Source organism: Siphateles boraxobius, unplaced genomic scaffold (genome assembly GCF_051911475.1).
Source record: "Siphateles boraxobius isolate OS27281-9 unplaced genomic scaffold, OSU_SipBor_1 41, whole genome shotgun sequence".
Taxonomy (NCBI): Eukaryota; Metazoa; Chordata; class Actinopteri; order Cypriniformes; family Leuciscidae; genus Siphateles; species Siphateles boraxobius.
Genome location: NW_027509042.1, coordinates 24,763,629 through 24,907,807, shown reverse-complemented (window position 1 = coordinate 24,907,807; position 144,179 = coordinate 24,763,629). Strand labels below are relative to the sequence as shown.

Below are 144,179 nucleotides of genomic sequence, written 5' to 3'. Positions count from 1 at the left end.
GCGATGTTTGGTATCTAAGAATCCTTCCTCCTGGAGTCAGCAACTCTCAATGGTTGAGTACGCTCACAATTCGTTACCAGTTTCATTCACGGACTTATCTCTGTTTGAGTGTAGCTTAGGGTACCAGCCACCAATTTTTCCCAGTCTGGAATCCGAAGTCACGGTTCCCTCCGCTCACGCCTTCATCCAGAGGTGTCACCGCACGTGGAACAGAGCCCGTGAGACTCTGCTCCAGGTGGGGGCGCGCAACAAGGCTAAGGCCGATCGCCACTGGTCAAGGCCACCCGTATTTGTCTTTGGTCAAAAAGTATGGCTTTCAACTTTCAACTAAGAACATTCCACTCCGATCCGTCTCTAACAAACTAGATCCCAAATTCATTGGCCCATTTTAAGTTAAGATTATCTGCCTGACATACTGTTATCAAAAGGACCCACCTGTTAATAATCTGTCCCTCACAGACTATGTGACTTCGCCACAAGTTTTTTTTTCTTCGACTAACCGACAAACACAATTTTAGGTCGACTAAGCCTCTTCTAGTCGACTAAGTCTTGTTCGACCATTAGGGGGCAACCCTAGTGCTTAGCTCGGAAAATAGACCCCGCCAAATGCAAAAATGTGTCAGTTCTCATGCTTCTGCAGGAGATGCTGAACGCCGGGCATGCCCCCTCCACGCTCAAAGTATACATGGAGGTTATCGCAGCAAATCACGCCCTGGTGGCCGGTCAATCGTTTAGGAAACATGACCTGGTTGTTAAGTTTTTCATGGGGAGCTAGGACGTTGAATCCTCCCTGCCCGTGTTCGGTCCCATCATGGGACCTCTCCAAAGTCCTTGGGGCCCTCCCTTTGCGCTGCTCGAGACAACTGACCTTCAGTCCCTCTCGCTTAAAGGACAAGTTCGGTATTTTACACTGAAAGCCCTGTTTTAAGATCGTTTCTGATGAAATAGAATGGTTGAGATTGAAATTTGGACAAATGCTGCTGTACCGAGAATTTTAGGTTTCTGTGTTAGCACCCCCCTGTCTGGGGTGTTCACTGATATGCTCACACAAAAATCGCTGCAAAAGATGCTTTCCAACAGGTTTTATTGTAGTTTTTGACCAACTTGTTTGAATTTATGCAAAGATTCAGTTTGAATCCGTTTCAGCCAATTTGTCAATGCCAATTTTTTGCCTGTGTTTTAATAAATGGCAAATGATATACCTGTAACAGGTGGTTATATGCAAGTATCGCACAAAGTCAAAGGGGTCAAGAAAAAGTCTTTAATATAAACCTCACTCAGGAACACGCAGGAAAATAGTACTTGTATTATAAAAAACTATATTGTAGAATTTGCTGCAAGTACTTTATTGTAAAATTACAGTAAAGCTGTAAAATGCAAAACAGTACTGAAACTGTAGAATTACAGTAAACGACTGGAACCACTGCTGCCAGTATTTTACTGTAGATTTACAGGGTCGTTTTGTATACTGTGTTTTACAGTCTTATTACACTGCAAGCCTTCATTCCCATGCAAACTGAGCCTGCGAGATACAGACAAGACTACATTTTATGACTATTTAATCATGAGTTTATTGCAAAATTCATGTCAAGTGTAAAATTACCATGTGATTGTGGTCATTCCTCTATCTAGGTGAAAGCTTACAAACTGGACACTGCAGGATTGTTGTCAGTATGTTTCTCTTCTCTCGTCCTCTCTTAAAATTGTCTTAAGGAAGAGCTACAGAAATGTATTGCTATTCCTTTCTCTGTGTGTCTTTTACATTTTTTTTCCAATTGTTTACACACAATTTTGAAAACCGGGTTCTTTTTTCAAAATATAATCAAAATTATCCAAACACCACACTCAAATTGCATAATTCCTTGATTGTTTGCAAAATGTCACACTTAATTCAAAACATATACATTTGTGAAAATGCTATTAGTTTTCATTTAACCAACACAGTCCTCAAAGATCAGACATTATTGCAGCCAGTTTCACACTGCTGTGATAAATAAAAAACACATTTGTAAAAAAGACAACTAATTTTAGGAAATAGCATGTGCTAGATTTTTGGCCAGATAATTTAGATGTGACAAACCCAAAACATTCTTCATTATTAGTTTGAGATATAGGGAGAATGTACACAAATAGGCCTACTATAAACTTACCAAGCACTGTACAACACTGATGCTGCAGACTGAATATTTCAAGTATTTATTTCAATACTTACAGTATATCTTACCATAATCAGTTACAGTAATCAACCAACAATGAAATCAATGAACAAATAAAATCTGTAGACAAATGAAAATTACTGCATGAAGTACATACACTTTGACACTGAAGAAAAACTACTGTAAAAGCAACAAGAATACTGTAACTATTCATCATTTCTCTGTCTGGCTGGATCAGGCTGTAAGACTGGAAAAACTTGAAGGACTTTAAGAGAGGGCCACTCTCTGAGAAAACAAAGGAAATTAACATTTGAACTCCCCCCTCATGCACTATTGAGACGAAGGTCTCACCTCCATCTGTAATGGTGAGTCAGAGGCGTTTAGATCCATTTGCAGTAATTTATTCACACATGAAATAAAGCAGAGAAAAGCAGACATGAACTGAAACAGGCTCAGATAAAGGGACAATCCAGTACTCGAGACGAAAGACAGGCAAGGGTCAAGGCCGGCAGCAAAGGTTCACAGGGTCCAGGCAAAGATCTAAGGAACAGATAATAACGGGAGACGAGGAGAGACGCTTGGTAATGTCTGCGGGGCAAAACGAGACTTCGCAAACTAACAATGAAAGGGATAGTCCAGATAAAGGGGAGATAATGATGAACAGGTGATGAGAGGATGATTAGATAAACCAGGCAGGGATGGAGATGAATAATGATCAGAGAGAGAGATGGGAAGTGCAGTTCTAAAATTCCGGGGAGGTGGAGCGGATGAGACCAGAGGGAGGCGTAATTGAGCGCTCCGTGACAGAGCCCCCCCCCTGCGAGCGGCTCCGGAAGCGAGGGCCTGACCGACGAGGGGGTCTTCCACGGGGTCTTGGTGCGGGTCGATCTGGGTGGTTTCGATGGAAAGTGGAGAGTAACGAGGGGTCTAGAATATCCTGAGACCTAACCCAGGAGCGTTCCTCAGGACCGTATCCCTCCCAGTCAATGAGATACTGAAGTGCCCCGCCGCGGCGTCTGGAATCCAGGACCACTCGCACCCGGTACGCCTCTGCGCCGCCGATCTCAATGGGAGGAGCCTGCACTGGAGCGATCTCCTCCTGGACCACCTCTCTCCTGGGGGTAATAGCGGGTCTGAAAAGAGACACATGGAAAGTGGGTGAGATGCGGTAATGAGCGGGTAATGCCAAACGAAACGAGACTGGAGTGATCTGGCGGAGAATCTTGAATGGGCCGATGAACCGAGGAGAAAGTTTCTTGCAGGGAAGTTTAAGACGGAAATCCCTGGTAGAGAGCCACACCCACTGGCCAGGCCTGTATTGCGGTCCCCTGCGCCTTCTACGATCAGCGTGCTGCTGATAGTGGCGGATAGCGCGCCGCAAGTGGATGTGGGCGGAGTCCCAGGTAGCCTCGCTGCGCCGAAGCCACGCGTCCACTGCAGGGAGATCAGAAGGCTCTCCAGCCCACGGGAAAAGCGGAGGTTGAAAGCCTAGAACACATTGAAATGGGGTTAGTCCTGTAGCTGGTTTCAACAGAGAATTCTGGGCGTACTCAGCCCAGACCAAAAAGCGACTCCAGTCGTGTTGATTCTGGTGGCAATAGGTGCGCAGAAAACGAATGAGATCCTGGTTAAGTCGCTCCACCTGACCGTTGGCCTGAGGATGATATCCAGATGTGAGGCTTACGTTGATGTTTAGCTTAGTGCAGAGCTCCTTCCAGACTCTAGATGAAAACTGGGGACCGCGGTCAGAAACAATGTCATCTGGAAGTCCGAAGAGTCGGAACACATGATTCAAGAGAGCCTCAGCTGTCTGAAGGGCGGTAGGTAATCCAGCCATAGGAATAAAGCGGCATGACTTGGAAAAACGATCAACTACTGAAAGGATGGTAGTGAATCCCTGGGACCGAGGCAGATCAGTAACGAAGTCCACGGCAATGTGGGACCAGGGGCGCTGAGGAACAGGTAGAGGTTGTAGTAGACCAGCAGGCTTGAGATGAGAGGATTTGACGGTATTGCAAATGACACATTGGTGGATGAAAGTGATGACGTCGGTTTGCAAAGTAGACCACCAGAAACGGTTGGAGACGAGCTGAGTGGTAGCAGAAATGCCCGGATGTCCAGCGCTGGGTGTGCAGTGAACCCATTGAAGGACACGATGGCGGAGCTCGAGAGGAACATAGAGACGATCTGCAGGGCATTCAGGCGGAGCAGCGTGATCCTGCTGCGAAGCAGTGACTTCAGCTATTATATCCCATTGCACGGGTGCCACAACCCATACAGAAATGTAATATATGTAAATATATGTAATTTACATATATAATGTCAGTGCCCATGTATGTCTGCTGCATATATGAGAATATATGCAAAATTCATATATATAAAAGACATAGACATATATGAAACATATATTTCTAAATATAGCAAAAATGGCCGTTTTCATGTAAGTGCCATATATTTTCCAGTATATGCACATAAATGTAAAATATATGTAAGACGCATATAGGTATATATGCATATATGTATACTTATTTCAATGCATCAGTATCACATGCATGTATGTTTACATACATTTATTAAATATGTGGGAAACAAATATCTATGTCACATATTTATACTTAATGTTGTCCATGTATGCGAGAAACCAATGCTATACTGTAATATATGCAGATATATGGTATCATATACTGATGAACTCAAATATTTTCTTCACATGTTTGGACACATAAATGTTCATATATGTTGCACGCATATATTGTGTTCTCAGATAAGTCAAATAAATGTATAGATATATGTCATGCTATTTAAAATATAAGTACATATATGGCCATATATTACATTTTTGTATGGGAATCAGCGTGGAGGGAAGAATAGACTCTGGTTTGGAGGGTTCATTGGGACTATCGAACAGACGAGAGAGAGCGTCAGCCTTCCCATTCTTAGACCCCGGTCTGTAAGTGATCTTGAAGTTAAATCGGGAGAAGAACAAAGACCAGCGAGCTTGACGCGCATTCAAACGCTTGGCGGATCTGATGTACTCCAGATTTCTGTGGTCCGTGAGGACAGTAAAAGGCTGACGTGCGCCCTCCAACCAGTGCCTCCATTCTTCAAAAGCTGCCTTCATGGCCAGGAGTTCACGATCGCCCACATCATAATTACGCTCTGCTGAATTGAGCTTGCGAGAATGAAACGCACAGGGGAACATTTTGGCCGGGTTACCATGGCGTTGTGAAAGAATCGCACCCACTCCTGTGTTCGAGGCATCCACCTCGACGATAAACTCCCTCTCCGGATTAGGGTGATGAAGAATGGGAGCTGTGGTGAATTTCTCTTTCAGCCGTTCAAATGCCGAAGTGCACTCGGGGGACCATCTGAACCTCCTCCCCCCTCCCTGGAGAAGGGACGTGAGAGGAGCCACGATAATGCTGAAGTTTCGTATAAATCTGCGATAAAAATTGGCAAACCCCAGAAAGCGTTGCAACTCCTTCACAGACGAGGGTTGAGGCCAATTGACCACAGCCTGGACCTTGCTGTCATCCATAAAGACCCCTTCGGCGCTGATAATGTAGCCCAGGAAGGAGATTCGGGTCTGATGAAACTCACATTTCTGGATTTTTGCATATAGTTGATTTTCGATTAGGCGTTTCAGGACGGCTCGCACATCCCTAACGTGCGCTTCGAGGGTCTCAGAATAGATCAGGATGTCATCTATGTAGACTATGACGTTTCGGTTAAGCATGTCTCGGAAGATTTCGTTGACGAAAGCCTGAAACACGGAGGGACTATTGGAAAGTCCTAACGGCATAACCCGATATTCATAGTGACCGGAAGTCGTAGAGAACGCTGTCTTCCACTCGTCACCCTTGCGTATGCGAATAAGATTATACGCATTTCGTAGGTCCAGCTTGGTGAAGTACCGGGCTGTGCGAAGCATCTCCAAGGCCGCAGGAACTAAAGGCAGCGGGTATCGATATTTAACCGTCACTTCATTAAGACCACGAAAGTCAATACAAGGCCGGAGACCACCATCCTTCTTCTTCACGAAAAAGAATCCAGCTGAAGCAGGGGATGTAGAGGTAGTAATAAAGCCCTTAGACAGTTGCTCGTCGATGTAAGTTTTCATAGACTCCGTCTCAGGCTGAGATAACGGGTAAACTCTCCCGCGGGGTGGAACTGCCCCAGGGAGAAATTCAATGGCACAGTCGCCCGCTCGATGTGGGGGTAATTGATCAGCTTCTCTCTCGCTGAATGCCAGGCTTAAATCATGATAAACTGCCGGTAAATCTTGAAGATTCACCTCCTCCGATGTTACGAGGCATGCTTCAGGACCTTGGACAGCGGGCACGCAGTTTTTCTGACAAAGAGGAGACCACTGGGAAATCCTCCTCTCGGACCAGGAAATCTGTGGATTGTGATTCTCCAACCAGGGAAATCCTAGGATTACAGGATGAAGAGGCGTGTTAATGGAAAAAAGTTGTATAGTTTCTGTGTGCTGTGAACCGATGTTAAGCGTGAGGGGTTGTGTGATGTACTGTACTCTCCCTGTCCCCAGGGGGCGCCCATCCAGCGCGGCCACTGCCATATGAGGGTCACAAGAGACGAGAGAAAGACGATGACTTTTGGCAAAAGCAAGATCAACAAAGTTCCCTGCTGCTCCTGAGTCAATCAAAGCTGTAGTTTTAACACTCCTTCCATCTGAAGATAGAGAAATCTCTAACATGAGTGAATTTAGAGAAGAAACATGAGGACTCACCGAAATAGAATCTGTGGATGTGGGTCTCCCAGGGGGTCTCGTTGGACAAGAAGCTCGCAGATGACCAGGTTGAGCGCAATACATGCATAGATTATTCCGCTCTCTCCTCTCCCGTTCGGCCGTAGAGATATGTGTGAAGCCGATCTGCATAGGCTCGGGTTCTGTGTTGACAGAGGGATTAAAGAAGAAGTTAGTTTTGTTCGATGAGCGACGAGCCCGGATGAGATGGTCGAGACGAATGGCGAGATCCATGATATGATTTAAAGTCTTTCCATCATCGCGGCAGGCTAGCTCTCCCTGAAGCTCCGAGATGAGACCCTTTCGGTATAAGAGCTTGAGAGGTTCCTCTGCCCAGCCCGTTTGTGCTGCGAGCGTCCGAAATGTGAGGGTGTAATCAGCCGCTGTGGAACTTCCCTGGCGTAACGAAAGAAGAAGTTCTCCCGGATCCTTTCCATCCGCCGGGTGTTCAAACACCTCTCTGAAGTGAGTAACAAACATATCATAAGAGATAGTAGAAAGCTGACCTCCAGACCACATCGCCGTTGCCCATTCCAGCGCTTTTCCAGTGAGGAGGGAACACACAAAAAAGATACGGCTGTCGTCGGTGGTGTGCTCCCGTGACTGTTTAAAATAAATCTCACACTGCATCAGAAAACCCTTACAAAGGATGGGTGATCCATTGAATTTTTCGGGGAGTGACATTTTGGGATTGCTGGAAGAGGTACTCACAACTGGCTGTGAAGCAGCAGGTGCAGCGGTTGCAGGAGCCTGATTAGCGGCCGTGATCGCTGGGGTGAGAGCGTGCATCGATTTCACCAGTTCCTCCGTGAGATTAGTCAGTTTAACCAGCTGCTGGCGATGTGCAGCCAACTCTGATGCTTGTGAAGACACCTCCTGGGCTAGGCGGAGAAAAACTGCTGGATCTGGTGGTGGCGAAGTCTTCTGTAATGGTGAGTCAGAGGCGTTTAGATCCATTTGCAGTAATTTATTCACACATGAAATAAAGCAGAGAAAAGCAGACATGAACTGAAACAGGCTCAGATAAAGGGACAATCCAGTACTCGAGACGAAAGACAGGCAAGGGTCAAGGCCGGCAGCAAAGGTTCACAGAGTCCAGGGTCCAGGCAAAGATCTAAGGAACAGATAATAACGGGAGACGAGGAGAGACGCTTGGTAATGTCTGCGGGGCAAAACAAGACTTCGCAAACTAACAATGAAAGGGATAGTCCAGATAAAGGGGAGATAATGATGAACAGGTGATGAGAGGATGATCAGATAAACCAGGCAGGGATGGAGATGAATAATGATCAGAGAGAGAGATGGGAAGTGCAGTTCTAAAATTCCGGGGAGGTGGAGCGGATGAGACCAGAGGGAGGCGTAATTGAGCGCTCCGTGACACCATCATCCTAATCTACATTTCTCTCCCCCATTCTTCATCGTGGCAGAGGTCTCCCAAACTCACACAAGATTCTAAATGGTTTAATGTGAATGATTATGATCTAGTTTTATACATATTTGGTATTATTTGAAATGTCTCGGTACGACTGGTAAAAATGTCTCATTCCCAAAGAAGTAAACCCAAAAGGTAATAAAGTTCTTAGGAAGTTAAGTAATATCTTCCACACCCTCCAATACTGGAGGGTGTGTCTTTGAATTAACACCTTCGACCATTTGACTGAATGCTAATTTTCCACTGCTAGCAAATGGTGACTTACAGGTAAATTTCCACTGTGAATGATGTTTAGATTTGAAATGAGGTCTGGGTATATAATGAAACGCAGCGAGAGCTCAGGGCCTTTTCTGTACTTCAGATCGGTCCGTGAGGCTGAGAGGAAGACCTCTCAGCCTCATGTATTTCTTAAAGTCGGGTTTGCATCTTCTCTCTATTCCAGAGCATTTGATGTTTTGTATCGATTATCTTTGAATTGATTATGAAATTGGCATGATACATTTACCTGACATAATAAATTGTTACATTTGATTATTTTAACTGACTCTGACATTGTTTTCATTGAAGAGTTAAACGGAATAGTCAAACATTCGCTCACTTTTAGTGAGGCACAGATATTATTAAAACCTTTCATTTATGGAGTCAGATGAAGTAACGAGTAAATACATATGAGAAAATGTATTGCATTTAACCAAAAAATACTTTGCCACGAGAAAAGACAGTAACACGCAAAGACCTTCACCGCTAATTCGAATACCGCCATTGGATCGAGTTAGACGGCCTTACAAGGCCATAAGATTTCATCCACATCACAGGCTATGTCTTCATTGGCAAGGCACCGTAGGAAGAATCGCCTCGTGTGACGAATCCACCCCTGCACAGAAGCTGCTTCGATATGATCACAGGCCTGTTCCATGGCCTGAATGAGGGGCAAACGGTCATAGGGCCGCAGTTCGTAAACCTTCCTCCGCCATGCTGAAAAAAAACAAAAAAAATCCTTCTATTGGATTCAGGAAGGGGGAGTATGGGGGAAGGTATAATACTTCAAATTCAGGGTGCTCATGGAACCAATTCTGGACCAGAGCAGCCCGATAGAATGAGACATTGTCCCAAACGACAATGTACCGCATCTGGTCCACTTGGTTTAATGCTGTGACAATCTCGTGCAATCTGTCAAGAAATGCAAGTATTAGATTTGCATTATAGGGTCCCAGATTTGCATGGTGGTGGAGGACCCCATTTTGTGTAATAGCAGCGCAAAGGGTGATGTTTGCCCCTCGCTGCCCTGGCACATTGGTGATTGCCCTGTGTCCAATTATATTTCTCCCTCTTCTTGTTTTCGCAAGGTTAAATCCAGCCTCATCCACTTATGTAAATTCATGTTGAATTTCTGCAGCATCCATTTACAAGACTCTCTGAAACACAGTAAAAGACAACATTCAGCTATTCAATATCTATTGCACAGTATTTTTTTTGTGCCAGAACATTATGAGCGGTGCACAATACCACACCATAGTAAGAGGAACAATACATACCTCCACATACTCATTACGCAGATGTTTCACTCTCTCTGAATTTCTGTCAAATGGTACCCGATACAGTTGCTTCATGTATATTTGATTTTTCTTGAGGATTCGACCTTATGTTGATGGAGAGACTCGGATGTTATTGAAAATATGCTCATCATTGATGATTTTGGCTTGGCTTTCTCACAGCCTGATACAATTATTGGTCAAAAACATGTTCACAATGGCGGCCTCTTGTGCACGAGTGAACATAGGGCCCCTTCCACATTGGTGTCCTCGACCCTAAATCCTATGTAAAAAAATATATATAAAAAAATATATTTTTATAAAATGCACACATGCAGCCTACTGTCAAATGTCACAGTAAACAATATTGATGATAAGTACAGCAAGCTTCAGTTTCAATGTACTGTGTGGTTAGCTTACCTGTTTTCTCGATGAAATGTCCGAATTACTGACGCAACAGTATTTCTGCTGAGATTTGATTGCACTCTTTGTCCAGCTTCCATCAGTGTCAGACCATGGTTGATAACATGGTCAATAAGTGTTGCACGGATTTCTTGAGTCAAATTTGGTCCTCGTCTTCTTTGTTCAGGTTCTATCAACTCTTCAAGTCCTTGTCAACCTCTTCCTCTATTTCCTTCTCCTCTTCCTCTATCTAGGCCTCTTCCTCTACCTCCTTCTCTTCCTCTACCTGAGCCTCCTCCTCTACCTCCTTCTCCTCCATCTCCTCTTTGAGCTCCCCCTCTCATTCTCAATCTCATTTCTTCTTCTTCTTCTTCTTCTTCTTCTAGCTCTTTCCATTTTTGTTGAAGACAGGTGAACTCACCTGCTGCCTTTTATAGCACACCTGAGTGCTGCGTTTTCAAATTAGCACATGTGTGCTTCCACACTTGGTGGATGTGATTATCCAATTCGTTCATTAGTGGTCATTGGCAATCCAGGGCTTTGTAATGACAAGGAAGTAATCTCACAATCCTTATCTGTGTCTAATGTGTGAATGTGTGTAGAGTTTTACAAATCACTGTGTGTAATGTTTTGCAAAAAGGGTGAAGCAGACATTGTGTGTAATGTTGTGCAAATCTGTGGAGGTGTTTTGCTCATTGGAGTAGAATTTAGCAAATCGTGTGGAAATTTTTATTTTAGTGTGTAAACAATCGTAAAAAACTGTAATGCAGTTGTTAACTAGTAAGTGGTGGGTCTTGGTCAATCATTTCCTGGTCCTACACATTCACCTTCTAGACCTACAACACAATTCTACTTCCTTTTGTGGGCTTGTGTAAACTTCACATACTGCCCTATTTTTTCCACCTGCCCTCCCTCTTTCTGGCACATCCAAACTCCACCAGCAGTGGGAAATTCTTCAAAATCCATAATTTACGCTTGAGTTCATACCCCCCTTCTTTTCCCAACACACAGGAGTTCCTGGGTCATGAGAGTTTTGTGTGCCTTCATGGGGAAAAATGCAAACATTTGGAAATACAACACACACACTTGGACAGTGTCAAACACTTCCTCTTGTTCACACTTCACGTGTCTAACTTGTCTATGGAATTGCAGATGTACTGTGAAAATGACAACAAAGGCACACCCTTAGACAGTAATGTCCTTCAAACACACACATACACACATGTCTGACATTTTCCTGGGCCTTCAAAGCAAAGCATTCAGATTGATGTTACAGTTCTGTGTGTGTGTGTGTGTGTGTGTGTGTGTGTGTGTGTGTGTGTGTGTGTGTGTGTGTGTGTGTGTGTGTGTGTGTGTGTGTGTGTGTGTGTGTGTGTGTGTGTGTGTGTGTGTGTGTGTGTGTGTGTGTGTGTGTGTGTGTGTGTGTGTGTGTGTGTGTGTGTGTGTGTGTGTGTGTGTGTGTTTTGTGAGTTTCTGTGTTGACCGTTGCCAAATCAGGGTTGGGTTACACACTGTTAGTTCTGCAGAATCTGAGCTGAAGCCAGGGGAGGCCTTTCAGCCCCTCTCAGGCCTCTGCAGGTACTCTCAGTTCCTGTTTAAAAGAATAGTTTACTCCAAACAGACAAATTCTGTATTTTTTATATTATTTATATGCAGACCATTTTCAAACCAATTATTTTTCCATGGAATACAAAAGAAGAATTAATTATGCAGTTCTATTCAACACAATGATTTGGTTTGATAATTTGTTCAAACTGGAACGGACCATATACAATGTTCACCATAGACATCAAATTTAAATCCATCATGACATCAATATCGACAAATCAAAATCAAGTCCTACCCTATGTCCTAGTCCTATGTAATATGGATAAATAATAATAATAATAATAATAATAATAATAATAATAATAATGCTAACAGCCAATACGTCTTCAACTTTATGTTGTTTTTTTCTTTTTTTGTGTGGGGAGGCGGAGAGAGGGTTTGTAACCATAAGTGCACAAAAGTATATACAAAATAACTTACTGTTGATCAGCAATTCCTGCAGACTCTTTAATTTTATGTTTTATTAATGAAGGTTGTCATTTATACCTGTCTATTGTGACTCTCCTAACTTTAATGTGTTGCACAATTTGAATGGAGTACTTTTTTTGTGATGCTTGTGTAATGCTTGTTGTATCCTTTCTGGAGCTTGATAGTCTATGTACTGAAAAAACAATTGTGCATGAATTAATCAGAAATTGCTATAAAATTTCACCAATAATTACAAATAACGGCAAGTTACATATTGAATTAAATGTGAAATTTAAAGTAGAAATACTGAAATAGTATTTTCATGTGAAATGTGCTCCAGTTATTTTTGCTTAATTGTTTAATTGTTTAATTGTTAATCGCCAAAAAAAAAAAATAATAATAACAGCAAATGGATTTGGAAAAACATAAGAATTTACATTTTTGATTAAACCAGAGCATCTGTTTGTTTCTTTTTCTCAGAGAAACATAGAGCATACAACTAATGTCACATAACTAAACACACGCATATTTATGATGTAGGTCTTTGGTTTGCACCTCTGGAACCTTTTTGTATGGTCACATGGGGATCAGCTCTACACCGTTAAGACGGTTGGAAACCAACAATGAACACTTTAGAGTCATTGACTGATTTAATGATGTTTTGAGTCCTGTGATCTGGATGGTAGCGATTGTTCATATTATTGCTTGAGATGGGGTGGGTTATTTATAGAGTCTCAACCAAGTGTGTGGGAGTGTGTGTGTGAGAGGGCAGGGTCATATAGTCCAGGACCACATTAGGACCTCTCCTTCTCTCTCTTTCTGAATTACAGTAAACATCACAGGGGAAATTCTGATGTATTAATCCCCTCTGGAATAAATAAAGTGTACCTTTCCATTCTGCTGAACACATTTTTGGCAAAATCACTGAAGTTGGAACAGTCCCCTGTCTAACTTGGGAATGAAGGTTCAATGAAATTTAACCCCCAGGAAGGTGAACATTTAGCCATTCAGCAATATCTGGATATGTACTGGATCTTTGTAGATTCAGCACTAGTTGTCCATATCAGATTAGTTTCATTCATAGTCACAGTGCCATTTGAAAAACTGATGGATTCATTGTAAAGAGTGAATGTGCAGTCATTACCTAAAGTCATTACCTGACCAGACCCAAAGTTAGTTTTGTTGGTGTAACCTAATACAGTCAGGTTGATACATTGATATTTACATTTCTTTTGTTGTACTTCCAGTTACTGGAGAAAGAGGAACAGTTTGGTTCTGATCATTTGGTTTTGTATACCTTTCTCATTAATCATGACATTACTCTGTAACCATGTTTTGTTTTTCAAGTACCCAAAAGCAACCACTGTGCATTTGACGTTTAGTCATTTTCCTGAAATATGATAATCCAGCATGTAATTGATAGGAAAATTGCTCGTCTCCAGTCAAGCCTTTGCTGATGGATCATTATTTGTGGAGGCTGCTGATGAGTTTTGACTGAAAGTAAATCTGTTCCTCTTTCTCTCTATCTGGCTCAACTACATTAACATGCAAACAGGCAAATTAGCCTCGCCACAGGAAGTCTTTGAGGGCAGGCGAGAGAGAGCGGCCAGGCCCAAGTTAGGTACTCAAATCAATGGCCTTGTTCGACCGGCAAGAGAGGAAAACAAGGATTTGCATGACAGAGGTGGTGGGCACTGGTGCACGAAGAGGATTACAGTGCGTTAATTGTTGGAATTGTTCCAAAGACATGAAGTCATATGGCAGGTTCTAAGGTTTATAGTAATATTTGCTTATCAGTTTATGCTGCAGTGACATGCTTGAAATTTGATTTTAAAACCTTTATGTTCTGTCCTTTAAATACACTTTAAACAGTGGTAACGTGCAAACAACTATTTCTATACCTGATCTAACCCTTAAACTTATTTTTGTAATCTAACCTAATATATTTAGCTTAATTCAGAGACGTTCAATTATATTCCTGATTTTCAGTTAATTTAGACCGTATTTTTACTTTAGCATTTGTTTTTCAGTGTATATGTGACTGAACTGATACATTTTAAACATTTACCAAGGTTTGTACACAGACGAAACAGCATGAGTCAGACTTGAGAGAACTTCAAATCAATGAAATATAATTTCTTCAGTGATTTTCACAGTGTATATTTCATGTAGAATTCTATCACATTAAAAAAAACGTTAATGGAATGTCAAATCCTGATGCTGATGTACACATGAAGTGTTTGATGAAACAGATTGCATGTGCATTTAAATGATAAAAAAATAACTTTGATGGTGATCCAGATTTGCTTTTTCATTGACTCTAAACAGATTTAAGGTATATTCCGCTGCCTGACATATTTGTGGAAAACACCATACAATTGACTTAAATCGTGCCATTGTTCTTTTGTTTGAAGGTTACCTGCAGATTATGGGTATGTGCACGACCCCACACACTCTGATGCACACACTTCGCTTCAGAGCTCATTTTGCTCACTTTCTTTCCTCCTGCCTGCAAAGTGCTCAATACAGTATTGACTTGTTCTCCACGGCAACCTGCAAAATTCCACCGACTCCCCTCCACGAGCCTGGCGGTCTGTCTCTCCACCCCTCCCTCTATCGCTCGCTCTGTCTCCATCACTTCTCCCATCCCCCCATCTCCAGCTCCAGGGATGTGGTGACACTCAATGTGTGTGTGGTTGAAAGAGGGTGTGTGTGTGTGTGTGTGTGTGTGTGTGTGTGTGTGTGTGTGTGTGTGTGTGTGTGTGTGTGTGTGTGTGTGTGTGTGTGTGTGTGTGTGTGTGTGTGTGTGTGTGTGTGTGTCATGACTTCAGATGTGTGTGTTTATCATGCATGTGTGTGTCCACACACCATGTGTGTTGTGGGGGTGGCTCATTGCATGGGGCTGCAGGCAGTGTGTTTTAAAGAGCCAGTCACTCTAGCAGTCATGATAACAATGACTTCAGCACAGCCATTTCAGTGCGCTGATCCAAAAAGAACACACAACCATCCGAATCTGGCAATCTATTTTTCTCTTGATAAAATAGCTTCAGAAAATCTGTAAGACAGGTGCACATAATTGCTTTCAAATATTCACATCATATAGAATTTGCTATCCTGTTTTGACTGCTGTGCAGATATCAACTGGATTTGATCTCAGTTGAGTCTGCCAGAAGGACACAGAGGGGCTGCCTGAGGGATGCGGTCCTGTGAAATGAGTATGTCATTATAAAAGGCTTGTTATGGCAGATGATGCTGATCACGCTACTCCGTGTTAATGTGGAAATGTGAGGGTGAGTTAGGCACCAATCGGTGCCTAACTCATTGGGCTTGTACGAGTCACTGTGACGACAGTCTGTTTTCCCACTCTCATATGAAAAATGGCAATAAGGCACTTAAGTTATAACTGTTACAGCTGTTGACACTGTGTGTGTTTATGTTTGCAGTTGTGTTTACAATATAAGTATGTATACTCATTTTGCATTTTAAGGTTGTGGCACAAACAATTTTCATTATAGTATTTTTTTTATCATTTCATTTTTTATTTTATTTTAGATGGGTTACAATCCCAAACCATCCCACATGTATGGGACAAATAGAACAGTCAGAATAAAATCATATTACCAATGTCAAATATATACAGTATTGTACCATAATACAACATCTTATTATATTCCAATATTATTCCAGTAATAGGCAAATACATAAAATAAACAGGTGGTACAAAAAGCTGTCACTGGGGTGGTACCCTTACAAACGGTACTGATATGTGTCATTTAGGTAATAATCTGTACACTATATAGGTAATACTATGTACATTTAAGGTACTAGTGTGCAACCTTTAAGGGTAAATAAGGTACAAAAGTGTACCTTTAAAAATTGTACTTTTTCTGAGAATGAAATTTTAGCCATGGTATTAATTCCAGTACAAAGTTCTTTACATTATCTATATTTCTATTACTGTAGAGCCCTTAATGCAATCCAGTTGATTCTTACAGAAGATAAATCATGAAAGGGGATGTCTAACAAGCATTGCAAAAATGTATAACTCATGAACGTTACACATGCTTTTTGACAATGGTTAAAGTCATCATTCAGGAGGATGCAAGGCAGGGTTCATTTTAAAATCAAGCAGACATATATCAACTTATTACTCAAAAGGTGCATATAGTTACCCAGGGGTTGGCACTAAAGAGGAAAAAGGTGGGACTGAGTAACTGAGTCCTTGGGCCAGAGCCATGGGGAACCACAAAGATCCTCCCAAGGGCAGGGACATTGAAATTAGCTGAGGGGGGCTCCAAAGCAATACACACAGTACAAGGGGCCCAGAAGCCTAGCAAAGGCCCTTCCCAAAATTTGTTGCAATTTTTTAATGTCACTTGCAACACAACATTATGTAAATTAACTGAAGGTTAGGATTATGCTTCCCAGATCCCCTCTATCCTATATTCTTGCTCCAGTCTTCCTGGATATTAACTGAAATGTGTTGTTGACTCTATTTATTAAATATGAAATGCACAAACACTTCTAAAACATATGTAGGTCCTGTACAACAAAGTTTTTATTTGTTGAATATTAGCTGAGAGGGAGTTTTTTTTAATAGATAGGTGTGATTACATATGCATTATCAGATGTTTAAAGTTGTTAATACAAACTGATTGGATTGGTTATGAAGGTACAGCATGAATAATTGTTAAACTTTAATTTTACTAACGAATGTTCAACGAATTAAACATTGGTTGACAGTTGGTAGTGGGTGGTGGGTGATATCAAATGAATTCTAAAAATATTCTTAACTGTTATTTTCCCATAGCTTTGATTGTGTTCAACATGGCTGATTGTTAAGCCAAAGTACTATTTACATTTATCTGACGCTTTTATCCAAAGCGACTTACAATTGCTATGTATGTTAGAGGTCGCACACCTCTGGAGCAATTAGGGGTTAAGTGTCTTGCTCAGGGACACATTGGTGTCTCACAGTGGATTTGAACCCGGGTCTCTCACACCAAAGATATGTGTCTTATCCACTGCACCATCACCACCCTCTAACTTGCTACTATGCAGTTTTACCCCAAAAAGTATCAGTACGCAAGCCAAATGAGTTCCAAACTAATAATTTAGAGGTGCATCTATCAGTTACGCATCTGCTCACTACACTTATGTTGTTATTCTTTCATCCACAGCCCCACCTCTATCTTTAGTTTTTTTCATCAACATTCATTAAAGTCGTCCACATTCCATTTGCACTGTTATTGTTATACTGTTATATGACAGATATTAATAGTCATCCAAACTGGATGAATCTGTTCAAGTGCAATGCACATACTCCGCTCAATGCTGAAGTTATAGTCACTGAGGTGTATATATAATTAGTGTTGACGGATTAGTTATGGAAATAATTTCAAACTAAATCTGATGGAGGCTGTTTATTACATGCTCTTTTATTTATTTTTTAAATATATTTTTGTTTGTTGTACTGTTCTTAAGGAGCAAATAACTGCAAAATAAATCTTCTTGTTTCCCCTTGCTTAATGAAGCATGCTAGTTAATATCATGGGTGTTGAAAATAGGTATAGCAGGTATAAGTCCCCCTGACAACTGTGATCATGTTCTGAGAAGAGAAATTACCTGACACCCATAACATAGAATTGTATTGGTCAATGAATTCTGAGTGACTGACAGGGTGAAATGGATTGTGTAATTTAGTTCAAATCCCCTGATTAGATTAGGCATTATTGTCATGAGATATCAGTAAATAAAAATAAATAAAAAACAATGCAGGACAAACTTATAAACATGTCCCCCAATTTGGGTCTTTTCGCGTTGTCTAGAATATTTGCTCAGCGGGGCAGTATGTTAAAAAAAATTATGAAAAAGTCGTGGCATATTTTGATGTTACATGAAGGTGCAAAGAGCATCAACTCTTGGTTCCCACACCAGCATCAGGGAGACAACGATATCGGGATGCACCCGAAGCTCAGCTTTACCCGCAAACGAAATTGCACCCCTGGGTGCCAGATAACATTTTCGAGAACATACGACGGAAATTTTAAAGTGCCTTTCAAATAGGATGATGACTTTATTAACATGTTTCAATTGGCCAAACACCGGCAATTTTTTTTAAAGAGTTTGCATTATATTTTAATGACTATAAGAGTTGATGACGAAGACTGCATGTCAGTTATGCATTACATAAAACAGAACAACCAGCCAAACTCGAGTTCAAAACTGCCAGGCTCTAGGTGCCTAGTGTTACCTTTGGGCTACAACCTTTTAGTAAATGCGACAAGTAGGTTTCGCATATTCAGCGTTTCATTCGAAGGCAGCAGAAACGTCGTCATGGATTTAAGATCTATGTGACAATGAATTCTTGAAAACATCCTTTTGATCAAATCCTTGAAACCTAGAGAGGTTCTGCTTCGTTTTGCAAGGTCTTTAAACAATGTTTAATGTTCTCAGTTTAAGCTTGACAGATATCTAAACTGTGCGCTGACAGGGAACAGAATACAACGAAATAAGTTTCATGCGCACCAACATTGAGGGATAATAAGAGAGTTAATTCTCTTGAGTAGCCTGATAACGATCCTTTCTCCTCTCAGTAGTTAAACAGATTCTTACGTAGTTTTTCCAGATTATTAACAGTAGGCTATTTTTTGTATACATTAGCCTATAGCCTAGTCAGAAGAGAGAGAATGTGTCAGTTGTTCTGAAATTTAGTCTTGAGGCCACAGTTGTGTTCTTCTTGGTTTGCGGTGATCTAACTTACAACACTTGGATTTTATTTTGCTAAGTGTAGCCCATCCTAAACAAGTAGGCTACTTGAGGAACAGTATGAGAAAGACTTGACCCAACTCTTTATTTAACGTGATTTAAATTAGCCTAGTAACATGAACATCTCATATATGAGCACCAGAGATCAGCAGTTTAAAATGTTAAAATATTGTTCTTTAATGAAACAAGTAGGCTAACTCACGATTGTCTAGTACTAAAATTAGCTATTGCATTGGTTAAACTTCATGTTACACTACAGAATCTCCCGTAAAATTACACAGATGGGTTCGTGCGATTAAACTATGTTTACAATGCTACAATTCGTCGCCATGCACACGAGTCAATAAGATAAACTTTTGATCTATCTGAGAAGTTAATTTTAACTGCATAATGTCCGTGAAAACATAGGTTACCAATGTTTCATTTAATAGCATATATTCAAGTATTTTCGCTGCTTTTCAGCAGTCATTGCCTTATAAGGAAAGGCAGTCGTGCCTCTCTGCAATAGGCTGAGAATTGCCGCCTGCAGTTAACCCTTATCATGCTGAATTTTTCTGAAGATTTGTCGTTTTGTGGCCGCAAAAATCCATTATTATGTTTGTATGATTGTGCATATTATTAAGTGTATGTGTGCAAGTGTATCAGTGCATATTTTGAGTATGGGTGCACATTATTAAGTGAGTATGTCTTGTTGTGTGTGTGTGTGTGTGTGTGTGTGTGTGTGTGTGTGTGTGTGTGTGTGTGTGTGTGTGTGTGTGTGTGTGTGTGTGTGTGTGTGAGAGAGAGAGAGAGAGAGAGAGAGAGAGAGAGAGAGAGAGAGAGATTTCCCAGTCTTAAGATTGTACGCACAGCCTTTGTGGCACATGCCATGGATGAGTAGGCATTGCCCTGGGTTTTCACACGTTCGTTTGCCACTGCAGTTTTTTCACAGGTCCTAAAGCAGCCGTTGGCCGTCAGAAGGCAGATGTCAGATGAAAATGCGTATCAGCTAGTTAAGTGCTAAAGGCTTTGAAGACCAACCACAGTGACCTACATATTGTAGCCTTTATTTGCAGTAAACTCTAACGTGCGCTGAATGAGTCTAAACAACTACATTTTGTAGATCATTGTCTAGGCAACTTGTAGGCCTATCCAAACAACAAAATAATTTGTATCCTCTCTTAGTGCAATTTTCCCAAACGAAGACAGATCTCGGATCATAAAATAAACTGTTTAGGACGAGTACCAAATCTAATATCCAAATTAAATTAAATTTAGTCAAGACTTCGTCCTGGTCAAACCAAGGCTTGGACACCAAAATATGATTATGTTATAATCTAATTTATTATGATCGTGGTGTCAACGTAGGCTATAGGTTTAAGTGTAGGCCTACATCTGTGATTTTTAGGTGTTTTTTCAACTTAATCAAACAAGCATTTTGTTCATTAGGCTTAACTCTTCGCTTTAGTATAGGCCTATATATCATAGAGCAGCTATTCATTTATAATATTATCTTCTTCAAAGTTATCCCTGCATTGATAGGCTACAAACTTAAAATGGAGGGTAAATCACATTAAAAAACATTCCTGATGCTGATAATGATTTATTCTGTCAGACACCCGAAACTGCTAAATGACAAATGATGAAGTAACCTAATCAAGCTTGATTTTAAAAATGGTTTAATTGTCACGATTGTTCTCTACGTCATGAAGGAAGAATACTCGCCCCAGACCTGAAGGGCTGCTGTAACGACTCGTTCGGTAAACCCGTGGTACAGGGCTGACCAGCCTCTACACCGCCCCTCCTGTGTGACGTCAAGCCCATAGCTATTTGCATGAAGTACGTTGTACAGCTCATTTGAGTTAAGACTGAGTCTCACTTGAGAAGCGATCGCGCGCGCACTGAGAAGTATTACAGCGCGCGCTGAAAATGGAGCTGCCCGCCGCGGGTGAGCACGTCTTCGCGGTGGAAAGCATCGAAAAGAAACGCATTAGAAAGGTCTGCGATTTTCTCTTAACACACTCTTTACATTGTTCATATTGTAAGCGTATTAAACGTGCAAGTAATGTTTGTATTTTAAAAGCGCGAACACAAGAGTATGGATTTGTTTCTGAATCTCGGACTAGTAATAGTAATGTTTTATTTATTTATTATATTTACAGCAATTTCCAATAGTAGCCAACTAATTGGCTTTGTTTTTGTGATATTTGCAGGGAAGGTTTGAGTACCTAGTCAAGTGGAGAGGCTGGTCTCCCAAGTAAGTTTCCCTTCAAGATGTCACTGGCTTGCAGTGCTATTTTAATGTGTGTGTGTGAGAGAGAGAGTGTGTAAGAGAGAGAGAGAGGGGGGGGGGGGGGTACATAATAAATAATGTATTTTATGGTAAGTAATATTGTTTAATATTTAAGCTTAATGCTATAGAAACTGGGTTCTGTTCATACAAAATAATCGTATATTTTAAAACGATATTATACTAACAGTACCAAACAATTAACAGTTTTATTTACGTCATATTTTTGAATCGGATCGTTCAACAGGACCTTGTTAGTGCCTCCTGTTAGTTAGTCGTTCAGATGACAGCCACCACGTTAGATAGTTCGGTTGAGAGAGCTGGTGATATTCATGCTTCTCTGCTCTCCCCTCTTCCCTCGCTATCCACCTCCTTTCTTCTTTCTATAGATATAACACGTGGGAGCCAGAGGAAAATATTCTGGACCCGAGACTTCTCGTCGCTTTCCAAAATCGGTGAGACATAGATGCAGCCTTGGCTTGACGCTCTGACCTTGTACAGCCGAAAGGGGAAAAGGAGGGAAGATGCTTTCACTACCGCTGCGCTCGTGCTCATTCTTTTTCACTTTCTCTCTCGGTGACAGAAGGGGGAGCACACAAGAGCGGGAGAGAACTTGTGCGCAGGCGCGCCATGATATATTACAATTGTGTGACTGAATGTAATTGCGCGGTACACCAATGCCACGGTCAGAGCACAGCCATTAAAGGATGTTTACATATAGACGTGTCTAGAAAATGTGATCCTTTGAGACGTCTTGCAATCCTTGTGGAACCATTTATCAATATCATAAACAAACGTGCCGCTGTTTCAATATTGTACCAGGCTAGACATCTCCAAATGCCCTAAAACAAAAAGCTTACAGCCAAGGTTGACTACAAGCCTAATTGACTGTATTTTGCATTACAAATGGCCAGTTTTTCGTGGCTACACATGCATTCACGCCTCCTCGAAATTCCGCACACATTTTTGTCTGGTATTCATTTTCTTTGACTGGCATTTACGTGCACCATTAGCGGTCTCTCTCGTGACGAGGATTTCTGTTTGGAGTAATTGCACGCGCCCCTTGAGTATAAAATCGTTCTAGGTCGTCTAATTAGGTTTTTGCAATATTGTTTTATAGAAGGTCGATGGGAAAAGAGCTAATGGCCCATTTCTCTACTGCTCATGGACGTAGTTTGAGATAACAAATAGCCTAAATAATATAAGCCGGAAAAGCCTGTCAAATAAGGATTTTTATCAAGCAGTATTATTGATATTGATGGGACAGAATAATTTATTCATGAGTTTTGTCATCTTTCTGGTTTTCTTTTTTGTTTACCCTTTCTTTCTAACTGGGATTGTCCACCAAATTAGTAAACACTATTTTTTTAAACAATGTGTGTGCTGTCTGAGCAACACAGAATGTTCTTTATATTATGTAATCAGTTTTTATGTAATGCCACTGGTGGGCAATTAAGTGCATTTTTAAATAATACAAAAAACAGTAATTGACATGCCCCATAATGGGACAATGGTCTAAATAAATATTTGTGTTGTGTGTTTCTTTCTATCATGACTTTGTATAATCTAAAACTCTTTTCTTTTCAGGGAAAGACAAGAGCAGCTAATGGGTTATCGCAAACGAGGGCCAAAACCAAAACACCTTCTCCTGCAGGTAATATTACTTACAATCATTTCACGAATTCACACTTACATACAATTAGAGGGAGTAAAGTTTTTGGCGTTCTGTCCGGGGGTAGGGCTCAGAGTTTGGCCTGAACCCAGAGATTTGGCCTGAACCCCCCTACCCCCCAATATATGTAAATGGTTAGGACTAGAAATGTGGAGAAGGGGTGGTGGAGGGATGCTGCTAAACTGTCAATGGATTTAGGTGAGACTGCTGAATATATACAGCTCTTATCGTTGATTGCTGAGTGCTCTTCACTCGTGTTAATTATCTGAACATGATCCTCCCGAACTTAGTTAATAAAACATCATCAAAACCCAATTAACTTCTGTGAAAGTCACGCCAATACTTGTTTTTACTTTAAAGCTCATTGTTAATTTGTCTAATTTCCAAGGTACCATCATTTGCCAGAAGATCCAGTGTTCTCACAGACCTTCAGGATGTGTCTCAGGATGAGGATAACCAACCCAAAGCAACTTCAGACCTGGTTCAAAGCCAGCAATACCAGCTTAACAGTAAGAAGCACCATCCCTACCAGCCCAACCCAAAAGACAAGCAGGGAAATACACAAACAAATGGGAAAAAGAAGCACTACTACCAGCTCAACAGCAAGAAACACCACCACTATCAACCAAACCCTAAAATCTATGACTCCCTGTATCAGAGTCTCAGAGAGACCAAAGTTCCCGAGTTGACTGACAAGGAATGGAATTTATCTCCAGCTCTACAGCAGAAATGGGTTCAAGATAAGGATTCTGGGTGCCTCAGCAAGGTGAGGAATATTACAATGGAGTTGAAAAACCTTTCTAAACTAAACGGTAGAGATGACTTAAACGTGACTGCAAACAATGCAAAGGAGGACACAACACCTGCCAATGGAATAAGCAGCAAACTGAAGATTGTGAAGAACAAGAATAAAAATGGGCGCATTGTCATTGTCATGAGCAAGTACATGGAAAATGGCACACAGACAGCTAAAATTAAGAAGGGAATGGCTGATGCTGAGAGAAAAAGGCAAGCACAGGACTGTAAGTCCTGTGGAACAGATGAGAGTACAGAGAAGATAAAGTACACAAAGAAGCAAAGTCTTGTGAAAGTGATAAAAAAGGACAGTAAAACTGAGTCTGCCTGTTTAAGGCTTTCCAATGGACTATCATCCTGTAGAGGGGACAATCCTAAAAAAGCATACTCCGTAGTGTTTGAACCAAACAACTCAAAGAAGCCTGGCAGCACCGGAGAGCATGCATCTGATGAACAACCCTTGAAACTGACAACCAAAACCAGTCTGACTCCATTGCCTTTTGAGATGAATGATCAAAGTGGCACCCAATCTACCCAATATGATCCCCCAACCTTCCCTCAAAAGCGTTGCTGCTCTGAGGCAGATAGTGGTAGCGGGGAGGCTAAGAGGTTCTTAAGTTCTCAGAGTATAAGTGCTCCAAATACTGAGTTATCTCACTCGTACAATGGCACCACAGACTTCAATGACCATAAGCACTCTGGCGGACATGATTTTGAAATCCTGGACTTCAACCAAGATGAACCCATAGATCTCAGCTGTGTAAGGTCAAGAGAAGAGAGAAACATTTCTACACATTCTCAGATTGGAAACTATATAGCAACTGGGAAAGAAGTGGTGTCCACACCAGGACAAGTAGAGATAGAAATGAAAAAATCTATTCCAAGCTTTACACCTTTTCTGGGGAATATAATAATCACTGATGTCACAGCGAACTGCCTCACAGTGACATTCAAGGAGTATGTTAAGTTTAGGAATATATGATGGATACAAAGTCTATAAAGACTACTGACTATTTACTGTGAATTTGTAAAAAATGTAAAGCATGTTTAATCATCAAGTCCTCAAATTTGCCTGAATATTTTGAAACAATCTAGTGTAAAGTTTTGATAGTTTCAAACTGCATTCAAAAAATTATTAATTTTCAAATTCACACATTTAACTATTCCATTTTAGGGATAGAAAAATAAACTAAACAGGGTTTCCTGTTAATAACTTGTTTCATATTAGCTCAAAGCTATTTGAAGTGCCGTTATTTCAGAAGGCTTAAATATAAGGAGGAGCACTTACTACACATGTAATACTGAGAAATGTTTTCTACTGATCTGTATTTTATAGTCATCGTTTTAAAAAATGTAAATTGAAATGTGTTATTAAGGTTTGTCTAAGCATATTAAAAGTTTTATTTTATGTTTTTGAGTAAGATCTCAGTCTTTTCTTGTACTGCAAGCAGGTGTCTGATGAATAGAGAAGTTTCATTTGCACTGACGTGTGACAAGCTAACAGATTGGCCATGTGAGAGATAGCAAAGCATCATTACTATCATGTAAATGCATAGGATATCAATATCAGACTGAACTTTGCACAACCCCTGAACAGCACAGATGAGCAGGGAGGTGAATGACACTTAAGACTTCTGTCATGTGTTTTGGAGCAACTCATGTTTTAAGTGTAGCTCATGTTTTTTATTTATTAATTTATTATTATTATTATTATTAGCTGACGGGGTTCGCCTAGTGTCACATTAAATTGATTCATTAAAAAGAAACATGGCAATTCCGCATACAGTTAGTACAACAGAGCATATATCATCCTATGAAAATTAGGCCCGTCTTTTGGATTGCTGGCAGCAGTTTTTTTTTTATCGCTTTTCGAAGCTACGTTATAGACAAGGCCTAACTTAAAACCTCTCCAGAAAAAAGTACAGTATGACTGTATAGTGTATAATTATGCGTTAAGCTTATCTACAGCAGCCCTTAGCCTACATTTAAACATGATCGAGATCAGGTAAATCATCCAATTTAAAACATTAGGGCTATCAAGAATTTTGTCGTTGTTATTTTTGTTTTAGAGATGTCATGTTTTAACTTGCTACAAGAAACATAAACAGGAATATCTAAGAAAACTGAAATCTGTTTAAATGCTGGATATTGCCTCTGAACACCCATACAAAGAAATTCCCCGAGCTATCAGGCACTACAAGCTGACCAGGGAAAGCAAGAGGGAAACTATCGCGGCTTCGAATGCATTTTCCATTTTTGTTCAGATAAGGTTTACGGTTGAGCCCAGTGAATGATTAGCCTACACAGCATTTTACTCAAGCCATGTGGTGAGAACCTCAGGTTGTCAAAATAATGATAATAAACTAATAAAACACCTCTTACAAACAGATCGGACACTGTTGCTTAAAATCTAATTCCCTGAACTCGGTAAGGAGTAGGCTAATAGCCTCCTGAAAATCTATTCAGCACACATTTTGAGGACAGTGGTAGGCCTAAGACAGACAACGCAAAAAGGATTATAATACATGGGTTTGCCGCGGCTCTCAGAAAAAAAAAGGGGGGGGGGGGGGGTGTAAACAGCGCTGACATTTCAACATTTAACAGGCATTTAGGCAGTAGTCTTTAGCCTATATAACCCCCATAAAGCATTCCAAAATGTGAATGAATGTCGCTTTTACAGATAGAATATAGACTTTGTATTTATGTCCTCTAAATAGAATAATATGCTAGCCTTATTTCTTTATAGGCTAAACTTTCTTTATGCGCAAGACGGTCCATATAGCCTACCCCGACAAGAATAGCCTATGCATCGTCAGATGTTTATCGGTATAAAACACACCGTAGGCTAGAATATTAGAATATTAATTATGATAGGCTTCATGGTAGCTTTCGCTTGCTACTATCATGGAGCTTTCAAAGCTTTGAACAGCCTGATGTAGCCTATAAAACCAGACTTATTTTTTGTCAGCGTTAACATGGCGTACAGCAAACGTCTCTTTCTCACGGCAAGACTGCTTAGTAGGCTATTAGTCAATCCAAAAAATAGGCAGGGGTTGGTTAACCGTGAAATTTATGTCAACGATGGGCTTCGGAAAAGCAATGAAACGGAATCAACCATTTCCTCATGCTGCACCGTCTGAGATAAAGCTGCTTTCGCTGCGGTTATAAAATGGCTTCCTTTGGTCCATTCACTTTATTTGCGATCAGCTTATGAATTCAGCTTTACAGGAGCGTATTTTGTCGATTGTTAATTTTATTTAAAATATGCTTTGAACATATTCTTTTGAAATAATAAAGTTATAGCCTACAAATTATTTTAGTTAAATATTAAGCTATTTATGGGCACAGATTCGTAAAATAAAGCGTTGGATAATGAGAGGGGACACAGAAACGTTCTGAAAGCTGTGGTTGAAACTGCCACAGATCGCTTTATTAAAATGTAGTGATTTGATCATGAGATAAGAAGCGTTCTAAAGCTGTGGACCCTTTAGATATGGACCATTTAACTGCTTGTGGTCATTGAAAGATCGGCTTAGGTTGAAAATAGCCTACCTATGTTAATCACTTTTTTAAATAATATGATCTAATCTAATAGGCTACAAGTCGTCTTTAGAAGCTTGTAAACATAATCAGCAGAATAAGCTATAACTGCAGTTGGACTACATATTTTCTTCTTCTTCTTCTTCTTCTTCTTCTTCTTCTTCTTCTTCTTCTTCTTCTTTATTTACTTAAAAATCTAAAATAAATATTGTTAATACAAGGTTATCCCACATGTTTACTAGCGAGACTTAGATTAATTTTATTTGGCACATAAAGCCTATTTTGTAAACCGTAGCCAATGCACGACTTTTTCCGACATCCACCAAGGTCATATATATATATATATATATATATATATAGGCCTATAGATATGCAATTGAGATGACTGGGAAAAAGTGTCCCAATCAACCTGAATTTACCCTATACAGGTAGCCTAAACTAATATGAACGCGCTCGATTTAAAATCCAAAATTGGCCTATGATAACTATGGTCCCATTAAATTTCTAAGAAGTCTTAGTGTATCCTAAATAATCCAACGGGAATAGGGAAACAATGTAGCCTAATGATTTTGTTAAAAACAATTTACATCGAATACCCCTAGTGTTTTTTAATGTTTTATTTTTATTTATTTTTGCTTCATTGACAATTTTCTTAAACAGTCTGCAGCAAAAATAGTAGAAGGTAATTGCTATTTCCTTTGTAAATTGTGCACAATTTCTCATGCTTGTTGCCCAGAAACGAGCGAACCAATAATATTCTTCCAGCTCGATCGAGATCGCGTATATAACCACTGCACTGCAGTAGTCAAACCACCAATCATCTTCCGCAAAAAAATCAACCATAAGCCCTGTTTATGCATATAAAGAATAAAAAATCTGAAAACTGAAGCCTTAATTTTATTTTGGAGAAAATTATTTCACAATCGTTATAATAGGTCTATCTTGTTCAAACTGTGCATTGTTTTGCAGCGGATATATAGGCCTAAATAATGTTCACTCACCGAATGAACCACTGCATAGCCAACGCTTAATTTTACAGGGCACCAAGTTATCAATCAATATTATCTTTATTGATTAAGATAGGCCTAACTTTGCCCAAATTTTATTTCTAAATAATACATTTAAACGCTTGCTTACAGTGTGAAATGTCTGTAATTCACCCAGGAAATTAGACTATTTATTAACAACGTAATTTAGCCTACCATCAAATCGGTAAACATTTTCAGAAAATGTTCGCTAGCATAGTTCCCTTTTTTATGGTCATGAGTGGGTAATAAAAAAAGATAATGACTGTTTTTCCTTCACATGTCTAGCTGACAGTAATGTAGGCTGTATGCAATTTCAATGATTATAGGTAATATTTATTATAGCCTAGCCTATTTATATATTCATCTTTTTTTCCCGTTAAGCAACATAATTATGTGAGATCGTTTAATTGAATTACAGGCTATATGGAACACCCAATTACAAAATGTAGCCTACATATTTTTATATTTGTTTTATGCAGGCCTATACGCTAAATAATTGATATAATATATAGCCCAAATTGTAAGATTTTATTTATGTTTTTTAATTGAAAACCGATTTTAATTTTAGAGAAATAATGTAGATAATATAATTTATATTATCTACATTATTTCTCTAAAATTAAAATCGGTTTTCAATTAAAAAACATAAATAAAATCTTATTTTTCTTAAAACATTATTGCTGTTTTTTCGAGATTGTTTGAGCTAAAAATAGCGTTAATGCAGTCAAACCTGACCCATGTGATATATACAGAGGTTAGGCCTACTTTATAGAAGTGCATAACTCTTAGGTCTACTAATAAAGATATAATAATTATGAAATGTTTCGTTGTTTAGTTGTCTTTACCAGAAGTTACTGTTGTCGTTTTAGCTATTAACTATTATTTTTAGCATACATTATTATACCATCATTATTTGTTTTATTTGTTTTTTTTATAAATAAATTGGGGTACTTTATAGGCGAAATATAGCCCAAAATAGTAGTATATGAAGTATTTTAATAGTATATAAAATAGTAGTTTAGTAGTAGGCCTATAATAAGCTGTAATCTATTTCGATCTATTTGATTTTTGATTCTCATTTGGCAGCTAAATGTGGCGTGGAAGTCTTACACAAAAGCATCATACAATTTTTTTTTATTATTATTTTTTTTTAAATTTGTATTAATGCCTATTATTATTTTCGAAAGAGCCAGTTGGAGACCAGATCTAAATATTCGAATAATTTTGAGCAAACGTGTGGCTACGAGATAAACATAAATAGGCTATGCGGTCCGTTTTTCTTCATCAAGAATAGGCTAACAAAATCTAATAGGCTACCTACTAGACCGCAAATAATGTGTAACGAAAAGGCTTTTAGGCTATAAGACATAAGAATCTTTCCGTTTGTATCCTACAAATTTAGGCTATGACTCTGCAGTAGGACACACATGACATTCAGATCAATAACCCAACACTGACATTTGTCATTGTTGGGTTTGTCATGTATGAAGACTTTTTAGCGGAATTAGCCTATTATTAAGATTTTAGCGGTATTAGTCAAATTGTTTTGTGAATAGCAGAATATTGATAAAAATAAGATGCCATACATTTTAGCCTATTAGCCTATTATTAATGTATTTACAGAAAAATCTTGTGAATTATGCTTGTTTCAGAAAATACACAATTAGTGTTCATACAGCCTAGCCTACATATACTGTATCAGCTGACGTTTCATTAATGACGTTTTCCTGTATTCTAGTCTAGACAATTAAACAATTAAACCTGTTCATGGCAGGCTCAGCCGAGGAGATCTATCATATGTTTTGTCAAGAATGCATCTATGTCACTAAGAAGCAAGTCCCGGCCACTTAGCAACAGCGGAGCCAATGAACGGCCTCAAAATGTTTCCACCTACAAGCGGTGCTAAGGCAACATGCTAAAGAACGTGATGACGTCTGACTGTGCACGAGAGTATTATGGGCTGTATGGAATTCTGAAGCTAGAGCAGGCGGACTGGACTCGCGCTCACAGTCAGCTAGCTTCGCTGCAAGCTAACGGTAGACGAAGGTAAACATGGAGCTATCGGCTGTCGGGGAGAGGGTGTTCGCGGCCGAATCGATCATCAAGAGACGAATACGACGGGTATGTGTTGAGTCAGAGTGATATCGACATTTTTCTGCATATATGTGCTCATGTCTTCGGGTCACGCTAACGAAGTCTTTTTTTGTGTGTATATGTCTGATGGCATGCACAGGGTCGAATGGAATATCTCGTTAAATGGAAGGGCTGGTCACCCAAGTGAGTAATGCATGCATGTCCATCCTGTCTATCGTGCCTGTCTGTCGTTTTAGTGACAGCGATGGCTGTCAACTCTGCTAAATATCGCGAAGGCCATACATCAGCTGGCAGGTTAACATGCTGTTTGTTCTGCAGACTGGTTTTGGCAGATGGCATGCTGCAACATTAGCTGGCCCTGCTGCTAGTGGCGGATAAAGCAGTGGTATAAATGCAGCTAGAGATTGACAGTCATCACGTGAAACTTTTTTTTGTTCTCACAGGTACAGTACTTGGGAACCAGAGGAAAATATCCTAGACTCGCGCCTTTTCGTTGCCTTTGAAGAGCGGTAAAATACATAAAGATAAATAATAATTATATATATATATATATATATATATATATATATATATATATATATATATATATATATAGATAGATAGATAGATAGATATATTAGGCGGTCAAAAATACAGACATGTTTCACACATGCTTTTGTATTTTCATTCAGGGAGCGTGAGAGAGAAATATTTGGACCCAAGAAAAGAGGACCTAAGCTGAAGACTTTTCTTCTAAAGGTTAATGTCATTTATTTATTAAAATTGTTTTTGCACATCTTTTATTGTTGAATATATATATATATATATATATATATATATATATATATATATATTGTGTATAATATTCACTTTTAAGTAACTGGGTTTGAACTCAAGCCCTTGTTAGTAGCCTATAAATGAATAGATAACACTTTTTTTTTTTGCATTTATTTTTTAAAATCATATATTTTTGCAGGCCCAAGCTAAAGAAAAGGCAAAGTGTTATGAATTTAGGAATGAATCATCCAGGGACATTCATGTTGCATATCCCAGTCCAGAGCCTGTGATAACCCCTAGAACGAGAGAGGGACTGCGTGCTGTGGTTCCCACAATTTTCCCTCCCAGCACAGTCAACCGAGGGGAGAGTGTAAGGCATTCACCTCCAGAACCAAGGGAGCATCGTTCTCCTTCCTCACCAAGACCCAGCACTGATGAATTTACCCTTGCCCCAAAAAAGAGAGGACGAAAGCCCAAATTACGGTTCACAGATGGCTACACAAGCTCCTTGCATCCAGGGCATGCAAAAAGAGCTGCTGATGAAACCATGGCAAGCATTCCTTTCAAAATGGCAAAGTTGGGTTTGGGTGAAGATGAAGAGAGATGCTCTGAAATGATTGGGAGAATTAAAATATCTCACAAGCACATGGATGCTACCTATTCACACAAACAAAACAGAGTTGTTCCAAGCAGGAGTACCCAGCACATTTCTCCAGAGTGGAATTTGCATTCCAGCAGGACTAATCCACAAACAAGCCTCTTTCACCACAAACACCTGAAGCATCGTTCAAAACGAAGGACATTTGAACATGGTCATTCCACCAGCAGACAGCCTTCACTTATCGCCAAAATCCCAGTGTCACGCATTTTTGGAGAGCCTGAGGAGGGAGATCCTTGGAGACCCTCCTTCAGCAATGTGGAGAAAGTTTTAGTTACTGATGTGACGACAAACTTCCTGACTGTAACGATCAAAGAGAGCAGCACAGATAAAGGCTTCTTCAAAGACAAAAGATGATTTTGCAGCCAGTATGCCCTTCTTCAGAAGTCTTTTTATTTTCAAAAATATTCTGTATTGTGTATTGTATACAAAAAAATCTTATTCCGTTTTCTGTCCCACTGCAATCTGTATTTATTGTGAAATTGCTGCTTTAAGAGATTTGCATGCTAGACATGTTAAACAATGCTAGAACTGCGTCCGAATGCATACAAGAGTTCTTAGATCATTTTCTGTAAATACGTTTTAATTATAAATTGTTAACAATAAATATATATAGACTATTAGTTCTCCCACACAAACTCAAACATTTATGTACAGCCTTAAAGTTGACATATTGCACATTTAGCGTCATATTATTGCGTCTTGTCATTACTTTTTGAAATCTTGTAATTTACATTGATTTTTTGTTGTAGTAAGTTTATATTGTCAGTTACCTTGTAAACTTGTGTCACGGTACAACAACCATATCAATTTACAGATATAAAAGTGTAAAATAAAAATCTTATTTTCATCTCAAACTCAAAAGTAAAATGTCAGATAATAATGAACATGTTTATTTTGTTTCTTTTTACTTCAGCTCAAATTAGTATTCTTAAATATTTAGTAATGAATTAAATTAACTTTTATTTATGCTACATATTTTGTTGGGCGATTTTGTAAGTATGATTAAATATCTATAAAAAGTGTGAATAAAAGTTATTTAATAGCATCATAAATGGAAAAGCGCAAGTCGAGTCTGAATCATATTTACAAATATATAGAGTATAATATAAAAATATATATTATCCCTACATTTTTTTAAACCAGATGCCCAAATGTTTGTTTGCACAGAGTAGCATTAAATGCAATATTTGAAAAATTCCCAAACCATTAATTTAGTTATACAATTACTTAGCCTACTGACTTTATTGTATAGCCTTTTATATATTTATTTATTTGGTCTTTATGGTTTCATGAGTCACACTTGACAAAAGTCTAAACTTTTAGGTTTATACAACATTTAAAGTGCTTTCAAACAGTCACTGTTGGGCCTTCAGATATTGAAGTGTAAAGGTGAACACTTGCCAAATTCTTGGCAATGTTTATAGACACCATGAATCTTCTAAATTATCTTTTTAGTTTCGATTTAACTCGGTTGTTTACGTTCCAGTCATAATAGGCCTACAAGTAAAATACTCCGGACGCAAGATAAACCATAGTCACAATCAAAATTTGAAGTAAATCATTTTTATTGTGATTATAGGTTTCTTATTCAAAATGCAATTTTGTAATTCGTTTAAAAAACACAGATTCTAAGATTTCCCATCTAAATAAGACATCTACAATGCTCCTATAGCCTACTATCGATGGGTGGGTGTCTTCGTGGTTTTTGTGTCCTTGGCCTCCTCAGAATTTCTGGATCTTTTCTTTTTTTATTGCAATCCATTTCGTTATCTTTATCAGCATTGTCGTCACCGGAATTCTTGTCTTCTGCCTGAAAAAAAAAAAACACTTTGCATTGATTTTGCACTCAACTAAGTTAACAAGTTTTAGAAGCCTATGTCAACTCTTTCCTTGATAAAAGCAATGAGGTCGCAGTTACATTCAATTGTTCGCCTTCTTTAAAATCCACGGCAAAACAGCGCAACAAAAGTCGAAAAGGAAACGTATGATTTAACCACGGTAAGTAGCCTATAGCCTACTAGCCTACTATTCCCACCACACACAAAAATAAATCATCATTATAACTTAAACCCTGAATAAAGATGAATAAAGATTTTTTCCTGTTTTTGTTGTTTCAGCTCCATTGTTTAAAAAATCCCAGATGATGTAAAGTGAGTAAAACATTATTGTTGCCTTGACCCAAATTGTTGTTGTCTGGACACATTTGAGTTGCAAACCTATGACTTTCTTCACCTAATTATCTTTTTATTTATAAAGAAAAGAGCGAAGGCACAATTTAAATAATAGCCTATATGAACCCATGTTAGTATCAAACAATGCAGTCTTCAGTGAGAGATATAATCTTAAGATGAGAAGGACCTATGCATCACTGCGGGTCAGTTACACAGGGTAGCCGTAGTTGCGGTCACAACGAGGGAAGCAGTGAGGGTTCAGCCAGTGCTCCATATTGGTCTCTCGGGCCCTTTGCTCCAGCCTCTGCATATGTAGCATGTGTTCCTGAAACACACACAATGGACTCTGAATTCTATTGACATGGTTCTGTGTTCACTTATTGATTTAAGCATTTTGTCCTTAAAACCAGCAATGTGACCACAGATGGATATTCACAAAAACAAAGAATTGCAGGCTTTCATGCAATATGTTTGCATTCGCTTTGTTATTAAATATGTGAATAAAAGGAGTGGAGAGGTGGTTCACCCTCATAGGTTCATCGGGGTGTCCAGGCTTCTGTCTCTTAGTACGGAGAAGCTGCTTTGCAAAGCTCTCCTTAATGATGGGGTTTGCATCTGAAAAATGACATAAATGCATCAAGGTCCCCTTTTCATGTAATTTCATGGTAATGATAACATAATTTATTTATGTGACTAAATGTAACGAATATATAAAAAACTGGTTCACAATTTATTCTAACTAAGGGGCTATGCTGTAAAAAAAGGCATGTATATTTGTATGCAAACAAATAAGATTATCAAAGTCTTTCAATTGTTTTCTTTCTTTCTATTTAGCTTCATTAATTTTCTTTTCTCAATTCTTCCTCAGGCGGCCATTCTGTCTTCTGAGTCTTTATTCTTTCAGATTTCCTCGAGTCCTTTGAGGGTCTAATTTGTATGAATTTTGGCCTTTCTCTTTCCCTCTTTCTTCATCTATCTCCCTCGTTTCTCTCTCTCACACACACACACACACAGACACGCACGCACGTACACATTGGCTACACTTTACTCACTTTCTCTCCTCCCTCCCCATTTCAACCTCTCCCTCCCTTTCCCAGCGTTGTTTCTCTATGGAAGAACACAAAGTACCCATTCATGATCGCGTCTCCCCGGGGAGCGCGCCCTGGCGCGCACGTGACCCGGAGCTCTGACCCGCGAGGGGTATGAAAATGAGCCCCTTACGGTAAATACCAACGTGGCAGATAAACAGCCGAGCAGCATTTAATACGTTTTTGCCATGTTAGTCGCGATTAATTATTAGAGGACGATTCGATTCTTTAATTATTAGAGGACCGGAAAGTGCATGTAAAATTATTACATAGGCTAATTTGTAAGACTTGTTCAGGCACTTGTGTTCAGGTGACAAGTTCAGCAGCTAAAAAAATATGCTGGATATGAATATAGGCATAGGCAAAGCCTACATAGCCTATAGGGAACAATGACAAAATTGTTAGGTCTATAGGCTAAGAATGAAAATAATCTCACAGAACTTAATATTACATTATTTCAGTCATAGCTAGAAGTGCAGGAATACTACAAAAATAAGCTATTTAGGCTACACCTTATATCGAAATATTATTTTTTTTAAATCTTATTTTGCATGAAAATGAAACGGTAAAATAGGCATAGGCTGCTTGCAAACGTCAAAAGCCATAGTAAAAAAGTAAAATAAAAAAAACACAAACAGTGATATGCAAATAGAACCCATGTTATAAGATACACAGGGAAAACATACCAGTGTAGAGAGCCAATAAGACAACGCAAAAAAAGCATGCCAATAGCTTAATTTTCACTTATGTCCGTCCTCGGCTCGAAATAACCGCACTGCAGTTTTTACCCAACTTATGAGGAGGAGAAATACATGGCAACGTAATTTAGAAGTTGCCCCCACAGCACCTCTGCTCACAGGCCACTGGTTACAGGAAGAAGACAACTCCTGCCTCAACATCTGGATGAAGTTACCGACTTATTCCACAAGATGTCGCTTTCACTTAAACTTTAACGTCTGACTCTTAATATGCAGCATTAAGGTTATGGCCAGGTCATGTTTGTAGGCCAGGTCAAGTTTGTAAATGAGAAGTGGTTCTCAAACAGTTTACCTGGATAAATAAAGGTTAAATAAAATAAAATAAAAAAGGTTAAAAAGTGGCCGTGTGGGTGCCAGAAATGTATTGATAAAAATATTACATTATGGTGTATATTTCTATCAACCTGCCCAAACTAATTGCTTTCCATGGACAAGCACCCAGGTGGAAAACGATTAATTAAAAAAAGGGTAAGCCTATTTCTATAAATGTTTTTTTATATATATTATAAACAGGAATTGACAGTGCACAGAAACCCCGACAAAACACCAGACAAAAAACATAAAACACCTGCAGAATGCACAGACAGAAAAAAATGTGACTACCTAACAACATAAAAACAACATAAACAAAATAATAAGATACATGACTAATTAAATAAAATAGAATCAAATGTAAGGTGTCACGCAGTGACTTCTGCAAAAAAAAATTCCCACGTAAATTATGAAGGGCTCATTTTGCTGTAAAAGTAGGCTACTGACTTGTTATTAAATATACTATACGCTTTTTGTCTCACGTACTGTGTTCCTATTGGTCACTGAAAATATCCGTCATATACCTACGTCATCATTTCCGTTTCCGTATATTAAACTAGATGAATCTAGTAAGGATTTTTATCCGCTGCTTGTATTCTTCCACTGGTTTCAGTGCAGTGCGTGGCAAACAAAGATGACAACGGGATCTCCCCTTTGCAAACAAAACGTAGAATATAAACGTGGATGTAATTTATCTGCTTACAGTTTGTCTTGCTGTACCAAGTGTTTGACAGCAAGGATGTTTACGATGGCTGGTCTGTAACATCAGTGCGACTCAGGTTTGTTGCATTGCCTGTCGATGTGAAGATGTGCTGATGGGGTTATAAATTGAAGATAGTTGTGGGATCTCATAGCTTCGATAAAATGAATGACTGATGACGATCGCTGGAATTTAATGATCATCCTCAGTTGGTCTGTCTTGTGCGTGGCGAAGGTCCTGTACATTTAGAATTGTGGCTATGGAGGATAGCACTGAGGAGCTACGGGAGGAGTGGACTTTGCTCCTCTGGACCGTTGTTGCTGTTCTGGTCCCAGTGTTCATCACACTGTGGTGCAGCTTCCAGCGTCCCAAACGCAAAGTTCAGCTGAAAGATCTGTTCCGAAAGGGCAAACACGGCTGGCACTACACGGACCTCTTCAACAAGCCCACCTACTGTTGCGTGTGCTCTCAGCCCATCCTGCAGGGGGCGTTCTGTGACTGCTGCGGCATATGTGCGGATGAGCAGTGCATACACAGAGCAGATCGCATCCTCTCGTGTAAGGAGATCATGACCCAGAGTAAGACAGATGGGAGGTTCTGCCACCAGTGGGTCAGAGGAAATGTGCCCCTCGCCAGCTACTGTGCCGAGTGCAAACAGCAGTGCGGGACTCAACCAAAACTCTGCGACTATAGGTACTTAGTATAATCCTGAGTATTATAATTGAAATCATAGAGAAGCACAAATTATCCTCTTGGTTTTAAAATACATCATGATTTAAAACAGTGGTCTTATGGTGTTGGAGATATAAAACATTTGAACAAAAACTAATAACCTTGTTTTTGGAGAATATGGGAGATTTTAAAGAATCTGGCTCATATTTTAGTCAACATACACCTGGAAAAAAGTTTTTAAATTTACACTAGTGAAAGAGTAAATTTTTCTGTCATGGCACTTTAACATGGTCAGCAACTTTTCAAGGATTGATAAATCAGTTTTGTAAAAAAAGAAAGTAATGGGAAGCAACTTCAACTTCTTGAGGAAGGGCAACATGACAAAACGCTTTCTAATAGGGGATTGAACATTTTTAACTAAAAATCTAAAGACACATTCTCTCTAACCATAAACAGAAAAAAAAACTATTTTGATTAGAACTAACGCCCACCTTGCTACAGCATCCATAGTTTTATAAATTTTTACAAAAGTCAAAGTAAATATTTACAAGAAAATCTCAAAGGAAAGACAAGTGTTTTTGCAACAATTGGGCAAGAAGGATGGCAATATATTACCTGGAGAGCAATAGCAACAGAGAGCACACAGAAATCAATTTTTTGTTGAAGCACCAGAAAATGCATCACTGACTGTCAGAACAAACTGGAAGCCTGTCCTTCACTATGCGTTTAATCTTTCCAAAGCGTGATTTGATTAAAAAGTCAGTAATCCCTGTAATCCAACTATAATGTGTGATCCAGGACCAGTTTATTTCACATTAATCCTCAGTGTCAAAGCACTAAACTGGTGTCAGATTAGCTTTTGTGAATTTAAAATCACTTTGAAATCATTTGTGCCATTATTTTATGATTTACTAAGGTTGTATCTTGTTGAAGATAAGAAATCTCTAAATGAGGTTTCTACAGAGTCAATCTTTTTTTTTTCTTTCTTTTCAAAAATTCTTTTGCAGTCAATAAAGTATCCATTTCAGTGTTTTATAACAAGCTACAAGTGCCCTCACTAACATTTGCTGCTTTTATTCGGGAATAGGTGTGTATGGTGTCAGACAACAGTGCATGACGACTGCCTTTCCAGTCTGAGTGATGATCTGTGTGATCTTGGAGAGTTTCGCTCTGTTATCATACCTCCATATTACCTCTATCAAGTCAACAAGCTCCGCCGAAGACAGCCTGATGAGTACAGCAAGGTGAGGATCCATTCACAAACACAAACATCTGTCAAACAGAGACATTTTTCTTTTTCAAAAGTTTTAGCTGTGCACAGAGGCCGGTTTGTCTGTCAATCAATTGTTTAATGTTTATTTAAAGGGATCATCAAATTTCCCTTGATCTTTTAAAAATACAAGACATCATTGTGCTATAAAAACATACTGTAAGTTTCAGAACTCAAAACTTCCTTGTTAGTCTGTTCTGTCTTCCAGTTTGTATTTCCACAGCATAAGATTTTACGAATTTATGAATGAAACGCTTGTTTTAAAATCTTCCTGTTCTACTGAAATTTATTATGACTTCCACTTCAAACATTACAATGCTCATGATAACGTTTGCTAACTCTATATTGAGTAAATTCACTTCACCTGCTAATTACTCTTCGGCAGTGATACCATAGAAATATACAGAGCTACCGCAAACATGGAAGTTCGAAGACAAAATTCTAAAGACGGCTGTGTGCTTGTTTCCCTGGCGCATAAGGTCTATAAGTGGACATATAGTCATAAAAAAAGTAATACAAATGTAGTTTCATGACCCCTTTAAGATTTAAAACAATTTCATTTGCACAACACAGATTTTCTCTCATTTTTACACCTTAAATAATTCTGATTGAATGACCAGAGTGGTACTTTTTAAATTTATACAGTCTTTTTAATAATCTCTGGTACTATTTTACATGAAGTGGTACATTTAATGAAAATGCACTTGTAAAACAGCCACCCATTCTTTCAAAATCTTCCATTGTGCCTGTAATATCATTCAATGTGTAATCAAAAGGTGTGCTAAATCAAAATATAAGAATCAGATCATTATGAAATTTTCAGCTGATTCTGAGAGTAGAACACATCAGATGTGTCCCATTTTACATACTTTTGCACTTGTGTTCTACATGTAGTGCTTCCCTCAGTATGTATATTGAAGAGGTCAGGGCCTTTGGGTTCTTTTAATATATTTATCAAATGTGTTTTAACCCTGATTAACTCAGTTTTAAATGTTATCTTGGATCTCTCTTTTAAACTACCCACATGAAATGTTTTTCTAACCTACCTATGAATTCACCTTTCTTATGTTATAGTTTTAATAAAGATTTGTAACCATAAGTGTCTGTATATGTATGTCTCTGTATAGCCTCTTTCCAGGTAAGTATTAAAGTAACAGAACACAAGGTTTTCGAAAATATGTCTCAATTATTTACTCAAAGAAATTATTATCTCCAATGAAATCAGAAAAAGAAATAAGTATATAATTGTTCTTTTTTTAAACTGTCAACCTAAAATGTACCTCTTTTTCAAAGGAAAATATTGTCAATACTATACCATATATAAATGCACAGACAACAATTTATACCATAATAACATGCAAAGGGATTAATTCAGAAAACCTCAATGTACCACTTCAAAGTCACTTAAAACAACATACTTTGTGGGCCCACACACCACAATGCAATCTAAAGCTGGCAACCAAAATTATTATAAAACTAAAATACCGTAGCAGGCCTGATGCGGTGCTTGTGTCCGTTGTGGCCCAAAACTTAATGGCCGTTTGACTCGTCAGTGAGCAAACAAAATGAAGGATGCCTTGAGTTAATGTTTTGGTCCAGTCCTTACTACAGCAATCACAGGAGCAGGCTCAGCATCCAATCAGCACTTCAACACAAACTCCGTTGATTTCTCTTTTCCCCTCCAGGTTTCCAGTAAAACTCACGAGAGAAATCTTGGTGGCTCCCAGCTCTGTCTGATTCACTTCCCTGTCTTCAGGTTGAAAACGTATCTGGTTACTCACATAGCCTATGTTCTCTGAATAGGGAACGAGACGCTGCGTAGCTTTAAGATGCAGTTATAGAATCTCGCCAATTCATTGGCTGATGGCGCGGACGCCGCCCCAACGCTCATACTTCGTAAAATTATATACGCGCGCATGCCATCTGCTCCTCAGATTCCTCTGCCGAAAAAAGAAACTTGTCGGCAGCACAAGGAGCTTGGCAGCGAACGCAGCGTCTCGTTCCCTATTCAGAGAACATAGGTTACGTGAGTAACCAGAGACGTTCTCTTTCATAGGTACACTCAACGCTGCGTAGCTTTAAGACGCAGTGGGAACGAAATACCAAAGTCGCCAAGCTAAAGCGCTGCCATAGCTAGTACAAGACCAGAAATTTTACACAACCAGTTCAAGCAGATAAAACTTGGGAACCCGTAAACAGTGGGAAATCCTCTGCTTAGATGTGGCAAGCCCGCGGCGGCCAGCACCAAAACATACCAAGATCTGGTTTGATTTTCTCCAACCGCCCGAACGATCCACATAGAACCTCAAAGCTCGAACCGGGCAGAGCAAGTTAAGTTTCCTATCCTCTTCAGAGGCAAAAGGAGGAGGATGGAAAGCATTAAGGTTAATAACCTGAGAGCGGAACGTTGTGGGCAGAACCTTGGGTACATATCCTGGTCTCGGCCATAAGGTAACCTTGACCAGACAAGGAGCGAAGTCCAAGCATGACTCGCTAATAGAGAGAGCCTGTAAATCTTCAACAAAGTTAAAGCTAACAAAAGAGCAACCTTAAGAGTCAGAATCCCCTCAGGGGCTGACTCCAAGGGCTCGAAGGGAGCCTCTGTCAAGCCCTTCAGGACGACTGATAGGTCCCATGAGGGAATTACAGGGAAGCGTGGCGGTTTTAGGCACCTAACCCGATGCATAAAGGCCGAAACTAACCAAAGTTTACCCAGGGGAATCTTGTCCGACTCTCTATGAGCGGCAATAGCCGCGAGGTATACTCTGAGAGTGGTAGTGGCCGCTCCAGAAGCAAACATTTCTTGCAGGAATTCCAGCACTGAGCCAACTGGGCAGCTAACTGAGTTCCTAGCATGTGCTGTGCACCATGACTCAAACACCCTCCACTTGGAGGAATACATCTTCCTAGTAGAAGGGGATCTCGCACTTGCAATGGTCTCCTGAACATCAGCTGGGAGACCAAAGCTTAAAGCCTGCGGCCATGAGGGCCAGAAGCCTGCGACAAGTGCCCACAGAAACATGATGGCCTAGCGTGAAGCGGGCCAAACATGTCACCAAACTGGAAATCCGCGCTGGAGCCAAGCGGTCCTGCATAAGAACGGAATCCATGTGCACCCCTAAGAAACCTGTGTGTTGAGCTGGGGTAAGAACACTCTTCTCTGTATTTAACCTTAAACCGAGAGACTGAATATGACAAAGGACAATGTCCCTGTGGTGAGTCACTAACTCCCTGGAGTGGGCTAAAAGGAGCCAATCGTCCAGGTAATTGAGAATATGGATGCCCTGGAGCCGCAACAGGGGCAGAGCAGCATCCATACACTTCGTGAACGTCCTCGGTGCTAGAGCGAGGCCAAAGGGGAGGACTCTGTATTGGTACGCTCTTTCTCCAAAGGCGAACCTGAGGAACCTCCTGTGTCGTCGTTCGACCTGGATGTGAAAATATGTATCCTTGAGGTCTACTGTCACGAACCAATCTCCCAACCGAATTTCAGCGTAAACTTCTTTAATTTTCCTTTGTAAAGGGAGAAATTTAGTCGGCGGAGGTCTAGTATGGGTCGCAGGCTGCCGCCCTTCTTCGGGACTAGGAAATAATGGCTGTAGAAGCCCTGTTTGATTTCCCCCAAAGGAACCTCCTCTATCGATCCTTTGAGTAGAAGGGACGAAATCTCCTGCTGTAGTACAGAAGCCTCTGCGGCGCTGTCGACTTCAGTAGGCAAGACCCCGTTGAAACGTGACACAGAGAAACAAAATCTCTGTCACGCTCACTCTTTTGCTTCACCCTTCTACTTCCCGGTGCTGATTTCAAAATAACTGAGACCTCACTCTCCGGCCAATTGTTTTTAACCCCATAAATGCTGGTTTAGACCGTTTTCAAAAATACATTGTTTTACTTTAAACAATAAACATAATTATTTTTAAACTGCTTTTAACATTTTTATCATAACTTTTTTTTATTTTTTTTTATGAATTTCAACCTTCTAAATCATACTATTTATATGCTCGGATTATTAAATGATATAATTAAATGAAATGAAAAAAATAAAAAATTTAAAAAATTTAAAAAAAATTTTAAAAATTAAAAAAAATGATAGGCCTACTACAAACATCACTTATAACCTCATGTTTTTTTTAACTGGGTTACATACACCATAGTGTAGTATAAGTTGTGGAAGTAGTGTGTTCACACTGAGAATTTCAAAAAGGCACCGGTATATTGCAGTATGAATTTCTGGCTTATGTACTTTTCTATGGAAGAATGTTTAAGGTGGACGTCTTTGACCGTTTCGCACAGTCTCGTTGCTTTTTCAGCATATTGTGTATAATCGCTGCATCAAGTTAAATGAAGTTCTACTTTGAAAAAAATGCATCACAAGACCCTGCATTCCCTTCCTATATCCAGTGCAGCGTCTCCTTTGAAAAAAGCCACAAAAGCTTTTACTTGAGATGAATAGTTTTTCTTAAATGAAACGCACTGTAATTAAATGAACCTAATTGACTGTTTAATTGTTTATTTGTATGATCGTAGCTTGCTGCACTGTGCGGGTGTGGCTGGACTCCAGTATTGGTCTTGGCAAACACAAGAAGTGGCAACAACATGGGGGAGGTTCTGCTGGGAGAATTTCGTACCCTTCTGAACCCTGTACAGGTAGAAGTTAACTCTGCTTACATTCACACACTTGGCCAGTGTTTTTCTGTTTCCATGTATTCCATGTCTCTTTTTATGAATATATTTTTTGAAGGATAATCTTTTTTTTTTTCAGGTGTTTGATCTGTCTGAGCTGCCCCCCTCTAAAGCCCTGCAGTTGTGTACTCTTTTGCCCCCAGGCAGCGTGCGTGTTCTTGTGTGTGGGGGAGACGGCACAGTGGGGTGGGTTCTGGATGCCATTGATACCATGAAGCTGAAGGTGAGTGCTCTATAATAAGCTAAATAGTTGAGTGGATACATAACATTTTTCATGTGTTTAAGTGCTGTAATATATAAAGACTGTATATTCATGTGGCCTGGCTAGTAGGATGTGTAATGTCATTATGCATTGAATTATTTTCACATTTGTGGTGTTTTAAATTTCATTTTAAAAAAGTATATTTTTGGGTTATAAAATATTGTTTGTTGGTCTCTTATTCTAAAAAGGGTCAAGATCAGTTTATCCCTTTTGTGACCATCCTGCCGTTGGGCACAGGCAATGATTTATCAAACTCTTTGGGATGGGGAGCAGGATACGCTGGTGAGATCTCAGTAGAACAGGTGCTCAGGAATGTTCTAGAGGCTGAAGTAGTCAAGATGGACAGGTGAGACCCTGGCTGTGCTGTAATGTCTTGTATCATGAGGGTTGGATTTTGTTATTCTTATTTTGAATTCCTGCTTTGAATGTTTCAGGTGGAAAGTTCAAGTTGCCTCCAAAGGAAATTATTTTCGTAAGCCAAAGGTCAGTATACACTATACAGTATTTGAACAACCAGCAGGAACATTAGTATTTCAGAGTGCGCAAGAAGTTATATGTTAAACTAATTAAACTGGCATAAAAACTAATGTATTAGCATAAAATTCCATGAAATAACTATGTATTAATTTGTTAATACATAATGTTAATATTTGTTAATATGTATATGTTAAATCAATCATGGTGCTTTTGATTCATGAAGTGGTAAAGAAATGAGATTGTGATTTTAGCTCAAGGCTGTTTTCTCGGCAGGTGTTGGCCATGAATAATTATTTCTCAGTGGGTCCTGATGCTCTCATGGCGCTGAACTTCCATGCGCACAGAGAGAAAACACCCTCCTTTTTCTCCAGCCGAATCATCAATAAGGTCTGATGCATTACCTGTCCATCTAGTCATTTCACAGGAAAATGAAATCCAAAAAGCATATAAGAGTATTTGTACATATGTTTATTAAGATAAACTACATATTTCTGTGTTAATATGTTTATATATGTAAACATATATTCCGTTTTTTTTGTTGTTGCTTTTCTTCCTACTATATAATGTCTCAGATTGCGAATGCAACTGGGTTCCATGAGAAGGGGAACAAGTATTGGTGTTGACGCAGTGGGGAACTACATCTGCGACTGGTGTTTGGGCCTGTGTAAACAAACTGTGGCAAAGTAGACTGTAAACAAGTTTACATGCCATCAACTCTTTTGTCTGAAGAAGACATGCAGGCATGCCCTGAAGCATAGAAACAATACACAGCATCTCATTCCCCTTCTGGGAACCTGGGATGCATTTGCAATCTAAAATGTTCCCTTTCAAAGTGGAACTTCAACATTGCTGGTGTTGACGCTATGGTGAACGCAATACCTGCTACTCCATGCTGAAGAATGCCTGCCCCACTATGAGTATGCACAAACAGAGCGAGCTTAGCACTTAAGTGACTCTAAGGATCTAGCCGGAGTCAGAAGAATGCGTCAACACCCAAGGGCATGTCCTATGTGACTTATGCAAGAGACAAACGGTGGCTCTGCTCCCAAAGCCATTATCCACATGTGTTTTTTGGGGAATAACCCCTAAAACTTCGGACTTTACAACCCTCTACAATGTAAGTAAATTCTTTCAAAATTTATTTATTACAACAGTAATAAAAAATAATAATAATTATTACATCAAATATAAAGAACTTTACAAAACTAGACGGTCAAACTGACCAAAAATACATATAAAATTGTATGTACATGGATCACAAAATAATAATACAATTAATTTGAATGTATGATATATGTATCAGTATCATTCATTACATGAGCAATCAATCTCAAAGTAAGAAAATAGGGTATACTTAAACATCCCAAATTAAGTAATGGATCTAATATCAGAAGGTAAGTTATTCCAATCTAAAAGTGCTTTAAACATAAAAGCTCTTTTGCCAACTGATTTCTTAGCTCGGGGGACAGAAAAATAAAGCTGAGCAGAGTGCCTCAATTGATAATTTGAAGTAACAGGAACAAAATACTGTTTTAAATAAGAAGGGTAATTGAAGTGAATACATTTGAATATTAGTTGAAGCCAGTGAATTTGTCGTCTTATATTTAGAGATGGCCATTTAAGGGTATCATACATTGTGCAGTGATGCATGAGAAAGGGACATCCAAGGACAAATCTGCACAGTCTGTTATATGCTGTTTTAAGACGGCAAAGTTCTGATTTTGTAAAGTTTTGATAAACAACATTACAATAGTCAAAAATCGGAAGTATAAGTTGAGAGGCAAGTTTCTTACGCACACTGGCCCTCATTTATCAAAAGTGCGTACACCAAATTTCCAGCGTACACCTGGCGTACACCCAAAACCACAGTGACTTTGATATTTATCAATATGGACGTTGGCGTACGGCACGCTCAAATCCTACGCCAGGTCAGGAGGTGGTGTACATGTACGCACATTTTGAGTTAGTGCGGAAATGCACAGAAAAACAATTCCTAACACCACAAAACGCACTGACAAACTAAAAGATGTGAGGAGCTCTTTTCCAAAACGCGATAAACGGCCATTTTTAAAAATAAATTTGTATCTTATTTCTATTAATAAACTAGAGTTGTGTCTGCAAAGATGAAATTGATGATCACCATCTCCGTAGTGAACGCGCCTATAGAGAGAGTAGCCTATTTCTTTCCGTTTATAATTGTTTCGTTTAAAGACATTTCAAGCTTTCTTTATAGATATATTTCTCATGTCTATGAGGCATATACTGAGTTTCGGTTAATTTGTGATGCGCTCCAGTTCACGTGCAATGCAAGGGACCGCGCCTCCATGTAATGACTCATCATTATATTGTCTGCTATTTGCTTCTTATTTATTAAATCCAGGCAATTGGTTGATGAAAAAAATATTAAAATTAAATTACAATTTATACAAAACGAAATTCACTTTAAAGAAAGGCTTTCTACAAAACAAAACTTAATTAAGTGGCCAAAATCATGTCTTAGCATGTCTCCCGATATATTGCGCATCCTATCTTAGTCTATGTTCACTTTTCATAATAAACATAGATGGGGAAAAAATAACATTATTATTTTTTAACAAATATGAAACTAAATGCACTTAGTTAATGGCTACAACACGTAGCCTAATAGTAGGCCTGAATATTGTTATCATTACTTTTTTCTAAGTTCGGCACGAATTACTATAAGCCTAAATGTGTTACTAAATGATTTGAATGTATTTTTAACATTGTTGTATTTAAGGACTGTATTTGTGTGTTATTTTTAAATTATTTGTTTTATGTGGTGGACAATATTGGAACGTGACATTGGAAATATTTATTTAATTTTTACTATTTAATTTATTTTACTATTTATTTTGTTTGGCTTTTATTTCATGCAGTTGCACTTATTTAATTTATATTAATTTATAGTATGAGTCCCTGATTATATGTTGCATGTTCTCTTGTTGTTGTTTGTTTGATTTAATAATAATTTTTCATGATGGTGATGGTCTCGATCTCCAGAGAAGTGTCTCCTCTTTGCCGTCTTCCGTGTCTCCATAGCGTAAAATGAGGGCGTGGGGGAAGCGGATACTTGAATATATAGCGGCGTGTTATTCTAATAACGATCGTTTTCAGCCGCGGCATTTATCAAGGGCAGGTATTGCGTACACATGGATTTCAAAGGTACGCACAGCTTCATAAATCAGGCGGTGAGAGGAGTGTAAGCATAATCTTACGCCAACATATACGCCCGTTTCTACGCAAGAATGATAAATTAGGGCCACTATGAGTAAAGCAATTACGAGATTGGTATAGAACATTAATTCCATAGTTGACTTTACATAAGACATGATCAATATGTGGTTTGAAAGAAAGCTCAGAAATCAAGCCATACACCAAGATATTTAAATTGTTAAACTTTAAGCAGAGGAGTACAGTCAGCACAAGTTATTAGCCTATACAGGAATCGGGTTCGGATTTGAGTTTCTGTCTAGTACAAAAAATCATAAGATATGATTTTGTCTTGTTAAGCAATAATTAATTATGAAAAAGCCAATCTTGTAAGATTGTTAAATCTCTCATATGTGACTAAATCTTCACTCTGGGTGACTAAATAATGTCTATCATTAGCCATTGGCTAATAAATTATTAGATTTTACCATAGACTGTAAAAGGATTTTACTCACCTGTGTGTGTTGGAGGCCAAGTATAAGTTTAGCATAGATATATTTTCACTCGCTGAACAGTGAACACTGACTAAGCGCTTGAGAGTTTCGCTCTCCGTCAAGCGATTTGTACTATTTCAATTTAGCTCAAACGATGCGCAGCATACCTGTATTTGACGTACCGTAAACTCTAGTGGGAAGGTGCATGACTCGCCGTCGCTTTGCTGAGAGCGCTGTTTCTCTCACACACACAAATAGAGAGAGCGAGAGTCTTACATACCTCGCAGAATTGACACGCTACATGTAAACGATATTCTTTGTTTCTTGATATGCCAGTTTCTTCGGTATGAGCGGAACTAATGCGCAAACGGCAATCTCATTGGCTGGCGCTCATCTATTACCGTTTTGATTTCAGCAAGTCAGTTCGAGCTAACGCTTACAACGTGATTAATATTCATGAACCTAGCAGCTCATCAATCCTTAGTGCATTGTAGGCTATATTGTTATTAGTAGTACTATTATTATCTTTGAATAATAATTACTAGTATATATTACTATTATCTTTTAATTTTACAGAAACACTGAATGACCAACAATATCTTAAGCACCACTACCAGTCCCAAGTTTAGTTAAAATTACAAATATGCAATGCATTTATACATACCAAGTTTTAGTTCTAATTACTAAAGTTCTATCATTAAATAGTGCTTGATTATCACAATATCATAATATAATGCTTGATTGATTGACTGATGTTTAGACTGAACGTTCAGAGTCAGATACTTAAAAAGCTGTGCCATTTATTTATATATATATATATATATATATATATATATATATATATATATATATATATATATATATATATATCCGTCTGGCGAGTAAACAAAGAAATTGACTAGCCAGGACTAGACTAGGTCTGCATAGAGGGTTGCTTTTGATGAAAAATCAGAAGCTGCCCATAGCTACAACCTTAGTATCTTCTCTATCCGAGGGGAAGCATATATCTTAACCACAAACAAATAATAAAGGAGGGAGGCAACGAGACCATAGGACACATTGTGGTACCCAAAGTGATTGTTTTGAACCAGACTAAGTTTTTAGCCCAACTTAAATTCCGAATAATCAGAGAGAGCAGAAATGATTAGTTTGGGACGCATTATGTTCCAACTATCGCGACTCGTACTACAAAGCAAACCATTCAAAGTAGGAGCATACAAATTTACTTAAAGCCCAACAATGTTTGGGGAGGGAGATCAATGGAATGGAGAGATGCTCTGCGGACTGTTCAAAACTGTTATATTTATCTTGTATTACCCCTAAGGAAGACTATGACTGGAAGGAAGCCATTAGCCTTACTTGAAACCCCAGTATACTGGAGAGGGCAGTAAAAGAGGGGCATGGAACGCTAGTGTTCTACCCATGATAACCCTCGTCACCAGGCTTAATTAATAATCCCCATCCCAAGGAGATAAAAGTCCCTAACCGTTAAGCCTCAACCATAGTTGGGAAGGGAGGTAAATGGAATAAAGGGACGGAGTGCGGACTGCCCACCATAATACCATCTAGCTATTATCAAACCTAATGGGGTACTTGTTTACGAGGAGCTTTCAGCCCTGCTTAGAACTGCAGTCTTTTTCAGAAATGGCAGAAGGCAGCTAAAGAAGTGTGGAATGCGTTGCGTTCTGCCCAAAGCGACTCCTTTACCAAGCGACCCGGCCCCAACAGTTGGGGAGGGAGGCCAGTGAAAGGAAGGACACTGTGGGCTGTTCACTGTCCATCATTTATCTGCCTTGTCTCAACCCTGATGAAATAAATATGCAGAGGGAAGTTCTTAGCCCTATTTAAACTCCAAAACAAATTGGTGTAAAAGAGGTGAATGGGACTCGTAGCGTACTGCCCACAGCAACTCTTATTACCAAGCAACCATGACCCAAGGGGAACCTACACCTCTACTTTAAACCCCTACACTGGTTGGGGAGGGAGATAAATGGAACAGATGGACGCTTGCGGACTGCCCAACAAAACTCCATCTACCCTGCATCAACCCTAAGGTGACTTTGTCAAGAAGGAAGCTCTCTAACTCTACTTAAACACACACAAAAAAACATTGTAGAGGATGGTAAAGAGGAGTGTGGGATGCATGGCTTTCCACCCAATGTGACTTTCTGTTTACCATAGCTTTGTGCCCACTGTTGACTGATAGCATCCCATCCACAAGGGAGCATGTTATCCTACTTGACCCTTATTCATAAGGGAGGAAAAGGAGAGAGGATACTATCTTCGTCATTAGCTCTACCCTAGCAAGAGCCTCCAGAAAGTTAAGCAGAATAGGTGACTTTGGCAGCAACAGAGGGATGATTGATTCATCTCCATTGTGTCAGTCCACTCTCCTACCAAGTGAAGAGGACGGGATGTCCTCGGACATGCAACCCACCACCAACGCCATGAAAAAGTCTCTGCATCGCACGACAGTAGTATTTGCACAATATTTACAAAATCTGCACATCAGTGTGCTATACAGGAGACCGAGAGAATGGTCCTCTCTTTCCTTATTTTCCCAAAAATGACTGAACAACCGGCTTTATTCCCATGTTTTCTTAAGCAACAGTTGTTAACAACCACGAGTCCTAGAATGATGTGTGAGAGTTCACATCATCCCAAAAGTGCATATACATGGACTTTTTTTTTTACTCGCAGTCGACTAATATAGCCATCTAGAAGTACTGGAGAGATAATCAAAATAAGGATTAAGTCATTTCTACCATCATCTCAGATCAGTAATGATTAAGAATAACCGAAGGGGTCGTAAGGTTCACCGTGACCACCTCCTAAAAAATCACTGCGTAGCGTTGCGTAGCGTTCTGATTGATAATCCAATAATCATTACTACTGAAACCTCCAGTAAACATGACGAAGGCAACTTAAATCAAAGAGTGGTTGCATCATCTCACCGCAGCTGTCTTTCTCAAGCAGTTACTCTAAGGTTGATGATACACAGGGCAACTTTTTAAGCAATGTTGCTGGGCAATCTTGCAGAGCGATTGTAGCTTGGGCACTTTCCCATTGAAAATGGGCAATACATTTCCATCTGGATAATTTAGATGGGTTGTGGGCCCTGTGTCTCATCTGGTTGCCTATTGACGGCAACATTGCCTAGCAACATTGCTCAAAAAGTTGCTCTGTGTATCATCATCATAAGCAGTGCTAACACCCAAGCATTTTCCAATGACCATATCAAGTCATGGGTTGGATTGCGACATGCACCATTTGAATCATCAGTCCAAGACAAAGCCTGATGTCGGCAGTTAAAAGGTAAAAATGGTACAAAAGTGGGCATGGAGGGGAAAGACTGACAACATAGCAACGACTTCTGATTCAGACAGTTTTATTTCACTCTCAATAAAAGTATAAAAGTGTCCCACTAATGCACACTACAAGCTATGGAGGGATTCCTCCACATTCAAATAATTTGAATGCTGAAAGGAAAAAATGCAGGCTCAGTAAAGGGTTCTTACATGATTTTCCCACCTCAGTGGGAAGATTAGGAAGAAATGGAACGCTCACAGGGCAGGGACGATCATAGCCCACAAGGAAATGTGAGAGAAAAACCACGGGCGACTCCACGTTTTTTCGAATGGGACGCAGCAACAGCACGACTATCCACGGGGCGCAGGCACTTGGAAAATAACTTGGAAAAGACAAGAATGAGTTTCCTTGTAAACTTGTCACAGTGAGGGCATCCATCAAGGGCTGAACACATGTGCTCTGCTCCAAGTCAGATGATGCAGAGCTCATGTTAGTCCTCAGGTGTAGGATAACGCCTACATGGATGAACACACTGTCTCGCTGCTCTCTATTGTTTACTTCACGTGCTTGCAAACAAACAGCTCTTTAAAAAACAAAGAAGCTGGTAACCCAGGCACCCTTTTATACTCTCTGGATTTCCATGTGTGACATCATAGACTGCCATTTGCCAAAAATGATTGATGTTTGTTTACACATGCTCAGACACTGGTCACGCTGATGGCATTCCCCATAGCATCAACACCAAGACACAGCTTTGAAGTTCCACTTCGAAAAGGAACTGAGAAAATGTTATGATTCTGTAGTTGGATAATACATCCACAATGATAAAAAACGATTTTACATAATGATTTATATTAACCGTTTTTAACTATTATGTACTAACATTTAAATAAATTTTTGATACAATGCACTTATTTGTGTACATGCATGTTATTTGTAGATACTCTGTAGTTACATCTATAACTACAATGTAAACCCCTTATAAAATATAACATGAACACAGTAAGTGCATTATACCAGACATTTGTGATGTTTTAGCACCAGTACATAGTTAAAGACACCTAATATAAAGTGGGACTAAAAATACACATATTAGTTAATACTAATGTCTTTTTAGTAGGCCTACTACACAATTTATCCTGTATTAATGCACTGCTATGTTCTCTATTTTCATTAAAAGCTGAAGTTTTTTGTTAATTTATGGCTAAAAGGACTACCAATTGTCTTTTCCCATAGGCAGTGTACTTCCTCTATGGTACCAAAGATTGTTTAGTGCAAGAATGTAAAGATTTGGATAAGAAGATTGAGGTAAACATTTTAACTTGCTCCCTGAGAAAGTTTTTTTAGGCAAAGTGTTCTCTGATGGTTACCTTTGTTATTGTCATCATATGATTAGCATTTTCTCTGGAAGTCTGTAGCCTTGACATTGACTTCCTACTGGCCCTGTCCCAAATGGCACACTTCATATGCACTAAAGGTCTTGTGGACTTACAATGGCTGCTGCGTGTGCGTGTCCGTGGATTCAGAAGGGTGCTCAGGAGCGCCCCCCTTTGCAGTTGATATGCGCCCTTAATGCGCACCTTTGCCGAGCCCGCACTAAAGCAAGCTCAGAGGCAGACTTCTTCCCGCAAGTCAAAGCTGCGTTACGTCACGAAAGTGCGGACTCGTTGGAAGGCTGCAAGTTTTTAGGGTACCATTTGTGACTGGGCCACTGTTGGGTCTTAAATAATGCTGTAATGATGAATAACCATTTCAAACTCGTTTACAACTGATGAAGTTTTACAGAAGTAGAAGAATGAAATAGTAGTAGCAACAGATCTTTTCCTCCATATTGTGATGTACATCCAAGTGAAACAGAAAAAATGTAGGACTTTAACTAAATAATTAGTGAAGTCTTACATTTACTGAACTGAATCGTGTTAGATAGTTTTATCTTTACATATAGTACTGCATAATTACAGTTCTAATGCTTGTTAATGCTTAATTGTGTCTCTTTAGCTGGAGCTGGATGGAGAGCAAGTGACTTTGCCCAATCTGGAGGGGATAATAGTGTGTAATATCGGCTACTGGGGTGGTGGATGTAGACTGTGGGAGGGAATGGGAGATGAGCCATATCCTCCAACACGGTGAGAATTCAGACGTCACTATACACTTTAGAGACTCATAGTTTGTCTTTGTGAACACAGGCTAAAATTAAATGAAACTCCATAGATCTGGATCACAGTAGGAAGCCATTTGAAAATACTGCTGGTTTAATATTTTCTTCATTTTTCTTTCTTCAGTGTGGATGATGGCTTATTAGAGGTGGTGGGGGTATATGGCTCATTCCACTGTGCACAGATCCAGGTGAAACTGGCCAATCCTGTGAGGCTGGGACAGGCACACACTGTACGGGTGAGACCATAAAAATGTTCTTGACTCCTACAGCATTAATGTTGCTTAATTGGGCGTGTACACTGCAACGTCAAAAATACGCCTTTGGGGAGTCTGTAGCAAGTGTGTTTAAAGGGTTAGTTCGCCCATTTAAGACATGAAGTTGTATGCAATCCTTACTAGCACTATAGTGCATACACACTGACCCATTCTGTAGTCACCTCCCTGGTCAGAGTTCTGGCCGCTGGAAGTTTTTCAAGAAAGTATGAAAATAGTGCCGAAAGAAAATAGTGCTGATTAAAACTGAGGTATATATTTTGTCTGGCGTGTTTTTTGTGTGGTAAATTAATCAAGCTTTGAAAAGCAAATAATTTTTTCACGTAAAAACGCACAGTTTTGAGGCCACGGAAAGTAACCGGGAGTACTTTCTTGAAAAACTTCCAGCGGCCAGAACTCTAACCAGGGAGGTGACTACAGAGTGGGTCAGTGTGTATGCACTATAGTACTGGTAAGGATTGCATACAACTTCATGTCTTAAATGGGCGAACTAACCATTTAATCTATGTTTGGTTTCAGTGCATGGCAATTAACCATCATATATACACACAATTACAGTTGAAAAGATATAAGTTTTGTTTGCCGAAAAAACAAACATATGGTGTCAATTTAATAAACGTTTGTTAACAGCCAGTCTATTCACAATGAAAGCATCCAGACTTCAAAATGTATCATATACAGCGGTTGGACAATGAAACTGAAAACTGGCCAAGATATTGTTGGAAGTTTAAATGCTTGGTCTGGTGGCCAAGCTTCACTGATTTTATATTCCATCAGTAAGAGCAGAGTGTGATCGAGAGCTATGGTATCCAGGGTAATGTCAGCATACAACCACTCAAAACAAACCACATCCAACAGGAGTATCGATAAAATTTAAAACCACAGCTGCCCAACTGCAGAATTAAATGCGTACCTCGACTCTTCTGTTTCCACCAAAATTGTTTGTCAGGAGCTTCCCAGAATCAATATCATGGTCAGGCTGCTATAGCCAAAACCTTCAGTCACTTGTGCCAATGCCAAATGTCGGTTCTTGGGACAATGTGAAACATGTATTGTTGTCTGATGAGTCCACCTTCACTGTCTTTCCCAAATCCTTGGGACGTTTAGAGAAGCCCCAAAGAGGCTTAACACCCGCACTGTTACTGCCTAGAGTGAAGCATCGGGATGGATCAGTGATGGTTTGGGCTGCAAAATCATGGCATTCCCTATTGTGCCTTATGGGGCACCACTGCCAAGGACTAACAAACCATTCTGGAGGACCATGTGCACCTAAGGGTTCAAACATTGGACCCTGAAGGGGGTGCCGTGTTTCAACATGATTATGCACCAATACACACAGCTAGACTTGTGCCAGAGTGGTTTGATGAACATGAAAGTGCAATTGAGCATCTCCCATGGCTTGCACAGTCACCAGATCTTAATATTTTTGAGCCATTTTGGAGGAGCAAGTTGGAAAACGTTTTCCTCCACCACCATCACATAGTGACCTTGATACTGTTCTCGACGAATAATGGCTTAAACTCCCGAATTGATAGTGTATTGGTCATAAAAGGAAGCCCTACACCATACTAATAAATTATTGTGGTCTAAAACCAGGTGCTTCAGTTCATTGTCCAACCCCTGTATGTAACAACTGCAAAACCTACAATAGTAGGACGTGACTACCTAAACCTCACAGCTAATTGCTGTTGTCCGACTTTGTCCGCTCCTCATTTGCATAAAGTTGAGCCTTTCTCAACTTTTGTTATGTGCTCGGAAGCTCTCAATGCTTTCTCTGGTCCGCTGTCAATCCCACAAGCCTCCGCACAAACATGTTGCTCAACACCCATAGGAATTAATTGAAAACACCTGCTCTGCTCGCCCTGTGGCAGTGGACACAAGAACTATTAGTACTTTTCATTCTGTGTCATATACACCTATACTGTCCAACAACAAACAGAAATATGAAAACATGATTATCCTTTTGCTTCTTTGTGGTAGCTGGTATTGAAGAGTTCTCGGATGCCAATGCAGGTAGATGGAGAGCCGTGGGCGCAGGGTCCATGCACCATCACCATTACCCATAAGACCCAGGCTCTCATGCTGTACCACAGTGCAGAACAAACAGATGATGACGACTCCAGCACCTCAGAGATGGAAGAACCCTCAGCCGATCACAATGACACCGCTAGCAACACACGGGAAACCGTGTCAGAATCTTAGTAAGGATATAATCGCTCTGTCTGTGCTATTTTTACCCCAGAAAGTACCACAAAATTGAACAGAAGAAACCCTGATGTGATAAGTGTCTGATGTCAGTCGTAAACATACATAATGTGCATGTGCTACTCTAGTAATAACATCTGCAGTGGTTATTCCTGAGAGTTTTAAAGCCTCTTTCTCTCTCAAGCATTAGGCAGCCCTCTCTAGGCACAGTCCCGTAGTACTTAAACTGTCCACAAGAGGTCTGTCTCTGTTGAAACATCTGTCTTTTGTACATGTACACTTGGTTGTTGTACATTTGTGTGTATATTTTTTCTCACAGGGAGTGTTACCAGGAAGCTCTAAGTAGTGGCTAAGGTTTTAGCCGTTAATAGTCCAAAATGGAATCATATTTATCTGTAAGCAGAGCTCAGGCAATCGAAAAAATTTAGTCCAATGGAGAATGTTGCAAGCAAAGCTGCTTAGACATGAAAGTCTTGCACTGATCATGAGTGCCATAGGCCTGTGAATTATATAACTCACTGCAGAAAGTCGTGTATTGGATTTGTATAAGTTAAGCTGTGCAAAAATTTTGCTTGGGTTCATCTTTTTTGTTACTTTTGTGAAACAAATTTGCACTTCTGAAATCTAGAGTAGATTGTGGAAGAATGTGCCATTGATATCTTATTATTTTAAGTATTCCATACGTGTTATTGGGTTTATTTATGAAACAACAGTAAAATGTTTCAAAGCACTGGATTAAGAAACCATTCTTAATTTTCTTTTTCCCCTCAGTGTGACTTTTTTATTTTGCATATGTTAATTATCAGATATTTTATTTTTATTAAATTGTTCTCTCACTTTTCTGTAGAGATATCTTCTAAAAAAAATCTATCTAAAAAAAAATCACTTTATGGTGGCATATAAAGAGATTAACTTGTAGAAATTAACTAGAATAATACAACCAAGTCTTTCTCGTTTCAGTACAATAGTAGCTTCCTCTCCCTTCATGACCTGATCATCACCTGATCTTTTGCTGACTTAGGCTTCATGACATCATTTGTCACCTCACACCATTTAATGACTCAACAATTTTTTGGACGGTTGTGACAAACAGCTTTTGTGTGAGTCATGCTCAAGTGATCTCTAGTATCAGTTTCTTGAGAAACTAAGACAGTATGGAAAAGAATAATAGCTGTAGGAGTGGTAATGACATCATGAGTTATATCTATCTCTATTTACGACTTTGATAAAGCACTCAAGCACATGACATTCAGAAAAACTGCTGTTAACGTAATACATCTCGATTCAACAGGTTTTGCTGATGTGATGTATTTGAATGGTTCATAATTTTACTTCATTTCATAGTTTTAATTTTATATTCAAAGTAATGAAAATGAAAATTGCAGCCATTTTTCATAGTTAATTGTGAAGGAGATTTTGATACTTGTTTGGAAGATGAAATGTTTACAAGAGTGTTACCAAAAATATTATAGATGCTGTATATATCTTTTTTCTGCAGTAAAGATTGATTATTTTTCCCTGTTAAATTATGTTCATTCAGTTGTGCATTGACATGTAGACTGCTGTTTTAGTCTATTAAAACAAGTTCTGTAATGTCTGAAAACATTAGGAAAGAATAAAATCTAAATTGCAATGTGTATATTTAATATTTAGTGTCAAGGAAATTTATTTTGAAATTACATGTTGTAACTTTTTTTCCATAATGTTTGTGTGTATGAATACTGAAGCAGTGGTTGTGATAAATCTCTTTAGAACTGTATAATTACAAGTTCTAATTGTTTTGTTTCCTGAAGACGCCTGTAACCTGAAGAGTCTGGTTAGTACCTGGATGGGAGACCTCCTGGGAAAACTAAGTTGCTGCTTGAAGAGGTGTTAGTGAGGCCAACAGGGGGTGCTCACCCTGTTGTCTGTGTGGGTCCTAACGCCCCAGTTTAGTCACGGGGACACTATACTGTCAAAAAGCACCGACTGTGCCGTTAAAGACGTTAAACAAGGTCCTGACTATCTGTGGTTATTAAAAATCCCTGAAAAATAAGCTGGTGTGTGGTGGGCGTTGTGGCGCAATATGACTGCCGTTGCATTGGTGGCGGTTGAGGAGATTTCCCCCTTCTATGCAAAGCGCTATATAAATGTAATGAGTAGGGTGTCATGATATGAAGCAAGACACGGGTCGTGGTCTTGATTAAGATCGTTTTATTCGTCTAGTACAGAATAGCATAAGTTATGCGTTCGACTCTCGTGGTTAGCATACCCAGAACTACGGTAGCTTCACCTGGACAAAAGACAATCTCACAACATCTCCCCCTTTTGGAAGTTAGCAATAACAAGATCCTAAACATCTGCATTTTGCAATATTAATTAAACCTTAAATTTCCTTAAACAATATAACAAAATAAATGCAACACTATGTTAACTTTGTTATCAAATAACATCTTCCTTTTGTTCCATTGTTAGCGAATAGTCTCAGAACGGTGCAGGACGTCACAGGGGTAGACTACCCTCAGTCCCGTAAGGGGTTATTCTGCCCTTTTTGAACATCATCAGTCTCGCAACCTAAGAGGCACCTTTATCTCACGGCCCCTGGAGGTTCTTCTCACAGGAGTAGATGGTGGAAGGGGAGGCCCTGAGGAAGGTCCTGCTGGTAGCTGGCTCACTGGTGATTCCGGCGGCGCCGTCACATCTGTCGGTGGGGAATCGCTGTCCTGCTGAGACGCCGTAGACTGAGCACATTGCTGTTCAGCAGGAGGTTCGGTCTCAGGAACAGTCTGGAGGTGACGTCTGTTCCGACGGGTCACATTCCCATTGGCCATCTCCACGAGGTAGGATCTCGGTTCCTTGGACTTACTGATGACCCTGGCAGGTGTTGTCCATCCCTTCTCCCCATCGAGCTTCACTCTAACAGTTTGACCAGGGTGAAGTTCAGGGAGCGCGCGTGCCGAATGACTGCGGTCGTAGTAGAATCTGTATGAACTTTTCGCTGCTGCGTCCTTCATGTAGACTTGATCTGGGTTGAATGGACGTGGCAGCAATGTCTTTTCTAGAACCGGAACAGTAGTACGGATTTGTCTACCAGTCATGAGCTGTGCTGGACTTTCACCTGTTGCTGCGATTGGTGTAGAGCGATAACCCATAAGGGCCAAGCAGGGGTCCGGCTGTTTGAGGATGTACTTGGCAGTCTGAACAACCCTTTCTGCAGCTCCGTTCGACTGTGGGTAATGTGGGCTGGAGGTGATGTGAGTAAAACCATACCTCTGTTTGAAGTCTTGGAACTCTGCTGATGTGAACTGTGGCCCGTTGTCACTGACCAGTTCTAGCGGGATGCCCCATCTCACAAAAATGTGCTTGAGCTTATTAACAACCTGCTTGCTGGTAATGGTGGTGAGGGAAGCAATCTCAATGTCTCTAGAGAAGTAATCAACAGCGACAAGAAAAGTCTTACCCTCTAACTCGAACAGGTCCACAGCAATCCTTTGCCATGGGCCACTGGGCAGGGGAGTGGTTAACAGTGGTTCACGTCTTTGTGTAGGTTTGTGCTCTCTGCAAAAGTCACATGATTTCACTTTGTTTGTGATCTGTGCTCCGATGTTTGGCCACCAAACTGTCAACTTGGCTCTCTCCCGACACTTGGTGAGGCCCTGGTGACCTTCGTGCAGTTGGTCCAGGACCCCTGCTCTGAGTACTGCTGGAACTACTATGCGGTCGTGGTATAGGACCAGACTGTCCGACTCTGATAAGTGACTTCTGGCTGCATAGTATCCACACAGTGGTGATCCCTCCGTCATTTTGCGAGGCCACCCCTTTCTGATGAATGTGATTACTTTTTGAAGTTCAGCATCGCTTTGTGTGACTCTGCGAATTTCCTCGAGCTTGGGTGACTTGATTGGTTTGCTAGCCACCATAGTGTTCACATATGCCTTTACTTCCGTTTCTGTTTCAGGCACGTAACTGTCTTTCAGTGGATGTCTGGAGAGTGTATCTGCGACTACTAGCTGCTTACCGGGAACATGTTCAGCAGTGACGTTGAAACGCATGAGACGCATAAGCAGTCTCTGACATCGTAGTGGCGTTTTGTCCAGATCGTATGAGTTGATCAATGGCACCAGCGGCTTGTGGTCAGTTTGTAAACGGACCCAGCCCATACCTTGGATGTAGCGGGCGAAACGTTCACAGGCCCAAACAGATGCCAGACACTCCTTTTCGATCTGCGAATACCTCTTCTCCGCATCCGTGAGTGTGCGCGAGCAAAAGGCAACTGGCCGCAGCTCTCCATCGTGGTCTTGCAACAGGGCAGCACCAAGGCCATAACTTCTGGCATCGGCACTGACCACTGTTGGTTTGTTGGCGTCGTAATAACAAAGGGCTGGTGCAGCCATGAGCATAGCTTTTGCTTTGTTAAATGCTTGCTCCTGAGGTTCTCCCCAAACCCACGTAGTCTCTTTCTTGAGCAGGTTAGTGAGTGGATGCAAAACTGTAGACAGGCCTGGCAGGAATTTTCCAACATAGTTAACCAGTCCGAGTACCTGCCGCAGCTGCTCCACATTGGAGGGGCTGGACATCTGAGCGATAGCCTCCACTTTGCTCTCATCAGGCTTCACACCATCCGCACTAATGATGTGTCCAAAGAACTGCAGTTCAGTCTTTCCAAAGTGACACTTGGCCCTGTTGAGCTTGAGACCGGACGCCTTAACCGTCCGCAACACCGCGTCGAGATGGCGGTCATGCTCCTCTGTTGTAGATCCGTAAACCAGGATATCATCCATCACAACTACAGTCCCTTCTAGGCCTTTGAGCAGGTCGGTCATCAGCCGCTGGAAAATCTCAGGCGCTGATGTAATCCCAAACGGTAGACGTTTGAAGCAAAACCGGCCCATTGGGGTAATGAAGGTTGTCCACCTTTGGCAGCTGGGGTCCAATGGAATTTGCCAGAACCCGCTAGAGGCATCCAGAGTGGAGAAAACCTTGGCTCCTGCTAGCTTAGGTGTTATATCATCCAGTGTGGGCAAAATGTAACGTTCGCGTTTCACTCCCTTGTTCAAGCGTTTCAAATCCACACACACTCTGACCTCGTCCTTGTTGCGTTTTGGAGCGGGCACCATTGGAGCACACCAGTCCGTCGGCTCTGTAACTTCCTCAATGATCTCGAGGCTCAGCATACGCTTTAGCTCTTTCTCCACCTTTGGAAGGAGCGGAAACGGAATTCTGCGTGGCGTGTTGACGCTGTATGGGACTGCTTCCTCAGTCAGCTTGATCTTAACAGGCTCGCAGTTCAGTAGTCCTATTTCCCCGAACACATCGCTTATTAAGTCACTCGTGATAGCATTGACTCTTGCTACCAGCCCCATACGCTTTGCCACTGCCTTGCCCAACAAGTTACTAACATACTGTCCTTTTATGACTGTAATCCAGTATTGGTATTTCTGGCCTTTGTATGTAGTGGTGGCAAGGAACTTACCCACGCATTGGACTTTCCCGCCAGGGCTGTACACTGTTGGCCTGGACTTGTTCAGTTTTGGTTTTTGACGTAGTTTGCTGAAAGTCGCATCAGTCATAACGGTGGTATCAGCACCTGTGTCAATTTTAAAATCCACCGGACTGCCATTCACTAGTAACTCTACATCCCAGTCAGTATCCGGGTTTGACTCCTCAATGATATTTGGCTTTGACTTTGTGGTTGCTCTCAGGAATAGTTCTCCAATAAAAAATTAATCCTCGTCTGAATCCATAGCAGCCTCTGCTCTGACCTCTTTCAGCATTTTGGATTTACACACAGCCTCAAAATGTCCGATTTTATTGCACTTTCTGCACCTTTTGTTACGGGCTGGACAGCTTTCTTTTTTTTCATGCATCCTGTTGCATCTCTGACAGTTCAGTTTATTCTCACTGTATTTCTGTCCTTGTCCCTGCCGCGGTTTATCATAGCTCCTCCTTGTGCTATTGTACTGTTTGTGTCTCACCTCATTCACTGTAGTTTCCACACGCTCTGCACTTTGTTGTTTCACTTGTTCACTTTGCCGTGCAAGCTGGATGGCTCTCTCCAGAGTCAGGTCCGCCTCTAGCTGGAGTTTTTGTGAAACCTCTTTGTCCATTATTCCTATGACGATCCGGTCCCGGATCTGCTCGTCCTTCCCCGCACCGAACTCGCAGTGCTGCGCGAGCTCGTACAGGCTCCGCACGAAAGCTTCAACTGTCTCACCGGCCCTTTGGCCGCGTTTATGAAAACAGGCGCGATCGTGGATGACGTTTCTTTTCGGGACAAAGTGCTCATCAAACTTCTGCATCACTAGATTAAACTCATATTCTGGCTGTGGCATGGCCTCGGTTGCCGCGGGAAACACAAACGAGCCGTAAATAGGTTCAGCATCTCTCCCCATCGAGTACAAGAGCGAGTTCACCTGCACTTCGCTGCTCTCTTTGTCGAGTTTCGATGCGACTCTAAACCGGGAGAATCTCTGCCGCCATGTAAGCCACTCCGCTGGCTGCGAGAAATCAAACGGCTCGGGAGGTCCAAACTTTGCCATCTTGCTCTTAATGTCGGCGTGAAATCCTTAATTCTGACACCATGTCATGATATGAAGCAAGACACGGGTCGTGGTCTTGATTAAGATCGTTTTATTCGTCTAGTACAGAATAGCATAAGTTATGCGTTCGACTCTCGTGGTTAGCATACCCAGAACTACGGTAGCTTCACCTGGACAAAAGACAATCTCACAACATAGGGCTGAACGATAAATTGCATTTGCGATAAAATCGCGATATGATGAAATGCGATTTTGTAACCGCAAAAGCTGCGATTACACTGGTCACGTGACGCGAGAGAAAAGCAGTCTGCAGATCAAGCATCAACTTGGCACGCTACGCATAGGTAGGGTGACCACCTGCTAATAAGCCCAAGGTGGGACAAGGGGTATGTTTCTGAGGGACAATGTGGGACACTGCCTGGCGCGGCGTTGCCCCCACCCCACGGACAGACTCACTGATAGTGGTTTACCCATTTCTAGCACATACCACCTTACATGGTACATTAATAATGCCCTATTCCCCTAAACATGTGTAATTGCTGATGTATGCTCATGAATAGGCCAACCAATGTGTATTTTTTTCTAAATAAAGATTCATAATATTTTGAACATTCAATGAATTGACAGATGCACTTCCACTTACGATATACTTTAGCTATTTAATTTTATTTATTTTTCATTACAATTTATTCACCTTAAATAAATAATAATATAAAATTATAGGATTAACAGGAATAGCTTTTTTTCACATGACGTCACGTCACTGCGTTGCCATAGCGATACATACAGATGGAGGGCAGGAAGTGATTTTCTATATTTAGGACTCACTATAACAAACTCAAAATGCCTATGTTTTGCGTCGTTTATGGTTGCTCAAATCGATCAAACCTCGAGGAGTTTTTATCGTGTAACAAAATTTGTTGTTCATAAGGGGGGAAAATACAAGAAATTGACAGAAAAACATCGGAAGAATTGCCGGTCGGGAGGAGCCGAATGGTAAAATGCCCGTGTGTGTCAGTGATCACTTCGTCAAAGCTGAGTTAATACAGCTTATGTGTCTGTTTGTGTAACGTACACGTTTTTGAACTTTGTAAAGTCAAAGTATGTCTGTGAGACGAGGTAGTTGCTGATATCTACCGCCTCAATGGCAGGCAAATCTTTCAAGTTGAAAATCGGTCCTCTTCATAACGTATGGATCACGTCCAACATATGTTTAGATTTTTTGTTTATATATTTCTCTTGTAATAGCGTCTAAAGTAGTACAGTATGGACTTTCCTCCATCACGTCCATTGCGTTCTTCACTTCCTGCCCTCCATCTGAATTTCGCGCGTCAACACAGTCACGTGACTGCAAACAACCTATTGTAGTTGCTCAACACCACAGGAACAGTTTAAAAAAAATTCTTAACTCACAACTCCAGAGGTTCACGGAACGAGAAGTCACTGCGCTGTCATGACAACAATGAAAAAGTTGACAACAACCTAGTCAGCAATTCAACTGAGGTCACGTGGGTGTGGCAACAGTAGCGTGCTGAACTGTCAAGTAATGTTCGTTTGGGTGCCTGGGGCTCGAGGATATAGAGCGACCGACTTTTTTTTTTGAGCAAGCATTGATTATGCGTGACACGGTCTCAATTTGCGGGACGCATGAATTGGGCTTCAAACGCTGTGGTCGGGTGGTCACCCTACGCATAGGTCTGGCATACAGGAAAGAAGAGTTTATTTTTTTGTATGTGATATTGTGTTATATATTCTCTCTCCAACAATTCTGGATGGATTCAGAGAATTTCAGAATCGAGTCTGAGCTTAGTTTTTAAACACAGATGCGTGATGATGCTGTGCGTGCTTTAGAAACAACCGTATTCTGCTTGCTTCTAATCTCTCTCTCTCTCTCTCTCTCTCTCTCTCTCTCTCTCTCTCTCTCTCTCTCTCTCTCTCTCTCTCACACACACACACACACACACACACACACACACACACACACACACACACACACACACACACACACACACACACACACACACACACACACACACACACACACCGCTCGAACCTTCCGAAAAATTAGCTTTCATAAAGTTCGGGGTTTAAGCGAATCACAAGGACAGTCGTGGGCTTCATTGCACAGGTTTTGCCAATTTGTTGCTCTTGCAGTCCGCGGTCTTGGCCGCCGGAATTTTCCTTACAAATGGTCCACAAAGGCATTATTTATGTCTTTTGGAATGCAGTGGGCTTATATTAAAAATATGAAAATCACCGAGAAAGCTGCTTTCATTTTAAAATACTTACGCGCGCTTTGTGAAGAGTGCTCGTGCATGCGGCTGTGAGCGACTCATTGGTTAAATGTACTTGCATCTCAAAATGCTTTTGACGCGAAATTAATGTAAACACGGTCAGTTAAATCTTAAACCAACAGGACAAACCACATTTATGATTTCAAAAGAGATATGTGCATTAGTGTGAATGCAGCTTATCGTATAGGGGGAAAATCACTCCAGCTCTTGAATGGAAAACGTTCAGACAGCCTACTTTTAAATAGTGAAATCACTCTTTATTTATTGCTTGTAATGTTTTTTTTTCTTCCTCTTTATTTACTAGCTTTTATATTTTGAAGCTATATTAGTTTATAGCCCATTTAAAATTCTTAACATGTAATTGGTTTAATTAAATGTGTTCTATATTTAAAGTATGTATTTACACATGTAATTAAATACATATTTTAAGTGTTATTAAGATTAATTAATAAGAAAAAAATTAGAACGGATCATGAGCTGCCTAAAGATTCCCTTCCCTACTGTACAATGATTTATTGCTTGTCTTTGTCGACTAATACAGAAGGTAAAGAACTTAAAGTAATCGCATATTAAATCGCAATCACAATATTTGTTAAAAAAAATCGCAATTAGATTATTTTCCATAATCGTTCAGCCCTAGTTATGAGTTATTGAAGCCTGGGATATTTTGCACTGACTTCTATATGCTAGAAACATGGCATGGTTGACACCCATGGTTTATGGCTTGAATTTCACAAGAAAATAAAGCATAGTTTTGATCTTCTCCTGGCAATGTGTTTGATGTGGGTTTGTTTGCATATTTGTTGTGAATCAAATTACAAGTTGGTGATGGTTCAGCTAAATAATTTATCTAAAATTAATTAAAACGCAATGATTTTTTTGTTTAAAGATTTGTTTATTATTATTATTATAAACATTTTATTGTTCAGCAGTGAAAACAAATTGAGCTGGACAAACGAACAATCACCATTTCAGAAGCAGGATCAAGTCATTCCATAACTGAATATCACAACAAGTGTGATAAATACAACAGACAATGATAGGAATACATATACACCAATATTAAATGCACTTTTATAGGAGACAAGGCCCAAAAATATACATAAAATATCAGAATGATGCTAATAAAGGCATGAACATACCCGGTCAAAAACCAACAAATGTCAGGAGTAATCATGTCATGAAGTAAAACACTTCAAACAATTCACAACTAAATTCTGCAACTTAACATAATTCAGAGAACAATGAATATCACATTTGCAAACCACATATGTACACTGAATTTACCCCTTAATGGATCGATGATGTATGACTATTATGGCTTTTTGTAATACTCGATTCTGGTTGACACTCTGTCGAGGTTTATTTTGCAATAATGACAGTTTGATTGTATTAGCCTTTAGATACCAATCCATCCATCCATCCATCCATCAATCAAACATTTTTTTTGGTCAATATTAAAATAAATTAATGAACATTTACGGACTACAAAGTATTTTTTATGAAGTCTGTACAATCCCAACATATTAAAATTCGAATTAAAAATGTAATATGACAACCCTGGCTTGATTGTCTTCCATGGTCCTTTGAAAGACACACCAAATTAATAAGAATAATAATAAAAAAAATAGAGTGAAAGTTCCCCCATAAATGAAAGTGCTGTATTAATTTACTCGCCCTTGTGATTTCCTTTTTTTTTCAACAGAAATTAAGATTTATTTTTTACTTATAATATACAACATTTTTGTCCATCCATTTAATGATTTAATTGAAGTTATCCATTTAAAGTCAAGTCAAAGCAACCTTCAAGCAAGCTAAAAACATTTAAACATTTAATAAAGAGATCGTAAAAGTAATCCATACAAATCGAGCAGTTTAATCGAAGTCTTCTGAAAATCATCACTTTATATGCTGAACAGATTTAATTTAGGATTTTATTCACATATAAACATTAACCAACACACATAGTATCTAATACGGTCAACAGCAGCTCAATCGTGATTACTTGATGCACAAGAACAAGCCTTGATAGTTCAAACGTGCTTGCTTTGAGGGTTGTGATGTGACAACAATCCTCACTGGATGTTTTTATAAACTTGAAGCTAGAGTGGACTTTCAATGGATGGACAAAATGATGAGAGAATAAAAAATATATATATTCTTCGTGTCCCAAAGATGAACGAAACATCATTAATATAACAGTTCACCTCATACAGTTTTAGTTGCTGAGCTTGCACAGAGACACAGAAGAGCCATTAGAGAAGATCCAGAAAGCTGGATAAACAGCCTCAGTGAAAGGGAAGACGAAGGTGTGGAAGGGGAAGGCCCGGTCCTGCACATTATAGAGAGTTGCGCTTCCCTGATCGCAGTCCAGCAGGACGCCCACACGGCTTGGGTTGGGATTGGCCAACACCGTCTCGATGCTGTTGTGCCATGCGGAAAGCTTCACGTTAAACCACTCCACACACCAGGATTCTGCATTACGCCCCAGGCGGCTAGCAGGACCCTTGCGGTCAATTCTTCCGTATGCAAGGCCCAATCCACAGAAGTTGTTACTGCTCATTTTGATCTCCCAGTAATGACGGCCCTGAGAGAAACCCTTTGTGCAGAGCACCTGGGAACAGACAGAAAAGCGAAGGGGAATATCTGGATAGTGAGCAGGGTCATCCGAGACTGTCGCTTTGGTGTTGTTTTCAGACAGGGAAATCCGCTTGTGAGCTGTTCTGACATCAAAATTGAGGATAGTGCCATCTAGACAGGAGAAACACACAAGCACGTAAATGTGATTATCAGGTGATGAAGATGGACAATTGGATAAAAAATTAAGGCCTAGTTTCACAGACAGGGCTTAGATTAAGCCAGGATTAGGCCTTGGTTCAATTAGGGCAATAAAGTAGATTTTATGAACATGCTTTAGAAAAACATTACTGGTCTGCATCTCGAGCCAAAACAATGGCACTGATATATTTGAAGATATGTCAGTGAAAGTTGATTTCAGTTCAAACATACATTTTAGTCTGGGACTAGGCTTAAGTCTTGTCTGTGAAACAAGGGGAAACTATGTACTCACATTTAAGAAGTTCACTCCTTTTAACAAAGTTTTGCGCAGCTGGTGAACTAAGAGGTTGAGCTGTAAAAAGAGAAAGAAGAAATAAAAACCTTTCAGCAACAACTAAAGAATTGACTATAAAATGAAATGTTTGCTCATTTTATACATGCATTAGTATAACAAAACCATAACAACAACTAACAGCTCTCAACCTGTGACAGTGAATAGTCCTACGGAGCCATGTTCGTTATAGAGATATTACATTGTGAAAAAAGCTGTTGATTAAATGAACTGCATATATAAAAAATAATTGTTCATGCAAATTAACTATATTAATTTGACTAATTGTTCTCAAACTGATTAATTAGCAGAATTTAACTTATTACACCACCTGCACTTGACGTCATCAACGACAGTCCTATATGTTTGGTTTAAATGCTAGAGGTGTGATCATGTTACTACAGTTTTTTTTTGGAAACATTTGTGAACTAGCTAATTCATTTCTCCAATAATGCACTCTTAATAGTGAGTTTGTCTTTGTACAGGAATCGAACCCCTGGGAGATTTAATAAAATAATACATATAAATTGAATAATGGTCTGATATATCTCTATTGATTCATTAATTAATTGATTGATTGATTTGAATGATTTGATTGATTGCTTTTAGAGTAGAATCTAAAGTCTATTCCGGAATTACAATGAGGAGCACAGACTCCTTACAGAAAAGAATACATTTAGAAGGGGAAAATTTAACAAGAGCTTTTCCCACATACATATGTCAAGTATGTCTACAGTTTTAGGTGTGAAGTCAAGCAAGTTCTCCATGCTTTTGGAGAAAACAGGATTTATTCCTTTAGGGGGATTGCTGGATCCTGGCAAAGAAGATATATCTAATGTTAGAAACATTTCAAAGACATACTAATTTTATTCACATTCCTTTTCAGAAAAAAATATGAGAATATCTCTGTGAACCATAAGATACTAACAAAGACCCCTCCTTTTCCAGTCCAATCACTAGGTGTGGATATGTTCTACACACATAACGCTAATCAGACGAACAGTAATAGACAGTTGTAAAACACTGAAAATATGGTGGTCAGAGCTTACTGTTTGACTTCTGGTCTTTACGTTCTTTGGGATCTTTGAGCTCTTTATTAGGATTCCTGTCTATTAGGAAAAGGGAACAATGAAAGGTGTAAATAAATACACACACACACACACGCACGCACGCACGCACGCACGCACGCACGCACGCATACATATATATATATGTGTGCACTTGACTTACTTCTCTGTTTAGCTCCTAGAGCCTTGGTTTTGGGAGTGCAGGCTGGGCTGGGAGAACTCATACGTGCTGAAATATATCAAGAAAATAATGAAAGAATAGTGATGGATGGATGTACTGAATCAGGAAAAACAGCCCATTCACTTGTAAAGGAGTAACAACTTACACATCTCTTGGTTGAAAGCTAAATCTCTTGGATACTCTCTTGGATGTGACAGGGGTGGATTTAGCAGGAGTGCAGGAATTGGGAATTGGTTACCTAGAGGATTAGAGGACTAGTTCACATCTTCTGCCAGCAGCTTTAGTAACATCAACAACATACAATCAGGCAACATAATCATTTGTATAAACATGTTTTTATGTGATTATGTCCCAGATTTCCACAACAATCATTTCAAAAGACAATCTCACCTGAACCAAGAACAGATTTTTCAAACTCTGGAAAAACATGTCAGAAATCTAAGCATGCTGTATTCTTGAACTTACTACAAACATTAAAACAAGCTGCACATTTTATTCAAGCTCCCACATTAACACACCTGGTTTAAGTACAAAGATTCTGTTATCTGCTGGCTGCTCCATTAATTTGGTGATCCATTCCTTTAGTGCAACTGCAGAGGAATGGTAAGCTATCACCTCTTTACCTTCCACAGTCATGCGAGGGTTATAAGGCTCAAAATTTACCACTGAGGGCAAATCCACAGAGGCCTGTGACAGAGAATGACAAATAATGGCAAACAAGCGGCATTGAACAACATTCAGGTTAGGTATAAAACTGATCAAGTGTGAGAGCTCATGTTTAATTTTCTTGAATTAACATGCCCCCCACCCCACAAGAATTCATTATATACAGTTGTAATTGAAATGATTCAATCCCCATTGCAAATCAGGTATATTGGCAAAATTTTGACTTTCAGCTGTTTGCGAATCAAACAAAAATAATTGAAATAGCTCAACACAACAAACTTTTCAAGTGGTTTCCCCAAATTCAACTGAAAATTTAACTTCTGCAGTCTCAAAATTATTCAACCCCCTGAAATGAATCATTGAATTGAACACAAATCTGCAAAACCAGGGTTGTCTCAAGCACAGCTGATGCGACTAATCAAGGGCTTTATTAGTTGCAACAGCTGGGCTTGAGCTAGAACACATTAAATATCTGAACAGGCTAGGTTTGTTGAGTGTCACGTTTTACTGGATGTTAGAAATATGGCTGAGTCAAAAGAATGGTCCAAAAAGTTAAGAGAAGATAGCATCACCCTTCACAAACAAGGAACAGGATGCAAAAAATAGCGAAGGCACTAAATGTTCCTGAAGACACCGTTGGAAAAATAGTTTGCAAGTTCAAAGTTACAAAGAACAGTGATTACACTACCTGGACAGGGCAGAAAAAGGAGGCCATCAACTGCTGCAACCAGATTTCTGAGAAGGCAGATTTAAAAAAAACCTCAAATGACTGCAAAAGACCTGCAGCAAGACTGTAGTTGCAACAGGCACTTAGGTTTCAGCTTTCACAATAAGGCGTGCACTAAACGCATGCCGTTTCCATTCCAGAACTCCAAGACGTACAGCAAAAGCACAAGAAAAGTTGGCTCAAACTTTTTTTAAATCATATAAATAAGCCATAGAAGTTTTGAGATTCTTTTCTGAGGAGCGATGAAACAAAACTGGAACTTTTCAGCCCTATGGATCATGTTTGGAGAAAGGAATGAAATATGCTGAAAAAAACACTCAGCGTATAGTTAAGCATGGTGATTGCTCGGTGATGCTCTGGGGCTGCTTTGCATTATCTGGCACTGGAAACCTGCAGCGTGTGGAAGGCAAGAAGGATTCATTGAAATATCAGGAAATCCTAGGAGAAAACGCCATGCCGTCAGTGAGGAAGCTAAAGCTTGTGCATCTATGGACCTTCCAACAGTACAATGAACTCAAGCATACCTCAAATTCCTCCAAGGCTTGGTTGGAGAAGAAGTCCTGGAAGATTCTACAGTGGCCATCACTGACTTCAACCCCATATAGAATCTCTGGTGGGATTTGAAGAAGGCAATTGTAGCACACAAAGCCAAGAATATTACTGAACTGGAGGCCATTGCTCATGAGGAATAGGCTTAGATTCCTCAGAAATACTGCCAGAACCTGATGTCTGGTTATACATCTCGTTTGCAGCAGGTCATAACAGCAAAGTGTTCTACTAAGTACTAAAGACGCTTGCCATGAAGAGGTTGAATAATTTTGAGACCGCTGGGTCATTAAAAGTTGCATTTTCAGTTGAATTTGGGAAAACCAATTGAAGCATTTTTTTTTTTGTTTTGAGCTATTTCAATTACTTTTGTTTGATTAGTTCATTGCAAACAGCTGAAAGTCTGTATATTTTTGCCAATAAAACTGATTTGCAGTGGTTGAATAATTTCGACTACAACTGTATATCTAAGGTACAAATAAGAGTTATAAAGCAGAAAAGTTTTAATTTAAAATTATACTGTGGATCACCTTTAAGAACGCGAGGGATTGCGACTGGTCCAAGAGTATGTTGATCTCAGATTTGGTCCTGTTCATCTTCTCGATGTTCTCATTAAATTTCTTCATCAAGGAGACCAGTTTGCTCTGACCTTTCTCCTGTTCCTTATCAATAGCAAACATTGCCTCTTTCTCATCACGGTCGATCGCTTCTCTGATCTGCCTGTATTCTACCTCAAGAATACGTTTGCGGGTTGTAGCTAATTCCTGGGAAAGCAACACCAAAGAAAATGTAAGCCCAAAGTCTAAAACTCCATCTTATGAAGCTCCTGACGTTTGAGATGCATGCATGGAGTGTAATTCATGATGGTAGGTAAAGGGACATGCACATCTTGAATCCTTTCATCTTACATCAGCATCAGTCTGTCTGATTCTGCTAATACCCAAATAAACCAAATAAAAATGAACATTTACTAACTTTTAATTTGGTTTGTTGCTCCTTCATCTGTGTGATAACCTGCTCATTCTTGTCAGTTTTGTCTTCAAGGATGTTGAGCTTGTCAGTCAGGTCAGTCTAAAATATTTTCAAGAATAAAAGGACACAAAGTATTTTAGAGAATCCCTTCATTGCTGAATGATTCAGAACACACAATGTTTACATGTCAAAATAAACAAAAAAAAGAAAATATTAGATTATTGAGCACTACGCTTGAGCTGCAATGAGAGAGAAAAAGAAGAAATAAAAAGCATTCAGCAACAACTAGCCTATAACTAATCGACTCCAAGGGGAATTAAAGGTTTGCTCATTTTATTCTTGCCTTAATGTAACAAATCCAACCAATCAGTAATGCATTTCCCAATAGCATTATTAGCTAAATATGATTGCAATTTTCCCCTGTACCATAGTTCAATGATTTGGCATTTCCTGAAACCAGGTTTTCAACAAACAATGTGTGGCAAACTTGTGTGGTTGAAACTATACCTCCCGAACTGTGATAGTGAACTAGTCCTAAAAAGCCATGCTCATTACAAAGAAATTACGTTGTGAAAAAAGCTGCTGACTAAATTAACTGCATATACAGGTGTAAAGTGTACACCAATCACATACTTCATAACACGATAAAAAATGTCTTTCTGTTGTTTGTGCAAATTAACTAGCCTATATTAATTTGACATTAATTGCTTTCTTGAACTGATTAATTAGCAGACATTACAACACCACCTGCGTTTGACATCATAAAACATTTGACTAGATAGTTAATTGATTCTGTATTTTGCTTAGGGTCACTTTATTTCAGTATTACGATTAAAAAAAACACTGTCACAATCAGTTATTGTGAAGTTTACATAAGAAGCTCAAGCTATACAAAAGTTTGTTTTTGTCGTCAAATTAAATTGCCTGAGCAGCATTCCAAGAGTACTAATACTTAGTAGCCTATAACCGTGCTGCAATGACACATTATTTTACAGCGCTGCAATTACTGACATACATGATTAGTGACATGACTTAGAAATGAAGTTACAGAAATAATATCGAAATGCTTATGTCAGTGTACGCAGGTGCGGCAGCTGTGCTTACATGGACCCTAATAATCTGATTATAATCCGACGACTAGCACAGTCGGAATAAAAAAAGTCACATGTAACCACATCATCAATCGGAATGAACTGGCTAAAAGGTACGTTTACATGGACACTTTTTTGTTTCAATCACAATGAAATCATTCCAATTGATGAATCCGAATGTAGTGTTTACATGAATGCCAAATAAAGTTATCGGGTTGATGTCAAGTCAAGTCACCCGTATTTATATAGTGCTTTTTGGAATACAGATTCAAAGCAGCAATAAAAAGTGATAACAGGAAATTAATATAAAAAAAGCTTGTTTTTCTCTGTACAGCAGATCTAGAAGCAAGTCATTGTCCTGTTTAAGTAAGCATTGATTTATTTCTGTTGTAAAAATTATCAATTATTATTTTAGGGGCTGTTTACACGACACCATTTTCCACTGAAAACAAAAAACTTGTTATGCGTTCTGGCCGTTCATTTTCCACAACAACAGTGTTTTGGTGGCCTGAGTACACAAACTTTCAAATACGTTTTAGGAATGCTGTTCAAATATGAAAATTTGATAACCAATATATTGGCCGATAAATATAAATCCAAAATTTTATATACTTTGAGAGCCTGGTTACAAAATCAAAAGGCTCACTATTAAAAGCCATGTCCCAAACAAACATTTTACAATAAGGTTTCATTTTGTTAGCATTAGTTAACATGAACTAACAATGAATGAGCAATAATTTTAACAGGATTTATTCATCTTAGTTAATCCTAATCATCACCAGTAAGTGCCAGAGTTTTCAGTGTTCTTTGTCCGGTCTCATTAATGCCTGAGTTGTATTTGTTTGCCTGCCTGTATTTGAGTTGACTCGTGTGGATTATTAAAGACTTTCTAAACTTAGGCTACTGTTCTTCTTCATCATCTGTTCTACAAATGTGCGTGACAGGTTCATTAATAAATATTCATATTTATCTACTGTTATTTTGGCTTGTCTTTTTAATTTTAAGCTGAAAACTGCTTGTTCTCTGATTTTGCTATAAATGTATCAAGCAAATTGCTTTGTCAGAATTAGGGCATTTTACCCCCACAATTGGTACAAATAATTTTTTGTTAAAAATCGAATAACATGAACAACTCTGGACATTTTTCATACTTCATACTATTCTAGACACATTTAACTATCGTTTCACAAACCCCCCAAAAACAGACTTTAAGGGGGCGTTTTCCCCCCCTATGCAAGACATATGGTTAATAATATAAGATTGGTTCTTGATCTATTATATTATTCAGAATTGATACAGGAGGACAGCCTCTTTTTTAATTTTATTTCTATAAGGCTTTTGATTCTTTAGAGCACCAATTTAATATTAAGTCATTACATAGATTTAGTTTTGGAGATATGTTTTCATAATTAATCAAGTTAAGTAATCAAAACCCTTTACAACAATGGAAGCTGCTCGATTAAATTAAATAATTATTTTTAAGAGATGCTTCCCAAATCCCTATAGCAAATGATTATAAAACTGTTCTCTAAAACTTCAGGACTTAATCTAAACTTAAGTAAATGTGAGTTAATGTTTATTAAAGATTGCACAGCACCGTCCTTTTATAATATTCCAGTTAAACCTGAAGTTACTTATTTAGGCAGCGTGATCACTAAAAATCAAGATAATAGAAGTACCTTGAACTTTGAACCTGTTATAGTAAAAGCCCAAAATGCACGGTTGCAGAGAGACTTGACCTTGAGAGGCAGAGTACTGCTTGCGAAGGCTGAGGGAATCTCCAGGTTAACATATCCTGCACTCTCTTTGAATGTGGACAACAAAATATGTAGGTCAGTCGATAAAATCCTCTTCAATTTTATTTGGAAGAACAAAATACATTATGTTAAGAAGTCTGTAATAATGAATAGATATGATTATGGCGGATTACATTTTCTGGATTTCTCATCTCTGAACAACACTTTCAAAATTAACTGGCTTAGACAGTTTTTTATGTAATCCAAATTAAATTTGGAACTTTATCCCTAATTAGGCCTGTCACGATAACAAATTTTGCTGGACGATAAATTGTCCAAAAAATTATTGCGATAAGCGATAATATTGATAATAAACGATAATATTGTCGTTCTGAGACCATTTTCATCTAAAATAATGATAATGGCATAATAATGCAGGTACATCTTTTCAAATATCAATAATTTTTTATTTCTAAAGACTATTTAACACTGAAAACGGAAAACATAGCCACCGTTCAACCTGAAGAGGGCAGCACTCAGACGTTTTTACACCATATATTGTAGAATTAAAGGAGAACTCCGGGCAATTTTTAAGTTAATCTTGATCGTTAGACCTTTGTGAGTACTGACTATAGAAAAAAAAACGAACCGGATTGGTGCTTGCTACGCGGAGCTGCGACCGCGAATGCCCAGAGCTCCCACCCAGCTAAAACGGCAGCTATGGGGGCATCGACATAAAGAGCGTTTTTGAACCTCTTAACAGACACAAAATGCAATAAAATGTCTGTCCAACATGAGCAGGGACCCTACATGTGAACAATATGCGTTTAGCAACTTAGCCATTGTTTCAACTCACCTAAATAGTCTTTTAGACGGCAAGCTGTAGTCTCGCGCTGCAGTCCCGTGCTGTAGCCGGAAAAGGTAAACAATGTCCAGGTGGGAGGAGCGTTGATCATGTGCGACGAGTTATGATCAGAGTTGCTTACAAGTGAAGAAGAAATGGTTCGTGTTTGTGCCTTTCCGAATTGTGACAACAGAATGCGAAAATATAAGAGCTTATATTTTCATCGTCTTCCTTTCCATGACCTCGAGATTCTGCAGTTTGTGGCTAGTTGTATTTCAACTTGATGTGCTAACTCCAGTAGAAGTACTACGCGCTAAAGATTACCGCATTTGCAGTGAACACTTTGACAAGGATGACTACACACACTCAACACAGCGGGGCAGTTTGAAGAAAAATGCCATTCATGTACGAAGACTCGTCGCACATGATCAACGCTCCTCCCACCTGGACATTGTTTACCTTTTCCAGCTACAGCACGGGACTGCAGCGCGAGACTACAGCTTGCCGTCTAAAAGACTATTTAGGTGAGTTGAAACAATGGCTAATTTGCTAAACGCATCTTGTTCACATGTAGGGTCCCTGTTCATGTTGGACAGACATTTTAATTGCATTTTGTGTCTGTTAAGAGGCTCAAAAACGCTCTTTATGTCGATGCCCCCATAACTGCCGTTTTAGCTGGGTGGGAGCTCTGGGCAATCGCGGTCGCAGCTCCGCGTAGCAAGCACCAATCCGGTTCGTTTTTTTTTCTATAGTCAGTACTCACAAAGGTCTAACGATCAAGATTAACTTAAAAATTGCCCGGAGTTCTCCTTTAAAACCCTTTATACACAAATGTCAAAAAAGTTACTCGAATCAATGAACAGTACTAATAAAGCCCCATTCTTACAGATCATAAACTAAAAAAAGTTGGTTTAGGGTTTAGTTACCCTTTAAACAGGCAAGAGTGGAAAATGCTAAGCAAAAAATAATTTAATTTAATTTTTTATACCATCTGGACTTAAATAAAACATATCCAAAAGAATTTTTTTTAAATTTGAAATAATTTGGATTTTATGATTTGTGTCTCCTGAGATTCGTTGCCTGATTAGGGTATAAAAAAGGACCAAGTCATTAATATGTTAACTGTTACTGCCACTGTATGTTTAAAACAATTATATCCCATACCTCACCTGATCTAATGTTGACAAATTATATATCATTCGAAAGCTTACGAGCTCAAGATTCAGCCCGTGAGGCTGAACCCGTTTTGAAATTGGATGTTGAGTTACCATAGAAACGGTACTCTAAATTGTTTTAATGGGCTCCTCCCCTTTTGGGCATCGTCATGTTTCATAATTTCTGATCAAAACCTTTTCTAATCTTGACAAAACACATATTGTCAGAAAGGTCTGAGTCTCAAGGTTCCATATTTTGTGACAGAAGTGATATTTGGACAGAAATTTATTAATTTTGTTATGGCAGAATGCATACAATTAAATTCAATGGAATGTAAGTCCAATGGAATGGTGGCCATTTTTTGTATTATGCCTAAACAAAATCTCATGGGAACTTCAATTTTTGTGATATCAACTTCAAATTTGGAACACAACTTGGTTAGATATATGGCTTTGATTTTATAGTAATTTTATGGTAAAAAAATATTTTGTAAAATACATATTTTATAAAAAAGAATAAATATTAAGTACAGTATATTTGATTTAATGTAAGTTTTAAACTTCCTTAACTTTTTCATACTTTCATTTTTTGAAGTGCTTTCACTTCAGCAATAATCTGCTTGATGTTTTCTTTAAAACAAGACCAAACTTAGGTCTATATACCAAAGCATTCTTGAATTACAATCATTTAAGTTTGAATAGTGCATTTTAAATAGAGCTAGTTTACTCCCTTTTTTATACCCTAAACAGGCAACGTGTCTCAGGAGACACATACATTTCAAAACGTGCTAAATAACAACTTGAACAACATATCACTTAATTTTCTCCTTCAGCACCTTAAGACAATGTTCACAATTAATGTTAGCAGTATTCTTTTTTTTTTTCAGAAGAAAAGTAAGTTTAATATAATTAAACTTACCGGTACTTTTCTTCTGAAAAAAAAAAAAGAATACTGCTAACATTAATTGTGAACATTTACATAAACAACAGAATTTACTTATCTCAAAATCTGAATGTTCTGCACCACTGGCAGCCATGTTGGATTTAGGTCAGTCTGACTAATTGATCACAAAAAATTTGAAGCAAATCATGTGACCAGGATACTCAAGAGTCAAGACAGACCAGGCTGTCATAAGTGATAAAAGAATTTGATGAAAAAATTGTTCTAATGCCCCAAAAAAGACAACAAAACTATCTATCTCGTGAGACACGTTGCCTGTTTTAGGGTTAATTTTCCTATTGGATGTTGTGGTACTGCGTGACGTAAGCAGGCACCAGCTCACCACGCCCTTGCCTACAGAGAGACGCGGGTCTCAGGTGCACACCCTCACTTGCAGAGGAAACGCGTGCAGGTGAGCATGCAAATGAGCATGCAAATCTGCACCCAGACACTTCTCACGTGGTGGAGCGTTCTTACTAGGGGTGTGCCGATCCGATACTCTGTATCGGTATTGCTCCGATACTACCAATATTTGCCGGATCGGGTATCGGCCAGACGAGACCATCCAAATCCAATATTGTGCATATGTTATTGTTATACAACACAAAAGGCACAAAAACATTATAAAGCACTATAATGTTTTCGTGTACTATATTCCAAGTTTTCTGAAGCCATTACATATAGTTTAATGTGAGGTACAGACTTAAGTCGGTAAATTAATCTTCACCTAAGTGCTTCCCTCCGCTGCCGCTGTCAGTCATTCTCCATTCAGCATTCAAACAGCGCGCCGCGCTCGGTTACGACAGTCAACACGATGAAACTCTCTCCAAGATGATTCAATGTTCCTATTATTATACTGTAGATCTGTAGATAAAGGTCTATGGTTTGCATTAAAGGACTTTAACTTGCTGGAGTTTCACATGTTACTTTCTCCCGGGATTCTGTTAGATCACATCACAATTGATCACAACACTGGAGTAGAGAGCAATATAATTGTTCTTCACGCTAGGGGTGGGCGATATAGCCTCAAAATTCTATCACGATATTTCAAGAATATTTGCGATAATGATATTTATGACGATATAGACATTTTTTTTTGTTGTTGTTGAAAATTTTCTTAGTATGTTTATCTCGCCTAAATGTTTGCTCACTCATACCCCTTTTCCACCAAGCCAGAGCTGGTGCTGGTTCGGAGCCAGAGCCTAGTTTCAATTCGGTTCTTTGGTTTTCCACACGCAAAGCACCAGCTCCGAACCAGGAAAAGTGGTTCTTAAGTAGCACCAAATAATTGCTGGTCTAGAACAGAGCCAAGTAAGAACCACTTGCGTCAGGGGCTGGGGGCGGGGTTACCGTGACCAACAAGACGAATAGAAACTTGTGACCGCCATTTTTAAATAGCAGCTAGTCGAGCTAATAGCAGCTCGATTATAAATATCCGTCTATGTAAGTTACGGCGAGGGCGTTGGACTCCGATGTATTTTGTAAACCCATGAGCATCCATAGTATTGCAACGTCCGTTATTGTTGATGGCTTGTTCGAGATGCATCGGAGCGGCGCGGACCGATCGGAGCTGCAGGAGTGTTTGGAGAACATACGACTCCTTGTGCTTTTAGATCGCTATCGCAGCGCTTTGATGTCATGCGGAGATCGATCTGCGAGAAGCCGATGCATCTCGAACAAGCCTGGCGTACTGTTTGGCGCTACCGCACTAGCGTTGCTGGGCAACATGAGACGTATACAGTGACGTAAGATTTGGCTCTGTTGTGGCTCTCTAGCCGGTGGAAAGGCAAATCGGTTCTTATTAAACTCGTCAGTCGAACCCACTCTGAACCAGCTTTGGCTCTGGCTCTGAACCAGCACCCGGTTCTTGTTGGTGGAAAAGGGGTATCATTGGGTTTTTACAATGTGGTAATTTTGTTGTTAAGAGTTTACACAACACAAGGAAGCTTGATTTCAATCTTTGAATTAAATGTTAAATGTGTGTAGGTCTAACACCAGTATTCAGAAATACTACAGAAACATAATAAAGTAATCAAATGTAAAATAACACATAGTCTTTTAGTTCTGTTTCCTGATTAAATTAAATACATAGGCTAATAATTCTCATTCATTACAATTAAAGCTATCTTTTGTTGTTTTGAGGACAACATTAATGACAGACGCATAGCCTATGGCTGCTGTCACTTTTACAGCTAGTGCACGGATCCATTGCTGTTTCCATTATACTGTCTGTCACACTGTCACATGCGTTTTATACATAACCGACTGTGTTTATGAGTATACTTACCAAGACCGGAAGTTTTACACAATTTTGCGTTTTTCCCCCCATTAAAGCGATATAATCCGAAAAAATATCTCTAGTTTCTCGCGAGCTGTACTCTATGTATGCACGCAGTGCAACTCTCTCAAAGAGTGCGCGAGTAGCTTACTGGATAGTTTAAAACCGCTTGAATGTTTAAACTGATAAGAATTAAGAAGACTTGAAAATTATAAACTTTAGTTACGATGCACTGATGGCCCGATTGTGCAAGAGACAATTCAGTCATGTCCCGACTCCTAAACGCGTGCGAGAGAAGACGCGCGTCGGCAGCCCCGCTGAACACTCAAGCTGTTTGTGAAATTGCTAAATCGTCATCAGAGGCTGACAGGCTGCTCTCGCGCTCAGACAGGTGTTGTTGTTGTGCGTGCTAGGGAACGTAAAAGCGCCATACGTCATCGCGTCGCTATATCATTGATATCGCGATATGACACTTTTTTATCATGTAAAAATGTATACCGGTATTATCGTGGACGGTATGATATGGCACACCCCTACTTCACGCGCATATTAACTGAAATTTAAAACTGTTAAAAAGCTCAAACTAATGAATAAATAAATAAATGTATATGTTCCCTTTGTGCTTTGAACTTTTCAATGCTGCGCGCCGTGACTCCATGTTGCTTTAAACACATCATTCTGCGCTTGGGATGCGCATAAGTGTTTCGTGCTGCTCTGAATTGGAGCCTTTCACAATACTTTTGCGCAATGGCAGTTTATTGATAGCCTTAGTTAGTTGTTCTGTCCAAACTATCATATTGTGGCGAACAGGACGGCCGAGGGACGTGAGAGAACGGTGCAAAACCATAAAGGAGGAGCGACGACGTTGATGATCGAGAGAGGAACAGGCCTGTGTTTTAGTTGTGTTGTGTTTGATTTTTGTATTTGTATATTATTTTAGCCAGCAGTCGTCCGCGAGGGGCTGCTGGCAGTTCTTTTTGTTTATTTTTGGTAGCCAGCAATCATCCGCGAGGGGCTGCTGGCGGTATTTTTGTTTGTTTTATTTTAAATAAAGTTTAATTGTTCGCTGGTTCCCGCCTCCTTCTTCCCTGAACATTGCTAAACATATTTTGCTGCTTCATTACAAAGTTGTGGTTAAAATTTTAAAAGAAATGTCTTTTAATTATATAGTATATATTTTGTCTGTATATTGTTTTACAAAGCAAGGAAAATAATGTTTAAGTCAACCTTGATGCCTTTAACAAAAGAATAATAACAAGAATAATAAAGTCTCTTCCCCACAGTGAGGCATACAGATACAGTTTATTAGGCAATTCGGCACTGTTTTTTTAATTATTATTTTAGTATTGGATTGGTACTCGGTATCGGCCAATACTGAATCCCAGGTATCAGAATCGGTATTGGAGTCAAAAAAGGCGGATCGTGCCACCCCTAGTTTTTACTGCTTGATAAATAAGCAGCATGACACAATAAGCTTGTTTGAGATGTGCCTTGCCTCGCCTTAAATGTAGGCAAGAGTAAGCAGGCTGCAGTGAGGGGAGGAGTGAAAAAAGTGCAGGCAAGACAGACAGTTCACTGAACTTCTCTCTTCTCGAGTGGATCAGACACCTGCGAGATCAAAGGCAGATATCGCGGGATTCACGCTCGTGCACAGAGTTTTCTAATAAACTGGATGTAATTTAAGTTCTGTTGCTTTGATATGAAAATAAATATAATGAACAATACCCCCTTGTTATTTAATTACATAGCAAAGACGTGTTTATCAATCATTTTACTTTAATTAGCCTACAGACATGTTTTATTTTAATTTTTTTAATAAATATGACAATAATCAAATAACCCATCACACTGTCAGTAGTGTCAGAGAGTTTGGGAATACTCACACATAAAAACATGACAGAGTTTTAAGATCAAATATTTTAAAAGAGAACAATACATCACGCGTGTGTAAACCAATGTGCATTAAGCTGTGTCGTAGGGCTGCACAATTAATCGAATTTCTAATTGCGATTACGATTACGGATGCCACGATTACGTATAATCGTTCAAAGCCGCGATTACAAAAAAGTCCACTCTGCGTGTGTGTGTTTAGAGCATAATTATGTTATGAGAGGCGAATCACGACTACTTCAGAAAACCAAGCACAATATGACATACCAGGCAGTGACGTAAGTGTAGCCTGAAATAAAAAGTCTTTCACCTCAGAAAAACGGACTTTAATGTCCTGTCAGCCGTTATACTGTGCTCGTAGCGCGCACTCTTCAATTGCACGCGCAAATGCGGCGGCGCACGCTGTGTATCGCTTCACTGTATAGACCTTATGCACCAGAGAAACGTGGGGACCGTCATCTTTAGAATATTGTCTTTGAACTTCCGTTTTTGCGGTCGCTCTGTATATTTCTATGGCATCGCTGTCAAGGAGTAATTAGCTGGTGAAGTGGATTTACTTATTGTAGAGTTAACAAAAGTTATCATGAGCATTGTGATGTTTATCATAAAAATTTGTAAAGCAGATGTCTTAACAAATGTAGTCCGGGAATTTTTTTACGAGCAGTTCATTCATACTTATGCAAGATCGCTGTGAAAATACAGACCGGAAGTCAAAAGACAACGAGCGCAGCGCTGAAAAGGGGCTGGGGCTACATAAGGTCTATAAAGTGCAAAAGAAACTACGTGCATGCAACGTCGTTACAATGCAAATTATTAAGTCACGAAACAAAAGTAAAATACCAATAAATCACGTGTTAGCTGAGAAGGATTTGCATGCAGGTATGATTTTCATTCTATTCACCAATAAACCACGTGTTAGCTGAGAAGGATTTGCATGCAGGTATGATTTTCATTCTATAGACCCCTTTTCAGTTGGTAAACATGGTGACGTTTTTCTGTGGGCGGAGCTTAGGCGGTTGCAGAACGATCCCTCTGGCCGCTTCCCCAACGTTAGTTTGCAAGTTTTGTTAGCTTGTTTTTTAACAATGACTGGAGAAAATCCGATTTTATCTTAATGTGCAAGGTCACTCACTGTCCAGGACCCCGATTGTTATTTGCAAAAGTTAATTTTAACAGACGGAACCAGATTGGCTGACCCGTACACGCTCAGGCAATGGATGGACGATCTGACAGGATTAACGTTAACGCTAGGCTCAGTCCTACACCTATCCGATAGAGAAACCGAGCGTAAAGACATACTGGGGTCATATAAATCTTTAGATGCCTATAACTATGTGATGAATGGTCATGTACAAGACTTGTGTGGTACGATCCACAGTTCTGCCTAGCCAGCGCCAAGAAGACGTCAATGTAAAGAGTGACATTACGGTGCAATTTTAATGATGTGAATATTTGCTAGAAATAAAAATTCCAGATACAGCATATTCATTTTTCATTGATTCTTGCATCCAACAACACAACAAGATGACATTTAATAATAATAATAGTAATTTAAGCTCCTTATTATGTAGCCGAATCTGTGCTGGTTTGTATTGGCCGCCTGCAGTTTTCCCTTTGTTTTGCCTCCAGCTAGCGCCGTGACGTAATTGTGACGTCGGCTCGAAATTGGTCTATTCACCAGGAACTGTTTCATTAACAGTTCTTGTTAGTATTGTGTATTTACCATGGTAACTGTCATTTCAAAAATGCCACTTTATTTTCACTTTGTGTTATTTCTTATATTATTAAATGACTGTGGTGGCTCATATCAACATTGTATTAACAAAAACTAGTTTGGGATTGCTATTTAATTGCTTTAGCATAGTCCTAATGTTTTTCTAGTCTTTACTATGAGTCATTCTTATAATTTATGTGTATGTTAAGTAAAGGGGAACAGTACTTGTGTGTGTTAACAATTTTTGTGTAAACATGTATTATAATATGCCTATATATATATGTAAATTGTGATAATCGTAATTAATAATCGCAATTACAATTTCAAGGGAATAATCGGCAATTATTATTTTTGTCATAATCGTGCAGCTCTACTGTGACGTCAGCAAGTTGTTTCACATCATGCTTTTGATCAACGCAGTCGGTGGAGAGCAACTGCGCTCAACTGCAGAATCCAGCACGAGAGTTTTTTGACGTCAGCATGACATCAGAGTAGACATGTGCCGGTATTCGGTAATGCGATAAATCACGGTAATGAATATGCACGATATTGTTATCGTGGGCACCTCAAAATACTGTGAAAAATAATAGATCCTACTTTAGATTTTTAGAATGCGCATTAGCTTATTTTTCATCAACCGCTTAAAAAAAACACTGCGTATATGCTGGGCAAAATACGTGCACACTCTGATGAAAACAATACCCACATGTATAAGCATTGTGTGCATCTGGTGCAGTTCGCACTCTAGTCTAATGGCTCGTTTCCACTGAGTGGTACGGTACGGTACAGTTCGGTACGGTACGCCATTATTTGCGTTTCCACTGTCAAAAGCTGTGAATGGTACCAAAAAGCCGAACCGTACCGTACCACTTTTTGGGTACCCTTCCGTTGGGGTACCTAGCACAGTGGTACGGTACTAAAGGGAGGAGCTAGACTCACTGCAGGACGCTGATTGGTTGACAGAGTATCGTCACTTGCGCGAGCTACAAGGGGAATGGCAACATAAGAAGCACCATTTTTTAATATACAGTTGGAATATAATACTACGGTTATTCTTTCACGAAATGTAGTTTTAAGAGTTTTTGAGGCGAGAATGTAGTTGTTTAAAGCTCAAATCTGCGGTTTATTTATAATGATTTATGATAATTTGATCCATTCCAGGCGATCACCGGGCGCTCGGCGCTCATGTTCCCCACCTGGAACAGCCTTTCCTCGGCTAGTCGTTCTGACGTTTGCCGCTGACTCTGTAGTGGTAATTCGTCTTGTGTATATCTAACGGGTGATCTTTGGTCTCGTGAATCGATAATTCGTTCCCTTGCCAATCGTTTTGGCTGAGGGCTAAGTGAAGTTTCATATATTTAGGCTCTAACTTTTCCGTTGTAAAGTTAACGTTAGACTAGCGCTGAATTTGTATATTTGACTGAATTGTTTGCTTTATTTCTTATTGTATAGCTTCTTGTAACGTTACCTTTTACTTATACTTTTATAATGGCTATTATTGATAGAACTGAAATTTAACAAAAAGAGATAGGGTTGAGTTTTGTCATTTTTTATTACAAGATTATCACTGTAATGTTGTTTATTGCAACATTTGTACAAATGCACATATTGCCTGGAATATTTTTTTAAAATTTAAACGAAAAGATGCAGGGTTGTGTTTTATATTTCGTTTTGTTATAAATAGGCTAACGTTAAAAATGTATATAAATCAGGTCTATACATTGCCTGAACCACATTTGTGTGCCTATAATGTTTAAAGTTTATTTAAATGATAACGAAAAGAGGCAGAGTGGTGTTTTATAACATATTTCGTTTTATTGTTGCCTAAAATGTACATGCAGAGCGAGCTGAGTGACGCTTTCAAGAACGCGCTGTTCCATTTGGAGAATTACCGGACTCGCGTCCTCAGGAGTCCTTCTGCTGAGAACTTTACATACTTGGTATTGAGAAATGCCTAATGTCGGCGCTTGTCTTCTTGTGACAAACATGCCGAGAAGCAAGGACAAGATCTGCTGTAAGCCATCCATTGGTGTTTACTTTGTCGCTTTCTTCTTCGCGCGAAAATGATGTTGATCGCTTCTTTCCGGCAAACACCACGCCTATCAAGTAGGGTACTGTTTGCAGCTGGATCATGGTTTACTGACCCGACCCGACCCGAACCGTACTGTAGCGTACCGTACTGCTCAGTGGAAACGAGCCATAATGTAAACAATCCTCACATGGAGAAGTATGGCAGGAGGAACGCTGCCGACAATTTATTCCCCTTCTAAAAGTCAGCGCTGCCAAGACTCACGCAATCGACACCTTTCACACGCTCTCACGCCACACATCCATTTTTTCACGCAGAGAAAAATCGCGGAGCAAAGAGGACACTTACACCGACAGACTAGACAGAGCAGGTTACTTTTGATATGAAAAAAATTCTCAGCTCTCAGGTTCTGTCCATTTTATTACAAAATTAAAACAATAAATACCGTTTTGTCGCTTGTAAATGTAACATGACAGATCGCTGTAGCGCCATCATTTCAAGTAAACCGATCTGTTACTTTTTATTTAAAGATACAGTACAACTTACCGAACTTACATACATAATATCAATCAATCAGTGTTTTTCAACCACGGAAAGAGGTCAATAAAACTGGAGGAGAACAATATTGTCACAGAACGTTACATTTACCTCAGGAAACCCATTTAATGACCAGCACGTTAGTTGACTAGAAAAAAATAGCTATAGAGAGTATTTTGCTAAATATGTGCACTATATTACATATTTATTATATTTTTACTTGTCATTGCATAATTGTTTTTATAAAGAAAACCGCATTATATTTAATTTGTTATTTTTAACCTTTAATAATACCAGCTGATAGGGCTCTCTGTATGTTTACAGCATTATGTGAGCATGTAGGCTATTTATCCAAATGAGTCAATATTGAATCAAGATTGAAATCAAATCAAGAATTGAACTGAAATCGTGAAAATTGTGTTAAGCAATAATACTAACAGTAGCCTACCAGTCATTGTACCATCTAAACATTGTAACATGTTTCTGTTTAGTTACCAAAAGTTACCAAATGTTTTGACAATTACAATTACACCAATTGTGTTCAGGGCAGTATTAAGACAGTGTGGTGCCCCTGGGCACTATACCTCAAAAGTAAATATTCCATATTTTAAAGCATCAATCTGAAGCATTTTGAGATGCATTTTTTTGCCAACCTGGGGAGAGCTGGAGAAACTTAACTTCAGCCATGAGTCAAAAATATTATGGCCTCCGTAGCTTTAGCTAATCATTTTCCACCGTAGCTTTAGCTAGCTGGCTAACGTTGCGTTCTCTCATGCTGTGTTCAAGGACTCAATTCATCAAGCTGTAGCTAACGTTAGCTAAGCCTATGTCAACAGAGCTCCTGGGTATCTTAGATATAGCCTACCAGAAAAAATTGTCCCGATACCATTTTTTTCTGAACCGATCCAATCCGATACCAAAAATTCTAAATTTCGACCGATACCGATCCGATACCAGCGCAGTTTTAAAAAAAAATCAAGTCGAATTTCTATAACTCTGTGTGTTGAACTTATAATCACTCTTTTGTGTGTTAAACACAATCTACTTAATACAGACAACTTCCTTATAAAGAAAAACAACAAATCAAAAGAAATATGACTATAATCTATGACTTATATAAACTTCTATTATAAACTAGATTAGTGGGTAACTCAGCAGTAAAATTTAGAAAAATCACAAGTGCACAATAATTGTATAAAATCTGAACATTTAGTGAAAAAAACATTATTTAGTGGGGAACAAATAAGAGACAATAAGTATAGCACCTAATCTGGTAAAACGTTTTCATGTATGAAGTTTAGCAGAACTGCTTCTTCCTTGATTTTGCGCAAGCAAAGGTGTCAACTACATCCCCAAAGTCCATTTCTTTGTTACCGTCTCCACAGTTAGCTCCGGCTTCGTCAGACTCAGCGCTGCTAGTGATCGCAATACCCGTGATGTTTTCACAAAAAACTAGTGATGTTCTCACAAAAAAACTTTCGATCCCTGGAACATTTTGAATTGTAGCTAAACGTCTAGCGTCCTTGTCTTTCTTTAACTTTCTTTTTGCAAAACCACTCAATTGACGTCCGTCCATTTTGGATTTAGATTGATTTTCTGTAGCCGTTAAAAAAAATGACACATTTGCGCGTACTTGTTGTGGATAGTGATAGTGGTCATGTAATCTTTATTTATTTATAATTTTTTTAATTTTATTTATAATTTATTATTATTATTATTGTTAAATTAGTGTTCATAAACAGGTATGTATGATCTTTCAAGAATTTCAAGTTAATAATATAACAATTTACGAAAAATATTTTTAAAGCTTGTGTCATGTGGTGCCCCCCTAGTGGTTGTGAATGGTTGGTGCCCCTGGGCACTGGCCCAAGTGCCCTTAAGGATAATCCGGCTACGATTGTGATGCTATACCGTATACCTTGATAAAAGCTCAATCAATCAATTAATCGCAGCATGTAAATCTGATACCGGCACATGCCTACATCAGAGCAAGTCGGACACATTTCTAACCGGCATGCATCTCGCTGTGATCAGCTCTGCGCAGATTTTGAGATGGGTCTGTCTGCGGACTGCAAGGTAGGGGCGTAACTTGAAGTTGTCCAAATCACACAGAATCACACGATATGACTCAAAACGAGATGTTGTCTGCAAGATGCCAGCTCGTATAGAGAAAACAGTAAGAATATTTTCCTGAGATAACCGTGTAAATAGAAGTGTATAAGTCATTTTGACGCTTTTTACATTGCAGGAAGGGCAGAGCAAAGCGTTTGGAACATTGAGCTTGTTAATCTGACTCGCTGAGTGTCCCACAGATGCCAGCAGCACAACACAGTAGCAAATCGCCCTGGGGTGGTCACTTGCCATTATTAAAATGTAAATGCATGGGTTAGATGTCACCTTTACATAGATGTAATAGATTTCGTCTAATGTATTGCTTTCTATACCAGTTTACGACTGTTTCCTCTTTATTTTTTGTGCAGCTGTGGTGCTTTTGAGTGACCATTGTCCTTTATCTGTCCATGTTTGTACCCAAGTTATGATTCAAGTCGAGGTTAGTGCTAAAATTATTTTAATCATCATATTATAATAATTACTTCAACAATAGACTAATGCTTTGGTTTAGATAATAAGTGTATCTTTTAATTTCACATTTTTCTTGCTGTGGTGGCACACCAGTAATAAAATGAATACTGAGGAAACTGCTACCAGTAACTTTCGTATAAAAAAATAAAAATCTGAACATGTTTTACACATGAATGAACCCGTCTCTACTTTGTCAACAGGTGTGGTAAACTGGAACACATTTTCAGAGGAGCATAGAAGGACCTACAGAACTCTGTATCTAATCTCCTGTTGCATTCAATGCAATTCTCTCTACAAAGACTGTGAAGCCTACAGGGGATGTGGACAGAGGGGAAAACTACAAGGATTAGATTCTACTGTTTTTATGTGGCTCATCAGCAAATCAGGCATACACTAAGACATCAATTTTTTTTTTTAATTATTTATAAAAAAATAAATAAAGCCAAATTCCAAAAGGATATATTAGTTCTTGCTCCACACTTGAGGTGGGAAGAATAATTGATTAAACAATGCATTGCAATGTGGTTTCTTGCAATTATCAGTACCCTGGCACTAATGCAGATTGCAGCTTGCTTTACATACCAAAACAAGTATTTCGGTTCTTGAACAGCTGAGAGTCAGTTTAGTCATCTCTAGTTTGTTCAGTTTATAGGCTTGTTCGACTTGAACCCATGCTGCACAGACCGATCAGTGAATGACATCAAAGTACCGCAAGAGCGATTAGAAAGCAGACGGCTTGTATGCTTATAAATCACTAGGCTTGTTTGAGATGCGCCTTGCCTCGCCTGAAATATAAGGTGTGTTCGACATCGGCTGCGGCTGGATGTAACCGACCGGCGAGAGTTGCCGCGTGCAGGCGGGGAGGAGCTGCAATCAGAGACGTGAAGTCGGACACTTTCTGATTACCGTAGCTAACGTGGAGTTTGCATACTTTACCAAAGCTGAAGTGAAATAAATGCAATATTTGCAAAATACACAGATGTTTCAGAGACATTTCCATTCAATACTTTATGTACTGCTTTATACAGCGTCTGTTTGAACAAGAATAAAGTTACTACTATCAATGAAGTGGAATCAACGTTTTTTAATCAGTTTTATTTTGATAAACATGACACAATATAACATTGTGACTACATGAAAATAGTTATAAAAAATGATTTGTGAGCTTTAAAGGTCGTATCAGTGATTTCAGGCCCAAAAATAAATGTCTAATCTTTCCTAACGATCCGCTAGCTGCCCGCCCCATAAGCATGCCGTCCAAAAACCTCGTCTCTGTAGGCAGCGTAGGCTCTGAGATCTGCACACAAAAACAAATGGGTACAACCACCACTCTAAACCAGAATAAACAGTGTTCCAACCAATCACTGACAGGGGCGGGTGTTGTGAGGTTTTGCGCTCGTGCACGGCTGGACGCGAAATCGGAGCAACACCCGCCCCTGTCAGTGATTGGTTGGAACACTGTTTATTTTGGTTTTGAGTGGTGGTTGTACCCATTTGTTTTTGTGTGCAGATCTCAGAGCCTATGCTGCCTACAGAGACGAGGTTTTTGGACGACATGCTTATGGGGCAGGCAGCTAGCGGATCGTTAGGAAAGATCAGACATTTATTTTTGGGCCTGAAATCACTGATACAACCTTTAATGGAACTAAAGGTGTGAGAATAAACACGAAACACGTGATCGTTGTCATGCAGTGAATCCGGCCAATCGTGGAACAGTTGTGTCGTCATCTGAGCTCATGCAGCTGCTCTTGAGAATCTGCGCTGGCTGAATCCTGCGGCTGCTCTCGAATCGCTCTCGCGCTACTTTAATGGCATACGTCACAGTCATGTGGCGTCGGCGCTGCATCAAGTCGGACAAAATTTCTAACCGGCATGCACTGCTTTAAGTCAGCCACCGATCGGTCTGCGCAGAGCTGCATGAAGTCGAACAAGCCTAAAGAGTTGCGACACTCCCATAGACCGCCATAGGAACTTTGGAATGCGGAAGTAACGTGTGTCGTGGAGCAGCCAATAGTTCCAAACACTGATAGTTCCAGCAGTGAACCCCATTCATTTTCAGTGTTTCCGAAGTATGCTCGCTGGTAAATTAATGAAATTACTGTATTTTTTTACTTTTAAACACATTAGCCGATCTCTCGTGAATCTAATCAGTAGTTATATTTTATGTAGCCAGTTTTAGTTAATGTTTATTGGAAGATAATAGGTTAATTGCAGCTATAGCTTACGTGACACTAACGTTAGCTAATTTACGGTAACCTGATGTATATAATATATAATATTATTAATAATAATATTTTTTATATATATATATATATATATATATATTATATATATACACACAATTCATTTATTTAAATGGGTTAGGGTGATGTGTGTATATATGCATATTTGTCAAAATGTGTGTTTGTGTAATACATATAGGCCTACATAAATACACATGCATTCATATATATATATATATATATATATATATATATATATATATATATATATATATATATATATATATATATATATATACACACATACACAATTCATATATTATGTGTATGGGTTAGGGTTAGTAATGTGTGATTGAAATATATATACATGTGTACTGTACACAGTACATCCTATACATGTATTTGTGTGTGTTTTCTGATGAATGGTTTAGTCTATGATTAGGGTAGGATGAAGGGGTACATTAGCCATACTGAAATGAATCCCGTTTACAGTTATTTAGCTATGTATTTAGGAACATAGTTAATTCACTCATTAACTATCTATCCGGTTTCATTTTATGAAGTTAATATTTACCGAACATTGCTGCAAATATAGTCGTTGCTTTCTACGTTACGGGAGCAGTCAATTTCCCTCCTATCATTCATTTGTACATGCACAGCGTAATTATTTATATTTTATGTTGGAATTCTGAACGGACCACCACTGCAGACCTCTATGCGTGATTACGAAGGTATGCTAATGGCCAGGGACGTGCAGTCAGGGTAGGCAGGGTAGGCAGTGCCTCACCAAAGGAAATGTTGACATTACATTTATTAATTCCAAGAGCTTTATTAATTCACCACATTATTAATTGCATTTATTTTATTCCAAATATTAATTTTTTTAACACAATTTTTCAGGAATACACATATAATATACTCCTTTTGCCATTGTTTGCTCCTAAAAATCATTGTTTCATGCAGAAAATTCAAGGCCATGGCCATTGAGGCAGAGGTTAGCAGTGCCTCTTTGGTCCATAGAACATAGTTTACGTAGATTTGCGCATGCGCAGTCAGTTCTCGTGCTGTCTTGAATTATCAACATTGAGGCAGAGACCGAGCATGCTTCATGTCACGTGATCCACTCGCTCTCACTCACTCCGCGCTTCAAGCTACTTAGCATCTAGCAGCGCCTAGCGTTGGAAGCGTCCTATGAAGAAAAAGAGCTGTGGTCGCTAACGGGAAAGTCCATGCGTCTATCCCTCTGGACAAAGATGTCAATTACTTTGTTTCACGAGTCTCTCCTTTTCAATGGAAATAAGAGCCAGGATGAAAGTCTGTTCTGCTCCATTCACGTCAGAGGCGCCCGCGCCATTGGATGTGCAGTTTCCGCAGCACAGCCTATGAGCGAGCCATACCCTCACTGTGCTAACGTTAGCTGTGCAGCTGCAAATGCGTTTTATAGGCTTCAGTAAATCGAGGAAAAGGAGTTTCGTCTACAAATAAAAGTAGCACCCCCTTTAAAACGTAAATAATTCATTTATTTATTATTTTTAAAACCCTTATATTGGCTTGTGTTTGTTGTCTGATGGTGGGCTAACAGTTATAGGCCTGCTGTGCGCTGACACCAAAATGTTCTCTCTTCCATACCCTGGTGCGCCGTCACCTCTGCCATATTTGTACTGTATTGTACCTCAAGATAGACTGTACATTTCTTCTGTACTGTCTATCTGTGCGATTATGGTGCATTTCGTAAGGGTTAAAATGCTGTTTTGTAGTTCTTTTTTTAATCCTGGTGCGCCGTCGCCAGACACTCATTGCGTGTCGGTGTGTGAGCCTTGCGCAGTTTGTAGGAGCGAATTTAAGCTGTTTTTGTACTGTAAAGCTGTACTGCTGACACAATGTTTTCTGACTGTAGCCTATTCAAATCCTGGTGCGCCGTCACCAGAGTGACCAGAACAATAGTGTGTATGTGGCTGTCTGTGCGCGTTTGCGCATTTTGAAGGAATGACTAGGCTGCTTGTTGGTTCGCTGACAACGCGCCGCCACCCTCTCTTACTGTGTCCCGCACAAAACATTTGTTTGTTGTATAAGTCACAAGATAGATGTGTCCATTCATTTGATTATTAGATTTGATTGTGCATTAGCCTCACATATGACTGACTTCGCTGTATGCAGGCAGCGATCTGATGATGCCTGATATGAACTTGGGTTGCTACATTAACTGAATGAATATATGAACATATATGCCACATTGATAGGTCACAGCCTACCCATGACAAGATTTCACCGCACGTTACTGCTAATGGCTGAATCGGAATTTATAAGCAAGATCACGGATCATAGCCTAATACAGCCCAGTAGTGCTAAAATAAATATCATGAGACGTCCATCATCAGATGAGCAGCTAACGCCAGTGCTACTACCCATGCGAACATGAACACTAAGCTTTTCCCTCCAAAAAAACCCTAAAGCGTATCTAAGTAATATACAGTATTTCGTTGTGATCCTGTCTCTCCAAATGCAAAACGGACATTAACTAAATGCAATAATGCAGTAACAGCTGAAAAAGTACTTGGGTGTGTGTTTTATTATATATTACCGTTCAATAATGTAATCGCTGCTGTCTGTCCCATAGAAGAACATGACAGCCAGCGTATGTTTCGGAACTATTGGGGCTTACATGAATCACGTGACAGCCATAGCAGCGACATCAAAGCGTGTCGCAACTCTTTTGCTGCGTCCCAATTCGCATACTATCCATCCTAAATAGTATTCGAAATTAGAATTAGTACGTCCCAAATCGTAGTATGTTGAAATGAGTGTTCCAAAGATACCCGGTAGGTCTACTTTTTCCGGAGATACCCGGTAGGTCTACTTTCTTCAGAATCCGAAGTGCAGATCGACGCGCACTCTAACGGCTGATATTGCCCACAACCCATCGCGCGTTGGACGAGGATTCGATTAGAACTACAAACACGAGTGAAAAGTGTTTAAAAAAACTACAGACATTTAGGACGCGCGAGTCCGGTGGTTATGTAGAAAGGATTATAAAGGGGTTTGAGTGGGTAATTATCAGTATCTAACTTGACGAAAAATTATTTATTCAATGTTGTCTACATTATATTGCATCTGCAGCAGCATTGTGAACTTTTGTAAAGATACGTTTAGCCATTAACTTTTAAATGCATCATTACATTCAAATTGCAAACACATGAGGAGAGTCACCGCATTAATGACCCACGGCTGCAGACCAAGGTGCCACAACATTTCTCTCCGAAACGGTAGGAAATTAAATTAGATTGAATGGAGGATTTTAACTGTGACAAGATGATTGACAGGGCAGTTTACGGTGGCTGGACGCACGCGACAGAGCTGTCCGTTAAAGATGACGAAGTAGTATGTCCCAAAGCTTGCCTACTCTTTTGCTACACACTCAAAAGTATGTACTTTTTCTTCACAAAAAGAGTACATACTTTTAGGTCGTAGTATAAGTAAGCGAATTGGGACGCAGCCTTTCTCTCTATGGCACTGCCCGACCGGTCTGTGCAGCGCTGCTTTAAGTCGAAAAAACAGGGAGCAACTTGAAGTAACTCGGAGGGGCGTAACTTGAAGGTGCGTAACTTGAAGTCTTGCAGGTTGCAGACAGATTTTGCTAATCTCAAACAAGCCTATTGATTCATGTGCACGTCGTCTATGGCAAGCCGTTTTAACTTTTATTCATTTCCAGGATATGAATTCTTGATATCAACAATTCAATTTTAACTAGTAAAAATTATAGTTATTGATATCAGGAATTAGATTTATACTAGTAACAATGGCAATTTTTGATATCAGAAATTACATTTCCACTAGTAACAATGCTAATTCTTGATATCAACAATCACATTTTTACTAATTAAAATGCTCATTCTAGATATCAAGAATTGTATTTCAACTAGTAAAAACTATAATTCTTGATATCTGTAATTGTATTTTCACTAGTGAAATGTCACCATAGGCTGCCATTCAAAATCAATTGTTGATATCAATAATTGATTTCTTACTAGTTGCAATTCCAATTTCACATATCAGAAATACAATTCTTACTAGTAAAAACCTTTATTTTTGATATCAAGAATTCAATTGTCTACTCTTTTTTGAGTAGCAAAAAATTATCAAAAATTATCAAAAATTATTGATAATTTTTCATATCAATAATTACATTGTTACTAGTAAGAATGTGAATTCCTGATATCAATAATTCAATTGTCACTAGTTGAAATGTCTATTCTTGATATCAACAATTTAATTGCTAGTACTACTAGTAAAAACTTTCATTTTTGATATCTGAAAATGTATTTCTGATATCAATATTATTTCAGATATCTAAAATGGCTTTCTTACTAGTAACAATCACATTCATGATATCAGAAATTAACATAGTCACTAGTGAAAATGGAATTATTGATATCAAAAATGAACATTGTTACTAGTAGCAATTAAATTGTTGATATCAAGAATAGACATTTCAACTAGTGACAATTGAATTATTGATATCAGGAATTCACATTCTTACTAGTAACAATGTAATTATTGATATGAAAAATTATATTTCTACTAGTAAGAAATCAATTGTTGATATCAACAATTAATTTTGAATTGCAGCCTATGGTGACATTTCACTAGTGAAAATACAATTACAGATATCAAGAATTCAATTGTTGATATCAAGAATCTAATTGTTGATATCAAGAATTAAATTGTTGATATCAAAAATGTAATTGTTGATATCAAAAATGTAATTGTTGATATCAAAAATGTAATTGTTGATATCAAAAATTGAATTGTTGATATCAAAAATTGAATTGTTGATATCAAGAATTCATATCCTGGAAATGAATAAAAGTTCAAACGGATGGCAAGCCGTTTTAACTTTTATTCATTTCCAGGATATGAATTCTTGATATCAACAATTCAATTTTAACTAGTTAAAATTATAGTTATTGATATCAGGAATTAGATTTATACTAGTAACAATGGCAATTTTTGATATCAGAAATTACATTTTTACTAATTAAAATGCTCATTCTAGGTATCAAGAATTGTATTTCAACTAGTAAAAACTATAATTCTTGATATCTGTAATTGTATTTTCACTAGTGAAATGTCACCATAGGCTGCCATTCAAAATCAATTGTTGATATCAATAATTGATTTCTTACTAGTTGCAATTCCAATTTCACATATCAGAAATACAATTCTTACTAGTAAAAACCTTTATTTTTGATATCAAGAATTCAATTGTCACTAGTTGAAATGTCTATTCTTGATATCAACAATTGAATTGCTACTAGTAACAATGTTCATTTTTGATATCAATAATTCCATTTTCACAGGTGACTATGTTAATTTCTGATATCATGAATGTGATTGTTATCTAAAAATTGAATTGTTGATATCAAGAATTCATATCCTGGAAATGAATAAAAGTTAAAACGGCTTGCCATACGTCGTCTCCTAATTAGGACCAGAAATAGATATTAAGTCAGCTAATAATAGATTTAATATATAGGCTACATATTAATTTAGGAGATATGAAAAGGGCGGGGAACTTATAATTGTGCAGTGTATGCATATTTGTAAGAGAAATAACAATTCCGATTTTTAACTTGTGACAAACACTATCGGAACACTAGGTTATTATCGATCGGAATGATTTAATTCCAAATTAAACCGAAGGTATAATGTTGGCCATCTACAACATCACTAACATTACTTTAATAGATTACGCTTTAAAGTCACTTTTCATGTTTATCTATCATTAAAAAAATCCATAGACTGTAAGAAAAATCACATTTACTTTCCAAATAAATTTAAAGATAACGTTAGGCCCAACCTTTTGTTTAAAGCGCCGGTCATCTGCGGTGATGAACTCACAGCCTTTATGAACGCACTGCAGACAGTTGCTGCAGATGCAGCTCTGGTGCTGAACACAGTAGAACTCCATCAGTTTGCCATGTTCGGAACAGAGACGATCCATTAGATCTGGCAGCGGGTCAGACAGCTGATGCCCCCGGAAAATGGCATTCTCCCGGTGAGGCCTGACATGATCCTCACAATACGACGCCATACAAGTCAGACAAGTTTTGACCGCTTTGGCCTCCATGCAGCTGTCACATTTTATTTCATCTGGATCTTTCTTTTTCACCTCAAATGGTTCCTTAACGGGTTCAGGGACACCCGCTTTTATTCTATAAGCATCCAACACCGCGCTGAGGACGGTGTTCTTCTTGAGTTCTGGTTTACTGCTGAAAGCCATTCGGCATTGAGGGCAGGACAGTGGTGATATCCTGTCTTTCCATGTCGCTTCGAGACAACTGGCGCAGAAACTGTGTCCACAGATTAAACTCACCGGGTTCTCGAAAAGACATAAACAAATGCTGCAAGTCAACTCGTCTTCGAGTCCAAGTAGAGACATTTCCGCCATTGTGAGACGTCGAGGGAGCAGCTATCACTGATGACAAACAACTGACTCAGTAGGCGGCGGCAGCGGAGAAACGAAACTTAATGTGCCTTGTTGTGAAGGTCCACAGTGCAAAGCCTATACACGCATGCTCAGTATAAACAGTTCGTTCTCATCAGTTCTCTCAGCACAACATGTCTCAGTTCAGTGTCATGTTAGAGTAACTGGAGTAACATATACTCCGGGATATTGATTTCGTTCGAGTTGGAGCTATACTGTCGGGAATCAGCGCTGACTCGACCATTCAGATTTGGTGAACTGTTTCGACCAGTTCACTAAAAAGAACCGGTTCAAAAGAACGATTCGTTTAAGAATCACGATAAATTATGCCATTACCAGACTGCTACATTCAGATGTTCTAATACGATTTGGGACAGTGCCGTCAACGGCTCTGATTTGGGGGATAGCATGCATCTCTGTACAGAATGTTTATTTATTTATGTATTAATAAATATTTTGCGTGGAGGCACAACTATCATGTTCTTCAAATGTACACAAGAGGACACTGTTTGCTAGTAAAATCGATGTTTTTTTTATACTTTTTAAATAATCATTATATCATTACCGTTATTTAAATAAACCAGGGGTCGGCAACCTTTCTGTCATGAAGTGCCATTTTTAAGTCCAAGTAGGCTAAGTCCCTTTCAGCAAATTAATGGAAAAATACAACTTTTTCTGAATCCGTGATCTCGAACAGAGCAGGAGACATTTGTGGGTCGTGGTGAAGAATTGTACTTTATTCCGGAGTCTATCTAAGTTTAAAAGAAACTTGTTTAAAAGAAACAATTGACAGGTCTTTAAATAACCTACTTAAAATAATTAATCTGTATTTAGTTTTCGAATATTTATTTTATATGCTATTTATGAATTTATCATCTGGTTACAGATAGGCATATTTACAATGCACATTTACAGGTAGGCCTACCTATTTATTTGAATTATTCCATTCATTCATTATTTGAATGAATTATGGCCCAACTCTGGACTCTAAAATGTATTTGACAGGAGTATGCTACTATCTCTCACTGTTGTTGTTGTTGTTGTTGTTGTTGTTGTTGTTGTTGTTGTTGTTGTTGTTTTCCTTCTATAGACAGATCTATTATGTATAATTAATGGTCACCTGGGGCCGATTTCACAAAGCTGTTTTAGACCGGTCTATAGTGACTAGACTAGTCTAATTAGACTAGTCTAATTTAGACTGTTTGACAAAAATCAGTGGTGGGCCTTCAGGGCCAGCAAGGCCTTCTCTGCTGGCCTAAACACTCACTATCAGAATCACTGACTTGCACTTTAATATATTTTTTCCAATAATTGAGTATTAAATTATTCCCAATAGTCCATTATTTTAATCTCACAGCTTTTCTCTTGGTTGCACTGCTTCCAGTATTGTAAATTTATTTTAGCGCTTTTATCCAATTATATTTCAGCCATTATGAGTTGCCAGGGTAAAATAAATCTGCCTTGAGGCTTTCAGAATCGACAGTGCGGGCGCCTGTAGCTTACAATGAATGGAAATGAAACCGTTGCTTTAACCAATCAGATAATCAGTCAGATTTAATCAGCCAATCAGATTTCGACGTCGGCATTTTCACGTCCTTTGATTGGGTGGTCAGAGCGCGTACTATTACTGGTAGACAGAGGCTGAGCTAGCTAACGCATCTGTAGTGAACTGCATAAACTAAAATACATTCCTGTAGATTTAAGTTTTTCAACCCAAAAATTTATGTTTCCTTCCCTCCTCGACCCCCAGCAGGTTCAATACTGAAACGCACAGAACCTGTACACCAGAGTAATTGAAGTATTTTTGAGGAAAGAAATTAGGATGGATTTTGTGTAAAACATAATCAGTAGTTTTGGTGAGTATAATGCTTTTTTGCCCCCGTTTTTTCCGTGGAGAATAGGATTTTCTTCTTAATTTGTCTTGTAAATTTATGATCTAATGTTTTTTTTTTCAACATTCAAACTATTGTAACACCTGACAAGAGACTTGTAACCCGGAAGGACAAGACAAGGGAGGCTCCGTTTCTGAACTTATAATCAACGCAAGAATCACTGTAGCACTCGATAGCTCGTTTCTCTCTCCCGGCCTTTTCCGAACTCATCGCATTAACCCTAGTCTGCCAGTGCAAAGTAAAAACAGCAATTGCACAACAATTATAGAGAGTCTGTGCACTGCCACGCTATTAAAAGTTATTAATTCACTGAAGGCCTAGGTGCGAAATGCTAACTTAGGTCTAAGACTCTATATTAATTGGCAACCAGCAGTAATAATCAGTTACATTACAAACAGCCAAAAGAAAAGGGAAAATCTGTGGTTTGCTGATGACGTTATGGAGAGAGCTATGAGAAGGGAAAGGGTTTTTAGGGACTGCAGTAACCTACTGGAAATTATATAATAATGAGGACTTTTCTTTGCTGTACGTCTTTAACGCTCCGCTCAACGGTCGGATTAACCCTGTTAACTGTCATAGCAATCTCTATCCAAATTAAACATTTCTTCTTGTTACTACATTCTCCGCTAAATTTTCCAAGTAAAATGTCCTTGCAACTGTTATACTCCTCCAACAAACACATATTTTCGACTGGGGTAAACTGCACTGAGCGGTTGAATGCGCTTACTCGATCCACCATGTTTTTTGTTTTGAAAAGTGTCTTATTTTACCCAGATTGCATTGCAGTGTAGTCCTACTTAAGATAGTCAGAGTCGTATGTGCTTTGTGTAACGGTCTGATTTAGATGTCTATCTTAAGTCTGACTATCTACTATATCTAAGCCATAGTCAAAGTCTATCTTTGTGAATGACTCGGCAGTCAGCGCTAGCAGCGGGGTGCGCTATGGGTATTTGTTTGTTGGGAGTTGATTTATGTGTTATTAAAGCAAGATTTGGGTTTTTGGGATTTGGGTTTTTGTGTTAGTAAAGTTATGTGTTTATGTTCAAGTTAGTTCGAGTGTTCTTGGTTCATTTACTGCCTTGTTATGTAAAAATGTGTCTCTCACCGTCATGGTGAGAGATGTGTTTGGGAGTCGCTTGGCGATGGGGCCTTGCCTGTGTAGTTCTGTATTCTGTGTTCAGAATAAAAAGAGGAGAAAGATGGCAGTACTGCCTACTGCTGTTTTTCTTTACAGATGCTCCACACACAGAGACACTCATGGTTGTGCGGTGTATGGGACACGAGTGCTCGTATCTCGCGCTAGCTTAGTAAAAATGCAATAGCGTAGTTTAGCTCTGGTTAGTCCCACATTCTACTGAATAACTGGCAGTTATTACAGTGGTGTCGGAAGTGGGATATTATATGAGTGATCCGAGAAATGGCAGCTAACGGCATTATTGAGCCCTCGGACAGTCGGTTCAATTGGCCGGATGTCAGCAGGATACAGAGCTGTACGTTCATTGCTGCGATATTTGCATGGCACAGAAGGGACCCAGCCAACGCTCTCATGCGCCATTGCAGCAGTACCTAGTCGGGGCGCCTATGGAGAGGGTCGGGGTGGACATCTTGGGTCACAGAGGCCAGTAACCATTTTGTCCTGGTCGCTATGGAGTATTTTACGAAGTGGCCAGAGGCGTATATGGTGCCGGATCTTAGTGCTTCCCCTACGGCGCAGCGATTTGGGGGACCAGCAAAGCGATGGACCAGTTGAGCGGTTCAACCGCACCCAGGCCACTCAACTTGCAATCTTGACCAGTTAGCACCAGAGAGACTGGGACCAGCATCTGCCTCTGGTCCTGTGGGCATATAGGACAGCGGTGCAAGAGCCGAGTCAGTGCACACCTGCGGCGCTGATGTTTGGGAGGGAGCTCCACACGCCGGTGGAATTGGTATTCGGGTCGCCCCCCGAGCCGGAGTTTGCTGGTGGGCCAGAATTTAATTACTTCAGGAAATTGAAGGAGCGTCTGAGCATGGTCCATCAAATGACCAGAGAGGCTCTAGGGGACGCTGGAGCTTGCCAGAAGCGGGCATACGACGCCCGGGCCCACGGGCCTATGATTGGGCCAGGGGACAGAGTGTGGGTGTTCTGCCCCCAGAGGAAGCGAAGGTTGTCACCCAAACTGAATCATCATTAGCAGGGACCCGGGGAGATTCTGGACAAAATTTCGGAGGTCGTCTTCCTGGTCGAGATGCCTGGATGGGGTAGACAAGTGGTGCTTCATAAGGACCGGTTGGCACCGTACCACCCACTGTTCCCAGAGCAAAAGACTGATGGAAGCCAGAGAGGCTCCCCAAAATCCACTCCCAGCGACTAGACGGACAATAACGGACTCAGAGCTGAGCCTGGCATTGGGGGTAGAACACCGGGGATGTCCAAGCGTGTTCGACGCCGGCCGGGAAGAACGGCCCAGTCCAGCAGGGAGCCCGGTGGTGCCTGAATGATGGCGGATCACCGTGGAGCTGAGGGAGCGCAGAGCAAAGGTGGGGCCGAAGGGCTGACAGGCCATGGGCCTGAAGGCCCAAGGTGAAGCCAGGGTATCCGCTTCAGAGAGTCATGCTGGTGGTATAGTGGCCTGAGGTGGAGCCAATGAGTTGGATGAAGTCAACAGCTGATTTTCCTCCGTCAGGCTGAACGGTTTGTAGAATGTCAAGGAAAAGTTCCAGTTGTGTTTCCACTTGAGCCTGGTACGGCACGGCATTATTACAAACCGTTCTCTGCACGGAATTCTCCACACGGTTGTCTAAGACAGAGACAGAAGTGGAAAAGGAAACCGTAACAGTACCAGCTGGCCTGGATCAGTTACGCAATGAAAACCGTTTAGCCCGACGGTGGAAAAGGGGCTAACAATGTGGGCGGAGCCGAGGGGCTGCGAGGCACAAGCTTGTCGGCCATTGCTCCTCAACTGGCTCATCAATAGACTGTCTTACTGGCACTGATGGACCTGGCGATTGGTTCTATCCTTGGAGCGGATGCAGCAACTGGCTCAGGGGTGGACACTGTGGCTGGCCCCGGGGATGGAGGGGGCTCAAGTTTGTGGTCTATGGTGGGCGCTGGCTCTGTGTCATTGGTTGGCATGGGCGTCGTCTCTGGGTCTGCGATGGAGAATACTTCTGGCCGTCCAGGGAACTCCGGCATGGGACAATGTGTTCTTCCTGGAGCGGGCAGAGAGATGGTACTGGCTCTGGGGAGTCAGAGTTGATGTTGTCTTCCTCGATGACTCCCATGGTGAAAGGGGATCTGGCACGCCCACAAGGTGTAGTCGATGAAATCATTCAGGGGTCGGTAACCCCCGTCCAATAACTTCTGTCTCAAGATATTGTCCATTCCGCTCCAGAAAAAATACTTGAGGGACACATCATAACACTACGCCTCGTGGTACTGCTCCAAAATCTCCCCCACATATTCATTCAGCGTGCATTTGTTTTACAAAAGACAGTCCATATTTTGAATCATTTGAGGGTTGGTTTTTCTGTCACAAATGTGGATGCAATCTAACATGAATGATTAAAGAATTTAATCTAAATAGTCTTTAATCCACAAAAAAAAAATACACATGAGACTCTCAGGAGAACAAACATAAACCATACTTAAAAACGATGATGACCAATAGTGAACTGAACAAAACAGGGAGTACTTACACATAAAGAACTAACCTACACACAGGTGGGGGTAATCAATGATCTTGGTAAATATAGCTGTGAGCAGCAATTAACGGGGTTCAATCGTTTTAAGGCCTTTAAGAACATGCGTAAAAAGATATTATTAGCAAGCATGTAATCACTTAGATCATAGATGGAAAAGACCTTTTACAGGCAGTTTAGTAAGGATATAATGGTATTTAAAGCTTTTTTCACATTTGTAACAATTAAAGTGCCACCTATGGCCCGATGTCCATAAAAGTTTCCTTGCTTCTTTAGAATCATGTGACGCATCTGCACAGACAATTTCATGCAGTTCTACGCAAATCAGGCTGGAAGAGGGCCATTTTCAACTATTTCATGGTTGTTGCCATAGAAATGCAGCATTTTTACAGCTTTTTTACCAGTTATAGCCCCACCTATGGTCCGATGTCCATAAAAGTTTGCATGCTTGTTCAAAATCATATGTCGCAGGTTCTCACCTATTTTCGTGTTTTAAGTTATTCACCTATTTAAATTTTCGTTTGGGATTGATAGGCATTTGGCTGGACTTGGCCACGCCTATTTTCTAAATGACCCAGCTATAGTTACAGTATATACAGTGTATATATACATATATATATACAGCTATAGTTGACCTAGAGAGTCCTGAGAATAGTTTGCCGCAGGGGTTTTATTGAGTTTGAGCAAAAAACCTAGGACTAGTTCGTGAAAGTAGTTTTTTGAAATAATCTCCAATATTTAACAAACGATTCAATTGACAGCAGTGGTCCTAGAGGCAAAGTTGCTCAGAATGAGGAGTTCTATCATGCGGTTTGAATGTCGTGGGCGTGTGCCAGAAATCACGGGGTATACAATCCTTTACACACGTGAAAATTCTGATCGGCCTCCGTTAACCTTGTCTGATAGCTGTTCAAACTTCATTGGAGCCTTCAGCCGGACGCATTTTTCGAGATACGTGAGTGTCCTCAAACGCAGTCTTGGCAACTTGGACGAAGACACTGCATGCCAATTTTCAAGTCAATCAGACAATGGGATCTATTTTAATGATATAAGCACATGGTCTAAAGCCATAAACAGCAAGGAATTATAGTAAATAGAGATTCAAAACTATATTCAAACTATACGGAGCTTACAGACGCAGACCAGCAGCTAGTCCGACTGATCCACTGGTCGATCCACTGGTGTGGGCTTCGAGGCTTTGCTGCTCCTGCTCAAGGCATAACATCAGAACAGCAGGTGAGGCCATGCAGTTTTCGATTGGTTCTGTTCTTCTTTTATGGTATGTGGAATATTAGAAACTTGCACAATGAGGAATATTTCTATGAAACAGACTTTATTCACAAACACTCGGGAACCAGGAGAAAACCACAAAACATTGTCACAAGGTCACAGGGAAACATGACAGAGCATACATGTTACAGGGTGATTCTGCAACTATGGGCACTTTTGACTCTCCCAAATTTAAAAAAAATTCAACCCCTATGAATTTAAATTTTAATCATCACAGTCCATAATACATATAAAAAATGTAAACAAAATTGAATGTATTCGTAAAGTTTTTGTCCGGATCTGACAATGACACTGTTGGGTGAGAACTGAACTGAGATGGACTATAACATCACTGTTCCCTTTTGAGGGAACTCGCAATGCGCCGATGACGCTTTGGGAACGCTTCCAGCGTGAATGCGTCTGAAGCATCTATGTCAACTAGTCCAATGGATGGAATGAACATCAAGGGCGGCCCGGTTGACGTCATGACCAGGAAGAGATAAGAGCGCATCCGGTGAAACCAGCATCAGCTTCTGTTGCCTCAGCAAGCGATCTGTCAAACTGTCTGTTATATTTTCTGTTGTCTGTCTGATATATATATATATATATATATATATATATATATATATATATATATAAATATCGAAACAATTGCACAAACTCTGATGTTTCTCCCTGCTCACGTTATTTAACGAGTACACACACACGCGTTTTGTGTGATTTGTTTGGGAGTGGAGCATGCGAGGCTGCTTGCCGGCATTTGCTTTCGGTTCACATGCTCCTCTCCCGCCTGTCACTTTTCGAGGAAAGTAGCCAGGCTCGTGGTTCTCAGGGTGCAGGACCCGCGTCTGCCGAGGCAGCGCGGAGAATGCATTCCTGGGGATCGCAAATGGATATTTCCGAGGGATCCATTGCTCTCTCTCCGGTATTGGAAACCCGCTCCGCGGTTTCTTCTGTCCAGGAAGAGAGACCAATGCTTCAGTGCTCTACCTCCGAGGAGGTAGATGTGTTGAGCATTGAAAGTGACACAATCATGGGGGAAAAGGATTCGCCATCTCTTTCCCCAGTGTATGAGGAGCTGTTGGAGGTGATTACCAAAGCTGTAGATAAAATAAAGGGGTGGTTGATTGCGATTCCACTTTTTTCATTTTAAATAGTGTGTAATGTTGCTGTTGGTGCATGAACAGTATCTGCAAAGTTGCTGCGCTGAAAGTTCAACGTAAGCAGAGATATTGTGTTTTAAAAATCAGGAAGTTTAATGCCTACAAAAACTGACTCGAATGGGACTACAACGAGATACTTCCCGGGTTTTATACGTAACTAACCCATAAATCTACATCAACCCTCCCTCCGGAATATGCAAAAAAGGGGGCATGGCCATATTTCTGCGGCTTTATCGAAGAGGAAGATGGAGAGCAGTAGCCATGCCGTCGAAAGTGTGTTATTTTCACCCAGCTGTCAGGTGACCAGCTGACCAGCTGTCAGGTCTTCTGTGTTCGGGCTTCCTACGGACGCTGTAGTCCGTCAACAATGGCTACAATTTATGTTTGATTATGTTCCAGAAAATTACAATCGTAATTTAGCTCTCTGTGGTGTGCATTTTACGGAAGACAGCTTCCAGAATCTCCACAAATTCAATGCCGGATTCTACAAGAAACTGTTACTAAAGCATGAAGCAGTTCCAACTTTAAAACCAGAGGCAGCAGTTGTTGGGCCACAACCTGTAAATAAGACTTAATCATTTTAAATGTAGGCTATTTGCATGTATCATTTCAGACATAATGTTTTACTTTTATCAAGGATGTAAACAAATGCCAGCGCTGGCTTTAGTAGCCACTTAGTTATGCTATTTCGTGTGTCTATGACAAACGCGTACAAACATTTTGGACCTGAATTTGTAATTATGTACTACTTTTGTAAATGTATTTTCCATGTATACTTTATGACGTAATTTTTCGATTTGATCAAGAACGTAAACCAATGCCAACGCTGTTTGTTTATAGTAGCCAGTTAGTTCGATGCTATTTTATGTGTATAAGACAAACGTGTATAAAGTTAAAAAAATTATATGTAATTGCAACTGCAAACTTCAGCTGCTGTTATCAGTGTACAGTAAAGCTATAAAATATATAGGCATAATTATAATTTATAAATATATAAAAAAATTTTGTGAATAGATAAACGGTTGTTCATTATATCGATAAAACAATAACTTAAAAAAACGGTATTACCCAGTCATTTTTTCAGTTATATTAAATATTTAATCAGGAGAAAACTGTATCTCAAAAGCTAACAAGCAGCAGTAGCATTTTCAAGTAACAGCGTATCGAAATTCTAGAAAAATTAGAATAGAATAATAATAATACACAATATACCATTCAGAAACGTTTTGTAAGAGCCGTGTTTGGGGAGGTTCTGCTTGACTCTTCATTGCCGCTTTCTGGGTCCGGCAGTATTGACACCATTATTTACATTTGACCGGAGCACATGCAACTTTCGCCCGTAAAGGTAATGGGCGTGAAGTTTCCGGACAACGTGCACTACGCAGTTTATCCAATTGCAACACACCGGCCCAACTAACCAATCTGAGCCCATTGCCTGTTTCTGAGGGAGTGATTTCATAGAATCAGGAAGTCAACCGGTCATTCAAATGACAGAGGAGAAAGCGTCTTACAATAAAGGTGAAATTTATGAAAAAGAAGGCTTTTAAAAATAAAAAAACACGAAGACATGTTATATTGCACCCCATAAACACAATCATGCAAACAAAAAAAGCAGTAAACCACCCCTTTAAATATTTTATGGCCAGCAGAGCCATATCTGTCTCCCGGTTCAGCATCGTCCCTGAAGGGGTCGGCTCTGCCCACTAAACCATTTAAGGAAACAATTTCTAATCTAGTGGGCAAAGCATATATGGCAACCCGGAGCCTGCTTGTACACTATGGCAGTGCTACAAGCATATCAGGCTGACCTACTGAGGGATTTGGACAGAAGTGAGGGAGTTTGGCCTGATGGGGTTCGAGAACTTCGTCGGGCCACAGATTTATCTCTCAGGGCTACTAAGGAGACCGCCAGAGCACTTTTGCAGTCTATGGCAGCCCTTGTGGCCACTGAGAGATACCTCTGGCTCAATTTGGCGGAGATCAAGGAGAGGATACATCTTTCCTTCTTGATGCTCCTATCGATCCTTCTGGTCTCTCCGGCGACATGATTGTTTCGGTCGTCAAGAGTTTCCAGAGGGCCAAATTTCAATCAGAGGCGGTTTTAAGAATTCTTTCCCTTGTTATGTCCAAACCTCTGGGGCTGCTGGGCGTGAGCAGTTCCAGCCGTTTAGTTTCTCATACGCAGCACAGCAGCCAAAGCCTTCAAAGCAGAAGCCGGATCTGACTACCGTTCTTCATGCTGAGAAGGCTTTGGCTCAAAATAAAAGGTCCGGCGCCACCGGCGTCAGACCGATGAGGGCAGCCCCAACCAGGGTGGAGCGGTGTACACCTCATTATACGGTGCCCGTTCCACCTCGCTGCCCTCAGGGGACCATTCTGCCAACCCCGCCACCCTTGGTGCTTTGCTTCTGGCACAGTGTCACCTCAACATTGCATCAAACTCGCGCCCTCTGAAGGGGGTTCAAAAACAGTCAGTTCGGGTGGTTCCTGCCAGTATGCTTCAGGTCCCCGACAGGTCAATTCAGGTCAATTACACCAGAGGCCAGCCTCGAGGGGCTGCAGTTTGTAGTAAGAGGCAGATTTGGTTCTCGTCCTCCAGGCTACAACGGGGTGTTGCTCACGTTAGGGCATCCCGAGCAGGTTCTGGTAATGGAGCAAGAGTTAAAGGCCCTGTTAGCAAAGATAGCTATAGACCAGGTGTACTCACCCGACATTGCGTCGGGTCTTTACAGTCGTTATCTCATTGTTCCAAAAAAAGATGAAGAACTGCGTCACATACTAGTTCTTCGTCTGTTGGAGTGTTCGGTGCTGGAACTCAAGTCCAAGATGCTAACACTCAAACAGATTGTGACTCAAATCAGATCCGAGGACTGGTTTGTCACGATAGATCTGAAAGACGTATACTTCCATATCTCCATCCTCCCTCAGCACAGGAGGTTCCTGAGGTTTTCTTTAGGGGTTTTCTTTAAGGAAACCCACTCCGTACAATCAAGATCAGTAGTATCCCCACGCCTTGGTTATATGGAGGAAACTCTGATTCTTGTCCCACAGACAACACCTTGGTGGCCTCTTATTGTTGGTCCCTCAGGAAAATACGCTCTCTGTGGGCAGTGTATATTCCAGGGGGCCAAAATATTGGAGCAGACACCCTGTCAAGGCAGGGGCTGAGGCCAGGGGACTGGAGACTCCACCCGAGGCGGTGGAGCAAATATGGGAGTTTTACTGCCAGGTAGAAGTGGATCTGTTTGCGTCTCAGCACATGACGTAGATGGAATAAGCCTACTGCTAGTAGCACCCTGCTGGCCGAACCAAATTTGGTTTGCGGACCTAATTCTTCACCTCGAAGGCCCTTCCTTGGAGATCCCGATCAGGAGAGACCTTCCGTCTCAGGCAGGGGCCTTTGGGGCAGCGGCAGGGGATTTGGAATCTGTGGGTTTGGCCTCTGAGGGGGCCCAACTCATAGAGAGTGGTCTCTCAACCGAGGTTGTTGAGACCATTCTAAGCTCCAGAGCTCCTGCTACGAGGAAACTATATTCACTTGAAGAGTTTTTTCACTTCTTGATGTTACCAGCGTAAGTGGGATCTGGTTAGCTGTTCAGTAAACACAGTATTCAAGTTTCTGCAAGAACGCTTTGCATCAGGTCTATGTCCTTCCACACTTAAGGTATACGTGGCGGCCATTGTGGCTTTCTACGCCCTGGTGGGTGGTACATTTTTGGGTCGAGATCCCCTGATCACTTGTTTCCTTCGTGGCACTTTGAGGCTGATGCCTGCAACTTGCACTAGGGTGCCGGCTTTGGACCTTGCATTAGTTCTAGTAGGCCTATCTGGGACTCCCTTTGAGCCCTTAGATTTGGTTTCAGAGAAGTTTCTTTCTTTTAAGACTACTTTCTGCTAGCTATTTCGTCCCTCAAAGAGTTTGAGACCTTCAGGCCCTTTCGGTCCCCACCTGCCTTGAATGCACCGGGGATGGTCAAGGCATTCTTACTCCAAACATGGATATGTTCCTAGGTTGCTACCATTATTCTGAGGCCTATTGTGCTGCAGGTTTCTGTCCTCCCCCGTTTATCGGACCAGGAAAAGCTGAACCTCTTGTGCCCAGTGCGAGCACTGGACACTTATATTCATCTGACTTCTCCGTGGAGAAAATCCGACCCTTTAAGCAATTGGATAGTCGAGACAATTTTTCTTGCTTTTGAGTCCTCTGGCCAACCATTTGGTGGTCAGGGCTCATTCTACTAGGAGTATGGCTTCTAAGCTTTATTATCTGGAGTTTCTCTCCAGACGTTTGTGATGCGGCGGGCTGGTCCTCAGCGCCCACATTCGATAGATTTTTAGCCTGGACCTGGAAGCTGCCCTAAGGTCTCAGGTGCTTAGTGCTCAGTGTAGTGATGACAACAGGCTGACACACAGGCATTTTAAAGTTTAGCGATTTGGGTATTCTCGTTCCCAAAGCATCATCGACGCATCATGAGTTCCCTCGAAAAGGAACGTCTCAGGTTAAGACTGTAACCATAGTTCCCTGAGATAGGGAACGAGACGATGCGTCGCCCTGCCATACTTCCTGCATCCCTATGATCGACTTGCTTCGGCAATTTTCGAAGCTAATGCCGGTTTCATCGGATGCGCTCTTATCTCTTCCTGGTCATGACGTCACCCGCCCGTGACGTTCATTCTATCCATTGGACTAGTTGACATAGATGCTTCAGTCGCATTCACGCTGGAAGCGTTCCCAAAGCTTCATCGACGCATCATCTCGTTCCCTATATCAGGGACCTATGGTTACAGTCGTAACATGAGATGTTTTCTGTAGAACTGCTTTATAGATGAAATTAACTAATTTAATAATTAATGACCTTTACAACGGAACTGAATCAACACTGAATTGACTGTAGCTGAACAATGGCACTAAAGCTGCAGCTGCAGTACAATCACAATCCCTGCCTGTGTCTCCTGTGTCTGTTGTCATGAACTCTCATTTGACCACACCCATCTCCTTATCAGTTTCCATAACCTATTAGTTCATTGGTTCTGCTCAGAATTTATAGCCCTGGTTGTCATTTGTATGGTTGTCAGTTATTGTATGTACGTTTCCTGAATGATCTTGTGTTTGACCTTTGTTTACCCCAGCTACCTTGTGTTCTCTGAAATTGTGGACTATTTTAATAAATCTAATGCACGTGGATGCGCTTCCCAGCCTGGTCCTTTGCCTGTCTGAATACCACTATGTATCATTGAATCATTCTCCTGTTATCACTTTATAGCTGCTTTAAAACAATGCGTTGTATAAAGCGCTATATAAATAAAGGTGACTTGACTTGAATATGTTAAGGCATTACAACTTCAAAACAGAATAAATATATCACGCCATCATAATAATAGAGTCATAATCGTTGCTTTATAGGTTTAACAAAGCAAAATCTGTAAAAGTCCTCATTAAAATGTTGATTGGGGAGTCACTGCAATAGTCTATTATTTCTAAAGTTTTTTCATAATTCTGGGTACTATAAATGTTTAGTTTGATGCTATATTGACAATGATTTTGTTTCCTGTGTTGTACGTGTGAGGTGTTACTTCAGAGAAAGTATGTTTATATGTGTCAAGGTGCATGAATTCACTGTCTCTCGTCTCGTGTGCTGTTGTGTGTGTGTGTGTGTGTGTGAAGAATCTGGAGATCACTGGAGATTCTTCCCCTGTGTTGTGTGCCTGACCGTGATATAATACTTACTCTAATAAAGCGTTTTTCTATTGCATCCTTCTCCAGTCTCTGTCACAAAACGATCTGACCACATTATGGATGCAGCAGGCGCAAGAGGTTGGGATGAGTTCGCTTTGCGGAGCATCACGCGAATGGACCAACAGGAAGAGAGCATCGCCAACACAGGTCGGGCGGTCCAAGCGCTTGTGATGCAGGTGTCCGAGCTCACCCAACAACTACAACATCTGAGAGTTCCCACTGCGCCACCCACACCGCCCGTTCAGCCCGTACCACCAGAGCCACACCATCAGCGCGAGCCACGCCTACCTACCCCCCGAAGGATACTCAGGTGAACCCGAGTTTTGCAGAGCATTTTTGACCCGATGTTCAATGCATTTTTCATTACAGCCGCAGACGTTCTCCCAAGAACAAACCAAGTTCGTTCTAACGCTACTGTCTGGCAAGGCGGCTCTTTGGGGAACGGCGGTGTGGGAGAATCAAGATCCATGCTGCACCTCGTTCCAGGCACCCTCAGAAGCTATGAAAATGGTTTTCGATCGTGCGGTGGCGGGTAGGGAGGCGGCCAGACTACTCGCCGATCTCCGCCAGGGTAATGGCTCGGTGTCGGAATATTCCATCCAGTTCCGCACCCTGGCCGATGGAACGAGGAGGCGCAGTGGGACCGTTTCCTGCATGGGTTGGCTGACCGTTTCCAGAAGGAGATATACATGCTGGACCTTCCGCAGACATTGAACGGACTCATTGAGTTAGCGCTGAGAGTCGATGCTCAGCTGAGCAGGATGGGTCGGTTTCAGCAGAGTCAACAGTTCCTCGGAGCGAAGGATTCCCGTGTCGGCAGAAGGGACACGGTCAGCCTCATCTCAGATCCCGAGCCCATGCAGGTGGGTAGAGCTCGGCTTTCCCGGGAGGAGCGAAAGAGGTGGAGATCCCAGGGACTATGTCTATACTATGGGAAGGCGGGCCACTTCATTCATGCCTGCCCAGTAAAAGATCAAGCCCGGTGGTAACAATGAGGCTACTATCGGGTGGGATCTCCGCCGAGAAGACCTCATCACCATCATCATCTACCCACCTCCCGGTAAGACTAAGGTGGGCAACCTGCACACACGACACCAAGGTATTACTGGATTGTGGAGCAGAAGGTAATTTTATGGATTTTGGAGTGGCTAAAAAACTATCTATTCCAATTTCTCCACTCAAGCACCAGATCTCCGTTAATGCTCTAAATGGCCAACTTCTCCCCAGCATCTCTCACACGACTGAATCCATCACTCTCATCACATCCGGCAATCACATTGAGACTATGTAATTCCTCCTCATGGACTCACCACTCGCACCAGTTGTACTTGGTCATCCTTGGCTCAATTTGCACAATCTCAGAGTCGATTGGGGTCACAATTCAGTGTCTACATGGAGTAATAAGTGTCATAAGTCTTGTCTTGTGTCTGCGTGTTCGTCTGTACCTGTTTCTGTGTTTCAGGTGGAGGCAGTGAATTTGTCTAACGTGCCCGAGAAGTACCAAGACCTGAGAGAAGTGTTCAGTAAGTCTCGTGCTGCTTCTCTCCCTCCTCATCGTCCCTATGACAGTGCTATAGACTTAGTGCCAGGTGAGTCTCCGCCTAAGGGCAAGTTATATTCACTTTCTGTTCCAGAGAGGGAGGCTATGGAGAAATATATTTCTGATTCTCTAGCATCCAAGTTCATTCGCCCCTTCCTCATCTCCAGCGGGGTTCTTTTTTGTGGGGAAGAAGGATGGGTCTCTGCAACCGTGTATTGATTACCAGGGGTTGAACAACCTCACGGTAAATAATACTTATCCTTTGCCGTTGATGTCTTCAGCCTTCGAGCGATTACAGGGAGCATCCGTCTTCACAAAATTGGATTTACGTAACGCTTATCATTTGGTCCGCATAAGGAAGGGTGATGAATGCGTTCAATATCCCCAGGGGGCACTTTGAATACTTGGTCATGCCGTTCGGGCTGTCCAACTCCCCAGCGGTCTTCCAAGCACTCGTTAATGACGTGCTGAGAGATATGGTTGACCAATTCATATATGTTTACCTGGATGACGTATTGATTTTTTCATCTTCTCTCCAGGAACACATTCAGCACGTCAGACGAGTGCTTCAGAGGTTGCTAGAGAATGGGCTTTTTGCCAAGGCGGAGAAATGCATTTTTCATGCACAGTCTGTTCCTTTCCTAGGGTTCATCGTCTCGTCTGAGGGAATGCATATGGATCCTGACAAGGTTAAGGCTGTGATTGATTGGCCTAGTCCAGATACCCGTAAGGCCCTACAGAGGTTTCTGGGGTTTACTAATTTCTGTCGGCATTTTATTCGCAACTTCAGCCAAATAGCCGCACCTCTGACTGCCTTGACCTCCCCAAGAACGACATTCAGGTGGTCCGATACAGCCGAGGCTGTGTTCCCCTAACTTAAGAGCCGCTTTGTTTCGGCTCCCATCCTCGTTACCCCTGATCCATCACGTCAGTTCGTGTTGGAGATCGACGCGTCAGAGGTGGGGGTAGGAGCAGTTCTTTCCCAACGTTCTTCCACAGACGACAGGATGCATCCTTGCACGTTTTTGTCCCATCGTTTATCACCTGCCGAGCGTAACTATGACATTGGTAACAGAGAGTTGTTGGCAGTCGGGTTAGCGCTGGAAGAATGGCGTCACTGGTTAGAAGGCTCAGGGGTACCTTTTATCGTATGGACCGATCACAAGAATCTAGAGTATATTAGAACCGCCAAAAGACTCAACTGTAGGCAGGTTCGGTGGGCACTTTTTTCCGGACGTTTTGACTTTTCTCTTTCGTACCGCCCGGGTTCCAAAAATATCAAACCCGATTCTTTATCTCGAATTTTTGACCAATCCGAACGCCTGTCTACTCCCGAGTGTATTTTACCTGAGACGTCAGTTGTCTCCACTCTCAGATGAGAGGTCTAGTCGAAGGTCGTGAAGGCCTTAGAAGGGGTAACGCCTCCCCCCGATTGCCCGATTGCCCGATTGTCCTGTTCTCGAAGGCGGCTCATTTTATTCCCTTGCCTAAATTACCCTCTGCCAAGGAGTCAGCGGTAACTGTTGTAGATCACGTCTTTCGCTTACATGGCCTCCCGATGGATGTGGTTTCTGACAGGGGTCCCCAATTTGTGTCCAAATTTTGGCAAGAATTTTGTAGGTTACTGTGGGCGACTGTCAGTCTTTCTTCGGGGTTCCATCCCCAAAGCAATGGTCAAACTGAGAGAGCCAATAAAGATTTGGAGAGAGTGTTGCGATGTTTGGTTTCTAAGAATCCTTCCTCCTGGTGTCAAGAACTGTCAATGGTGGAGTACGCCCACAATTCGTTACCAGTGCCAGCAACAGGCCTCACTCCGTTTGAATGTAGTTTAGGTTACCAGCCACCAGTTTTTGCCAGTACGGAATCCGAGGTCGCGGTCCCCTCCGCTCACGCCTTCGTCCAGAGGTGCCGCCACACTTGGATTAGAGCCCGTGAGACTCTTCTCCAAGTGGGAGCACGCACCAAGGCTAAAGCCGATCACCACCGGTCGAAGCCTCCCGTATACGTTGTTGGTCAAAAAGTGTGTCTTTCTACTAAGAACATTCCTTTCCGGTCCATATCTAATAAACTTGCTCCCAAATTTATCACCAAGATCATTAGTCCGGTGGCAGTCCGACTCAAACTTCCTCCTGCGTACAGGAGAATTCATCCCACCTTCCATGTGTCAAAGATTAAACCTGTGTTTCATGCACGTATTAATCCGCCAGTCCCAGTTCCTCCCCCGCCGCGTCTCGTAGATGGGGAACCAACGAATTCGGTTAACCGTATTCTGAGACGGAGGGGACGCGGATTTCAGTACCTGGTGGACTGGGAAGGTTATGGTCCGGAGGAGAGAAGTTGGGTTCCTGCTAGAGACATTCTGGATCACTCCCTTATAAATGATTACAATCAACAGGTAAGTCCGTCGGAGAACGCCAGGAGGCGTTCCTAGGGGAGGGGGTACTGTCACAGTGCATGAAATTCACTGTCTCTCTCTCGTCTCGCGTGCTGTTGTGTGTGTGTGTGTATCTGTGGGCGTGGTCACTGATCATTGATGATCAGCAGCGCCAGGTGGCTTCAATCTGTTTGTCCCTTTATATGTTCAGTAACTGGTGTCTCATGTTGTCAGATCGTTTTTCTTCCCGGTGTGTTCCTGTTCCTGAGTTGTGCGTCCTCCTGTGGATTACCCCTGTTCGTCGTCGTGTTTTCTTAGAGTTCCCTCGCACTTCCACGGATTCACCGGGCACCTCACTGGAGATTCTTCACTGGACTGGGAGCACTTCACTGGTTGTCCACCGAGGTCCCTGCGTCACCCACCACCTCTGTACCAGCTGTGTTGTTCCCCTGTGTTTTGTGCCTGACTGTACGTTTTGCTATTGCATCCTTCTCAAGTCTCTGTCACAATATGGTTTTTGCATTTACTGACCCTACAATTGAGACTTCTTCTGTACCACTACACTATAAGATCTATCTCTGTTCCAAAAACCTAGTGAGCTTCCTACCTAAGAAGCATTTTTAAAGGAACCACAGCCATACAAAGGCTGTTCCAAAAGATAGGCGACTGCTTATACTGCCTTGTAAGAAATCTTGCTATGATCAAATTTTAGGCACAACTAGATTCTTTGTGGTGAATGCAGACAAGAACACGAGTCCTATTCAAATATTTAATTAAAAATGCAATATTTGTGCAACATTTAAGTGTGCTATGTATTTACCTAAAAAGATTTCGTATTTCTTTTGTATTCTCTTTAAAAAAAAAAACATTATTTTGACAAAACTTTATTTTGCAGTTAGCAGTAATAAATAAACGAGTATAAAAAGACTCGTATAAATCAATCTGTGAAGGCCAAATTACGTCTTGGTGCTGTAGCAAAATCATTGTTAATTCTGTAATCAGTATTATATCGTTTTACTGAAAATGCTGTTGGAAAAAGTATTACTTATTTTGTTGTTATACGGTTGTACACACAAAAACTGTAGTAAAACTGGTTAATTTTGTAAGGTTCACTGCTTTGCACCTTTTAGCAATGTGCTAACATCATAATCTACTGAAATCAATTGCATTAAACATTATTTGTATGGTGCACAGAGTTGCTGCTTGCAGTGTTCCAAATCGACCACTTGAGGTTTCCTAATGGTTAGGAGGCTGCTTATGTTAGGTTAGGAAACAGAGGATTTTAGAACAGAGCTATTGTTTTCTTAATATCTTTACCAAGTGGGTTTATTTTCTGCCAGCCACTTCACTTGGTAAAAATATGCCTCCCTGATCTGTGGAAAATCAACAATTAGCTGAGGATCTGAATATGTTTTACTGTAGGTTTGAAAAACCCAGTCTCACATCCCTCCCAAGCTCTGATCTGCACTTCACACATACTCCAACACATCCTCCATCCCTCCCCCTCCTCCCCCTCCTACTATTCAACCTGCGCTTATGGTCTGTGTGGAGGATGTGTACCTTGTCTTCAAATAACAGAAGATTAGGAAAGCATCAGGCCTAGGCGATCTCTCACCTGCCTGTTTAAAAGTCTGCGCTGAACAACTGGTCCCTATCTTCACATAGATCTTCAACTAACGACTGGAGCAATGTGAAGTTCCCTGCTGCTTCAAACACTCCACTATCATTCAGGTCACCCCCAAAAAACAATATCACTGGACTTAATGACTACAGACCTGTTGCTCTCAAGTCTGTATTCATGAAGTCGTTTGAAAGACTGGTCCCACATAACAAATTTTATCTGACCCAGCTCCGTTCCACAGAACCCCATTTTCCTCTGTCCACATACCTCAAAGAATGATGGCCATGTAGTGGCCCAGATCTGGATTAAAGACTAGGACCACATTTGGTCTATAACTGGCCTGAGTTCCAGCCAATTAATGAACCATAACTAGCCCTGCACTGGGTCTGAATAGGTCTTAGTATTGGTACATATAATAAAATGATATACTTCATGGTGAACAAAATAAACAAAATACCTCATGATAATGGTAAAATTATCACAGAGATTTATATCAGTTCAAGATTTTAAAGTGTAGTAAATTAATCTTTGAATTGACAAGTTATAAAAGAAAATAACTGTCCTGTGGTGTAAAATTCACCTCAAACACAATAAATGATCATAAAAGTATTAAATTTCTGTGCTGCAATCCAAATCTTCGGGATAATCTATCCAATACTAAAAACTATTCAGGCCCAGTGCAGGGCAAGTTATGGGTCATTAATTGGCTGAGACTCCAGTTATACAGCCCATTTGTGGTCCTAGTCTTTAATCCAGTTCTGGGCCACTACAGGGCCATCATTCTTTGCGGTATGTGGGCCGGTGGAAAAGGGGTTTTGTGGAACAAAATGTAAAATGTCTGATGTGGGAAAGTGCATTTGCATGGCCCATGGTCACAAGCCTGATTTGGGCCAGAGAATCAATGCACTGGTCTGGGCCACACTCATCCCACCAACATTCGGGCCTCATGTGTTTTGCCGTGCACCATGCTATTCCATCATTGCCACACATTGCCCAACTCTGGCTGACAGGAAACATTGCCGACAGGAGGCCAGCAGTGCCAGCCCGAGGCCACATTCTGGCCAAGACTGCTTGCTATGTGGGGTGTTGGCCTACCTGAAGAACATCACTGGACCTCTGCTGGATGCCCTTCAATTTGCATACAGAGCAAACAGGTCTGTGGATGATGCCAGGGCCAGCCCATGGCATAGGAGGAATAGGCAAATGCTAGGGGCGCCACTCAATAGGGGCGCCAAAATGAGTGAACGGGTGAATTTTTTTTTTAGATTTCTTTTTTTACTAATACAATTTTAAAAACATTAATACAAAATAACGCAAAAAAAAATCCACAAAAACTTAACTAAGTCCCCCGACTCCGGTCCGGCGCATCAATCTTCCCATGCCCAGCGAGTGCTTGAAGTGCGTCAGAAACAGAGCGCGCGCGATTAGTTTACTGTTGGTAATTTGTTGTGTAGCGTCGCCCCTCGCTGCATCCAATGTAGACAGCATTGCTTTCGTTTGAGGGCACTTAACACACTCAAGTACCCCGTAGTAACGGGCCTGGCAGCTCGCGCCAGGTCTAGACATGGTGAAAGTTACCTGATTGTGACTGATGGCCAAATTTGCATGACATATTTTAGATTAGCATTATAGTCTGCAATAGATACAGTGCCAAACGGAAGAGAAGAGGATAAAAGGGGATAAAGACAGAGGTAACATGCTAATGTAATGAATGAACAGTTTATCTAATTGCATAGTAGTAAGATATATAATTTAATGGCAGTTATTTTTACCTTAAACTTTATGCTAACAGTTGTTCTGAGTTCTCCAGAGGCCACAGACAGTGTGATTTGTGACAATCATGTCAGTTTTTTTAGACGCATTCACTATCACTTTTATTAATTAATGTTTTACTCTAAAGTTGTGCAGTTTTGAGGGGGATATATGGCATTTTTTAAATTCATTTGCCAAAATTATTAATGATATTTATATAGGCTACAGGTTTATTAAAAGTAGCAACGTTTTATGTAAAATTAACATTAAAGAAGACATTTCGCAGTTTCATTCATGGTGAAAACATGAAACGTGCCATAGTTTAGGGGAAGATTGGTGCCATCAACTGCAAAACAAACACTTTTGCTAGCGCTCAATGAATAGTTTGTGCATGAATGACATTTGGACGATGACATCACTGTTTTATCCAGAGCGGCTATATATACTGAACAAAATTATAAACGCAACAAAACTGTAAAGCTGTAAATCTGCCTTGAAATAATCTATATTGTTAAAAGCGCTATAAAAATAAATGGGACTTGACTTGAATGCTAGATGTAATGCTCTTGCTATTTGTGTTTAGGCTGTAATGTGTGTATATATATATATATATATATATATATATATATATATATATATATATATAGGATAAATATACAGGATAAATAATCATGAACACAATGACAGGGTGAAATGGGCTGTGATGCATGGGGCACCAGGTAAAATCTTGCCTAGGGCAGCAAATTGGCCAGGTCCGGCCCTGGATGATGCAGTGAACATGGGACTGCATTACATCCTGCAACATCTCGACAGACCTGGGACTTATGGATCTTATTTGTGGACTTCAGTACAGCCTTCAACACCATCATGCCTGATCTTCTCACAGCCAAACTGACCCAGCTATCTGTGACCACCCCAATCAGTGGATCACCAGATTTCTCTGACAGATAGGCAGCAGCTAGTGAGACTGGGGAAACTCACATTCAGGACCCTCACTATCAGCACTGGCACTCCTCAGAGTTGTGTTCTCTCCCCACCGCTCTTCTCCCTATAAACAAATGGGCACTTCAAAAGTCCCCTCTGTTAAGTGCCTGAAATTTGCAGACGACACCACTGTCATCGGCCTCATCCACAACAGTGACAAGTCTGCATACAGACAGGAGGTTGAAAAACTGGCTTTCTGGTGCAGTCATAAGCTAGAGCTGAACACGCTCAAAACAGTGGAGATGATAGTGAACAATGGAGGAACACCAAAGGACTCCCCCACTCACCATCATGAGCAGCACTGTGGCAGCAGTGAAGTTGTGATGGATTTATAATAGATAAGAAAACTGTCTTTTAGAACTAATTGGATTAGACTCAGCCGCCGTCGATCTGTAAATGCGCTAGAGTATAGGATTAGACTCAGCCGACGTTGATGTGTAGACGCGCTAGGGTATAGGGTTAGACTCGGCCGACGACGACTGTAGACGCGAATATTATAGGACGTAGTTAGGTTTAGGAAAAAAATATACCACAAAGTCATTCAGGTTCCTGGGCTCCAGGTTCCTGAAGTGGGACACTCACATTGACACCATTGTGAAAAAGGCCCAGCAGAGGTTGTACTTCCTTCGCCAGCTGAGGAAGTTCAATCTGCCGCTGGAGCTGCTAACACAGTTCTACTCAGCTGTCATTGAGTCTGTCCTGTGTTCATATATAACTTGCTGGTTTAGTTCAACGACCATATCTGACATAGAAAGACTACAACGAACAGTCTAAAACTCTGCTTATTGGTGCTCACCTGCCCACCCTCCAGGACCAGAGTGAGAAAGAGGGCAGCTACATTCATCACAGACTCCACTAAACCTGGCCACCACCTGTTTGAACTGTTGCCGTCTGGACGGCGATTCAGGTCACTGAGCACTAGAACATCTAGGCACAGGAACAGCTTCTTCCCACAGGCCATTTCCCTCTTTAAGTTACATGCCTGTAAGTGCAATTATCCACTGCTTAGTGCAATATCTTTGTAAACTCTGTTGATATTTATTCATATTATTCATAATACTGTAAATATGTTCAGAATCTGTAAATGTTTATTATGACTAAACCTTACTGTGTCTTTATACTTTTATATTTTTTAGATTTTATTCTTACATTTTTATTATTATGTTTCTTGTTGTATTTGTTTGTGCACTGGAATCTTCAGAGCCAAGAAAAAATCCTTGTGTGTGCAAACACACTTGGCAATAAAGCTTTTTCTGATTTTGATTCTTTACTCTCTTGACATCCTGATCTGTATCAGAAATCCATATTGTAGCCTACTAAAAACAATAAGCCTACCATGTTGCTCAGTAAGTATACTAACCTGGTGGCCTACTTTAACACATACAAAATTGAGCTGCTGTCATTAATATGATCTAAAAAAAAAAGTTTTTTTACAAATTCACAGCCATCTAGGAGTGAGGGAGTGAGAGAGAGAGAGAGAGAGAGAGAGAGAGAGAGAGAGATTTGTCCCTTGAAAATAAATAAATAAATATGTTAAGGCATTACAACTGTACAACGGTAGCCTTAACATATTTAAGTTTTTAAAAATTCACAGCCATCGGAGATAAGAGACTTTTTACTTTAGACAGAGACTTTTTACAGTAAGACACATTTTTAGGAAGAGTTCCACACATCAGCATTTTCCACTTTTTGCCTGGCACGTCTTTCTGTCTCTGACCGATTCCTTTATCCTTCCTGTGACTACAAAGTCAGCATGTAGCTGCTTTTGTGCTGAGGGGATTTATCTACAAGCAGCTCAGTTCTGCAAGCTTTACTTCTAGCCACATTGTTAGCTTTCAATGTTCTAAAAAATGGAGTGGAAGCCTTATTAGTCATCTACCAGACACCAAGACATCAAGAAATTGGATAAAAAATAAAAATGAACAAAGCAGTTTTTATTGAACTACAGTTATAAATCTCTTTAAATGTGTTGATTTTAATATTGCTTACTATTTATTAAATTCTTTTGTGTAGACCTCATGTGAAGAATATTTGTTCATGGGGGTAAATCTGCTGGAATTTTAATTGAGTTAGAGCTTGCAAACTGCAGGGGGTCTGCGTGTGCAGGCAGGAGGGACTCTTAGAAATCAAAAGACTGACCAATCTGATGACCTCAGCAGTTTGCCAGTTCTAACAGTTTTCTGGCTGGAATATGCTAGAGTGAAACTGCATTATTGGCACAGCCCGGCAAAGTACTTTTAATGATTATAGATGTTTCTTCATCACTAGAATTCTTCAAGCATGGCAAATGGATTGGGTGATAAATCTACACCTTTGGTTATCAGACTTATATTTCCTTAGGTTTGCCTTCCATTTCACCAAGGTCTGTGTGAACATGCTTGGTATTATATAAATTATTGTTTGTATTCTCAGTTTCTCTGTGTGCATGTTTGCACGTCTTTTTTAACGTAATAACTCTGTGTATGAGTAACCTATTCTGATAGTCATTACCTAGATGGGGGAAGGACTTTTTGTGTATTATGTCTCCAGTTCTGTTCATTGTTATGCATGCAAATCCACTGGCCAGACACCTACAGTTCTGTATTAAAGAACTACTGCCACTCTGTCAAAACATTTTGTTTTGCCTCCTTTCTTTCTCTATGAGTTCTCTTTTTATCTCTTTGTTTATTAAAGTCTGTCTGTTCCTGAGGAAGTATTTCATATTTTGAACTTAGCAAGAAGAGAATCTTGTATCCACATTTCTGTGTTGATTAGGTTTGCTAAGATGCAGTGACATTAGTGAAATTTCACAGGCAAAAAAAAAAAATTGGTCAAAATGGTCCATGTATGTTGTGTTCATTCGTTTTTCGATTTAATATTGAACGTAGAAAAATGGGAAAATGGCTCATTTATTAGTTTAAAAAAAGATTTTGTCTTGATTTTATATAGGTTCAGGGGTAGACAATGGATAAATGGCTTGAATATTCGATTTCCACATGTGGGCGTGCATTAAACGCCCCTTTCCACTGATTGGTCAACCAAAGATCAACCCGTGCTGCTTTCATTCTTCCACAGTTCCTTGCAGAATAATGGCACTTTGCGATTGCATGTTACGGCTCGGTACGGCTCACTTTTTGGCGCTTTTACACTGCATGGTACGGATCGCTATGGTTAAGTTATATAGTACCACCTCGGTTGAGGTTCCAAGCGAGCCGCACCGATACTAAAATGTGACGTGTAAACACTGCAGATCACTGATTGGTCAAAGAGAATTGTCTCTTCTAGCATCATTGAATTTGTAACACGATACCCCGAAGCCAAAGTTCTTTGTTTTGCAGTGAAAAACATTCAAATGCCAAGAATCAAGAACACCATTCCATTGATATGGTCCATTGCTCCTGTGTTGTGCATTTGTTTGTTTCACACATTTGTTTGTGTCACATTTACGATGATGTCACGGCAGTAGAGGTGGTACAACTATAACATTCAGTCTATAATCCTATCCCACCCACTTTTAAGTGGTACTAAACTGCAGCCGAAAAGGGTTTCACTTTATTTTGATGGTCCCTTTAACACATTCTGTTGTCTATAAATAACATTGCACCTCCATGTCTACTCTCATTAGAGTATTAGTAGAGTATTAGTAGACTGGTAGGGTTAGGGTTAGAATAAGTTGACATGTAGTTGCAAAGTTACTTATAGTCAGTAGAGTGTCTGTTGGAGGACCATCACAATAAAGAGTTTGCAGATATGAAGCAGATAGTCCACTAATACTCTAATGAGAGTTAGTTGACATGTAGTTGCAAAGTTACTTATAGTTAACAGAATGTTCAAAAGGGAACATCAAAATAAAATGTTACCACAGATTTTTAAAGTGTTTATTACAAATAATCTCTCTCTCATCCAACAACCGGACTAGGCATGGGTTCGACAACCTACGTCAAGTCAAGTCAAGTCATCCTCATTTATATAGCGCTTTTAACAATGTAGATTGTTTCAAAGCAGCTTTACAGAGATAAACATATAATTTAAGGTAACAGAGATTGATTTGGTTTTATAGTGGTTCTTGAAAAAAAAAATTCCAGCTAAAGTTAGTTTTGATTGATTCACTTCCGTCTAAATTATCATTTGTTATTAAATTAGGGGCCGCTAAGACGACACTGTTCTCTCTAAACAGACTTTAAACGTGAACCTGGGATAGACGCTGATGGCGTTCACATGCGCATTAAAGAATTGATTCTATAGTTATGTGCGTTTGAATATATGTGCGCAGGTTTGTAATTCCTTACAAACCATGCCTAAACAAACTACTTGTCTTGTCTATAAATTTTGATGCAGAATTTTATTTTATCTTATCACTTTGGGTAGGTACGCGAACCGAAAAATTCCACAACGCTTTATCTGTAGAGTGGTATAGGGATCCTCCATAGGGAGAGGCTAGTTGGCACTTCAGCACTGCATTGTCATCAGGTCCAGGCGAAAGTCCTTCGTCAGATCTGGAAACGGCCTGGATCCGGCAGGCGGGGAGAAAACCTTGGGATAAACAAAGACACTAAAATTGGCGTAGATGCCATTCTTCTTATGATGTAACGAGTACATCAGGATTTAAGGGAAGTGTTCCCAGTTCCGGCTGACCTAATCTAAGCAGCCTAATAGAGTGTCTATAGAAGTCTATAGAGTGTTATGTGAATGCTAGGTCAAAGAGATTTGTTTTTAGTCTAGCTTTGAACTGACAGACTGTGTCTGCTTCCCGGACAATGTTAGGAAGATTGTTCCAAAGTTTTGGTGCTAAATAGGAAAAGGATCTACCGCCAGCAGTCGATTTAGATATTCTAGGTATTATCAACTGGCCGGAGTTTTGAGATTGCAATAGACGTGAAGGACTATAATGCGTTAAGAGCTCGCTCAAGTACTGGGGAGCTAAACCATTTAGTGCTTTGTAAGTAATCAGTGTTGTGGAAATTTTAATATTCATTGATCCCAAACAGGTATCATAAGAGAAAGAACCTATTCAATGTATAAAAGTATATGTGTGTACGTGCTTGTGCGTGACGTTTCAGGAACATATGGGACAGGACCTCTGACCTTAGGGACGGTCAGATTTGGCCAGTTTATTTCAGTACCAGTTTGTGTCTTTAAGTAGAAACTGAACAGCAGTAAGGACCTTATCTGAGTGGGTGAAAGGTACAGCGGGTGAGGAGGAACCTTGAAAACAGTATAAAGGCTGTCTCATATCTTCCTGTTGTGTGTCACTCTCTTGCACAGCGTAACTTCTGTGTACTAGACTGAACCTATTCTTGCAAGAATAAATATTTTTCTTTTTATTAATTTGACTCTGAGTATCTCTTACGCAGTGATGATGTTTAACAGAATTTTTGTCACAACAATTTTGGTGTCAGAGTGGGGTTCCTTGGAAGTGCCTTCTGGACCTGAGAGCGGACGGTGTTTGGCCACCTGGACTGAGCAGTTCCAGCTCTACCTCGTAAGCTTGAGAGAGAGGGGCCGACCGCTATCGGGTCCGGGAGGGGCTCCACTGGAATCAAAAGAAAGCGAACCCGTGGCAACCAACATATCTCTGGTAAGAGACGTCTAAAATATTTTCTTTTGGGGAAAAGTATTTTGTTTCAGGGTATGAAATGTGAGTGAACCATATTGGCTGAGGGCTGTTTCTGTGGTACGTAATCTGAGATTAATTGAGATCTATATATAGATCAAGAGATTTCAAACAGATAGGTAACCTGAAAATTAGTTGTTCCACGACGGAGCAAATTGTTTTTAGGTACTGAGGCTAATTAGGGGGAACCAGAACAGTTTTTGGTAAACCTTAATTAGGAGGGCACTAATAGTGCAACCCGACCGATTTGGGTTAAAAGAAAAAATCGGGTCTGTTGGGGACGCCTAACAGATCAGGAAAACGCGCGTTGAAGAGAAATCCACAGAGAACAGAGAAGCAGCCAATATGGGGAAGTCCCAAGGTAAGCATGCAAATTTGATACACCGGTTTTTCTATCAAATGAGAAAATTATGGGGGAAAATTTATGTTTTAGATATTAAAAAAACTGAGAAAATACCATTATTTCCCAAGGGAGGGAACACTGAGCACAACTAGACTGAAAGTAGTGCGAGAATCAGTTGAACAGGGCAGTGAGAAACAAAAAAGGTTGTTATGGCTGTGTTCAACATGTGTAAGCAATGTGGACAAACAATGGATTGTTGTCTTAAAGGGGCAGATAAAAAAAGTTGAACTGCCAGGAGAAATAAAGTTTTTACTTCTTCATCCAGTAAATGGAAGCATGACATTAGATGTCTGAGGACTTAAATTTACATGATAAGGATTGAAGTAGCAAGCAGCTATAAGGCTGTCTGTGTGAAATAGAGGGAACTGTAAGTGAGAGACTTGATGGAAGATGGAAGTGAAAAACAAAAAGGTTGGTGTGTGAGATATGTGTGTGGGGATTGTTAGCAAACAATCATGTACTGGTTAGATAATGAAGGAACTGGCATGTAGAGAAAAGAAAGAATTAGCATGTAGAACAGAGGATACAGAAGGAACTGGACATGTAGGGAAAGATTGAGAAGGAATATAGTAGAAAACTATATGTGATGAAAATAAAATGTCTGACAGAATTTATGGAAGTCAAATTAACTGTTTAAATGGTATGAAAAATGAGTTTCAGAATAAAAATAAGGCATTGAGTATGATTAACGGGGATTAATGTGATATAAAGATAAGGAATGTTTCATTAAGCAAAATGGGGAAAAATTCTATATTTTAATGGTAAAATAATGATTGAAATTAGGTTTAGTTTTAGTTTGATAACCATTGTGTTTTGAACCTAGGGTCCAGCTATGCTGGGGGTACAGCAACAGGGTTTGATTATTCAGCCCGGTTCCCGGATGTTAGATATGTACTTGTTCTGTAAATAGGGTTGTTGATGATAATACCAAATTAGTAAAATGTAAAGACAACTTTGACCAAAAATTCTGGAAATCAATAATGTATAATGTTGGATATTTGTTGAAATTAAGTAATTGAAGCAAAAGATATTGTCTATTTTATAAATGAAATTATGGGTCAGGATAATTTCCTTGGACAAGTATGACTAAAGTTAAACGAAAGCTTTGTGAAAACAACTTAGAATATTTTGAGCATTTCGATGCAGCTTATTAAAATTAATGTGCGGCCAATGATAATGATGAAGATTATGATTTGGCTATTGTGATTAAATCCGCCACTGGTGGACTGTAAAAGAATACAGAGAACTGCTTAATCAGTGGCTCTGTTTACATTCCTGAATGGGACACACACTGCTTCAAGGGTGTGCAGTAAGTTGGAGCCGTTTGCAAGCTCACAGTGATCAAACTATAGTCAAGGACAGGTGTCTGATGCTGTAGTTGAGGCTGACACATGAACCCACTAGATGACAGAGAGTGTCTTGATTGTGGTCAGCAGGACAATTTAACACGTAACTGTAAATGCCCACCGAGAAGGTGAAAAAAAACAAAGTGTAATATAGTGACACATTTCTGGTGTTAATGTGGGCTTGAAAGTAGATCAGTGTTTAATATGATGATATTAACATTTTCGTCTGAGAAGGAACAAGAGATAAAAACAAGGTCAAAGGATTGAACTCTTAAAGTGAATCCTTTTGAAGAAAAGATCTATAATAGTAATTTTTATAAGTGAATTGATGAATAAAGGTTGAGGTAAAATTACAGATAATGACTCCAACAAATGTGATAAAATATATAAAAGTAACTAAAAGGATGATTGTGTGTTAATTAAACATTTTAAAAAAGGGTTTAGGTTATATAGAGAGACTAATCTCATGGAAAATGATAACTGCAAAAGATGTATATGTATCAAAATGTATCATAAGCAGAGTGTGATAGCCTCGTAAAGGTTAGTGTGAATCCCGATTGGAGATTGATAAACTCCTAGGAAAAATTTAAGTCAAATATTAAGCTATGGTAATTGAGATTGAGAAATGTGAAACGTTATTGAGAACTAGAATAATTATTTTTATGTAAGAACAAATAAGCAGAAGTAGTAGGCTACTGAATTAACAGTTGCTAAATGTAAAATGTGTTGAAAGGCATCTGAGTAAACAAACAGCTTGAAAAGTTGACCTTGAAAGAGCTAGAAGCTGATTTTTTGCTTTCAAAAGATGAGTCTGCTATTGGCTGTAATGAAACAGTTCGCTTATCTAAATCTGATGTGTGCTGTGGCTGAAACAGCCAGTGCGACAGAGACTCAATCTGAGTGGAAATTTGTAATGTCTAGATTCCCTGACGTGGGCAAAGGACAACTGTAAAACTATGTTTATTTGAAAACTCATGTAATTTCTGGCAAAGATGCCTTAAGCTGGGATAGAGTTAAAAGATGGTAGATAAAGTCTGATGTTAAAAGTTGACGAAAATGCAGTGTACCAGTCTTGAATGCCTCAGAGTCTCTCTCATTCAATGTCAGCTAAAAGCTGTTATCTGAGCCTGTGTCATAAGTGATAATAAGCTATTTATAGTAAAGCACAGTGTTTCAGTTGAAAACCATAGACACAGAGATGTTAAAAGAAATCATTACCATTCAGAGGGCAATTTGTATTTAAATGTTAAAAATGTTAAAAGTAAAACTGAATGACTTTAAAGAAGTCTTTAAAATAATGCAGACCTTAAACGATAGAGGTGACATTTTGATTAGCGTATTTTAGGACCAGTAACAACTTTGTCTCATTTAGTCTCCACCATTCAGGACCGATGGCTCCGGCTACAGATGAAGTACACTGAATGTACGGTTGTGATCTAAATTCACTGAGTATAGTCTAAGTAGCTAGGTTGCTGCTTTTAAGATAGTTAATGGATTTAAGTGATTAAATACTGTTGTTATTAACCTGTCTCCCTGTGAACACTATTAGGCAATCGGAATGGCTCTGGTGACTCTTGAACGTGCCTTTCCTAAGCTCCAGAAAACAGCTGAGTTCTGTTGAAGAAAACTGATTGTATTGGGAATTAGCGGTCACCAGTGTGTACGTGTGTACGAGTGGCTACTCAATGACGGGATGATCTTCCTGGCCAGGGGACAGCCCAACGCAGGGGTCACGAAACAGGTGTTATTTGTGAGAAAGGTATGAGAGTTGAGCGCTGATTACTGGAGGCCACCGGGGTCAGCAGAGCATTGAGAGGTGAGATGGGCTGTGAGGTGAAAATTAATGTTACGGCAGTCTGACCCAGAAATGTGAGTTCCTCTATACCACTCACCAGAAACCGCATTGATTGTATGGCTTGTTTTTCATTGTGAAAAGTGTCTGCAACTATGCCAGGGGACGACACCCTGAAAAGAAGAAAATTAAAGATAAATGATTAACGGGAGTGGGCTTTCAAAAGCCAGCTGATTCCATGAGGTGATTGCCATTATTTGCTGCGGAGACAGTAACAAAACTTAATTATATGAGGGACATGATGTTGGTTGCCATATGGGCAAGTAAAATGTATAGAAGAGTTAATTTTGAGCTAATATGTCTATAACATAGTTTTAACTCCTGAAGGTCGTTAGGCATGGTGGTGGCTAAAGATGAAAACAGGCTTTTGTAGATTTGAGAAGAGTCTGGATAACAAAGGTGAATGGTAAAAGGTTAATGTAATAAATTTAATATTACATTTTGTCTAAATTACAGTCTAAGGAGGCTGTTGAAAAGATTATTTTTTTTAGAGAGAGAGAGACTGTCTGAGTGGAGGCAGGGAAGGTAACTGTTTCTGTCTTTCTGTTATCGGCCTGCTAGAGCAAGCTGCAGCAAAATAGTGATAATGAACCAAAATCCAGCTGACTTTTCTAAAATCAAATGAATAATGAACAGACATGCTTTGAAACTGGTTAAGAGACCATGTAAAATTAGGTAAAAGCTACAGTAAAATGTGAAGTTTAAAATCTTAATTAAAATTTAAATCTTTTTAGAGATGATATAATGAAAAGCGAACATTAAAAATGAACAGTTAAAATATGTGTCTAATATGAGTGTGTGTGATGGTGACTGCACTCTATGTCTTGTATGTGTTAGTTTGGGGTACGAATACTGTGTCTGAATAGTGTGTATATTGTGTCATTAACCTCTGGAATGAGGGTTTTATCATTATAGATGGGTTAAGGCAAATGACAAGTTTTAAGGAAACTAATAGTTTTGAGTCAATCTGATGACAAGATGATGCAGAAAATGGGACGAGCTTTAAATGGATTAGTTATCCAGCTCTGTCTGCTACTGGTAATTATGAATCAATCTATGGATTAAAAGCATTTATGTAAATTGGATTTGTGAAGTTGTAGAGAGATGTCCATCATGGGTTGAGATAAACTAAAATGTTATAGATTTGCAGGCAATAACAAAGTGACATATTGGCTAAGTCAATATCAAATTATCCAGAGAGTCCTTCACATTTATGAATATTGTGAACAAAAGGGGGAAAATGTTGTTTGACTGACATTGACCAAGTCTGTACAGCACGACCTGACCTGACAGAAACAATTGAAACAGAATTTTCAGAAACAATGTTTGTAGATGACGGGATTAAGAGACCAAACAACAGGCCTGGAAAAGCAGGATACACTGTAAGAGTGAGGGCCGTTGCCCTCCAAATACTCTGATAAGAAGATGTGTTTGTGGCTTTAAGTCATATTTTTGTTTCAGAGGCAGAGAAAGATGTCTGGAGGAATTTTGGCTTTGGGACAACATTTGGGTTAGTGTTGATGGCAAACTTTATCCAAACACCATTATGTTAGATTGATGCACGAGATGATTCATGCATCAAAAGGGGGGATGGTAACAATTTTGATAACAATTGACAAAATTTGGTTTACAACAATTTGGATTGTTGACAAAAATTTGGATACAACAACGTGCTGCCTTCCACAAGCAACAACATCTGATGTAAACAGGGAACTTGAGAACATTCTGATGAAACATAAGACTGCAAATCGACTCATCATTCATGTGGGGAAGAATGATATTCATAAAGAGCAGTCGGAACTTCTTAAAAAGGATTTCAATGAACTTTTTGAAACACTTAAAAGACTGAAAGTTCAAACATTCATCAGTGGACCACTCCCAGCAAGAGGAACAAACAGGTTTTCACGGTTGCTTGGGCTTAATACATGGCTGCAAAAAACCTGAAATATAAAAGGAGTGAATTTTATGTGTGCCAATCCACTCAACCTGAATGGCACACACACACCTGGATACAGTATGAATGACCACAGGATTTCACTTAAGCACCTGAATGGACATGCGGTTGACACATCACACAAGGACAGTGATAACACCACTCAGCCACAACAACCTCTGCTCACGGACACAATCTCAGCTGAGCCCTGCCCACAGAGCTCACCACAGACAGACTGTGACATACCAGCACTGCTCCAAGATACAGCACCCAAGGACGACTTTCTGGAAAACAGCCAGGGAAACCGGGACAGCATATTACAGCCTCCAATAACACCAGAACAAAAATTCCTCTCACCGGAAACGTTATCACTCTCTCCAGCATCTCCACTTCTGTGCTTCTCAGAGAAAATGGAACAACTGGTGCATGCTGGAACTAGACTATCCCACTCTTTTTCTGCGAGCCCCCAGATACCAACCAAAAAACGCCAGGCCCCACAACCACCAAAGCCTGCGGGCCCAGCTCGCCCTCCCCCTCCTCCTGTGAGAGCTCTTCGGCCTCTGCCACAGCGCCAGGGCCCACACCCTCCTCCAGCGGCTCGAGGTGAACCAAAAACAACTGATACCAGCTCTCAGTGATATGTGTCGGGTCCCCGCTATGATAACAATAACTTTCTCAAATGTTTACAGAACAAGCGGGAACCCAGTGTGCCTGTATCTTTTTCTATTGCTGTTCGATTACATGATAGAAAGTCTAAGGCCTTCAAAAGCCTATGTGCCTATTACACAACATACCAAGATTGCTGTGGGGACAAAAAGTAAGACTGTTAAGTTAGCACTTTTAAACATCCGTTCACTTAAAAATAAATCACTTTTAGTCAACGACTTAATAACCACATACAACCTAGATTTTATGTTGCTAAATGAAACTTGGCTAGAACAAAGTTGCAGTGCAACAGTCCTCAATGAAACAGCCCCTCCTAACTTTACTTTTATGAGTGTCTGCAGAGCTGTCAGAAGAGGCGGAGGTTTAGCTGCTCTTTATAAAGATGTCTATCAATGTAAGCAAATATCATTTGGGAATTACCCGTCTTTCGAATATCTGGGTATTGTGTTAAAAGGTGCTCCACGCATTTTACTTATCATTGTTTACAGGCCTCCAAAATACTCTCCAGCTTTTGCTGAGAACTTAACAGAACTGTTATCAACAATTTCCTCAGAGTTTGACTGCTTTGCCATTGCTGGAGATTTTAACATTCACGTAGATAATGCAGAAAACAACATGGCAAAAGAAATCAAAACTGTTTTAAAAACTTTTGATCTGACTCAGCATGTACATGGACCCACACATAATCGTGGACACACTCTAGATTTATTTATCAGTAAGGGTCTAAACATTTCATCAATTGTTATTAAGGATGTAGCACTGTCTGATCATTTTTGTATTTTCTTTGATATATTGATCTCTCCTGCCACTGAAGCTAGATATGTGTCTGTCAAGAAGAGATGCTTAAATGAGAACACTAGTGTACTGTTTATGAAGGCTATATCTTTAACACCAAGCATATCTGCTGACTCTGTTGATTTTCTCCTTGATTCTTTTAACTCAAAAGTTAAGAGTGTAATTGATGATATTGCTCCTGTGAAAGTCAGGAAGAAGAGTGGCAGACAAAAAGCACCTTGGAGAAACTCAACAGCAGTGCAAAATATGAAAAGACAATGCAGAAAAGCAGAGCGCATGTGGCGGAAGACAAAACTTGTAGTCCATTATAACATCTACAAAAAAGACAGCATCCATGCTTTCAATAAGGAACTAAGCAAAGCTAGACAGACTTTCTTCTCGAATATTATAAACAGCAATATAAACAACACACACACTCTTTTTGCTACTGTAGAGAGACTGACAAACCCCCCAAGCCAGATTCCCAGTGAAATGCTCTCAGTGAGAAAGTGCAGTGAGTTTGCTTCTTTCTTCTCTGAGAAAATCAATAATATCAGAAAGGTGATCAGCTCATCCTTGAGTTGCGCTGGGGTCAGGCAGATCAGACAACAGCCTGAGAAAGTAGCCACTATGTCTGATTTCGAAGAAATTGATGGCAAAATTTTGGAAGAAACCATACAGCACCTAAAAACATCAACCTGCGCCCTTGACGCACTTCCCACATCTTTTTTCAAAAATGTGTTACACAGCTTAGAAGCAGATCTCCTAGAAGTGGTAAATGCCTCACTTCTCTCTGGGAGTTTTCCGACCTCCCTGAAAACTGCTGTTGTCAAGCCCTTCCTGAAAAAGAGCAATCTGGATAAGACCATATTAAACAACTATAGACCGATCTCAAATCTTCCTTTCATAGGCAAGATCATTGAAAAAGTTGTGTTCAATCAGCTGAACAAATTCTTAAGCTCGAATGGATACTTTGACCATTTTCAATCTGGTTTCCGACCGCACCACAGTACAGAGACCGCGCTCATAAAAATAATAAATGATATTCGCTTAAATACTGATACAGGCAAATTATCAGTGCTGGTACTACTCGACCTCAGTGCTGCATTTGACACTGTCGATCACAAAATACTTGTTGACAGGCTGGAAAACTGGGTCGGGCTTTCTGGGATAGTCCTAAAATGGTTCAGGTCATACTTAGGAGGCAGAGGTTATTATGTGAGTATAGGAGACCATAAGTCTGAGTGGACATCCATGACATGCGGAGTCCCGCAAGGCTCAATTCTTGCGCCTCTCCTATTCAACCTGTACATGCTCCCAATGAGCCAAATAATGAGAAATAACCAAATCGCTTACCATAGCTATGCAGACGACACACAACTCTACTTATCCCTATCGCCTAACGATTACAGCCCCATTGACTCCCTTTGCCAATGCATTGATGAAGTAAACAATTGGATGTGCCAAAACTTTCTTCAGTTAAACAAAGACAAAACTGAAGTCATTGCGTTTGGAAACAAAGATGAAGTTCTCAAGGTGAACGCATACCTTCAGTCTAGGGGTCAAACAACTAAAAATCAAGTCAGGAATCTGGGTGTGTCTCTAGAGTCAGACCTTAGTTTCAGTAGTCATGTCAAAGCAATAACTAAATCAGCATACTATCACCTGAAAAATATTGCAAGAGTTAGATGCTTTGTTTCCAGTCAAGACTTAGAAAAACTTGTACATGCTTTCATCACCAGTAGGGTGGATTATTGTAATGGACTTCTCACTGGCCTTCCCAAAAAGACCATAAGACAGTTGCAGCTTATACAGAACGCTGCTGCTAGGATTCTGAGCAGAACCAGAAAATATGAACACATCACACCAGCGCTCAGTCCTCAGGTCTTTACACTGGCTGCCAGTTACATTTAGGATTGATTTTAAAGTATTATTACTGGTATATAAATCATTCAATTGCCTAGGACCTCAATACATTGCAGATATGCTCAGTGAATATAAACCCAACAGATCACTCAGATCATTAGGATCACATCGGCTAGAAATACCAAGGGTTCACTCTAAGCATGGCGAGTCTGCTTTTAGCTACTATGCCAGCCGCAGCTGGAACCAGCTTCCAGAAGAGATCAGATGAGCTCCTACAGTAGTCACATTCAAATCCAGACTCAAAACACATCTGTTTAGCTGTGCATTTACTGAATGAGCACTGTGCCACTGTTCGTCCGACTGTTTGCACTGTATTTTATTTTATGTTTTAATTATTCTGATTTCATTTGATTATTTCTGTATTTTATCTTTTATTCTAAACTGTTTTAATTATTCTGATTTCTTTTGATTATTTTAATTTCTTCTATGTCAAGCACTTTGAATTACCATTGTGTATGAAATGTGCTATATAAATAAACTTGCCTTGCCTTGCCTTGCCTTTATTAAGGGACGGTATATGTTGGGAGGACAAGGGGCTTAATAGGGTAAAAGCCTGGCAAGAAGCCATTCTTCTCCCTAACAAAATTGCTGTCTGTAAGTGTGCCGCACACGCTGACAACAAAATTGCAGGACTGTTTCAACAGGAGACGCCAGGGCAGATGAAGCAGCGAAGGCCGTGGCAGCACAGCAGACAAAAGAAACTACGTGTACTTTACTATCTGAAAATAACCTCGACATTTGTTTTTCTTTACAGAGCATGCAGACTTTTGATGCAGGGCAGAATGTGCCCAATAAAATAATGGTTATGGATGAATTTGACTAACTATCCTGGCCTAGATTGTTATTGTGGCAGAAAGAAACAAGGCCACACCTGCGCAGCGCATAACTTAAGATTTTCCTTTTGCAGAATGTCAGGAAGGATTGCAGAAAACAGAACTAATTCTGTTCCAAATGTATAAATATTGTGTTGTGGACATGAGCAAAGTGGGTTGAGTGTTTTTCAGGGTAAAAGGACCCCGAGTGCTATTAAGTGAGGAAGAAATTATTTAGTGATAAGATGATTTGTAAAATGAGAAGAAACAGAGTTGAATTGGACAAGTGTTGAGAATAAACTTGAAATTCTTAATGCATATCATCAGCAAGGTGAACAAATGGTGAAAATTCCACAGGTCACACCAATAGGCACGAGCGGCAAGACAAGCGGTCACTAACAAAATACTTAAGGTCTCCATTCACAGGTGAAAGCAGGCAAGAAATGGTTCACTCCAGTAGGGGTACATCGTGATCTAAGGGGCAAATCTGGTAATGATCAGAAAACAGTTGGAGAGTGGGACACCTGGGTCCAAGCCTCTCACCTTAGACTACACCGACAGGCCTCAACAATCAAATATGAGGACAACGTGAGGGGTCAAAGGCTCGTGCTAGTAACAGCCTCCCTCACCGGCGAGGGAAGACCATGGCTACGGCACGCAAAGTGTCACCCTGGTGAAGACGGAATGTCCATGGGGCAAACAAGATGACCAACACACCTGGAGGAAGATGCACCAACTAATGGTTTGAGTTTAGCAAAAGCATCTGGTTTTGTGATGATTTTGATAATTTTATTTGATTGAATCAAAATAGGGCTTAGATCAAATGATTTGATTGGTTAAGGATTCATTAGAAAATATTTCAGGTAAATTATAGGGATTTTATTAAATATGGAATCGAGTTAAAAGTTAAGAAAACATGGTTAGGAAAATGGAGGTGATGTATGGAAATGGGCGTGGACTGATGGTAAATGGATAAGATTGGTTAATCTTTGGGGGGTTGGGGGTACTGTACTACCAATTTCAGCGACAGGATTATCAATATTGTTATGTTTACCATGCATTATAATGTGTCTCCAGCTCAGTACAGAGACTGGTTAAAGCTGGGAGTCTGTTCAATTGGATGAACAAAATATGATGATGCAAGTAGTGGGAGCTACTGTGACATGTGTTAAATTGTATGGTTTCCTTTTCTTTTTCTTTCTTTCTATGAATGTTTTTGATATGAACAGAAGGTTAAAAGCTGTGGTTATCCGCTATGTGATAACGTACAAGGAGAGGGGTCGAAATGAGGGATTTTATTCTACTTTTATTTCTTCGTATTTCTTAGCCTGTTGAAATGCCATGTGGGTTTCAAGATGTTAAATTGATGTGTTTCCTACTTAAACTATACACTATTTCTTGTTTATACTGAGGTGACTGAGGGTCCGACCAAGGTCGGGAGTGCAATAACAGTGCTTATTCATTCAGCCCGGCCGCAGATAAAGTCTTTACTTGCTTGCTAATACTTAAGGGACTATCCCCACAAAAACAGCCTAAGCTTTTTACTTTTCCAAATGTTATTTCACAAATGTTTAAGAGAGTGGTCAGTTATGTGAAAACCAGAGATGAAGAGTATAAGTGTGATGAAATGACTTAAAATTTGTTCTATTATTTTTATTATTATGATTGGGTAATCTGAATGATAAAAAGGGGGGAATTGTTGTGGAAATTTTAATATTCATTGATCCCAAACAGGTATCATAAGAGAAAGAACCTATTCAATGTATAAAAGTATATGTGTGTACGTGCTTGTGCGTGACGTTTCAGGAACATATGGGACAGGACCTCTGACCTTAGGGACGGTCAGATTTGGCCAGTTTATTTCAGTACCAGTTTGTGTCTTTAAGTAGAAACTGAACAGCAGTAAGGACCTTATCTGAGTGGGTGAAAGGTAGAGCGGGTGAGGAGGAACCTTGAAAACAGTATAAAGGCTGTCTCATATCTTCCTGTTTTGTGTCACTCTCTTGCACAGCGTAACTTCTGTGTACTAGACTGAACCTATTCTTGCAAGAATAAATACTTTTCTTTTTATTAATTTGACTCTGAGTGTCTCTTACGCAGTGATGATGTTTAACAGAATTTTTGCCACAACATCAGCAATATTTTAAAATTTATACGATGTTTAATAGGGAACCAATGCAGTGTTGACAGAACCGGGGTGGTCGTACTTCCTGGTTCTGGTAAGAACTCTAGCGGCTGCGTTTTGAACTAGCTGTAGTTTGTTTATTAAGCGTGCAGGCCAACCACCCAGTACAGCATTACAATAATCTAGCCTTGATGTCATGAACGCATGAACTAGTTGTTCCGCATTTGTCAGTGAGAGCATATGACGCAATTTAGATATATTTTTAAGATGGAAAAATGCGGTTTTACAGACACTAGACACGTGACTTTCAAATGAAAGATTGGTATCAAAGAGCACACCCAGGTTCCTAACTGACGACGAAGACTTAACAGAGCAGCCATCAAGTGTTAGACGGTATTCTAGGTTATTACGTGTGGAAGTTTTTTGTCCAATAATTAGAATCTCTGTTTTTTCAGAATTTAGTAGTAGAAAATTACTAGTCATCCAATTTTTGATATCAACTATGCATTCCGATAATTTTGTGAGTTGGTTAGTTTCGTTAGGTTTGGAAGAAATATAGAGCTTAGTATCATCAGCATAACAGTGAAAGCTAATTCCATGTTTCCTAATGATATCTCCTAAAGGTAGCATGTACATAGTGAACAGCAGCGGTCCTAGTACTGAGCCTTGTGGTACGCCATACTGAACTTGTGATCGATAAGTCATCTCTTCATTCACTGCTACAAACTGATAGCGGTCAGATAAATATGATTTAAACCATGCTAATGCAATTCCACTAATGCCAACATAGTTTTCTAGTCTATTTAAGAGAATTTTGTGGTCAATGGTGTCAAATGCAGCACTAAGATCAAGTAACAGAGATACAACCACGATCGGATGATAAGAGCAAATTATTTGTGACTCTAATGAGAGCTGTCTCAGTGCTATGGTGCAGTCTAAATCCTGACTGGAAATCCTTGCAGATACCATTTCTTTCAAGAAAGGAACACAGTTGTGAGGATACTGCCTTTTCTAGTATCTTTGACAGAAAAGGTAGATTTGAGATCGGCCTGTAATTGACTTATTCTGTAGGATCAAGTTGCGTTTTTTTAACAAGCGGTTTAATCATAGCCAGCTTAAAGGTTTTTGGTACGTATCCTAGAGACAAAGACGAATTAATGATGTTAAGAAGAGGATCTATGACTTCTGGAACCATCTCTTTCAGTAGTTTAGTCGGTATTGTCAGGGTTGTTGCAGGATGCCGAAGACGAGGACACGGGAACTGAAGTATAGTTGATTTATTTACAAACTAAACTTACAGGAACATACAGAAACAAAGGAAACTCCAGGACTTAAAAAACACACAACCTTACATCGACGACGACCAACAAACACTGAGGGAAAACACAAGGCTTAAAAGAACTGGGACTAATGGGATGATTAACAGAACACAGGTGAAGAAACTGAACACAAACGAGGAGCAGGAAAACTAACAGGACTGAACCAAAATCACAAAGACGGAGGAAACAAGATCACAAAACTGAACTAATAACACAAAGAAAACGTGACAGAACCTCCCCCTCCCCGAGGGCGCGTCCTCGCGCCGTATAACATCCAAAGGGGTGGGAGGGTTGGCGCCCTTGAGGCTGACGAGGGCATGGTGGTGCAGGGACGGGAAGCCTCCAGGGCGGAGCTGGTAGCTCGGGGAACCGGGGCGGAACAGGCTGTGGGCGTGGCCACGGCGGAGCAGGCTGTGGGCGTGGCCAGGGCGGAGCAGGCTGTGGGCGTGGCCAGGGCGGAGCTCTCGGAGCAGGCTGTGGGCGTGGCCAGGGCGGAGCTGTCGGACCCTCGGGCGTCCAGGGCGGAGCTGTCGGACCCTCGGGCGTCCAGGGCGTAGCTGTCGGACCCTCGGGCCTCCAGGGCGGAGCTGTCGGACCCTCGGGTGTCCATGGTGGAGCTGACCCTTCGGGTGGCCATGGCAGTGAGGACCCTTCGGGTGGCCATGGCGGTGAGGACCCTTCGGGTGGCCATGGCGGAGAGGACCCTTCGGGTGGCCATGGCGGAGATATTTCTTCAGGTGGCCATGGCGGTGAAGACCCTTCGGGTGGGCGCCCCCCCAAAATTTTAATGGGGAAATTGACAGGAAAGGGGGGATCCGGCAGCAAAGAGGGTCTTGGGCTGCGCAGGACCAGCGGAGGATCAGCAGGCTCTTGCTCGAAGACTGGCTCTGGCTCTTGCTCGAAGACTGGCTCCGGCTCTTGCACGAAGACTGGCTCCGGATCTTGCTCGAAGACTGGCTCTGCTCTCCCTGGGATTCAGAACTGGACGGGACCAGCACATCATGGGACTCGGAACTGGACGGGGCCAGCACATCATGGGACTCGGAACTGGACGGGGCCAGCACATCATGGGACTCGGAACTGGCCCATGAGTCCAGTTCCGAGTCCCATGAAGTGCTGGTCCCGTCCAGTTCCGGGTCCCATGAAGTGCTGGTCCTGTCCAGTTCCGAGACCAGCACTTCATGGGACTCGGAACTGGACTCATGGGCCAGAGCTGATGTGCGTGTAGCCCACACACACAGAATCGCCGCAGACATCACAATCAGCGCTGTGTCTTCTCGTGTGGACTCACGTGTGGTGTGCTCCAGAACAAACACTGGCTGAGGTATGGGAACAGTCTCTGGATCAGCAGACGTGGGCGGGCAGGTGATGGGCTCAGGCGCTGGCGGGCAGGCGATGGGCTCAGGCGCTGGCGAGCAGGCGATGGACTCAGGCGCTGGCGGGCAGGCGATGGTCTCAGGCGCTGGCGGGCTTGGAACTGGCTGGAGTGGGAGATCTTCTACGAGGTAGTTGGATCCACACGCCCACAGCGTGTGATCCACAAACTCCAAGAAGGACATTTTTAGGTCCTTTACCAGAATTATCTGGGCTAGCGGGTCTCTCAGACCACCCCAGAAACTCTGTTTCAGTTCCTCTTCATCCTGAGTCATGTCATCATAGAGGTCTAGGTAACGCCCCGCATACTCCTCAAGAGAGAGCTCCTTCTGGAAGAGGATTGGTATTTCCATGGGGCTCACCTTCTTGTTCTTCCTCCTTCGGCTCATCTTTTCTTTTTTTTAATTGGTTGGTCGTTCTGTCAGGGTTGTTGCAGGATGCCGAAGACGAGGACACGGGAACTGAAGTATAGTTGATTTATTTACAAACTAAACTTACAGGAACATACAGAAACAAAGGAAACTCCAGGACTTCAAAAACACACAACCTTACATCGACGACGACCAACAAACACTGAGGGAAAACACAAGGCTTAAAAGAACTGGGACTAATGGGATGATTAACAGAACAAAGGTGAAGAAACTGAACACAAACGAGGAGCGGGAAAACTAACAGGACTGAACCAAAATCACAAAGACGGAGGAAACAAGATCACAAAACTGAACTAATAACACATAGAAAACGTGACAGGTATAGGGTCTAACATACATGTTGTCGATTTAGATGAATTAACGAGTTTGCAAAATTTTCCTCTCCTATGGCAACAAAATAATCAAATTTTACCTCAGGGAGACTATAATGCACTCCCTGATGTGATGCTGTAGTAGACGGTTGGATAGTTATAATTTTGTCCCTAATATTATCAATCTTATAAGTGAAGAAGTTCATTAAGTCATTACTGCTGTGTTTCTTGGAAACTTCTGGGCTCGAAGCTTTCTTTTTCGTTAGTGTAGCCACTTTTTCAAATAAATACCTTGGATTATGTTTATTTTCTTTTAATAGGGTTGAAAAATAAGCAGATCTAGCAGCTTTTAAAGCCTCTCTGTAAGCAATCGAGCTCTCCTTCCATGAAATCCGAAATACCTCTTGTTTTGTTTTCTTCCAGTTGCGCTCCATTTTTCTGGCTGCTCTCTTAAGGGCCCGGACGTGCTCGTTGTACCACGGTGTGTTGGACTATTTTCTTTAATCTTCTTTAAGCGCAACGGAGCAACTGTGTCTAAAGTGCTGGAAAGGAGAGAGTTAAAAGTTTCTGTTGCAATATCAAGTTCTTCTAAGCTATCTGGGATGCTGAGACGATGAAACTGATTAGGAAGATTATAGATAAAGCAATCTTTAGTGGCAGAAGTGATAGGTCTAACATACTTGTAACACGGAGTTGGCTTTGCAGCCATGGCTAAATGTAATTTACATGAGACTAGATAATGATCTGAGATGTCGTCGCTCTGCTGCAGAATTTCAACAGCATCAACATTGATTCCATGTGATAATATTAGATCTAGAGTATGATTACGACAATGAGTAGGTCCTGACACATGTTGTCTAACTCCAATAGAGTTAAGAATGTCTTTAAATGCCAATCCCATTGCATCTTTTCCATTATCTACATGTATATTAAAATCACCAACAATTAGGACTTTATCTGCAGTCAATACTTATTCTGATAGAAAGTCAGCAAATTCTTTGATAAAATCTTTATGGTGCCCTGGTGGCCTGTATACAGTTGCCAGCAGAATTCTCAAACTTGATTTATCGTTTACATTATATATTTTTACATTAAGCACCAACACTTCAAAAGAAATATATTTTAAACTAGATTTTTTAGTGGTTTTGAAAATATTACAATAAATTACAGCAACACCTCCCCCTTTGCCTTTCAGGCGAGGTTCATGTTTATAACAGTAATCATGGGGGGTGGACTGATTTAAAGTAATGTAATCGTCTGGTTTTAGCCAGGTTTCTATGGCGTTATTTTTTAGTCAAAAGTTATGAGCGTGTAAGACATGCTCACGAGCACATTATGTTATTTCACACGCGCAAAAATGAACCTTCAGCTGGCATGATAAAAGTACTCGCGCACAAATTCAACAACCGAGAGGTGTACAGGTAGCTGCGAGCGAGCGCCTGGCATACTCTCATAGGTTAACTCTGCTTGTACAGTGGAATCCTGCTCGCGCGCAGCGGGCTTCTGCTCGCGGAGTGCTGTATTGCTCGCGCAGTGGATTTCTGCTCGCTCAGCTGATTTCTGCTCCCTCGAGTCTACATGACTTTTGACAATTTGGGGGCGGAACCAAGGAGGGCACTGACCCTCTTATGATTGGTCACTTTAATCGTAATCACAACCACAGGGACATCTTTGTACTTTGATTGACAGCTCTCATTACAGGAAGCACGGAGTCAAAGTATCTGACGGAGTTTTTTTTTTTTTTATTGAAATATCAAGATTTACAGACAAACATGGCTGCATAACTTCCTTTTCTTTAGAATAGGATACAAGGACAATATAGTCAGAGGGAGCAGCTCTTAATACAACAAGAATATAAATGTAGTCTTAGTACAAAAAAAAGGATATTTGTAAGCAAAATAAACATTTTAATAAATAAACGGTAAGGAATTATAATATAACATGACATAAGAGGAGAATTCAGTCTTTGTTCATCCATTTATCTTAGTTGGTAAGTGTTTTAGGGTATCATATATTTTTTGTGCTTTAGGACCTTTCAAAGTTTTTAAGGATTTTATATACAGTTTAAATTCATTTTTTTTAAAAACTAAAAAAAAAAAACTCTGTCAGATACTTTGACTCCGTGCTTCCTGTAATGAGAGCTGTCAATCAAAGTACAAAGATGTCCCTGTGGTTGTGATTACGATTAAAGTGACCAATCATAAGAGGGTCAGTGCCCTCCTTGGTTCCGCCCCCAAATTGTCAAAAGTCATGTAGGCTCGAGGGAGCAGAAATCAGCTGAGCGAGCAGGAATCCACTGCGCGAGCAGGAATCCACTGCGCGAGCAAAACAGCACTCCGCGAGCAGAAGCCCGCTGCGCGCGAGCAAATAACATAATGTGCTCGTGAGCATGTCTTACACGCTCATAACTTTTGACTAAAAAATAACGCCATAGGTTTCTGTCATACACAGCACATCTAGATTATAATCTGAAATCATATCATTAACTATGAGCGCTTTTTTGAAGTAAGGGATCGAATATTCAGCAACCCAAGCTTTATCGTTTGCTCATCTGTATTATATCTATTTTTTATTTGTTGAATATCAATTACATTTTTAACCTTAGATCGGATTGGACGTTTTTTCGATTTCCAAATTCGGGGAACAGACACAGTCTCTATATGATGATATCTAGTTGAAAGAGGCTCTATGTGATGGGATTTATCTGACCTTGGTGACGAGAATTTACGATTAGCATTAGCCAGCACTTTTAAATTTGCTTTGATGTCAGGCGCTCTGGCTCCCGGCAAACATGTGACTATGTTGGCTGGTGTCCCTATTTTCACGTTCCGTGTAATAGAATCGCCAATTACCAGGGCACAATCAACAGAACTCTCAGTGGGTGTTTCACTGAGTGGGGCAAATCGATCTGTTGTTGTAATCGGAACGGAAGAGTGGTTTTTTGATCCGCGACTAGAGCGATCACTCACTGTCACCCATCTGCCTGGCTGCACAGGCAATAATTCATTCGGAACCGAATCATGTAAAGAGTTCACTATGCTAGGCGCATCCAAAATAGAATCTAAAGCTCTTGCACACTTACTATCCTCAATTAAAGTTTGGATGCGTGTTTCTAATTTTGAAATCTTCTCCGTCAGCCTGACTGTTTCCTTGCATTTATCACATATAAACCCTATATTGCCGACGGGGAAGGCTATGCTAAACATGTAACATGAAGTGCAGGTGACAATAACAGACATTCCTCACCGTGTTTGTTGACTTATTCTTACTCACCTGGGCTTTTTATGAACTCAGAGGCGCGGGCACGCGTGAGAAAAATAAATAAATAACTGAGCGCACGGGTGGCGCGTTAACAGGCTAGCGAGTTACTAGCGTGTTGTGCTAATAATAACGGAAGCTAGCGATGTCAGGTTAATCTGAGATGTTGTCTAAGCTGTATTTAGTAGTATAAACAACTAGAAATGGTAGTAAATGATGGTTCAAAACAGAAAGAAATACAAAGCTAATACGAGGCTTAGACGGAGCTTACAGCCTCGAAGCAGACAAAACACAGCAGGCAGCTAGGCAGACAGGAGCAATAGATCAGGATCAGGAACAACGAGAAGAATATTAGCTGATTATTCCAGAAATTTCTATGTAGGTTATCTCGCATCTGCACCCACTTTACCTATCAGCCTACTTGTTCGGCACACCACTGTCTATCAAAATCTATGCGGCAAAGCTGTGTGACCCACTGGACAGTCTGGAGATGCTTTTAAACTGTAACAAAGCGCAGACCAGTATCAATTTAAGTGTAAATATGCAGCAGTCATAACTTAAAACTATTTT

General features: G+C 40.2%; 5 protein-coding genes across 11 annotated transcripts; 3 read left to right on the top strand and 2 right to left on the bottom strand.

The window, feature by feature from the left end:
• Positions 1 to 20,776: 20,776 nt before the first annotated feature.
• LOC143706736 (E3 SUMO-protein ligase CBX4-like) lies at positions 20,777 to 25,227 on the top strand. Of its 2 annotated transcripts, XM_077198978.1 has the most exons (5): positions 20,777 to 21,051; positions 21,267 to 21,310; positions 21,733 to 21,798; positions 22,931 to 22,997; positions 23,404 to 25,227. In XM_077198978.1, exons 1-5 carry the CDS (start codon positions 20,983 to 20,985, stop codon positions 24,790 to 24,792), a joined length of 1,635 nt encoding a protein of 544 aa, XP_077055093.1. In that variant the 5' UTR covers positions 20,777 to 20,982; the 3' UTR covers positions 24,793 to 25,227. The 2 variants fall into 2 exon arrangements, with proteins under 2 accessions (XP_077055093.1, XP_077055094.1); XM_077198979.1 differs by lacking the exon at positions 21,733 to 21,798 and having other exon boundaries at positions 20,909 to 21,051.
• Positions 25,228 to 30,314: 5,087 nt separating this feature from the next.
• Positions 30,315 to 32,773, top strand: cbx8b (chromobox homolog 8b). Its single transcript, XM_077198980.1, has 5 exons — positions 30,315 to 30,499; positions 30,612 to 30,655; positions 30,916 to 30,981; positions 31,144 to 31,210; positions 31,428 to 32,773. Exons 1-5 carry the CDS (start codon positions 30,431 to 30,433, stop codon positions 32,241 to 32,243), a joined length of 1,062 nt encoding a protein of 353 aa, XP_077055095.1. The 5' UTR covers positions 30,315 to 30,430; the 3' UTR covers positions 32,244 to 32,773.
• A 795-nt stretch (positions 32,774 to 33,568) lies between these two features.
• Positions 33,569 to 50,190, bottom strand: cunh17orf67 (chromosome unknown C17orf67 homolog). The gene is made up of 4 exons (XM_077199041.1): positions 50,124 to 50,190; positions 34,587 to 34,675; positions 34,248 to 34,385; positions 33,569 to 33,699 (listed from the first exon to the last, which is right to left on the bottom strand). The coding sequence occupies exons 1-3, from the start codon at positions 50,173 to 50,175 to the stop codon at positions 34,269 to 34,271; spliced, it is 258 nt and encodes an 85-aa protein (XP_077055156.1). The 5' UTR covers positions 50,176 to 50,190; the 3' UTR covers positions 33,569 to 33,699; positions 34,248 to 34,268.
• On the top strand, positions 36,741 to 57,537 carry dgke (diacylglycerol kinase, epsilon). 2 transcript variants are annotated; one of them, XM_077199018.1, is made up of 11 exons: positions 36,741 to 37,611; positions 38,678 to 38,834; positions 43,388 to 43,507; positions 43,623 to 43,766; positions 43,994 to 44,151; positions 44,240 to 44,288; positions 44,556 to 44,669; positions 52,493 to 52,564; positions 53,255 to 53,382; positions 53,539 to 53,650; positions 55,667 to 57,537. In XM_077199018.1, exons 1-11 carry the CDS (start codon positions 37,178 to 37,180, stop codon positions 55,886 to 55,888), a joined length of 1,710 nt encoding a protein of 569 aa, XP_077055133.1. In that variant the 5' UTR covers positions 36,741 to 37,177; the 3' UTR covers positions 55,889 to 57,537. The 2 variants fall into 2 exon arrangements, with proteins under 2 accessions (XP_077055133.1, XP_077055134.1); XM_077199019.1 differs by lacking the exon at positions 52,493 to 52,564 and having other exon boundaries at positions 36,757 to 37,611.
• Positions 57,538 to 65,577: 8,040 nt separating this feature from the next.
• trim25 (tripartite motif containing 25) lies at positions 65,578 to 97,833 on the bottom strand. Of its 5 annotated transcripts, XM_077199000.1 has the most exons (12): positions 96,847 to 97,833; positions 71,975 to 72,070; positions 71,530 to 71,763; positions 69,579 to 69,747; positions 69,451 to 69,477; positions 69,206 to 69,298; positions 69,043 to 69,108; positions 68,862 to 68,921; positions 68,528 to 68,626; positions 67,774 to 67,833; positions 66,904 to 67,454; positions 66,782 to 66,863 (listed from the first exon to the last, which is right to left on the bottom strand). In XM_077199000.1, the coding sequence occupies exons 1-11, from the start codon at positions 97,435 to 97,437 to the stop codon at positions 66,922 to 66,924; spliced, it is 2,028 nt and encodes a 675-aa protein (XP_077055115.1). In that variant the 5' UTR covers positions 97,438 to 97,833; the 3' UTR covers positions 66,782 to 66,863; positions 66,904 to 66,921. The 5 variants fall into 5 exon arrangements, with proteins under 5 accessions (XP_077055114.1, XP_077055117.1, XP_077055116.1 ...); XM_077198999.1 differs by having other exon boundaries at positions 65,578 to 67,454; XM_077199002.1 differs by lacking the exon at positions 68,528 to 68,626 and having other exon boundaries at positions 65,578 to 67,454.
• Between the last annotated feature and the right edge of the window lie 46,346 nt (positions 97,834 to 144,179).

Bases quoted from the DNA above. Each gene is read 5' to 3' on its own strand.
- LOC143706736 (XM_077198978.1), top strand. From the start codon at position 20,983: ATGGAGCTGCCCGCCGCGGGTGAGCACGTCTTCGCGGTGGAAAGCATC. The intron at 21,799-22,930 runs GTGAGACATAGA...TTTTCTTTTCAG, and splicing joins CTCGTCGCTTTCCAAAATCG to GGAAAGACAAGAGCAGCTAA. The intron at 22,998-23,403 runs GTAATATTACTT...CTAATTTCCAAG, and splicing joins CAAAACACCTTCTCCTGCAG to GTACCATCATTTGCCAGAAG.
- cbx8b (XM_077198980.1), top strand. From the start codon at position 30,431: ATGGAGCTATCGGCTGTCGGGGAGAGGGTGTTCGCGGCCGAATCGATC. The intron at 30,500-30,611 runs GTATGTGTTGAG...TGGCATGCACAG, and splicing joins TCAAGAGACGAATACGACGG to GGTCGAATGGAATATCTCGT. The intron at 30,656-30,915 runs GTGAGTAATGCA...TTGTTCTCACAG, and splicing joins TGGAAGGGCTGGTCACCCAA to GTACAGTACTTGGGAACCAG.
- dgke (XM_077199018.1), top strand. From the start codon at position 37,178: ATGGAGGATAGCACTGAGGAGCTACGGGAGGAGTGGACTTTGCTCCTC. The intron at 37,612-38,677 runs GTACTTAGTATA...ATTCGGGAATAG, and splicing joins CCAAAACTCTGCGACTATAG to GTGTGTATGGTGTCAGACAA. The intron at 44,289-44,555 runs GTCAGTATACAC...TTTTCTCGGCAG, and splicing joins ATTATTTTCGTAAGCCAAAG to GTGTTGGCCATGAATAATTA.
- cunh17orf67 (XM_077199041.1), bottom strand. From the start codon at position 50,175: ATGCTCCCTTGTGGATGGGATGCTATCAGTCAACAGTGGGCACAAAGC. The intron at 34,676-50,123 runs GTAAACAGAAAG...GTCATTTTTCAG, and splicing joins ACAGTGGGCACAAAGCTATG to ATGCAAACCCCATCATTAAG. The intron at 34,386-34,586 runs GTGAACCACCTC...TGTGTGTTTCAG, and splicing joins ACCCCGATGAACCTATGAGG to GAACACATGCTACATATGCA.
- trim25 (XM_077198999.1), bottom strand. From the start codon at position 97,437: ATGGCGGAAATGTCTCTACTTGGACTCGAAGACGAGTTGACTTGCAGC. The intron at 68,627-68,861 runs GTAAGCTCTGAC...CTTCTTTGCCAG, and splicing joins TAAAGACCAGAAGTCAAACA to GATCCAGCAATCCCCCTAAA. The intron at 67,834-68,527 runs GTATGTGGGAAA...CTCTTTTTACAG, and splicing joins TGTAGACATACTTGACATAT to CTCAACCTCTTAGTTCACCA.